General features: G+C 31.8%; 9 protein-coding genes and 1 pseudogene across 12 annotated transcripts; 5 read left to right on the top strand and 5 right to left on the bottom strand.

Annotated features, from left to right (window-relative positions):
* The first annotated feature begins 5,192 nt into the window (after positions 1-5,192).
* Positions 5,193-6,323, top strand: LOC128196724 (probable carboxylesterase 15; annotated as a pseudogene).
* Positions 6,324-20,229: 13,906 nt separating this feature from the next.
* Positions 20,230-21,478, bottom strand: LOC108340006 (uncharacterized). Its single transcript, XM_017577236.2, has one exon. The coding sequence runs from the start codon at positions 21,136-21,138 to the stop codon at positions 20,659-20,661; it is 480 nt and encodes a 159-aa protein (XP_017432725.1). The 5' UTR covers positions 21,139-21,478; the 3' UTR covers positions 20,230-20,658.
* A 9,841-nt stretch (positions 21,479-31,319) lies between these two features.
* LOC108340608 (outer envelope protein 61) lies at positions 31,320-38,383 on the bottom strand. The gene is made up of 11 exons (XM_017578101.2): positions 37,832-38,383; positions 37,076-37,306; positions 36,570-36,626; positions 36,304-36,432; positions 34,176-34,253; positions 34,017-34,087; positions 33,678-33,727; positions 33,376-33,559; positions 32,580-33,153; positions 32,121-32,264; positions 31,320-31,851 (listed from the first exon to the last, which is right to left on the bottom strand). Exons 1-11 carry the CDS (start codon positions 37,925-37,927, stop codon positions 31,705-31,707), a joined length of 1,761 nt encoding a protein of 586 aa, XP_017433590.1. The 5' UTR covers positions 37,928-38,383; the 3' UTR covers positions 31,320-31,704.
* Positions 38,384-45,112: 6,729 nt separating this feature from the next.
* LOC108339628 (condensin complex subunit 2) lies at positions 45,113-50,189 on the top strand. Of its 3 annotated transcripts, none has more exons than XM_017576797.2 (14): positions 45,113-45,506; positions 45,585-45,686; positions 46,123-46,240; positions 46,526-46,593; positions 46,669-46,729; positions 46,825-47,025; positions 47,115-47,356; positions 47,490-47,637; positions 47,725-47,981; positions 48,092-48,122; positions 48,471-48,616; positions 48,772-48,882; positions 49,189-49,453; positions 49,901-50,189. In XM_017576797.2, exons 1-13 carry the CDS (start codon positions 45,249-45,251, stop codon positions 49,405-49,407), a joined length of 1,962 nt encoding a protein of 653 aa, XP_017432286.1. In that variant the 5' UTR covers positions 45,113-45,248; the 3' UTR covers positions 49,408-49,453; positions 49,901-50,189. The 3 variants fall into 3 exon arrangements, with proteins under 3 accessions (XP_017432286.1, XP_017432285.1, XP_017432284.1); XM_017576796.2 differs by having other exon boundaries at positions 47,115-47,404; positions 47,731-47,981; XM_017576795.2 differs by having other exon boundaries at positions 47,115-47,404.
* Positions 50,190-51,875: 1,686 nt separating this feature from the next.
* LOC108340649 (uncharacterized) lies at positions 51,876-54,445 on the bottom strand. The gene is made up of 3 exons (XM_017578153.2): positions 54,037-54,445; positions 53,096-53,119; positions 51,876-52,453 (listed from the first exon to the last, which is right to left on the bottom strand). The coding sequence occupies exons 1-3, from the start codon at positions 54,236-54,238 to the stop codon at positions 52,107-52,109; spliced, it is 573 nt and encodes a 190-aa protein (XP_017433642.1). The 5' UTR covers positions 54,239-54,445; the 3' UTR covers positions 51,876-52,106.
* LOC108344485 (uncharacterized) lies at positions 54,322-55,454 on the top strand. The gene is made up of 3 exons (XM_052878236.1): positions 54,322-54,355; positions 54,870-55,217; positions 55,344-55,454. Exons 1-3 carry the CDS (start codon positions 54,322-54,324, stop codon positions 55,433-55,435), a joined length of 474 nt encoding a protein of 157 aa, XP_052734196.1. The 3' UTR covers positions 55,436-55,454.
* Positions 55,455-64,772: 9,318 nt separating this feature from the next.
* On the bottom strand, positions 64,773-70,861 carry LOC108340648 (cellulose synthase-like protein H1). Its single transcript, XM_017578151.2, has 9 exons — positions 70,579-70,861; positions 69,645-69,972; positions 68,484-68,606; positions 67,708-67,824; positions 67,332-67,544; positions 67,104-67,212; positions 66,713-66,900; positions 66,214-66,564; positions 64,773-65,478 (listed from the first exon to the last, which is right to left on the bottom strand). Exons 1-9 carry the CDS (start codon positions 70,833-70,835, stop codon positions 64,927-64,929), a joined length of 2,238 nt encoding a protein of 745 aa, XP_017433640.1. The 5' UTR covers positions 70,836-70,861; the 3' UTR covers positions 64,773-64,926.
* Positions 70,862-83,845: 12,984 nt separating this feature from the next.
* On the bottom strand, positions 83,846-84,909 carry LOC128196723 (cellulose synthase-like protein H2). Its single transcript, XM_052878235.1, has 3 exons — positions 84,900-84,909; positions 84,613-84,803; positions 83,846-84,394 (listed from the first exon to the last, which is right to left on the bottom strand). The coding sequence occupies exons 1-3, from the start codon at positions 84,907-84,909 to the stop codon at positions 83,846-83,848; spliced, it is 750 nt and encodes a 249-aa protein (XP_052734195.1).
* Positions 84,910-101,414: 16,505 nt separating this feature from the next.
* LOC108338852 (uncharacterized) lies at positions 101,415-110,609 on the top strand. Of its 2 annotated transcripts, XM_017575897.2 has the most exons (6): positions 101,415-101,517; positions 101,594-101,755; positions 102,421-102,563; positions 102,690-102,819; positions 108,760-108,951; positions 110,243-110,609. In XM_017575897.2, the coding sequence occupies exons 2-6, from the start codon at positions 101,618-101,620 to the stop codon at positions 110,450-110,452; spliced, it is 813 nt and encodes a 270-aa protein (XP_017431386.1). In that variant the 5' UTR covers positions 101,415-101,517; positions 101,594-101,617; the 3' UTR covers positions 110,453-110,609. The 2 variants fall into 2 exon arrangements, with proteins under 2 accessions (XP_017431386.1, XP_052733817.1); XM_052877857.1 differs by lacking the exon at positions 101,415-101,517 and having other exon boundaries at positions 101,524-101,755.
* A 3,396-nt stretch (positions 110,610-114,005) lies between these two features.
* LOC108339946 (probable WRKY transcription factor 31) lies at positions 114,006-116,901 on the top strand. The gene is made up of 5 exons (XM_017577172.2): positions 114,006-114,486; positions 114,809-114,907; positions 115,039-115,590; positions 115,682-115,795; positions 115,995-116,901. The coding sequence occupies exons 1-5, from the start codon at positions 114,160-114,162 to the stop codon at positions 116,667-116,669; spliced, it is 1,767 nt and encodes a 588-aa protein (XP_017432661.1). The 5' UTR covers positions 114,006-114,159; the 3' UTR covers positions 116,670-116,901.
* The last annotated feature ends 27,278 nt before the right edge of the window (positions 116,902-144,179 follow it).

Below are 144,179 nucleotides of genomic sequence, written 5' to 3'. Positions count from 1 at the left end.
ACAACCATCCATTTAAAACGATAATAAATTTGGATGAAGACCCTCTAATTGATGATATACAAGCAATTCGGGAAGATCACAATGAGGGAATATACATATGACCAATCCATATGATTATGTATGAATTTCATGTTTGTGTACATATTTATGGCTTTTTTTAAATAATATATGTTATTTTATAAGTGTTTTATTAATCTTTCATCTTATTTATTGTGACAGATATATGACTGAGTCACCTCATTCGTCAGGAGATGAAGTCCCCACGACTTCTAGACGGATGAGAGGAGCGACGAGGTTACGAAAACTTATACTTAGAAGAAATGCAGGTGAAAGGACACTTGTCATTATTGACGTGGTCACTAGAGTTGCGTCTAGCCCAAATGCAGATGTATTTAGGTGTTACCTTGGAGTACTAGCACGTGATCGTATCTCTATACTTACTCAATCCTTTGACCATGTATCTGAGGCTGATCGAAATCTCATTTGGCAAGATCTATTGGTAAGTTAAACAATATTGCTCCAAATTCTAGATTCATTATATTGATAAATTTGTATTGATATAAGGTTATTACTTTCTTTGTTGTAGATGACATTTGATATGCCAAATGTAGAGAGCTTAAGGAATAGGTGTTTAGATGCAATTGCAGAAAGATTTTGAGGGTTTAAGACAAAATTGACGTCTAGATATATATTTGGACCAAAAAGCAATGAAACTCCATGTTTCAAATATTCAGCAATTGACGAAGAAACATGGCGTTAGTTTGTAGAGCTTCATTCATCCGAGACGTGGCAGGTAAGTGTAGGTAAAATCATTCAATTCATCATTCATAATTCTTTTTTATGACAATTGTTTCATTTTTTCACAGGAAAAAAGGTCAAAAGCACAGGGAATAAGTGCTCAGAATAAAAATCCACACCTATTGTCTCGTGGTGGATATAGGAAGCTTGAGAAAAAAATAATGAAGCAGAAGTCAGATAGTAGACTTCCACTTTCTGAGGATGGTGACCCTCCTCCTCCTCCTTCTCCACTATCTCGGCACGAGAAGTGGAAGTTAGCCTGTATAAGACTATCGAGCTCCTACACTTCCGACTCTGCCAGAGAGATATCTGAAAGAATTGTAAGATGTCATTTCTCATATTTTTACAACATTTTTGTTATATATATTACATAGATCTTTCAAATGATTTTGAAGTTTTGTTATGTGACAGGACTCCTTGGTTGAGCAGAGCTCCCAAGGTCAATTCACACAAGAAGGTCGTCAGGATATTCTTGCCACAACTATTGGACGACCTGAGCACCCAGGATGGGTGCGTGGTGCTGGGGCTGACATAGGCATACGACAGTTCTTTGGGTCTTCTTCGCGTCCATATTCATACGAAAAGATGAAGAAGGACATAAGAAAAGAGATGACGCAGGAGATCACAAAGAAGGTTCGGGCAGAGTTGTATGATGAAGTTGCTGAAATGGTTGCGCGCCAGTTCCAACAGCGTTTGAGGATTATGGCAATCGTCCTCTGCCATCTCCTGTAGCGGAACATGTGCCCCTACAGGTAAACTTAATGATTTTTGTTTATTAATTTACTTTTTGTATAACCTAACATTTAATTTGACAGGTAGAAGCGATAAAGAAAGTTGCTCAGCTGCTAGTGCCCTAGGGGACGACATGGATGACACTTGTCCATGTCAATTATATATTCTCTCTGATACCGGGACCATGCTAGTGGCTCGTGGTACAGTTTATGAGACAACCACTGTAGTGCATGGTGTATAACTTGAAGAAGATGAGGTCAAGGTCATGCTGGATGATGTTGTCATACCAGATGTCGTTCTTCCTCTACCTACAGATGAGTTCTTCACTGCGGAAGAGGCATTTAAGTCCTTTGTCGCCTAGCCTAGACATTTGATTGGTGATGTATCTGATCCCCCGGTAAACACTCGTACTATATACTTCTCAATTTTAATATTTACTTCTAATTGACGTTATAACATAACCATTTTTTCATGTAACAGCAGATAGGTCAAGAGAGAAGTCCTACACCGAAGAAGACCCATTTATCTGAGGACGACCCTCTTGGTGCGTTAGACGAGCTTGCTAAAATCATTTTAGATGCGCCGATGAATGTACACTAGGATTCTACTACATTTGGAAGAGAAGCTCAGATCCCATTGTGCTTGCATCATCAAGATGTTAGGGAGCTTGCGTCGGGGAGAGAAGAAATTAATATTACACTCATTCAGTTGTTGATGATGTAAGTTTATGAGAACTTTTTTATATAATTATTTTTTATCAAGTTACTTATATTAGATTATTTCTTCATTTTAGGTATATGTTTGATGTTAGTAACAAGAAGGGGTTCAACGATGTATATGGGTTCATTGACCCCTTTATGACTCATGAAAGAAATAAATTTGATGATATCCAAACATACATCACCACCTGCTTTGGAATGGGGAAAGAGATATATTTTCTCTCTTATATACATGGGTAAGTGAAGTTTGTTAACTTTAAATTTTCATTTATTAATTTTGGTATATGACAATGAAGTTATTACCAATTTCAGGTATCATTGGCAGCTACTTGTGATCTCCATATCGGAGAACATTGTTGTTTGGTTTTGTTCATTGCACAAGTCTCCTCCCATCCCTTTTAGACATGTAGTAGATTGGTAAGAACCTCAATGTTTCAACTTTCTTTGTTATATAAATGTATGCTAAAGCAATGCAACACATATGATGTTATCTGGGAGATCTACTGATACAGCTAAAAAGCTTGCATGGGTTGCCCTTAAGGTTTGGTATTTTAGTCCATACTTTGTTACATTTGGTTCCATTCAAATGATGTTACTTAACATTTTATAATTATGATGATATATTGTAGTGTAATAGACAAACAGGGTCATATGGATGTGGTTACTGCGTCATGTTTTGGATGATGACCATTATTCGTGCACATTACACCAGTGGATGGGAAACAGTAATATTTAAGTTTGAATTTTATTTTCTCTATAGTTTAGATTTCATATACATTAATTGAAATCATTGTGTTTTATGCAGAGATTCAATAGGACTGCTCCAATTCCAGAGAAGTCACTTCAACTCGTGAGGAAAGCATTGGCTAAATATGTAATTCAATTATATAATAGTATGTAGTAGATATTAGGATATAGTAAGTTCTAAGTTTATGTTTCTAAGTTGTTTTATGCCTTTCTACATTATTATTAGTTTAACTTTGTACATTGCATTGATTTATGCTTCAAACTTGATTTATGATTACATTGGATTGATTTATGCTTCTAAGAAGTTGATTTATGATTCCATTGAATGTATTTATGTTTTAATATAATTTTCATTCAAAATATACGTTTCTGGATTATTCTGGACTGTTCTGATTGTAAATATATATGCAGGTTTGTTTCTGTAGTTGGGATTGTAGTAGAAACATACCTCATTTTAAAAAAAACAGGGGAATATGCCTCGATTGAGGTCATAACCGAGGTAGAAAAGCCCCGTATGGCCTCGATTAAGGTCACACTCGATGTAGAAAGACTGGTGGATGAAAAAAAAACAAAAATGGGATCTACTTCCTCGGTTAGGGTTTCAACCGAGGCAATAGAGGGGGACATACGACCTCAGTTCAGAAGGAACCGAGGCATAAAGTCCTACGAAAAAAAATAAAAAAATCAAAACATCTACTACTTCGGTTAAGGTTGAACCGAGGCAAAATCCTCTCCTTTTATGCCTTGGTTCACACCCGAGGCAAAAAGTAGTAGACTTTTTGCCTCGCCTGAATATGCCTCGGTTTGGGAACCGCTGCCTATGGACAAAAATAACCGCTGTCGTTTCCCCTGACTGCACTAGTGACTGCTGTGTTTTTCAAAGGTTGATCAACTTGCACATTTGGGTGTCATTGAGCGATCAAATTCTGCAATCTTTTGAAGATTGGTTTTAGGTTCCCTGTTGATTACAGGAAGAAGAACAGTGGTGTTCTTGACTTTGAGAGTGTCTCAAAGGGTTTAGACGGTAGGAGAGAGGATTCTTGCTGCTGGTCTTGTTGTGTACTGCCTATATTTTGATTAGAGGGTTAGAGAGGTGTTTTATATTTTTGACGTGTGGTCGCTATGAAATTCTTGTTGTAAAAACCTTGATCATTATAGTGTATTGACTTTCTGTGGTTGGAAGGACACTAGATGTAGGCTTTGCTGAACCAATATAAAAACATAGTGTTTGAATTTTCTCATTCATACTCTCTTTATTAAATCGATTACGTTCTGCATTCATTCGATTAAGTTTTTGCTGCATTGCCATTTGATTATCTTGCAATTCAAGAAAAGTAAAAGCATCAATTTTTGTGAAAAGTTTTTTAAAGATTGTGTTTTTTACACTTCACCAATTCACCTCTCTGGATGTGAGAAATTGAGTCATTTTATTTTAACAATCTATTTGATTCTTCCTTTCAATTCTCTCTACCTACTTTCCCTCGTTTTGTAAATAAACCTAGCATCATTCGATCTTTTTTCTTATCTTTCTCCATGCCCTTAAAACATATAAAATTAGTTACCATCGTAAAGTAATTCGTATTACGCGATATTATCATAAAAAAGATTTTGATCTCCACTATAAGAAGACAAAATAATTTACATTAATTAAAAAGTTATTTAGTACCATTTAATTGTACTATTTTTATTTTAAAAAAAAAATATAATTAAATTATAATTATTTAAAACTTGATATAAAAAATAAAATAGTTATTAAAATATAATCTCAATTAAAAAATTAGGTAAAATTTATTTATATAATGTATACAATTTCTTTAAAAGCAGATTATATTGTATTGAAAATTGAGAACATCAATTAAATAAAAATAAAGTTAATATACCTCTTCAACAAGGGTTCTATTACTTTCACATTTAATAAACTTTTATATTCATTTTATATCTATTATTTTACTTTTTATTTTTATAAATATAAAAGTTTATTCTTACTATATTATTTTTAGAAGTAGTTGTAACGTGATTCTAGTGGATGTAAAAAACATTTTTTAAAGAATAAAACAGTAGCACTTGAATGATATAGCCACACAAATAACCTATAGAAGTAATCCACGTTTACATTTTCTGTCTTTCTTATCAAAGTACGTCCTTTTCAAAGTAGAATACAATTTCTACGCTACTGTGGCTATACTCATTCATCAACCTCATTTTCTACCTGCATTATCGCAAAACATAACATCGTAAACAAAAACAAAACATGTCTACAACGTTGGGTTCAAAAACCACCGTGGTGGAAGAGTGTCGCGGCGTTCTTCATGTTTACAGCGACGGTTCCGTAGTACGCTCTTCGCGGCCAAGCTTTAACGTTCCTATTAACGACGACGGCACCGTTTTGTGGAAAGACGTACTTTTCGACCCCACCCATCATCTTCAGCTTCGGCTGTACAAGTCAGCCGATTCAATCAGCCCTAGGCTACCCGTCATATACTTCTTCCACGGCGGCGGCTTCTACATCGGCTCCCACACTTGACCTAACTGGCAAAACTACTGTTTCCAGCTCAGTTCCCAGCTTCGAGCCGTAGTGGTAGAGCCGGAGTATCGGCTAGCTCCAGAGTAATGAGCCAGACCCATGGTTGAGCCATGTGGCTGATTTCACCTGCTTGTTCGTTTCGGGTGACTCGGCTGGAGGGTACATGGCTCAGCATTTGGCGGCTCGGCTTGGACTGGGGTCACCTGAGCTTGCGCCGGTTCGGGTGATGGGTTATATTCTGTTGGGACCTTTCTTCTGTGGAACTATGCGAAGCAAATCAGAAGCTGAAGGACCAAAAGATGCTCTGCTCAATTTAGAACGTATAACAGGTTGGCATAATAAATTTGATGCGTCTTGTTCCTAAAAATGGAACATTTTTTGTGTTTTGTCATTTTGGTGGTGAAATGTGCTAGTGTTGTTCCCTTTTGAACAGGTATTGGAGGCTTTGTTTACCTGTGGGGGAAACTACTTATCTCTCTCTTGAAGGAACTAAACTAGACCAAATTCTAGTGGTGGCTGCTGGAAGTGATTTGCTTAACACTAGTATAAAGACAGAACGGAGGATTATTCGGAGAAGCTTAAGGAAAAGATGTCGGGTATGTAGAGCTTAAAGGACAGCAAATGGATTCTTCACCAACTCAGAAGCGTCAACCAAATTGATGCTGGTCGTCAAGCAATTTGTAGAGAAGCATATGGGCCAAGATTGAAACTTTGAGTTTACTATTAGCAACTTTTACTCTTGCCTTTTAACTCATATTAGGCTTTTGCTACCAGTGAATACAGAGCCAACGATAACGTTCTAAGCATCAAGTATAGATGAACGGTACTTTTCTCTTTTTCTTTTTAGAAATTTAATGTGTGTCAGTCAAAAATTTTTCATCTTATGAAATTTAATCAACTTTAATAAAATAACAAAATGTTCTTTATTAAAGTGAGAAGAGAAGGATTAATTTTAATAACTTTAAAATAATCTTTATAACTTTATTACCTTATATTTTAATAATCATCACATTAAAATCTTTACATCAAAGTTATACTTTAAATTATATAAACCAATCTTAAATTAATATAATTTAACATTCTCCCACTTAGTTCATGTGATAACTTGAAGATCTAAAACTAAACTTTAAGTGCGCACCATTCATTAGAATTATCAAGTCATCATCCTTATATGAATTGAAATGTTCGGATCATGGCGGGCAAAAGTCATGAACGACAAGATTCCTTCGATGTATCACATAATCAAACCAACTCAACATAACTTTAATCAATCTTATAACTTTCATATCTCTAAAAGAGATATACCATGTTACCACAATCAATAATACATGTATATAACTTAATGTGGATAACAACAGAATAAAGAGAAACATAACTTTATTAAATTCACAAGTGTCATGACAGTACAAGCATATAACTATACATATCCATATAGATAGATAACATCATCATGTTAATATTGACTTATCCATAATGCCCATACTTTTAACGTTTTGGGCGGTAGTCCTTTAGTTAACGAATCTGCTATCATCAAATTCGTACCAATATGTTCAATCAACACTATGTTTCTGCACTTCTTCTTTGACCGACAAGTACTTCAAATACATGTGTTTAGCACCCTTTGAGTACTTGTCATTTTTAGAGAAGAAGACGACTGCAGAATTATCACAATAAATCCTTATCGGCCTAGCAATACTGTCAATAATGCCAAGCCTCGATACAAAGTTTCACAACTACAAAGCATGAACCGTGGCCTCAAAGCATGCCACGAATTCAGCCTCCATGGTGGAAGTAGCAATGACTGATTGTTTTGCATTTTTCCAAGAAATTGCTCCTCCAGCTAATAGATAAACATACCCAAATGTGGATTTTTCTTGAATCCACACATCCAGCATAGTCTAAATCCGAGTAGCCAGTCACTTCAAGATGATATGACTTTTTATAGGTGAGCATGTATTCTTTGGTACCTTGTAAGTACCTAAGAACTTTCTTTGCAGCTTTCCATTGAACCATTCCAGGATTACTTTGATATTAGCCTAACATTCCAACAGCAAAATTGATATCTGACCGAGTACAAGTTTGAGCATACATCAAACTCTCAACCACTAACGCATAAGGAATGGACTCCATGGCCTTTTGTTCCAAAACATTCTTGGGACATTGCATTTGACTAAACTTGTCCCCTTTTTGAATTAGAACTACTTCAGGAGAGCATTTTTCCATTCTGAATGTTTCTAACACTTTGTTAATATAGTGTTTTTGAGACAAACTTAACAATCCTTGTGATCTATCACGGAATATTTATATTCCTATCACATAAGATGCCTCATTCATATCTTTCATTTCAAAGTTGCTAGAGAGAAACTTCTTTACATCTTGTAACATACCAATATTATTAGTAGCAAGAAGAATGTCGTCAACATATAGAACCAAAATAACAAAATTACTCCACTGATCTTTATGTATATACACCGGTCAACGGTGTTCTCTACAAAACCATATGAAGTTATGGTATCATTAAATTTTAGATACCATTGTCGAGAAGCTTGTTTCAGTCCATATATTGATTTCTTCAATTTACACACCAAATTTTCTTTTCCTGTTATTGTGAAACCTTCTGGTTGGTCCATATAAACTTCCTCTTCTAAGTTACCATTTAGAAAGGCGATCTTTACATCCATTTGGTGAAGCTCTAAATCATAATGAGCCACCAAAGCCAAAACAATTCTTAAAGAGTCCTTCTTAGAAACAAGAGAGAAGGTCTCTTTGTAGTCAATGCCATCTTTTTAAGTGAAATCTTTGGCGACTAATCTAGGTTTATACCTTTCAATATTGCCTTTTGAGTCATGTTTAGTCTTAAAGACCCATTTACAACTGACTCTTTTTGAACCCTTAGGCAATTCAACTAGATCCCATACTTTATTGTCATCCATTGATTTCAATTCTTCTTTCATAGCATTCAACCAATTCTCTAAATTATTACTTTCCATGGCTTGTCTGAAAGAGACTGGATCCTCATCAATGCTTAAGTCACATTCATGTTCAACAGAGTAAACCACATAATCATTCGAAATAGCAAGTCTTTTATCCCTTACAGACCTTCTTAATGTTGCTTCTTGTGGTTCCTCTATCAAATGCTCATTTATGACTTGCTCATTTGTGACTTGCTCATTGTCAATTGACTCAACATTTATATGTTCATTTTGTGGGATTGGAACATTAAATTGTTGTCTTTGCTTGTTGTGTGACTGTGATACAACAAGAGGGATAACAACTTTAGAAGAGACATTAGGTGTAGAAACACTATCAGTATGCTCTTGAATGTCCACTATTCGTGATTCCTCACTCCCACTAAATTGTCCATTTTCAATTAACCGAGCATTTCCAGACTCAACTATTCTTATATTATGGTTAGGGCAATAAAATCTATATCCCTTTGATTTTTCAGGATAACCGATGAAGTAACCACTAATGGTTCTTGCATCAAGCTTCTTTTCATGTGGATTGTATAACCTTACCTCTACCGGACAACTCCAAACATGAAGATGTCTTAAACTAGGTTTCCTTCTAGTCCATAGTTCATAAGGAATTTTAGAAACTGCTTTGCTAGGAACCTTGTTAAGCAGATATACAACAGTCTTTAATGAATACATCCACAAAGATAAAGGAATATTACTATGACTTGACATACTCCTAACCATATCCATAAGAGTACGATTCCACCTTTTTGCTACACCATTTTGTTGTGGTGCATCGGGCATTGTATATTGTGCACATATACCTTGACTTTCAAGATACTTTGCAAATGGACCTGGACATTGTCCAATCTCATCATATTTACCATAATATTCACCACCTCTATCAAATCTCACCACTTTTACTTTTCTATCTAATTACCTTTCAACCTCATTTATGAACACCTTAAGGACGTTCACTAATTGAGATTTTTCATGTAATAGATATATATAACAATAACGTGAGAAGTCATCAATAAAGGAGATAAAATATTTTTCACCACTCCAAGATTTAATGTCAAAAGGACCACAAATATCAGTGTGTATTAACTCAAGAAGTTGACTACTTCTTGTGGTGGGATATTTTGATATGTGTTTTGTTTGTTTACCCTTAATACAATCAATACATACATCTCAGTCATCAAAATCTAATTGAGATAAAATTTCATTTTTCACTAACCTCAACATCTTTTCTTTAGATATGTGACCCAATCTTTTATGCCATAAGAAAACAAAACATTCATTTCCTGCACTACATTTTCTATCAGCAGCATGTTCAACATTAAACAGGGATTTAGAAAAATTAACATCAAGATTTAAACGATATAAACCATCCAATAATGTACCAGAACCATAATAGTACGAAAGTTTATACAAATGAAAAATACCATTTTCAATCTTAAAGTTAAAACCTAAATAATCAAACTTTGCAACAGAAATTAAATTCCTAGCACAACCAGGAACATAGAGACACTTTTCAAGATTCAGACAATAACCAATGTCTAGAATCAATATGTAAGTCCCAATTCCTTTTATCCATGCCTTCATTTTGTTACCCATATATAAATACTTTTCAGTTCCTTTTATGGGCTGGATTGAAAGGAATCCCTGCATAATATTAGAAACATGAGTGGTAGCTCTAGAATCCAACCACTAGGTATTATTAGACACTTCAATTATATTTGCTTCAAAACTTACAGAAACATAAAAAGTACCTTTCTTTTCGAACCAAGATTTTCTTTTTAGACAATCTTTCTTGAAGTGACCCACTTTCTTGCAAAAGAAACATTTATGGTCCTTCTGGATACTGCCCTTATTCACTTTCATTAGGGCTTTGTCCTTCTTGTTCTTCTTTTCTGGTTTGGCTTTACTGAAGCTAGCACCTTCATGAGTTGTGAGATGGATAGAATGATCTTTCTTTTTCTTCAATCTCCCTTCCTCTTGTACCAACATGGCTTTGATTTTTTGAAAGTTCCATTTATCCTTAAGAGTGTTATAGTTCACTTGGAACTGACCAAATTCAAGAGGAAGAGAGTTCATGATGAACTGTACTAGAAAAGATTCATTTACCTCCATTCCCATTGACTTCAATCTTGCTACTATATTAGCCATTCCAGTTACATGGTCATGTATGGGCTGTGACCAATCAAACTTTTTGGTAGTTATCTCACTCATAAGAGTTCCTACAATAGACTTGTCAGTTATGCTTGATTGTGAGTACTCCTTGATCATTTTCATGAATTCCTTTGCGTTTTCTGTTTTAGGCATAGAAGGCTTTACATTCTCTGCCATATACATGCGCATCAAGTTTAGTGACAGCCTGTTAGACCTATGCCAAGCCTCATAAAGAGACTTCTCATCACTTGTACTAGTCTCTGTAATGGTTGCGGGCATTTCATCCATCATAATTGCCATATCCAAATCTAACACACCAATTGGAGCTGAATTTGTTCTAACCAATCAGCATAATTGAGCCTATTAAACTTGATCACATTGTTGCTCAAACCTAATAAATTCATGTAAGCTGGAAATAATATACAAGCTCATACATTAATGTTTTGATAAAATTAATGGATTCAAACAAAATAACTACAATAGTCATACATTTAAGTTCACCTACACTTAAACTGATAGGTAATAATTTAAGTCATTCATTTAAGTTCACCTTTGGGTGATTCTTAAATTGACAAATTCCATACAATTAAGAAACTAAAATGAATATACTTTAATAAACAATCAATCATACTTAAGTCTATATGTATGTTATCTTTGGATATACAAACATATTTACTAAGTATATGAAATGTCTCACTTTAACGTCATCAATTATAAACAATGGTTCACCTTTGGATAATCCATAACATCCTTATAACAATGACTAATTACTATATATTCATAATTTAACATTCTTTATATTATGAAAATTTTTTATAATACTTCTTCAGATTGACCACATAATGGTACACACGGTAAATACACACCCCAATGGAATTTCAAAATAATACATCTACATTCTCTTAACAGTGTTTTTGGATTCAAAACACCATAACATGAGCAATTTAAAAGCACAACGAAATTACTAAAGCTTTTAATTTTAATTAGAATTATAACTCACCCGAAATTCAACTTAATTGAATTTCCTTCATCTAAGTTTAATTAACAATTACATATATTCATAAAACAAAGCATTATGCCATGTGTGTTAGTAGATGCACTTTTCTAATTAAAAGCATTTGTAACCTTCAAACTTTTAATTCACATTTGATTTCCATTTAATGCACAGCCATGTTTAGAATTTAACATAAGCGCAACAGTAAAATTGCTTTACTGTCAGAATAGTGCCGCAACAACAAAGTTGCGTGACAACCAAAATTAAAAACTTTCGGCTTCTAGGAGTTAAATTCAAGGGATTTGACTTTTCTTTCATGCAGGATTTTAATTTTGGCATATTCACATTGTAGTAGTCGTGCAACAGTAAAGTTGCTTTTAATGTGACAATCAAATAAAAAGACTTCACTAGTACAAAAATCGTGTATAACGTCGAATATTTGGAGCTTTTAACGGCGATTAGTTCTTACTGTTTCATGTTGGTTAAATGTCTCTTTAAGATTGCTTCAACTTCTTCCTTAACCTGTAAAGAGACCACATATTTGATTTTGACATCAACTATCAGTAAAAGTGGAACTAACATTTATAGGATCAAAATCTAAGCACGCTACCTCAGATGAGAGAGAGAGAGAATTAACATAGGATATCTCTTTAAAAAAACACATTCAATTGTTCAATAATGAACTAGAAAGGGAATTTTGTTTTGCTGCATTACTGGACTTAACACTCATTGCACAATATGAACAGTACTTCATCTTGTTGATTCATTTATCTCAAAAATATCATAGGATGAATGCAACACAAGGTATCCAGCCTGCAAAGCATGGTGTTACTCACAAGCAATACTTTAATTGTCTGATTAAATTAATTCAATTATTCCAAGAAGCATAATCATGTCCACAGACTATCAAGAGACGCACAAAAATATTAGACAGATCATATCTTCATGAAACAACATAAACAGAAAAGAACATTAAAAATTAGAAACATAAATAAATGCAAGTAATATAATCCATAATGTTATGAAAGGTAAAATTTATGTCAATCTTCTTCACCAAGTTGTTGGAACCGTTCCGATCCTCCAAATCCCATAACGTCTGTCAGCAAAACTAGCTTCTCGCGCCAAGCGCTGCAGCCAGTTCTCTAGTGACAGTGTCGGCGTTAATGTTGTAGGGCTATTTGGAATCCTCAATGTCAACGGCGACGGAGGTGACAACCGAGATGTGGTTGGTGTCGATGAGGGAGTAGAGGACTGTGGGGTCAACTTTGAAGACCTTGTCGACAAAGCCTAGATCGGAGACCTTGGGGCTGGGACGGGCGGTGAGGAGGCGGTTATCGAGGTTGGAAAGACCTACGACAATTGAAGCAGGTTGGCAACCCGCGTAAATGGCACGGTGGTGGCGGAGGCCAGAGGAAGGGAAAGAGCGATGGGTGTTGGGGTTTGGTTGTGAATGGAAAAGAGGAAAACATATCTGTTAGGGTTTTAGCATTTAATATTACATTTTTTCCACCGCTTTATTTTTCCACCGGTTATAAGTTTAATAGGTATAGAAAAATATCTTTTTATACCTGTTTTGATTCTAACCGGTGTAAAAGTTTTTGTCATTTATTACAGTTTTGTCACCGTACTATTTTTAATACATGTTTTATGTGTAACCAGTATAAAAAATCTTATATTATTTACGATATTGCCATTATGTCACTTTTTATACCTGGTGGATTTCAACAGGTATAAAATATCGCTATAAAAAGTGTATTTTGCACTAGTGAACATTCTCCCACTTGGTTTATGTGATGACTTGAATATCTAAAACTAAACTTTAAGTACGCATCATTCATTAGAATTATCAGGTCATCATCCTTATATGAATTGAAATGATCGGATCATGGCGGACAAAAGTCATGAACGACAAGATTCCTTCCATGTATCACATAATCAAACCAACTCAACATAACTTTACCAGTGATTACAGAGCCAACGATAACATTCTAAGCATCAAGTATAGATCATATACGTTAAGACTGCAGTTGTAATGAAAGAAGATTTTTTATAGTAAAAATGTATGACAATGGATTATGACTTGAGAAAAAAATACCAAAATCATTTTATTCAATTAAAAATTTATATTTATAAAATATCTTTTGTGTAATATATATATATATATATATATATATATATATATATATATATATATATATATATATATATATATATATATATATATATATATATATATATATATATATATATATATATATATATAATCAATTTTTTGTCCGATGTATAAACTATAATAGTTGTATGTCCTCATTTTGACTCCAATTCTAATTATATATAGATAACAACTTTAATGAAAGTATAGATACATTTGAAATAGAAACATAATTAAACAACTAAAATGAACATACACATTAACAACAATAATTATGAAAAAGGAAGAGTTGAACAAGTATATACACCATTCACTAAATTAAATTAAGATGTTTTAACCTAAGGCCCGAGTGTTAAATCCTTTCTTGTTTTCTCCACAAACAAATCTCTTGCTTGTTCAAGTAAGGAAACCTTCCAACCAATGTCATAAATAGAAATTGTGCGACTGCATGTTCAACTCTTTAGGTCTCTTTATGTTCCTCAAACTAAGGTTTTTATGACAATCCTTATTCTAACATCTTAAGAACTCATCTCCTATCTAAAATAAAAGTCCAAACAATTCTATCTATGCCCTTCTACAAATATGATAAATAATGGACTTCCATATTCTACAATCAATTATATCATATTTTAGATTGATCCTAATATTGATGTCATAGATGAGATTACTTTCCAATTGCATTTAACTCTCAATTTGATTCCATCATTCACAAAACTAAGCACAATCATGTTACACATGAACATAAAATGTCATCACATACAAAAACATCGTCAATACATATTCAAGCCATTTTCTCTATTATATATTTTTCTTCTACTACTACTAGTATTCTCAAACACCCTTTATAAATTCATCTAACTCCCAAATTTATTCCCCATTCTCTTACTGTAATCCTATAACACATGCACCATTATACCCAACACTAATATGTGCTTTTACTCCCATAGTTCATCCATGTTCGAATTTAGCACATTCGAATCCAACCTTGTTGCAAAAAATTTGATTACAACCATATGATTTCCTTCTCACCCAACTCCTTTTGACTTGGTATTTGACCTTGTTGGCCAATCGTTTTGTCATCTGTCGGAGAAATTTAACCTCTCGTGTAAGATTGTTCCATCAATTTCCAACGAAAGATTGACAAAATAAAAAATATGAAAGAGATCATAAGAAACTCTAATTTCCTTTCATTAACGCCATAATAAAATGAAATTGGTTTGTAGAGGATGATCCTACTTTAAATTAATTAAGAGAGAGTGTTCATTTCTGAAATGCTCAAATTTTGAGTTCAAGAGTCTACAAAAAGCTCATGTAATATATATCTTATACACATGACTTGTGGATTTGTAGACCAACTGTGATCTTCATAAAAAAATTGTTTTATAATTTTGTTCTTTTGTAAAATATTAGAATACAAGATTTTAATAACATTATTTTTATTTGATTAAATTAGTAAAAAAAAATTTCTAATATTCATTTCTTAAAATAAATAATATTCTTATTTTTATAATTTTAAAATTTTAAATACAAGTCTACTGAAAATAAAAATGATTTTGATTTCGACTAAAATAAACGAAACACGAGACCAACTTTTTTATTACTCTTAATCACAATCACGTAAATTAGTTTAACCTAATATTTTTGGACTTCCATACTCCTTATATATATGTGTCTCTGTGTGTGAGAGAGAGAAAACGTATATATGTCATAATATTTATTATAGTTTTATTATTAAGGAGTTTCTTTAAATATAAAAATAAAATGCTATTAGAAGATAATGAAAAATAAGTTATTTTAAAATTAAGAAATATAATAAGTATTTTCTGTTTAAAGAAAACCTAAAAAAATACTTAGCCTGTATTTGATGAAATATTTGAAGTATGGCATTACTATTTCGCATAGAATGGGTTCTGGGGACCATTTCGAATCATGGTCCATGTATACAACCAAGTACAACGTACCAAAGACTGGACATCGTAATCTCAAATGACAAGTTGTTGCCATTTATTTTAACAAATATCTCATCTATGAATTCACTCTTTACAGAATTTAAAATGTTATACGTACTGAAATATGGTTTTTGAAAAGAAATTAAAAAAAAGGGTAAAGTTTTAGAATTTTTTTAATGTTTGATATTTAATTTTTGTTTTGCTAAATATTTTAAAAAAAAGTTGTATGAAATTAAAACAGTTCAAATTTGGAGCATTTCATTTAAGTTTTACTTTATTTGCTAAACATAATGTAAAAGTTAAATTCTAATTAATTGAAAATATAACATTATTATATTCTAACATTACATTTATTTTACATGAAAAATAAATTTTTGAATAAATAAAATAAAATGTTAGAATTAATTGACAAATTAATTTTATTATTTGATTCATTTAAAATATTAGGATGGATTTAAGCGAAGATTTAATAAAATATAAAAATCTATTAATTATTATAAAAAGTTATAATATAATAAAATAAAAATAAAAAAATAAAATAAAACACTTTATAAAAGTTAGTTTACAGTAGAAATTAGGATTTTGTCTTTTTGTCATATTGTTTTGTTGGAGAAAAAAAAGATAAAAAGATAGATGGAAAAAATATTGAAGACATACTCTCTTGTGGATAAAGGTTAATATTCTATTATAATTTATGGATGTTAATATATGAGAATTATATGTAATAGATTTTTTTAGAAAGAATTAATAGTTTAAGAAAACAAAATTAATTTACATGTGTAACGATAATGAGCATGTCTTGAATTAAATTGAATTGATGTTTTCTTGTGTGACGTGATGCTTTCCCTTGTAATGTTAACGCTGGAAAACCTATCCCAATGAATCATGATATTAATTGAATTGGGTTATTCTAAAGATTTTATGCATTGCGATTATGTTATTTGTTTATTTGTTTATTTATTTTTATCGTTATATGCCATTAAAGTTTTCCTCCCGATAGTGCAAATGCTTAGAAAGTTAGATTCATGTGTAGCGTTCTTATTGGTTTACGTCATCGATAAAATTAATGTTGATATTTTATTATATGAGTAATGTATTTTTAATTTGTAGTAATGGATATATTTTGTTATTGTTAAATTAAAATTAATGAAAAATACTATGAATGATTAATAACAATTAAATGTATTTATTTATTTGAAATCAAGTATGAATTTTGTTAGTTATCAGAGGCCAATTTTTTTTAAGTTATTTAATTTTAAATTATTAATGTTTTTATTTCAAAATATTAAATTATGACTAATTAATTTATGGATTAATTTAAGTTTATTATTATAAGATGTTTAAGGATCGTTAAAGGTTAATTAATTGTTTTTATAATTAATGAACATGATCTAGATAATTTTGTATACATTACTAGTTTTATTTATTTATCCAAAGTAGTAAGTAATTTTAGTTTAGGTATAGTTTAATTATCATTAATATTATAATATGATTAATATCATTATATTTGTATTAATGAATCTTCTAAAGGAAAACATTAATATGCATAGAATGATTATTTATGTCTATATTTGTGTTTAGTTTTCAAAACATTAATGTTAGACATATGTTAATTGCAAGTCTTTGTTATTGTATTTTTACATTTGCTCGCTACATTTGCTCTAATTTTTAATGGATTGAATTTTTGTTATTAGAATGAATAAGTCCAATATCACTTAGGTGTAATAAATCTTGATTTAGCTTTTTAAGTTGAAAATTCGATTGCTATCATTGATGCTAGTAGCCATGAAAAGAAATTTTATTATAAAGGTTGGAAAAGGTCTAACAAACTTAGACTATTGTTTATGTGATTGAGCATAGCAAGCAACATTAAGTCTGCTCTTTCGAAAATTGACATGCAAAAGAGTTTATGAATTTTGTGGAAGACAAATCCCTTATTGGGACATTAATGAGTACCTTGACCACCATGAAGTTTGATTGTTCGCATATTATGCACGAGCACGTGATCGAGATGACAAATATTGCAACAAGACTCAAGTCCCTAGGAATGACTGTAGATGAAAGTTGTCTCGTGTAGTTCGTTTTGAACTCGTTATTGTCTGAGTATGGCTTGGTTCAAATGAATTATAACACCATGAAAGACAAGTGGAATGTGGATGACTTGCACAATATGTTGGTTCATTAGTTATCCAAAAGAAACTTGATAAAAGAACAATTAGTGAATATTTCATTAGTTATCCAAAAAATAAATCAAAAGGGCATATGTTTTACTCTCTTACCCATATACAAGATTCGTTGAAAATGGAAATGTTAGTTCATTGAGAATGATGAAACTAGTGGGAGTGAAAATTCACAAAATGTAAAGAGTAAGAGAGTTAGAGTACATGTTCCTATAACTAGTACCTCTTCTACAAGAGTTGTTGCTCTTCACGTTGTAGAACCACACAACAATTAAGACTACAAGCCAATAGTAGAGCAACCACACGAGTTGGGTGTAAATGGGTCTTTAAGACTAAACGTGACTCTCATGGCAATATCCAACATTATAAGGTCTAACTTGTTGTCAAAGGTTTTAATAAAAAAAGATGACATTGACTATAAGGAAACCTTTTGCCTGTTTCTAAGAAATATTCCTTTAGAATTATCATGACATTAGTAGCTCATTATGATCTTGAGTTGCGTCAAATGGAAGATATCCTTTACGCGTCTATTGTTGGGAGTTTGATGTATGCTTAAACATGTACAAGGCTTATTAACTTTACTGTTGGCATGCTTGGTAGATGCTAGAGTAATTTAGGTCTGGATCATTGGAAAAATACAAAGAAAGTTTTAAGTCATCTATAAGGAACAAAAAATCACATGCTTACTTATAAGAAATCTGATCACCTTAAGGTGATTGATTATATAGATTAAGACCTTGTTGGTTGTATGGATACAAGAAAGTCTACATTTGGTTATGCGTATGTTTTAGTCAGAGGAGCAATTTAATGAAAAAGAGCGAAGCAGTCCGTCATTGTTGCATGCTTTGAGGCCACGATTTAGGCTAATTAGTTGTAGAGCATTATTTCAGGACTCAGAGTAGTCAACATATTGTCAAACCGGTAAGAATTTATTGTGATAATTCTGTAACAGTATTCTTTTCTAAGAACGACAAGTATTTCAAAAGTGTTAAGCATATGAAATTGAAAGACTTTGTCGTTAAAAAAGAAGTTCATAATAGAGTGTCAATATAACATATTAGCATCGATCTTATGATTGTTGACCCTTTGACAAAATGGTTACTGCCTTAATTGTTTGCTAGCCATGTAAAGAATATGAATATTATATCTATTAGTGAATGTTGAATGTTATTAATGCTTATGTGACATTTTAAGTTCTTTCATGTCTAAGTTTTTGAAATTTATGTTTTCTTCCTTATGTTTATGCATGCAAATTAAGATGAAGAAAACAAATTATGTTATTGTTATTAAAATGACATTATATTTGAATCTATTATGAACTTTTCATTATAAAGTCACATTAAGTAGAAAGGGATGACAATAGTACACGAGAGGAAACATGTCGACTAAATAATATGCAATCACCATAACTTTATATCTTTAATCAGGAACAATGATGGAACCAATTTATGTAAATCCTTAATGTACATTATGTTTATGTATTAAATAAAAAAATATTATGACATCATGAATCAAGTGAGAGAATGTTAGAATTAATTAATAATTTAATTTTATTAATTATGTGACTCATTTGAAATAATTGACAAATTAATTTTATTGTGTGATTAATTTGAAATATTATGATGAGTTGAAATGTGGTTTAATAAAATATAAAGATTTATTAATATTGATAAAAAAATTATAATAAAATTAAATAAAGATAAAATAAAACTCAACTTGATTGATTTATATAATGATTATAATTATGTCTGTAGTCAGAAAATTATTTCAAAATAAATCATAAAAAAGTGTAAAATAAGAAAAAAAAAGACAAAAAATAAATTGAAAAGAGAAATTTAGAAAAAAAAGATATTAAAATCACATTCTCATTACATCTCTCTTTGTGTATCAATGTTAGTTTCGTGAAAAAATTAAAAATCTAAGAAAAATTACAAATTGATTTACATTATTAAAGTGTACTTTTTGCAACTAATAGTCAATTTCAACTATCATAAATTTTAATCCCAATTTTTTCAATAAAGTCTAAAACATCGCTCTCATTTAGCCTCCAAACTTCCAACAGGGTCAACAAAAACTACGTTCACTTAAATATGTGTGTTATTCCGTTCGTTAAGTCGTACTCAAGTGACGTTAATAGATATCATTTTTTTCTTCTGTTCATTAATAAGCTACTACTAGGGTGTTGGAGTCAACCACATGTTCACGTTTTCAACCAAAATTAAGATAAGTAAAATAGATTAGTGCCCTTAATCCCACCTTAACAAAAACTCAAACAATTATCGGAAAGAAGAACATGAAGCGAATGTAAAACAAAAGGTTATTAATTTCTTATATTTATGTACAAAGAAAATTTAAACTAATGTACAAAGGAACCTTCCTCATATCAATATCAGTTCAAGGCAAATTCAAAATATTATTTGTGATCTGGTTCTATCAATTTTACCAAAAAAATGTACATCTTTTTCCAAAAAAATCGATAATTGTCCTAATTAAAATTATCCGAGAGAACGAAAATAAAATAAAATCCAAGCACACGTTGAACATAGCCGTAACCATCGACACGTCGCCGTCTCGCTTGTCCCTACTCACACGAACATAGCTTCGCCGAATTCGTAAACCACACAACACGTGTCACATGACCTCGTCACGACATCGTTTGGACACCCTCTTCTATAGGCGTTATGGTAATCTTCTTAACTTATATGTGCAAAGGCTGGACCGGTCCGGTTCAGAGTTACGGTTGGCGCTGAGACTCGCTCCGCCAGAACCCGGTTCCGGCGAACCGGGCCCACATCTCCTTCTCGAACCCCTCTTCATCCTCGTCCATCTCGTTCTCCGGTAATTGCCTAATAAACTCCTCCAAGCGCGTGTCTTCCACGCCGTAGCTCCACAAATCGACACTGCTAGCCCTGTGCGGGTGCAACACCACGATATCATTGCCCTTGTTTACGACAAGGGGGTTGATGCTGCTGCTGTTGTTATCATCGTTGTTCTTGTTGTTCCTCAGCAAACCATGTCGTCTCTTGCGCGCGGCTTTAAGGACAAGCTTCTTGGGGACCTTGTAGACGGCCAGCACGGCGATGTGGACGACCACGCACGGGAAGCAGCAACACACGGCGGCGCACTCAGCCGCGCCTCCCCCGGCCACCTCGCCAACGCCACGCCTCCGGCGGTTTTGCACCGGCTTCGGAGGGAGGACGACTTGGTGGACCATCGGAAGCAAAGTATACGAGAAAAAAAAATAGCGCGTCTGATTGCGATTATTGATTTGAACGGTTTGGTTTGAGGTTTTTATGTGTGGATGTTTGGCGAAGGGAAAGAAAGAGAGAGTGGAGGAGCTTGAAAGAAGGATGATCAGAGAAAGAATTGAGAGAATCTGAAGAAACAATGATTAATAGAAAATGGTGGTTACGGATCGGTGTTTCGTAAGATCCCGTCGCACTTCACACTCAATGAATGAACGAAAGAGACTTCTAGATTAACTGAAACTGCGGTTTTCTTTTTTTTCTTATAGCTCCATACATTCAAACTGCCTTAATTAATTATTAATTAATTATGCTTAAAAGATTTTCGTTACTATATTTTATTTTTTGAGGTCAATTAGGATTGATTGTAAAATGAAAATGGCACTAAGAGGTAGTTCCAGCCTGAAATCTGGTGTAACCAACCATACCACAACCTTTAACCAAATCATCGAAAATAAGTAAAATAAGTCATTGTTGGAAAACAATTAACCAAACATACGGAAAAACTACTTTTTATTTTAAAACGAATTTAGTTTTAATTTTATATATATATATATATATATATATATATATTATTAATAAAATATTAATTTGCTTTTTGTTAACTTGCGGATAGCCAATTATAAAGGAAACTGTCACACTCAATCGACACGTATTTTAAACGGAATTTATTTTTATGATAAAACAGGCGTGATTCATATGATATAATAAGACATTGTGGAAAGTTTAAAAAGGCTTCTTTCTTAATTGTAATTTCTGATATAATTTATTACAAGAGATTTATTTTAATATAAATTCTTAAGAGTTTTTTTTTTTATATAAGTTGGATCCTTGTAAGTTCCACGTCACTAGCTGGTAACTAATGCTGATGATAATCATAGGATGCTTATCGCTTTGGTTTCACATCAACCTACATATATAACTTTCTCATAGCTAGTTTAAGAAAAAAAAATTAAGATTTTGAGTTAAAATTAATATATTTGCAAATAATAAAACAATTTGGAAAAGTTATATGAGAAAACTAATTTATATATTAATTAAATTTTGTAAAACCCTAATTTTATTTCTCTTTTATGTTAAAAGAGTTTTATTATAGAGACTATAATTGGTTTTCTTTTACATCTTTCTGAGTAGTCATATATAATTAATTTATGGATAAATTAGTTTTATTAAACCAAAGTTGAATAGTTAGTACGTTATTGAAGTTATTGATGATAAAAGAATTTTGATTAGTTTTTACATCAAATTATCTGCTGAAATTTTAGAATAATAATGGATTATGTCATAATATAATGTGTAAATAAATAATACATCGGAATGATTTTTATCGGATTTACATTGTCTAATATATTTTAATTAAATTATGTTTTTCAAAATTTACAATAACATTAAAAGATATCTAAATAGTTTATACGTGGAATGCAAAATCGTTGAATTTTTCATTCGTGTCCCTAGGTTAACTAAGTCCTTGATTTTGAATGATATCTGAGTTTTCTTAATCGTGCTACCTCATAAATAAAGAAGTTGGTTTAGATGATTTTAATATTGTATTAATTACTTTCCAAGAAAAAATTATGAACAAGTATGCTAAATGACGCCACCTAATATATATACACTAAGTGATAAATGGTCGAACTATCAAATAATATTAATAATATTCTAAGATATATTTAATATTTCATATATTAAGAATATGATTAAATATTAATAATTTAATTACGTTTAATCAGATATTATTTTGTTGATTATCATATTTTTATTCATATTATTTGATATCATTTGTTTTTATTATACAAGTAATAGGGTTAAGAAATCTTATAAATACACGTGATATTTCACTATAAATATACAATTCTCTCATATTCTTTTTTTTATTCATAAAAATTCAAGACTCTTTTATTAAATTAAGCAAGTCGTCATTTTCCTAGCAACGAAATCATTTTAAATCTTTAAGAGATTTTGAGTCTTACTTCTACATTTTTGTGTGATTGCATACATGTAGAGTGTTACATTTCTGAATTTGTACGGATTTTTTTTGTTTGCTTGACCGTGGATGCTCTAAATATTTAGGTATTTTTTGTTCAAATTTCCTAGCCAAAGAGCCCACCCAACCATATATCTCCCATTGCACCTTTGTTTGGAACATTTTAGCCTTTTTTTTGTTTTTTTTTAGCCAATTACAATCCCTTTAAACCTAAAAAACCAAAATAAATACCTAATGTGGCTGAGTTTAAAAAAAATGATGAAAAAAGAGTCTGAAACACTAACATAGTTTTTTGGTTGAAGTTTGAAAAAAAAAAGCTAGAAAAGAAAGAAAAATGTGAAAGTTGAGAAAATCACAAACATAGTATGAGTAGCATAAAATATATATGTCTTGCACCTGGTTATTTCACAGTTTTTACAAACATTCTCACATGCATTTTCTAAATTTTTCAGTCATTGATTTTCTTTCATTTAACCAACCCCATAATCAGACCACATACAAGCTAAGTTGAAGTCCTAGTGATTTGGAGTGTATCATGGATTAAGTGATGCTAGTTAAAAGCTTTTCAAATTCATGAAATGTGTTTACATGTTTTGTTGAGTGATATATATAAGTCTATACACATTGAATTGTTAAGTGCAAACACTGGTGAGGTTAAATATGAGATGTTGTTGTCTTGATTGTTTCCTATTTGATTTTGATGAAATTAATATATTATTTTGACTTGCTAGCTTTCATGAAACTTGAAATGAGATGGTTGTGCATATTTGTAATTAGAAGTGAATTGTGATATTTTGTTTAGAAGTGTTTGTTGTTTTATTTGTCTTTATCCAAGAAGGCAGGCAATGTTCTAAGTGTGGCGATGTGTTATAATATTCTATTTCTTCTCCTTTTTCCTTAATATAATTTCCTTTTTAGTTTTAATTAGTTTGTAAAATTCTAGAATTAGGTTATATTTTACTTTTTATATAAAAATTAGAATTTTCTGAAAGTTCCTTTAAAAAGTTTTTAGTAGTGTTTTAATGTAGATAATAATTCTTGTTTCTTTTAGAAAAATTAAAACTGAAAATATAAACTATTTTTCCTAGATAGGATTTATGTTTTATAATTTGACTACCCCTTGCTCTAACTTTCTTTTTATTACATAATAGTCCCTGACTTGGCCAACTTAACTTTTGACCCTCAGGTCCAATAGGGTAAAACGCACAATTGAGCTATCAAGGTGCTTTAGTCGGGCTGCCAATGTGCTTTAGTTGGGCTGCCAAGGTGCTTTAGTCGGACTACAAAGGTGCTTTAGTCGGGCTACTAAGGTGCTTTAACCGGGCTACCTAAATGCTTTAGTCAGTCTATCAGATGCTTTAGTTGGGCTACCAAATGCTTTAGTTGGACTCGTTAGGCTCCTATATGCTTCAATCGAGCTCCCAATGTCTTCAACTTTTAGGCAAGTAACTCAGTTGAGTGGAGGGTTCTTAGGGTGTTGAATTCATAGGACGAATCTCTCTGGTCAGAAAGCTTTAATAATTGTGTTTGGGCTTACTTGTTTTAGAAGAGTCTTTAGACTATCAATTCAAAATACAGGTGATTCTGAACAGAAAACAACCTTAACTCTTAATCACTTAAATGCCTTAACATTATAAAAGTTATGCAAATTATTTAGTCAATTCAACTAATTTGACCTATTTCAACATGTTCTAAATATTAATTTCCACCTATTAGTTCAATCAAAACTACAATTTCATCATTATCTTATAATACGATCTACTCATTCTTGATTCCACAAAATCAACACAATTCAACAACTAGTTCAAAGTCAACCATTTAACATTCAACTTACAAGTAACTCATCCTAACCAAAACACAAATAATTTTAATTATGATTCAACTATTCTTACAAAGACATATCACCTCCAACTGAAAAAAATAACACAGAATACTCACATTTCAACCTAACCTACATTTACTTAACCAAACAAAATAAAACATTTTCAAATAGTATAACCGAATCTTATGATGTGTGTGCATATATAAACCAAAGAGAAAAAAGTGTAAAAGATTAATAAAATAAGAATTTGTCCTAAAATAATATTTGATTGAATAAGATTGATCTAATGAACAGAGATCACATACTAGGAGCAAGTATGTGCTTTAAAAAATGGTAAAAAGGACATTAGCATAAAGCTAGAGAGAATATAGGAAAAAAAGAGTTTAGAGATATATAATATTTTGAAAATGAATAACTAAGTCATTTAAATTGTAATTTATGCACTTAAACATGATTTGTTTTTATAATAGACTCTTTCATATCTTTATTATTACCACTATATTCATATGTATTTTATTTTCTCAACTAGATCATTTTAATACTCAATTTATTACATTTTTTATTTAAAAAAAATATTTTTTATTCTAAAAAAATATAAAGATAAATATTTAATGTGATATCCTATAAATGTTAATAATTAAAAAACTGGTTAAATATTTTAAGTAAAAGATAAAACGGTTTGGTAGCTATAATTTAAAAGATTTATTTTATTTTAAAAATAAATAAGCTTTGGTGAATAATTATTCATTTAGAAAAAAAATTATTATTAAATATTGTGATATATTCTTGGATATTATTATATGCTTATATTATAAATTAAAAGATATCTTAGAATATTGTTAGATATAATTAGATATTATTGTTTGATAATAATAGGCGTAATTCTGGGATGGTCTTTACTTTGGTGAAAGAGTGTCAAATTGGTTCTCACTTTTAAAAAAGTTTGAAAAATATTTCAATTAAATTCTCTTTTAACAACATGTCACGTGTGAATATGTGATTTTTTTAATTTTTTTTAAAATTTATTTTGTAAAAATTTTTGTGACCATGTGTCAAATCTCTAGTATGACACATGGAATTGTCTAGGTCACGTGATAAGAAACTCCACATGTCAGTGTCATGTGTTATTGTCTTATTTCAATTTAGTCTCTATACATGTGTTTTTTATTCAATTTAGTACTACTTTTTTTTCAAAATGGAGCAATATGATCCCTTTCTAAATTGAGACAAAAATTATTATTTGTATAAATATTATATTGATATTTTTATTAAAAATGACTTTTTAACATATTACATTATTTTATATTGCTAACCCATGTTTTTTTCATCACGACTTTAATCACTACATTTTAATATAAATATTAGTATAACAGTTGTATAAATAATAAATTTGGTCTCAATTAAAAGATGACCTAATTTATTATTTGTATCAATGATATTAATTAATTTATTCTTATAAAAATGATGGATTAATAATATATTAGTTTTAAATACTTGCTATTTTTGTAAAAATATTTATAGTTAATTAGTTTCAATCTTATAAAAAAACATTTATTAACCATAGGTTAACCCTCTATTTTGCTTTGAACCTTGGTTTCTTCTCCCTCAATTTATTCCTTCCATTTCGTCTTTTTCCTTTTTCCTCTAAGGCACTTGAGAATTTCTCTCTTTGTAAAACTTCTAGTTAGCCAATTGGATTTGGATATTTTCACAACCTTAGTTTCCATATAACTCTTTTCTATGGATAAAAATTTAATTTTATCTTCCAATATTTAGATTGTCATCGTCAAGTCAGCTAGTTTTGAAGTTTATTCAACTTGACTTTAGCCTTGACCTCATCCTGTAACACATTCAAGAATATCCTAATGAGATATTCTTGATTCATTCCTTTTAATAAACTCGTATATTGCTCGAATTGCATCACATTATCTTTAACATTTCCTATTTGATTTAATGTCAAAAACACTTCGAAGAGATTTCACAACAAATTTCGTTGAAAATGTTGCACTACTATTGTCTTGAAAGATTCCCAAATGGGAAACGGGTTGCAAGATTTCCACCTGTGATATTAGTTCAAAGCCTTTCCTTCCAAAGCCACCAGCATTGCTTGCATTTTTTCAATTTATAAGCCTTCTTGCAGATGGAAATATCTATCCAGGCTAACACATCTTCTGCAAATATTGGAATGTCAAGTTTACGCAACTTTGAACCTTTTGAATACCTAGAAAATGGTATTTTAGAAATTGTAGTGGGTTAAAAATAGTGAGACTCGAATATTTTAATATTAAATGGTTTAAATATAAATAGTTTCGTTATAAACGAGTTTCATTATTATAAAAACACATCATCTCTCTAGAAACTACTTTTCTAGAGTCCCTTGCCTTCTCTCTAAGGGTTCTTGAACCCTGTTCATCTATTTGAAGATCAAAGATCGCTAGTGTGATCCTCGCGGTGAGATCTTCAAGTCTATCCGATCAGTTTCTCAAAAAGAGTGTTGTTTGGTCTCTTTGATCTAAGGGAACAAAGTAGGGCTCTCTAGAGCATGTTTGAGTTTCTAACAGGTAAGGGAAGCTAGTATTTTCGTTAGTTTTAAATTGAGTAGTGTGAATGATAGTTGTTAATCGGTAATACGTATTTGATTATGATTTGAGATTATTGTTTTAGTGAAAAGGGTGTATAATGGGTATATTTGATAAATTGATGCATGTTGTTATGAATAGTAATGAATGGAATTGAATGATCTTGTGTATGTTGCTGTTTTGGAATATGTTTGGTGTGAATTTGGTGTAACATTGAGAAATAAGGTTTTGATTGAGTTAGAAGTTAGTCTTTAGTCCAAAATAAGAGTTTTAATAGGTGAGTTAGAGAGATAAAGGTCTAAATGGAGATATGGTAATTTAGGTTCTGTTGAATGGTTAATTAGGACTTGTTGAGTTGAAAGTTTGATAAATTTATGATCTAGAACATAGTAGTATACAATTGATTATATTTTCAAATGTTTTTAAGTATGTTTTGCGGGTTTGGACTAGTGAGATTTTGAATCAATGGTTTTGTGTACAAATGGAAGGTTTGATGTGTGTTAGTAAGTCATTTCTGACTTGTTAAGAGTTCTTAAATTACTTAAAAATAAGCTAAAATAGATAGAATGTGATTTTGGTCTCTAAGTTGAGAATTTAGAGGTTTTCTAGTTGATATCTCGTTGAACACAATTTATTATTAGTTTAAGATAGGTTATACACTTTTGTTTAGGTCTAAAATAGTTTATAATCCAATTTAAGAGTGTTAGAAGTTAGTGAAAGTGATTAGAATAGGTAATGGGTGGTTTAGAAGTGTTAATTTTATAGTTTTAGTGATGTAGAATTATGCAATCCAGCTGGACGAGCAGAACTGACTAGCTGGGCGAGTGTAAGGGAGTTTTGGCAGTGAGTTATAGTGGTTGAGCGAGCTAACTCGCTTAGCTTGGGAAACTTGTTGTTTTGGCTCTCGTTGGGCGAGCAAAATTGACTAGCTAGGCAAGTATTTAGGGTTTTTGGCAGAGAGTTGCAGTGGTTGAGCGAGTCAGCTCGCTTAGCTTAGGGCGCTTGTTGTTTTGGCTCTAGATAGGCGAGTAGAGTCTATTAGCTAGGCGAGTAGATCTTTGTTCTTAGGTGTTTTTGAATCCTTTATTTTATGTGTATGACTTAAAGAGTTATAATGAATTGTTGTGTGTTATGTTATAATGTTTGCAATATATTTTAATATAATGAGATGTATAAGAGTCTTAAGGAGGATTCTTAAGGGTTATATAAATGTTGTTTGTATGAATGTAAGAAGCTCAGTTTTGATGGGTTATCCTAACATTCTAATGATCATCCATGCTCAATTAGAGAGTGATGATGAGTCATGTCGTGAGAATAGTAGGAGCTCCTAGCCTGGGGGGTTTTCTCTAGTTGGCAAAGGACATGTTAAAGGACTAACCTTATATGGTAGCTTTGAGTGGGTCAGCTATTCCACCACACAAGTGCATAACCCATGATTATCCTAGCTTGAAAGGTCTTTTTCCATTTGGAAAATGGAGTTTTAATGGACTAACCTTGTGTGGTAGCTGAGGGGGATCAGTCGTTCCATCATACAAAGGGTAGAATATGTTATAACTCGACATTCATAGTATATCCAGATGAGTCAAGTCTATAGTCATTATGTGGTTCAAAAATGTGTAAATTTCCTAGGTTGAGCTGATATATATATATATATATATATATATATATATATATATATATATATATATATATATATATATATATATATATATATATATATATATATATATATGTGTGTGTGTGTGTGTGTGTGTGTGTGTGTGTGTGTGTGTGTGTGTGTGTGTATTGGATTTTAAATATTATGTGATGCTTCTTTTCATACTAGCTTACCCTTGCTTTTGTCTTTGTTTGTTTGTAGGTGTTCTCTTTTACGATGATCACCTTAAATGGTGTGAGCTTAGGAAGGACATCTTTTCAATCATTTCAGTGTGAAGTTGAGGGTGAAGGATCAGCATAGATAGAGTTTGTTCTCCAAGTGTAGGATCTTCTACATTGGTAGTTTATAGTTCCTAGCCAGTTATCATCTATATAATGTTTTTATTTTAGTAGTTTTGTACTATTAAAAGGAGATGTTTAGAACTTTCTTGTATCCTTCCATCTTGCTCCTTTTCTCCTTACCTATGGGCTAAAAGTTTATTCTAATTTGACTTAGATGTTGTATTGCATGTTATCTTTTCCACCACCCCTAATAATCCATTGATTAAATTTTCCATTCGCTCCATATGTTCATTTTGCTCCTTATCCACTCTTTCTTTATCATACTGATTCTTGAAACAAACGTTCCAAGGTCTCTAATCTTGAATCCATTCTAATGTTAACCATAAGCACCTACGTTGTTATCATCGGGCCAAGGAAGCTTTGAATATCAGTTGATAGAACATCCAAAATTACAAAAAAAAATCCAAGACATGTTCATGGATTATGTTATTATGAATTCTTCTATACTACCAATGTAGTAGTGATAGAACACCATATGTTTCAAAAACATCTAAGTATTTTAGGAGGACCTAAATTCTTCTTATCTTTTCCTCCTAAACTCCAAAAAAAAACTAAAACTAACAACAGCCTACACACAAGCTACTTATAATAGTATGTTTTACAAGGTTAACTGTAAGAAGTTATAACATTCTCCTCTGTTTATTTCTCTAACTATATAATTTGTCATTGAACTTATCACCATCCAGTTAGGAATCAAGTTTATTGGTCTGCATGTATAAGACCAAATTTCAGATCTCAAACAAAACATAAAACATTGAGAAAATCAACTACTACTCATTTCCATAATAAAATGGATAAATCAATTTTGAATAAGTCAAAAAGACGTTCTTACTGTCACCATCATAGGATAACTTATCCATTTCATCATTAAATTTTGATGCTTCATATTTTTCATTAATTTATATTATCAAATTTAATTACTTCATTTTTTTCAATTATTCTATTATTATTGATATAGCATCACATTATAAATCTTATAACACATATCTTATTACAATTTATATTATTAGAAAAAGAGATAACTTAATAAATTACATACATTATCATAATACATATATGGAGAGATGATTTCCATGCTTCTTCATAGCGCCAAGCCTAGCTCTCCAAAAATGTTTTCAATCGGAAAACGTAGGGGTGGGACACGACAGGGGGGCATTTTCATATAAAACCTAATTTTTTAACCACCCACATTTCTCCAAATCAAATAAACCCAATCGGTAGAACACCACCACGTAAACATTTCTCCAAGTAAATTAGAAGAGTGGGACCCATTGAAACTCGACAGGAGGACCACGACTTCAAATGCTATATGTTGGTAATACTTCTATTTCAAATTTTATAATTTTCTATTTGTCCCTTTTTCGTTTCTATCATGATTGAAGTTATCTAATTTCATGTACTAGCCAATGGAATTAAAATATAATATAGATGCTATTGTGCATGGTAGGTCCTAATATTATCGCATGATATGATATCTTTCGAGAAAATCATGATAATTTTCTTGAAGACTTCTCAACACATTGATTTTGAAACTGCTCCATCAACAGAAATTTTGGCTATTATTCTTTATCTCGAAAGTGCGTATAACCATGAATAAGAATCAGTGTTTGATAAGAAAACGTGAGAACATAGCAGCCACACATGACCAGAAGACTCAACAGTAAAAATGAGTGAAATCGCAACTCACAAGTCCACGTTTGACTCGGGCATGGGACAACATAATGACTAGATAACGCATAACAAATTTCAGACAGGGATAAAACTATATCCTCTAATTAGTAGTTCCATAGAATTGAGTGAGCAAAACATCAAAAAAGGTAATTGTGTACATTTTACAAATAATCTTACCAAATCAAACGCTAAATTAGGATTAGGATACCAAAATGATAAAAGGTTACTAATTTATTGAATGGTGGGGTTCCTCCCAGTGCTAAATGGCAAACAACTCAAAAGCTAATATATTACAAAAAAAGTCAGTCACATTCTCAATTTGGACACATCTGATGAGATGCCAATTTGGCACTGCTTTCGAGGTAACCAATAGTCTGTCCCATCCTTTCTCCATTGTCTCTTGGCTTATATTCAATCATGCCATCACACAAGAAGATTATGGTTGAATGCCTAGGGAATCTCATAATGTTTTACCCTTACTCTAGCCACCAATGAAGCCTAACCGGTGAAGAATGATAGCCAAAATGAGCATGCATATTGCAAAGATCATTCCAGGCTTCCCTAGCAGCCAGTTCTTTGTCTTTCTTGCAGATTCAACTCCTCTTTGAATCCTGTCTGCCCAAAGCATCTACAAAGACAAAGTGAAAAGGTTCATCTTAGTACTAAAACAAGTCTACAACCAACCAACCTAAGCTTGTCTAACCCTATAATGTGTTTTTTCAATTAACCAAGGATCTCACTTTCACTTGCATTTTATCTTACCTTTCCTATAATTGCCACAAGTCTAATTTACCATCCTCATCTTAGGTACAAAATTTTATTTATGAATGCAGACTAAATTTTATTGATGAATGCCAGGCTAAATGAATATAGTGTAGAGTTTGGGCTTGAAGGTACCATTTTATCCAAGCTCTCTGGTGACATGGATGAGACGGCTTTCTGAGCTTTTGCTGCCTCTTCTGGTGAAAGCTTAACACCAAATTGTTCACCCATATTTGCCATCATTTCTGGGCTCATATTTTTAATCATGGATGTGAACATCTGCAAAACAACATTAAGCTTTTGTAAGAGAATATATACATAATACTGAAAAGACAAGAAGGTTGCTAGATAGAGAATCTACAGTGCTTGCCAAAAGAAAACACAAAAATGAGCATGCGAAAAGTCAATCTCAGACAAGGGAGCCGGCGACTAAAAAGTAACACAGATTCATAATTAAACAAAATACCCAATCAGAAATTACTCACAGTAACGTGAGTAATAAAGAGGGAAACTTGATTCCATTTAAATTCCAGACAGGTATGTGAAAGAAAGCTAGTAATCATTTTATATACTGAACCCGTAATAGAAACAAACCTGCCGCATGGCTGGATCTTTCATCTGGTTTCTCATCTGGTTTCTCATCTGTTCTTGTAGATCAGGGCTGGAGGAAGGAAAGTTTGACTGAGAAGCGTTTCTCATATTTGAAAACACATTATTAGAAGAACTTGATTCCCCAAAATGACTAGTTTCACTAGTACTTGATGATGAGATGTTCGACTTATAAACATTTCTTTGGATCTCATCTACTGCTGCTGCTGATGGAATAGATTCTTTCCCTTTCAGTGATGATGCCATTTCAAACATCTTCTTGAGGTCATCAGCTGGCATTTTACTTATCATATCACTTGCTGCTTTAAACATGTCAGGTGTCACATTGGGAGGCATTGATCCTGGGTTAAAAGAATCAGGGGGACCTCCTCTTAAAAATTGGTTGTCCCCTTGAAATGAAGAAGCCATGTCAAGCATTTTTTGCAGTTCATCAGGTGACATCTTACTAATTACATCAGAGGTGGTTTTGATCATATCTGGGGACACATCTTTGAATTGTCCAGCATTCAAAGAAGCCAGCGTGGCAGGATTTGTGTTTTGAATGAAGTTTTGGAATGACCTATAGAAAACACAACATGCTTAGATCCTGTTTGGATAAATTTCTCCGTTAACAAAAATTAGTTTGTGTAAAGTTAAAACTCATATCCAATACATCATTGTCAATATAAAAACTTCCAAAATTAGCTTAAAGAGAAGTTCATTGCCTTTTTTTCTCCTATAAATGCTTAGAGGAAGTTTTTCTAAACAGATCATTTACAGCTTTTATAAAAATGCTAACTACCTGACAGCTTCAGGATCCTTTCTCAATGCATCTAAACTGTCTGCATCTGATTTTGAATTTCCATTGTTAGCATTACTTGTACTCTTAGAGGTGTCACCAGATTTTTTTTGAACCGCTGTTTGTTCCAAAGAGCTTTTAGGAGGTACATCCTCGACTTCTTCAGTTATTTCTTCGATTACTACTCCTACAAGCATGATGTAAACAAGGTTAACTTAACTATGACATTTATTAGAACCATATAGCTGATGGGGTTAAGGCAAGGTGAAAGGTAAACTAGAAAAATAAATTGGGGGCACACATACCACTAGTCAATTGCTCACCACCTCCCATCGTCAATTTTTCCTTGGTATCCCTGAAATAAGCACTTTATATCAGCTTACTTCTAACATTAATTCTTTTATTACACATGATTCAATTGAAAACATAATAGTAAACATATAACAGATATACTTAATTCAGTATACAATCCGATATTTAAATGGACTTATAGTTAGAAATTGAAGAAAAATTACTCATAAATCATAATTAAAGATTCATTAATTACATCAGTAGATGTGTCATGCATATATTTAATAAGTAGATCAACAATTACTTCTGTTTATAAGATAGGTGCAAGTATGTGGAAGGAAGTAGCATCACACCGTAAAAGCTCTGCAACTGTATCATCATCAGGGGACACTTCACGCGCCTTGCTCAGATCAGAAACAGCATCCTAAGAAAACAGAAATCGTACTAAATATAACTGAAATAAAATGTCAATCTTGATGTAAAAATGTTAGTGGAGTCACAACAAAGCTCACATTTAGTCGACCTAGTTCCTTATATGCTTGACCTCTTCGATAAAGAGCCTTAAGGTTCGTTGCGTCATATGCCAAAACCTACCATAGTTAAAGCACATTAATGCAATTCTAGGATGAAACAGCCAATTTCCAAATAGCCAATTAAAATCACGACTGTATTTGCATTGTTACAGAAGCAAAAATAGAATTGAGAAATTATTTTTTTCTTTCCTATCTTCTAAGCTGAAGAATATCCACACAATACCCACTACTTAAACATTGAAGTTGGTTATTACAGTTTACGATTAACAGCATATTTCAATGGCAAAAGAAAGACTTGAGATTGAAACACTAAAATAATTCTAGAGGGCTTAATTGATCCCTGTCATAATCTTCTATTTATAAAAATAAATGGATACAAGAATACATGATAAATATGGTAACTCTAGACATAATATAATCATGATAAAACTCCCCCTCAAGCTGGAGCATACAAATTGGAATAAATAAACTCACTCCAACAAAATGCACATACGCTTTAGACCATCGAGAGAGAATGTCTATAAACTAAATTGAACTCACAAACCAGTGTAACCAAAGAAACTCCTCACAAACTTAGGGAGAATAATATTAGACAGCCACGAAACTTCAACTAGCACCATGAACCTTCAAGTAGGATGACTTTGACAAAATTGATTTCCATCAAAAGTGGATGTCGAGCGGTAGACAGCGACAAAGACTGGATTTCTATCAGGTATGGATGGGGCTTGCAGTAGCTAAAAGTGACAAACTACAAGGACTAAATTGTCATCATTGACTGATGGGGCCTGTAGTGGCTGAAACAAACTGCAGTGACAAAACTTCCATCACTGATTGATGGGGTCTGCAGTGGCTGAAACATACTACAGGGACTAAACTGCCATCATTGACTGATGGGGCAGTGGTTGAAAGTGACAAACTACAGGGACTAAATTGCCATCATTGATTGATGGGGCCTGTAATGGCCGAAACATACTCCACTCACGGCGAACGACGGAAACGATGACACGTCGATGAAAAATTGTGAAGGTGAAAGATCATAATGGTCTCCATAATTGTGAAGGTGGAAGATCATAATGGCAGTGGCACGGTGTGATTCCGATACCGGGAAGGTAACGTGTGATAAACACGCACCGGAAGCTTATCGGAGAGAAGTCGTGCGTGACAACACGTGTGAATGAGAATGGGGCAACGACTAGGGATGGATCGTGCTCCTCAAGGCTCACAAAACCCCTAACTTCTCTAGAGAAAATGTGACAACAGCGAAGGCAGATGTCGGACAGATGTGGCGCACATGGCGACGCCTAGATGAGAACTAGCCATCTTGCTCAAGGAGACGATCTAGATCCACTAGTTGTCGGCCTAAACTATGGCGCCAAATGGCAACGGAAGACAGTAGACGGTGGTCGGCAGCGAACAACGACGGATAGTGGTCGGCAGGGGACAACGACTGACAGTGGTCGGCAGCGGACAACAACAGACGGTAGGAAACAATGGACAGTGGCGGACAGTGACAGATAGTGGGAAACGGCAGACAGAGGCGGACGGCGTCGAGAACAGAGGTTGATGGTGACAAACTTTCTCCTCACGGTGGAAAACAGTGCTAAGTGGACAACGACAAATGGCACCAAACAACAACAAACGGTGCCAGACAACTGCAAACAGCGTTGTACATTGACAAATAGTGCTAGATAGTTGCAGACAAAGGTTTGGAGACTAGACAGAAATCAGAACAGGACTGTTCATTGAGGTATTTCAAAAAAGATGAAATTTATGACCACCGGCGACAACAAATATAGTGTAAGAAGAGACTCACAAAACCTACTCTGATACCAACTTGAGATTGAAACAATAAAATAATTCTAGAGGGCTTAATTAATCCTCTCATAATCTTCTATTAATAAAACTAAATTGATACAAGAATACATGATAAATAAGGTAACTCTAGATATAATATAATCATGATAAATAGGTAACTCTAAACACAATATAATCATGATAAATAGGATAACTCTAGACACAATATAATTATGATAAATAGGATAACTCTAGACACAATATAATCATGATAATTAGGATAAATATTCTAACCGAAAGGAATTACAAATACCTCAGAACCTTCTTTTATGCACTCATTATACTGCCTTGTCTTCAAGTAACAGGACATCAAGTTGAGAGAACATGCCAAAAGAAGCTTTCTACTTTGGAAAGATGGAATCTCTTTGATGTTTTCTTTAGCCTATAATATTAAAAATTAAATTAGCGTATAAGAATACAAAAATGATAATTTAGTCGTATGTTTCAATTCTCAAAACAGGGAGTCATAGAAAAAAAAAGTGTGAGAGACGATAAAGTGGCCATAGAAAGTTTACATACAAGCGTATACTTCTTCAAAGCTTCACTGAACTTTCTTTGACTATGAAGTTCATTGCCCTGCAAGTTTTAATTTTAGTTCAAGGCACACTATAGATATTTACAGAAACTGAAAATTTGTAATATGTTATGAGGGTAATAATAGTGTCACATTTGTGTCTTATAAGTATTATACAATGATGGCATGTATATTTTCCGATTAGAACATTCTATATCTTTCTCAATGTATCAATAGTTCTTGAAAAGCATTTTCCTCACTGTATCATAATTTGTTTTTCAGCAAATTATTTTAATTTAACAGGCTGTCACATTGTCATAGTATGCATCCAAATGTGCCTGTTAACTACTCTTTCGTACCCCAGCCTATCTTCCCTTTTGCCTACAACATCTATTCATCTCATTCTCTCATGCATGACAAATCAATATATAAGATAAAAAAAAAATTCCAGAGGTTTACAGTTCATGTTTTACAAAGACACTATCAGTTAAAGTTCTCACTAACAGCTCACCTGCTTCTTCAACATCTCAGCTGCACTCAACTGATATTTGATCTGGGCATCAACCCGGGATCGCATCGCTGCCACTTCATCAGGAGACGCATTGGCCATCTTCTCACCAATCTCAGCCATTTCTTCTGGACGAGTATGCTTTAGCTGCTCAGCAGCAAGTTTAAAGTCTTCAGAACTCATGTTCTTCATGCTCTCCGAGGCCATCCTCATCAGCTCTGGATTAGACATCATCTGCAATTCCAAGTAACATTGCACAACAACACAATTAATCTTGATCATATATACAAACCCCGGCATCAAAACACAGGACATGTTCCCTCACATGAAAAAAAAAACTTATCCTAAATACTAACATTCCATACCCTAATATTCAAATTTAAATTCCACAAAAACACAGACATTATAAAAAAGGTAGCCAAACCATAATTATAAAAAGCTTTAGATTTAGAGCTTCTTCAACAAAACCCACATAATTTTGCCCATTTTGTATCCTCCGAGAAGGGCATCATAGAGGGATGAGTTCATAACGAATTACAGTTAATTCTGAAAAGGATTTAAAAAAAATAAAAAATCCCCTGGCACCAATTGTGGCCGCATCAATAAACTATTTTAGGAAATCAACGATCGCAAGGAAACTACAAATGGCACAGCAATTTAAAAACCTGATTCTGACATTGCACCTCAGAGCCCAAAACATAATGCAACAAACCCACAAATACAATTGCAGAGAAAAGTAGAGAAGGATAAAAGGCATACCTGTTGTTGGATCCGAGCCAACTCAGCAGGTGACATGCGACTCATCTGCTCCTGAGCGATTCTAATCAAATCGGGATCCATCATGCCGTTGAACATTCTCGATACCCAACTCAAATCTGAGCAACCCCAGAACTTCAAGAACGAAGCTTGAGACAAATCTTGATGAAGGGGGAAAGGGGTGCGAGGCTTTTGCTCTTTGGAATGGAACAAACCTTCCAAAGGTTAATGAACGTTTTACTAGTTATGTTCGTTTTGGGAAACTTTAAGAGAAGGTGTTGTGTTGGGTAGAATTGAGGAACGATGAATTGGAAAGAAAAAAGGGTTCGATATGGAGGTGCCGCCTACCAAATCTGAAAAGAGGAAAAACAAAATAAAATAGGAATGAAACAGGAAAGAGAGAACCAACCGATCAGACAAGACTCGAATATGCGTAAAGATGGTCGATTGATATTACTCTCTTGTCCTTTCCACGTTTTTGTGATCTTAAACTTCTTCCACTCACGGCTACCATTTTTGGCTTTCTTAATTATAAAACACAATTGCAGTTTTGTTCTTGTGCTGTAATTGGAACGTGATGACTACTTATTTACCACCAGATAAGATAGATTATTATATCTTATTTTGAATAATTTTTTCATGTATTTATGAGATATAACTACTTCATCCTAATACTATTATTGTGTTGATCCATTGTAACTTTTGTTTGCTTAAAGAAATTTTATATTTATGTGATATTTGTTGTTATTGTACCTTTAAATTTTCTGTATTTAAAAATATTTTTAAATTGTGGTAAGAAATTCTATTATCTCTAAATATATCTATTTTAATATTATGTATACAGTATTTCAAGTTTATAATCTATATGTTGAAAATAGTAAGTATACAGAAGTTTTTTGAGTAATTGATTGAGGTAAATATTTGTTAACAAACATAAGTATCATTAACAAGATGGATAAATATGTGACCGTGTATAATGTTTCAAGCATTTCACATGTTGCATGAAGCTTTAACAAAAAGTTTCATAATGTTGAGATAAAATAAATAAGTTATCAATATTGACACAATATTTATTTTATTTTATTTTATATATGTACTTGGATGTTCTAACAAATATATAAAAAATGCTATTTAACAAATACATTCAATAATATTAGTTTAAAGTGGTTAATATTATCAAAGATATTTGATGGTAAATTATAATATATTAACAGAAATATATGATCAAATACTAATAATTTAATTATATGATATATTGATATTATAAATATTATTTTATATCATATAACAATATGGTATTAAATATATTGTTGCTATTATAATGTTAATTTATTATATATGTCATAAATTTTTATTATCTTTTATTTATAATCTAAATATGTGACATTTTTCTAGGGAGGTCAATAATAATTTATTATTACTTCTTTACTATTGATATGGGACTCTTTTAATTTCTATTTGGATTGAAGAATGAATACGAGAGGGTTGATATGAGGGGAAAGAAATGGGATTGTATCAGATTTGATAAGTTGGTCTTATCAAATGAATAGTACTTTATAAGTAAAGTCAAGTTAATAGTTAACAAACTAGATTTATAAATACTTGATGTTAGCGTTTATTAAGTCGTTAAACATTTTGTTTCAATTGTATGGAGGTTATGAAGCAGTTATTAATTTTTGGTTTCATTAACTTATGCAGTAGTAACAAACTCATTCATTTGAACCCTATGATGGCCAGACTCTATAAAAGAGATGAGATACTCTCAGTTTTTATCACTAAGGCTCGAATAAACACAACATCGAATCTTGAGTGAGTGAAGCTATAGAAAATAAAATTGTGTTCGAATTTTAAGCTACAATGGCACGAGTATACATTTTGTTCACTTTTTTGTTTTCGCTGTGTTGATCTAGAGGTGTTATTAAAATTTTATGTAACATGTTTAGGTCAATTTGTACACATTTTATTTAACATTTTGTATCAGAGCCTCTGTATGTTTATTCATTTGCCTTGCATAATTTTTCTTGGTTTAGATCTTTAAAATTTCATGGGCTTTGTTGTTTTGAATCACTTAATCTAAACGAATACTACCAAATGAATGTAAAACATAATAGTCATGTAATGTTAAACGAAACTTTTAACATTAAAAAGCAAAAAAAAAAAACAAGTCGGATCGTCACTTGGGTTTGTAGGTCGAAACATGGTCAAGATGACCCATCTAGAGGTTGAAGAGGATGAACAATGTTCACTTTTAACATTCTCTTTGGCATCTCAAGATTCTTTATCCTTTTGGCAAAGCTTTTTCGTTTTTTCCTCATTTATTTAATAATAAAGAAAGAAGGATTATGTTAAAGTGGACTTTGTTTCTTATGTTTTTGGTTTTTGGGTCAATACAATGACCAACTCTCTTGCATCTTTTGATTTATGAATATATATTCATATGCGACTACTATTTGCAGTACAACTTTTATTAGTTGAGATTGAATGCTTATTTAATGAAATTATATGTTTAAATTTTTGTTTTCTTAAACATATAATTAAATGTTTATGATATATGTTTAAATGTTTTGGGTTAATAATATGCATATACTATTATTTTATTTGTATGTATAATTTTTGTTGTTATACGCTGCAAAATTAAAATATACATTATTATCATTTTCTTTGCATATTAAGAATTTTGTGTAAATATTCACGTATTACTAATGTTTTAGTAGTAATATAACTTTAATAAATTAAAGAGTAGCTATAACATCTTTAATCAATTAAAATTATATATAAAGTTTTGTTACATGAGAAACATTAATTGTAACTAATCCTATGTAATAGGATAAGATCTATCCACATGAATTTTGTCATATTTATATAATTAATTAGGATAAAATATTAAGTTATATTTCTAATTTACTCACATGAATTAAGAAAATAACATAATTTTATAGTTTTATCATTAAAATAATAAATCTAATTGATTAAGACTTTAATCCACATACAAGTTTTATGTCACTAGATTAATGAATTAAAAGCATGCTTGTATTGGTGAAACGTGACATTTAATTTTGTCTCAATATTATGATGATAAACATGTATTTTTTTTTTCAACCCATGAATATTTCTGATATTAAATGTGATATTTCCGAGTTAAAAAGTGATAATTATAAAATTTGGAAGGAGATAATTCTTTTTCATTTGGGATACATGAAATTAATTATCCTATTAGGAAGAAAGAACCACTTGCTATTACTAAGACCAATACTCCAGGTTGAACTTTATGAAAAATGGGAGAGGTTTAATACCTTTTTGTGACTTTCGTAAAGACCAACATTTATGCTGGTATATAGGGTTTTATTGATCAGTATAACAAAGTCAAGGATTTATTAAAGATTATTGATGAAAAATTTACAACATCTGATAAATCCCTTGTCAACATCCTTATAATGCAATTTTCATCCATGAAGCTCCTTGGGATTAGAGGAGTGTGTGATCATATCATGCACACAAGGGATATAGTGGCTCAACTGAAAGCCTTAGAGGTCATCATATGGGATTCTTCCATAGTACATTATATTTTGTGCACCTTGCCTCAATAATATACTCCCTTTAAGATCTCTTATAATACACATAAGGATAATGGTCTATTAATGAATTGTTGACCATGTGTGTTCAAGAAAAGGAAAGGTTACTGTTGGAAGGAGGGGGAAATGTGAACTTGACTACTTCCAAAAAGAATAATAAGAGTTGGGATAATCACAAAGGGAAGATTCATGCTAAGCCAGACATAAAGAAGGAGTCGAAGTGTTTCTTTTATAAAAAGAAAAGACACGTGAAAAAAGACTACTTAAAATTTAAGAATTTGCTTGATAAGAAAGGTACTCCATTTGTTTTCCTCTGTTATGAATCAAATATGGTCAGTGTTAATCATAACACATGGTGGACTGATTATGGTTCTACAATCCATGTTTCTAATACTTTGCATGGTATGGAAAACCTAAGGAGGCCAGTGGGAAGTGAGCAATACATCTACTTAGCGAGTAAGATGAGTTCACATGTGGGCCATTAGGACGTGCAACTTAGTTTTAAGTAGTGGTTTTGTTTTGCGTTTGGAAAAGACATTTTATATTCCCGGTTTTTCTAAACATTGGATTTTTGTTTCAAGACTTATACTTTTGGATTTTCTTTTAATTTTTCAAATTTCGGTTTTACCTTAATGAATAAATCTAAAGTTGTTGGTTTTGGTGTGATGGTCTTTATTCCATTATTTTGCAAAACAATATCACTTATAATTCTATACACGTTACTGTCAGGTTAAAACAATGTGTTGTAAATGAGGAATCCTCTATGTTGTGGCATTGAAGATCAGGACATATCTCCATTGAGAGAATTAAGAAGTTAGTAAATGAAGGAGTACTTACTACTTTGGATTTTATTGATTTTGAGACTTGCGTGGATTGCATAAAGGGTAAGCAAACTAACAAGTCTAAAACTAGTGCCAAGAGGAGTTCGAACCTATTGGAAATTATTCATACAAATATATGTTATCCAGAGATGAAAGCAAGTAGTTCGAGGTGCGGTAGAGGACAACTCGAACTATCCTGTTTTGGTGAATAGGTTCTGTATGGTAAGGTACAGGAGGACGACACATGAGTTGTAATTAATCAGTATTGATACGTTTTGGGTGTTCATCACATTGATTGCATTGATTTGATATATGTTGGATATTGTTTGTACTCTCTAGTTGAATGTTTTTATTTGATAGCTCATCCTTACTTTTTGTTATGTATTGCATTAATCGTATAACTCGCGTTGTTATACAAGAGCAGATGTTATTAGAAATGCTTCAGTTAAGAAATAGAGCAGTGAAATGCTCAGGAGAGTTTGAGAGTTCTTAGTGTTTTACGTTTAAAGATTTCTTTTTAATTATAATAAATTATAGAAGTTTTGTATAATTAAACTACAACTAAAACATTTTTGTTTAAAATATATTTGAGTTATACTTTTAATAATTTAATTATCATGACAATTTAATTATGCACGTTAAGATTATACACAGATAGAAAATTTATCTCATTTTTTCAGGTTTGTCAAACAATATTATTTTGTTGTTCCTTTTAAGTTACTAAATTCTTTGGGAGATTGTTATTTGATGTTATATTAAAACCTAATTAATAATATATCCGTCATTGACATTGAGAGATTTTTCTTAAATTGCAACGTGAAATTATTAGAGGTAACAGAATAAATAATATGTAAAATATTATTTATTAATTTAATTTTTTTAACTTATTTATCTTTATTTCCTTTATAAATCTTCTACTTACTCATCATTTTATTACCATTATATTATTTTCTATTCTTTTAGCTTAAAACCTTAAATAGTTTTTCAAAATCCGACTTTTGTTTTAAGAAATTATATCTTAGGTTTAATAGCACTAATGGTCCCTAATTTCGATAGGTTTGTTCGAAATGGTCATAATTTTTTTTTCTGTTTAATGTTGTCCTAAAGAATGTAATTTATGTTCAATTTAGTCCTTTTTGCATACGACATTTAAATTGTTAACGGTGCACTGTCCAACTGTGCAATAAGTGAATGCCATGTCATTTAACTGCTGAGCCTTGACTGAAACATGATGCAACCAATGAGGGACTGCCACATGGCAACCCCTTCCCCACCCAAAAAATTAGGGTTTCTGAATGCAAGGGGGAAAGGCTTCCTTACGCATGCGCCGCCAAAGGAAAACTGAAGCTTGTGATGGTCCAACTGACCATAGTGGGTGTTAGTCCCAAAACTTGTTAGCTGTTGCTAGGACTCGGGTTCAATCCCCAAATCCCCGGCAACGGCGCCAAAAACTTGTTGACCCAAAAACTTGTTGGGCTCGATTTTGGCAAGTGTACCGAATCGTTCAAGTAATAAACCGGTAAGACCGAGTATCGTTTTCCCAAGAGACTCGTAATACTAGAGAATTGTGCGATTAACAACTCATATAGACTCAAGAGCATAACATCAATTTACAGAACAAGTGCAGAAACATAAATTGACAAGTAATTACAAGTTATAAGTTAGAAAGGAGTTGATTTTGCTACTAAAATGATGCTTAAAATATGGTAAAATTTAGCATTATCAGTGGGTCTGTTGGAGTTTTGCAGAAACGAGAGCAAACTCCTTTCTCGCGGCGCGGTGAGGGTTGCAGTGGCGGCGCCTCCGCGAAGGTTCAATCTTCGACGTAGTCGCGATGCGAGAAGCCCACCGTTCTCAAGCGGTTTCGCGACAATAGGACTCGTGATTGAGGGTTTCGATTTAGGGGTTTTTGTTGTTATCTGGTTTTTGTAAATTGAAATATATGATTTTCGTTTCAAAATTGATTTGGGGAATTCTTGGTTCTTCTTTGTTTTGCGAGTGGTTAGGGATTCTGTTCTTCCCTACTGGGTTTTGCGAAGTGGGTGATGAAGGTTCAGATTGAGAATGTTAGGATTTCTGAACTTGAAATTTTCTTTTGGAGTATGTATCTGATTTGTTCTTTGGAAGGATGTTGGTTCTGGTGATCACGATTAGGGGGTTGTCCTTTCTTGATCTTTTTCCATGAATTTGTTTTTTCGTTTTGGGTTCATTTGATTCGCGATAATGGGTTCCGTGGTGGTTGTTGTTGGATGCATGGGTGACGCCAATGAAGGTGCTGGTAGGTAGCCATGAGTGGTGTTTTTGGGTGGTTGCTGGACGAAGAAGATGATGGAGGTGCGAAGATGGTGGCTGGCCGTGACCGTGGCGGCGGCGGTTAGGGTTAGGTGGTGCCTAGGGTTTCTGTGTAGGGGAAATTAGGGTTTTTGGAGGTAGGAGATGATGATGACGTGTCAAGGTTGATGTGTCATTGGTTGCACAGCTGGAGAGTGTGCCGTTAACTATTTAAACGCGATGTAAAAAGAACTAAATTGAACATAAATTACATTCTTTAGAACAATATTAAACAGAAAAAAAAAACTAAGATTATTTCGAACCTCACGAAAATAGGGACCATCAATACTATTAAGCCTATATTTTAAAACACGAATTGTACACAACAAGTTTAAAATTGACCATTTTTAAAAATTTATGGATGAATTTACTCATGTACCTTAAATTTTTCAATAATAAGAGACTAAAATAAAATTAATAATTTAAATGAGACCAAAATTGTATTTTAGCTTAAATTATAACTTTAAAGTACAATTTATATATTAAAGATATTTTTATAAGATTAATTGCGATATATTTTATATGTTCAAATTATTGATTATTTGAGGTACAGTGTGTTTGTTTCTCACAGAATCACCAGTTCAAATTACAGAATTGGAGGGAAACCAACCCATTCCCGTTTCTCCCAAATCTCTGCGTCTCTGATTCCGATTTTCCCACTTCCGAATCAAACCCTAACACCGGTCCGCAAACTCCATGGCGGAAACCCTAAGCCCCAACCCATTGGTGGGTCAGAAGCAGAGGTTCCGCATTCAGTCCCCCACCAGCACCTTCTTCTTGGGCTCCAACAACGACCAGCTCGAGCGGGCCGAGGCCCGCGCGGCCCGCGCAGCCGCCATCCGCCGCAAGAGCCTCGGCTTCAGCCAACCTCTTCTGGCCAACTCGGATCCCTGCCTCAACAAACAGCAAATCCTCGATTTGTTCCAAAACTGCATCAAACTCGCCAGCGAGAACGTAAAATCTAAAGCAAATATTTTTAATTAAAGACTATTCTGTTTTTGTTTTTTGTTTTTACCCTTTTTGTGTTTGCAGAAAATTAATCAGAAAAATACATGGGAGTTGAACCTGATCGATCACCTTACTGATATCATCAAGGCCGAACAAGAAGATGACTCGGAGACTAATTTTCAAAAAGTATGTTCTCATTAATATGCAGTTTGATAATTTATGAATTTTTTTTTTGTTTTATGGAGTTTACTCGCATAGTCAGATGTCACGTGTGATATATTTAAATTTAAACTTGAATTTTATACAAATTCTGCCGTCAAAGTTTTTAAAAATGGATAGCCACTTCAATTTCGTCCCCAACGTCGTGGTTTATGAGGCTTTTGCGACCATATCTGCAAATTCCCGCAGCATCAAGGATTGTGACTTAATTGTAACAGCGTCCACAATTTAAAGCCCTGTTTATCGCCAAGTAATTTAGAATATTTGCTTGCTTCTTTGTTTTTGCATAGCACAAATTAGCTTACGAGAGTGAAGAACTACTTTCAATCTCACAGCAATGACACTTGAAGCAAAGTTATGTTTATGTAGAATGCAGATGTTCATTGGAATTTTGTTTGGGCAGGCAAGCTGCACTCTTGAGGCTGGAGTCAAAATTTATTCATTAAGAGTAGATTCAGTGCATTCTGAGGCATATAAAGTTCTTGGTGGGATGAATCGAGCAGGCCAAGAAGCTGAGCAAGGTTACAATTTAGTCTTATCATTTTCTTGTTTTTTGAAAAATGAAAACTGCGTTTGTAGTGAGCTCCCGAGGTGATTTATTTGTCGTAGGAGTCAAGTGGGATTGTTTTGATTCCTTATCGAATTACTAGTGCTCTAATTCTAAAGAATGCTTGGTAACTAGCTAATGATTAATGAATGTCTGCATGATTACAAATTCAGAGTGTAGTACATTTACTTTTGATTTTTGTAATATTTGGCTCTTAATTAGTTCTAATGCTAAGCCATGATGCCATCATGTCAGTCAGACACTAGCCTGGATGGTGTTAATATCGAAAGTGGAGGAGAAGAAAGCAGGAAAGAAACAAGCAAAAAGGTCTGTGATCTATGGATCTCTGGCCTTGACTGGTTAAACACGTTGCTTTGTTTTAATAGTTGTTTTTTTATGCAGTTGTCACCTTTGTCAACATTGGAATCATCTTTCGAAGCACTTAATGTAAAGAAGTTTGATGGTGATTTCAAATCCTAATCTCTTTCTGTTACTGTTTGACAATGTATGGAGTCCAAGTTGTGCTGATAATGGGTATGCCGTTGTGTGTTTTTTCAGCTGCATTTGTCGTGGATCCTCTCTATCGCCAGACAACAGCAAAATTTGATGAAGGTGGAGCCAAGGGTCTTTTAATGAATAATCTTGGTGTATACGGTGGATGTAGGGTGCTCTTTGATTCACTAGAAGTGCCTGCGAAGTGTATGGCAAAACAAAATCAATCTGATATTTCAGATACTATTGATCTTTCTTTTGTCAAAGGTGTGTTGCTTTTTACAAAATATGGTGAAACTGTCGTTAGTTACATCTGAAAAAGATCGCATTCAGAGCGGACTTACTTTGTTCTGTAGATTGTATCGAGCAGATGGTGTTGGACATGCGTGTGAAGGATGAAATTTCTCCAACTCTGACGACTATAGTAAACTTATTTGATGAGAGTAACAGAAGGCCCACTGATGTTCAACATCACGACAATAATTTAGCTGAAGATCTTGACACTTCTTTTAATAATGAAAGTGGTTTTGACAGAGAAGAATATGAGAACAGCAATGCCTGGAGTGACGATCACGATGACCATACGGTTGTTGCCGATGTAGGCTATAATGATGATGCAGATCCAAGTTTTCCCAATTACCCTCAGGTTTTTTTTAGTTTTCAACTATAGAAACATTTAATACTTGAATAATGTACTTGTATTAATATCATTCCAAATCTTGTACTTGCAGGACAGCGATGGGCCATTTCCCTCCCCAGACGCTGATATGGATGACAGATTTGACAGTGTTGACGGATATTTGTTTTTGAGTCTGGGTTTTAATTCAAAGCAAAACGCATGGGCAGGTCCAGATCATTGGAAGTATCGAAAATCCAAAGGTGCGGTTTGGATACCAGATAAAAATTTGAATACTTTCATATTTTTTAGAAATCACTATGGTAATTAGTTAAGAGTCTTTGTTGTAGCCTCAGAGGTTCATCCTACTTCCGAAGATGGGTCGACCCTAATAAGTAGGCAGCCAAAGAGTAAGAGACAGGCAGAAGTTGAATTAAATTTCACAAATTCTCTTGAGAAGGAAATGCTAGATATATTTTCTTCTCCCAAGAATCCCAAATCGTTACTACTCCCCGAAAGCAAATTGCCTTGCAATACAAAACTTCCCGAGGACTGCCACTATCAGCCAGAGGATCTTGTCAAGCTGTTCCTTCTGTCTAATGTGAAGGTAGTTTCTTTTAGTTATGAGGTTTTTTTAAGTGTTATACTGATGAATGTGAAGGCATGGGGTGATGCTTATTTTATATCACTGATGGTTTTCTATGCTTTCTTTATTAGTGTCTCGGGAGGAGGGCAAACAGGTTCCCAGGTAAAATTTGCAGTTGTAAATTTGTGATTTCAATATATATGTATATATGTGTGTGTTTGAAGTATGAATTAATTTTTAAATTCTATAATAATTTATTAAAATCTTCTGTTTCACTCGACTGTCAAAGTTGATAAAATTATAATATTTTTAAAAAGTAGTTAGAGCATAATTTGATCATATTTCAGGAGATAAATGTCATTTAATTACATCAACATCATATTTGGTATACTGTGATCATATCTCTTTCTATATATGTAAAATGTATATCAACAAATATTAAAAACGATACATGTAGCACATTTTCATCTGTTGCTAAGTTGTGTTTTAACATCCGGAGTTTTTCTGTAGACGGAGCTAGAGAACAATCCAATGAATATGAATCATTCCATACTTGGGACAATGGAAGTGTTGGTGGGGATGACTTTGGTGACTACGGAGGTGATCTTCATAGTGATGTGGAGGACTCCAACACTCTTATTAGTCAGCCTCGCCAGGTGGCTTTTAGTGAACAATTTGCACACTTACTCTTGACATAATTTTCTTACATTTAGTGCAGAAAGGAGAACAGTTACAAATAGTCCTTATCATTAATTTTCAGTCGAAAATATTGCAGTTAGAACTCATGTATATGCATATTTTCAAATGACAGGTCAATAAAATTGAAGTCCAGTATGACAAGACTTCCAAACAAGTTGATGTTCATGCACTAAAAATTACTATTTGGGACCATGTTCAAGAATCTGTTAAACTTCCTTCACAGGTATGTCAAGATTCCACCATTTCGTTGAAACTGCGGAGTACAAAATATTAGTTGTCTAGTTATAAATTTTTAAATTAATCTTTCGCTTTTGGGTTTCCTCAAGACAAACTAAATGCTTGTTACTGTAAGACTTCTTCACGACATTTTCTGTTTTCTTTAGGATTCTGTTCTATTGCTAACGTTGTATATATTTTTCTTAGCTTTATGTTAAAAGTAAATCAACAATTTAATATTTTCGCTCTTTGCTGTTGAATTATAAATACTAATTTTTACATTGATTTTGTTTTTTGACTCTTTATACTAAAGGGTCAAAAAGATACCCTATCTTTCAGGAGTATATTGGCCAACTTTCCTAGCGAATGCAATGCTGCCGCAACCGTTAGTGACATATCTCCTCACTTGTGCTTCATATGTCTATTGCATTTGGCAAACGAGAAAGGATTGAGCATTCAAAACTGCTCCAACTTAGATGATCTTACCATATTCCTTCCACACGTTGCTGACTCTATAAGGGGCACAGTTTAGATTCTCCTTCACTCAATTATTCGCTCAGGAATCAAAAAATGTTTTGGTATGTGCACTTTACTATTTGCTTTAGGTACTGTTCTTGTCAAAGTAAGATTAATGGATGCTAATTTCGTTGGTTTTTCTTTCTAGTTCCGATATTAGCGCATTTTTGAGGAATGCTTCTTTTACCTTCGAAAAATTCCTGGAAAACCTTTTGACTACACTTTCCTTACTCGATTAATCTAAAAAACAATTCGAGGTATTTCGCCTTTTTTTTTAAATTTTTATGACAAACATCTGCTTATGAACTTTCTCAAGCATTTTTTTAGAATGGTAGTTAATATTTGAGGATTGCAGAAAACAAATTTGGCTCCTAAAACCTTGATAAGAAAAAAAAACTTGAAATCAAATTGGTCATGAGGTTGGAGTTCAATGTCCTTTACGTATGACTCTAGTTAAATTTGGCCTTCATTCATTCAGACGTGACATGCATTTCTGTTGTAATTTTCAGATGGGGACTTTGTTAACGGTGTGAAACATGTCCAAGAAAGCATAGAAGTGAGTAACAGGTTGTTGAGTCTGGTTGGAGGTTATGGAGGTTTAACACTCGTTAAGAAGATTTCAGATCTTTCATGATATCTTTGTCTTTGCCTAGATGAAAGTATTCAAGGCTCTTATTTTATGTCAACTCCAGCCCGTTTCATGTGTGACTAATGCTAGCGTTGTATAAATAAAGTCAAAGATTGGTTGATGACTTGCTGATTATTGAATTACACTTCCCTCTCCCCTCATTTTCTATTAATTATCAAACTGAAATAAATACATTTATGGGTAATTAATGTAAAATCGTTTTTTAGCAATTTTAAATGCTCGTGTTTATTGTTAACTCTATATCTTCAAATAAAAACCAATAATATCAATGTAAAAAATAAATTTTAATTAAGTTTAATATTCATTGTACATTTATGTATTTTTCAAAAGACTTTTATTAATTTAAGCACTCACAAATTAGGTATTTTATTACTTTAAGTGCTCATATATTTCATATTTTTTAATTAATTTACATATCTCTATTTTTTCTATTAGTTAAGTGATGTTAGTGTTATGTTCTTTGTAATTTTGTTTAATTGACTTAATAAGTGATATTTTGTAACTAGTATAAAATGATATTGGGATTAATATAAAATGATACAAGACAAATAAATTAGATGACAAGGTAAAAATATCAATCATATCATTTTGATGATAGAAAAATTACACATTTGAAATTCATTAAAAAAATAAAAGAAATTGAATACTTACAAATCTTTTTCAATAAAGAATCAATTAATATCTAAATGTAGAATAAACTTAGAATTTTATTAGATAAAAGTTAATGAAATATTAATTGTCTAATTTATTGAAATGAAGAGTTTGTTGATTTTTATTTCAACATAACGTGATAATTGATCAATATCGGTTTAGTAAATCTTCAGTCAATCAATGAGCTTTCTAAAAACTTTTGAAAATAAGTAATAACTTGGAAGAGTTACAACTTAATATTTCTTTTCAAGTTTAATACAGTAAGCTCTTATTTCCAATATTCTCTTTATATTGAATTCATAGGTAAATAAATATTTATGTAATTCAATTACCGATTTATGTTACACGGCGTTATTTATTAGAATAAGATAAAGATCAATTTGATTAATTATTTGTCAAATACACCGTGTTTCCACAATCATTTCACTAGTTTATATTTCATACAGTTTTAATGACACTGCACATGTTTTGCATCTGCGATTATAACACATTTTAAATTTGGTCTACATTATATTTAAATTTTATTTTTTAAAAATTTCAAAAGGTATAACTGTAAAAATAGTAAGGGTAAATGAGACATATGATATAGTTGAGTTTTTCACTTTACATTTGTATACTCAGTTATGATATATTTCTAGAGAAAATGTATGCTTTAGAGCAGGATTGTATTTTCCCTTTTTTCTACAAATCCATAATATGTTATGATTAATCTAGAACATGCAATTTTTTTTTTGAACAAAATCGAGTTCCTAAATAATATTATGACGTACACTTATATTATTAATCTAACGAGACCATGTATTGGTTAAAAACATGTTTAAATACCCTTCTTTTACAAACTTCTTTAGATGAAATTTTTAGAGAGAAATACGAAAAGAAAATCAAACTTAATTTGTGCATAATTTGCTTTGTAACCTTAGTTTCTTATTCATATTGTTTTATTTTTCTCAAAGTTATTGTAGAAAAGTTTATCTGTGTGGACTATGGGCACCATCCTTATACTACAAAAAGTATGTATGGAAAGTCATTTTGAACATTATTCTATACTCACTTTGGTACAAAATTATTGTACCAAGAACAAAAAAAATGATTCTTTGGTAAATTAAGGACCAAGAACTGAATAACCATACTTCAAAATGACTGAGCAAAATTATTCTACTTGATGGTGCTTTTATCATTGTGAATGAAGCCTAAAATCGAGCAAATAATTTTTTATGCAGAAAGAAGTTTATCACAACATTTAAGAATTTCTTGCTTTAAAAGGTGATACACGTAGGTTGAATATCCAAAAATGAATGATAGAAATACAACATTTGTATGTTACACTTGATCTTTCACAAACACAAGTGAGAGACAGGATTACTTGCTTTTTCTATTATCAGTATTGAAAACTATTATGAAAGCATGTACTGTATCTAAGAACTCTGCACTTTTCCTTGAGAGCGTGCATGAGATTTGGCAAGCCCTTCTTTCCAACCTTTCTGACGTGCTCTAAGTTCCCACAATGCAGTTAGCTTCTTCTGCTCCACTAATGCCAACTCAGACTTCTCCCTAGCCTCTTCGCAAGTTTCCATCCCTGAATTGCACTTGTCAGCTTCCTTCTGATACTGTGATGCAAACTTCTTTGCCTCAAGCAGTGCCATGTCAGCATGTTGCTGATTTTCCATGGCTTGGTTCTCCCGCAGCTTCAGTTCCTCTGTCAATAGCTCTGCAAAGTTTTTCTCAGTGTCTCCACTCACTTCTGGATCAGACTTTGCACAATCTGAATAACAGTTCCAATCAAGAAAAGGAAAAGCAGCTGTTAATGTTACTTGAAATCACAAAATAAAAATAAAAATGAATATAGCATGTTTTGTGACAATGCTGCTGCTGCTGCTGGATGACAACTTCTGCCATTGAGTTTTCAAGTTGTTTTCTAGTAGAGGCTTATCCAGTACAAGATTAAAATTTGTTGTTAAAGTGGGCAATGAATCATAAAGCAACATGTAACCTAAGGAAAAGTTTAGTACAATAAGGATTTTGGCGTTATTATTTAGTTTGCTATCCACAATCATGTAAGTCGCCTGAAAGCAGTTGACATGAATACAAAGGTAACAAAACAAAAAGCTACAGTGGTCATACTTCAAGAAAAATGGATGTTTTAAACATGAAAGTAGGCCAATAATTAACATTTTTCCTTTTCCTTTTCACAATCAAAGGAAAAACATGCGAGTGATGCATGAAATTTATGATCCTAAATTATGAGAACTAATAATAGCTATCTTACTACTTAAGTTACTTAACATTGTAACTTCAACTCCAACAGTTCTACAGTCATATAGGTGTTAGATAGAAAAAATGTATATCAAGATGAAGATGGATTATTATATAATTCGCGGTAGTTCATCCAGGAGACGAAACCAACCTCCAAAGGAAGTGTTGCTCAGGCCTGCAGAATCACAGAAAGAAACTGAATAAGTACTGCTCAATTTGCAATTAGATGAAGAGAAGTGAGCACTATATGAATCACGATGACACTCAATTAGAGCTATAATAGTTGTAACAGTACGAAAAAATGAAATTACAATCAATATGATTGTGGATTTATCAGTTCATTAGTGATAACCGAAGGAAACAATAGCAACCCAAGGTTACGGTACTTAGTTTCATATTTGTTGTAAGTAGTTTCATAAATTTGACAGTGAAAGTGCAGATCAACATGCACGCAGTTTTTAACTTGCAATTGACAATCACTTTCTTTATAACTTATTCTTAATATCAAATTTAAAACAATGGGAAAGTGTAATGAGGAAGGGGGAGAGCTAGATCAAGTTTCTTAGGCACTAACATCCACTTGAAAGTTCAAGAGCAAATTATTCTCAGCAATTCATCAAAACCGCACCGTTTTCGTTGCTCTAACAACAGTTATAGTAAGTCCCATCAAAAGCGATTCATGTAAAGGTTTGAAACCTGTAACTTTTCACTGGTCTACTGAAGTCTCAAAGCAAAAACCAAAAACCCTAGCACAATAAAGTTAAAGAAACAAACCCATCTGCACCATCGTTTGACAAGTTTTATCAACACTGTCGTCTCATCAAATCACTATTCCCGGAAAACAGAACCAGAAGTTTAAGAATTATTTGCTCAAATCAGTTGAAGCACTCATGATTCAACTTCAACGATTGAGCTAACACCCACCTTACACAAGTATAACAAAACTAAAAATAAAAATACCAACAGTACCCAGATCTCAAAAAACTCGCCCAAAGTCCGCCCAATTAAGAAAAGATGATTTTTTTAGCAAGATCACGAAACGGGTAATTGAGTAATTAAGGAAATCAGATCTGAAACAGAACAGAGAAAGACCTTGAGGAATGGAAAGAATAGGTTGAGAAGAGCAATCACAGACGCAGGGGGCACAAGCAGAAGGAGAAGAGTGGCTGACTGCAGCCAAACCTTCAACGAAATGCCAGTAGAGAGGGGGACCCACTATGTATCCTGCTATGCAGAGAGCCACCACCACCAAACTCACTCTCAGCAACACAGCCTTTGATTGGTTCATAGCCATCTTTCTCTCTCTGTGCTTTGGCACACACAAACACAAATGAAGACAGAAATATAAGAAATCTAGTGAGAGAAAAGGAGCGAATGATGGTGTCTTTTGGGGCCGTCGGCAATGTCGAAAGTGGAAACTTTGAGAAATTGTTCACACTGCTTCCTCTTCTGTCTTCCCTTTTCTTTCTCCATTTTTAATGTTTTTTTTTCTTTCATTCTTTCTTCGCAGATTTCATTTTGCTGACTGTCAATTAAAATTGGTTTTATGGTTATTTTAGAAATAAATTGAAAATTAAGTTTGATTGATTTAAATATGTTAAATTAAATTAGTCTCATTTTATAGAAAAAAAATAGTCATTATTTAAAAAAAAATTGTGCAATGGTATATATAATTGTATTTATCTAACTTTATACACATTAAGAATATAGCGTAAAATTAAAGATTTTTTTTTAAAATTTATTGTCATTTTCTTCTTTCAAGGCAATGGTTACTATTTTATTCTAATATTATTGGTTTAATCCTTTCGGACATCCCTATTTGTGTAGGGTTGTCTCAAATAGGTCATCGTATTTATTTTTATCTCAATTAGGTTCCTATTTTTGTAAAATTGAGTCAATTGGAACCTTGCCGTTAATTTCAATAGATGGCGTTAAATTTATTGAGTCGTGGCACGCTGACGAAGCAAATTTTAATGACGTGGATCAAATTCATTTGCACGTGGACCTACAGCACCGTCGAGTACTCTCCTTCTCTCCCCTCCTCCTCTCCCCCTCCCCCCGCCTTCGTCTTTCTCATCGATCTTTCCTCCCCCGACGACCAACTGCTCTCCCTCAAGAAGGACCTCCTCCTCCTCCTCCACCACCACTTCCCCGATCACGCCCTCGTCGCTCTCCTCACCTTCGATTCCATGGTCTATCTCCACCATCTCGCCTCTTCCCCATGTTCCTCCCTCCACCTCTTTCACGGCAGCCGCTATCTCTCCTCCAATCAGGTATTTCACTCTACTACACTTATTATTCTTACTTCTTCTGATTCAATCCCCGCTTTCTTTTACACTCAATCCACTTCATTCGATCATCAACTGACTTTATTCAATTTTCCTTAATCTCTCCCTCAGATCCGCCAGTTCCTCAACATCGGCCGCCCCCACCCGCTGCATCACGGACACACCCCAAAACAGGATTTTCTGTTGCCATTTTCCGAATGTGAATTCTCCATCACTTCTGCAATTGAAGATGTAAGTAATCAGAGAAAACGAGGAAGAGAGAACTAGAAAGAAAAGACTGAAAAGAATTGTATTATTGAAAATTACAGAAAATACAACAAAGCAAATGTATTTATACTGAAAAAAAAGAAACAACTACTAAAAATGAATCGCAGACCAAGCGACTTCCTAGACCGATCGTCCTAGAGAGGAGACGATCGGTAGTGAGAAGACAATTGAATCTAACGAGCGGTAAGACCGATCGTCCAAGAGTAGATGTCGAGCGGTACGAGCGACAGAGCAGATGACGAGCGTACCTGTCGAGCGGTACGAGCGGCAACAATAAGATCTCAATCATCCGAGCGTTAAGGACGAGCGGCAACAATAAGATCTCTGTCAGAAGACATCCATTCCACATTCTACTCCACCTCTGCCACTCGCCCTCCAAGGTGCACCGGCACTGCCATTTCCGTCGCCCTCGGACTTCTAGAGTCTTGCCTTGTCACCACAGGCTCCAGGATCATGCTCTTCACCTCCGGACCTGCCACTATCGGACCTGGAATCGTTGTTGATTCTGATCTCCGCCAACCCATCAGAACCCACCATCACATCTTCAACAACCAAGTCAGACACCACGCCAACTCGTGCTCTTTCTATAACCAACTCTCCAAGAGGCTATCTGATGCGTCTGTTATTCTTGATCTCTTTGCCTGTTCGCTCGACCAAGTTGGGGCCGCCGAGCTTCGACAACCTGTTGAGCAGTCTGGTGGATTCATGATTCTCTCCGAATCTTTCGAATCCGATCAGTTCAAGAAATGTCTCGGGCATATGTTCAAGTCTCCCATGGAATCGAAGGTGAGGAGAGCGACGAGGGCGTGATCGGGGAAGTGGTGGTGGAGAAGGAGGAGGAATCCCTAAATTGAAAAAATCAGAACAGATGAATCAGATAAACCAATATAAACTTATATCTAAAATGGCGAATGCATTGTAGCAGTAGCAATTCTCTTATGCTGAGAAGGTATATAGAGATCGTAAGGTGCCCAGAGAAAGTCCACTGAGCAAGGCTTCTTAGCATCAAGCCTTGTCCATGGCTTCCCTTTCCCACTCCAATGCAGCAAACTGATAGAACCAGGATGCAAAGTTCTGCAACTGTTTCTAACATTATCCCCTCCAAGACCATGTTGGTTCCATCTATGATCAATAGCCTCAACATCACCACCAAAAACTAACAAAAAAGGAGGGAGTGACCCTAACTTGTAGATCCTTCTCTCTTTTTGAATCTCCACCCACCTGCGTCAACAACCTCCAACACGAACCTCGCTCTCGTCAACTAATTTGGGGATTTCTTCACCATTAAGCCAGGTCAATGCCACGTCAGTAACATTTCGTCATCTCAGCATCCCACTCATCAATTTTTTTAACGCCGTCCAGCCAACTTAACGGGAAGGACTCAATTGATCTCAATTTTCAAAATTAAGGACCATTTTGATACACTTTAGAAAATGAGGACCTATCTGAGACATTCCTACACAAATAGGGATGTCGAAAAGGATTAAACCAATATTATTCTAAGTAAATATATAGATTTTTTCATGTTAGTGACAAGTTAGGTGTGAGAAAATATTGTTAAAAAGTTATTTATGCATTTTAAGTTTTAAACCAATTAAATGAGAAAAAAAAAATCCTAAGTATCTTATATGTATTTATAAAATCATATATGATTAGTTTGCTAATAGAAAATGTAATAATTGTCTATTTAAGTGACGAACCATTACACTTACTAGCAGTGTATTTATAAACCAAATTAGAAACGTAATATATGAATTCAAATTATTATTAATCTTTGTTTCTTGCGGTAAACATTAATAATGACTTTCACTATTTTATTTAGTTTTTGGACTCATTTTATTTTTTTACTCATATCATTTGAAGAATTTTTTTACACAATTTTATACACTATCTTTCTAAATTGTTCAAATTATTCAATATCTAATATCTAATAAATTCATTCTTATGTTTAACATATTTTATATCTCATCCCAATCTCAATTGTTTATTTATTTTTTTAACTTTAGCAATTTTGTTGAAAGGATGTATTGTATTTTAGGAAATATAAACCTCAATCTCAGCATATTAAATTATTTTTAGGGCACTTAATTAATTTATGATTTTTTTAATATTTTTATTTGTCGTGAATTTTTTTTTATATAAGAATGAGTGTTTAATTGTATCTTTTTATTAATAATTTTGAAAAAATCAAAATAATAAACTTAAAATTTATATATTTGATTATTATCATTAATACAATAAAAAGAAAAAATTAGATTATTAACGTCATACTTCAAAATAGGTGAAGAAATTGAATTTTTAATATTTTCATCTTTACATGTATCTTCTCTTTTTATCATTTTTAAAATATATATATATATATATATATATATATATATATATATATATATATATATATATTCTTTTATTCTTCGTAATGATAGCTAAAAAATAAACTATCATAATATAAGTATTGATGGAGTAAAAGAAAAGTTTATGATAATCAAGTCACGTTTAAAAATAGATAATGAAAATACATATAATAGTTAATTTTTTTTATGTTCATAAAATATTATTATACAAAAGACTAATGAGATAAAAAAATACAAAACTAATATTTTAGTATTAATTTGGAGAAAAGAGAGTTAAATTCCTTTTGGTAATCTATTTCTTTCTAGTTTTTTTATCTTTTAAAATCTCTTGAGATTTTGTCTAGAGCTATTATTTTATCTTTGACCTTGAATTAACATTTAGATCTCAACATTTTTCATATTGATTTGTAAAAAGAATACTTTAAAAAATAGATCTTACAAGTCTGATACACGAGTGGATTTTTGAGTGAGACACTTAAAAAAATGATGTTTAAATACATTTTATTGTTATTTTGTTTTACTAACTTTTCTTGTAGGATCTAACAATATTGAGCAGTGCAACATGTTTCAGCAAAGACATTCTTCCTGGAATAGTTTAACCTATTGTACTCTTCACAAGGATTATTTGGTTGAGGATTTGAAAGTACCAAGAGAGTGACACAGAGATGTACCTTGTGAGAACCTAGAAAATAGAGTATTAGTGTTCGTAAGTGTACTAAAATAATGTGACTGAGTATTTTATTATAAAATAATTTTATAATATAAATAGAATTTTCTAAGCTCGTCTCATTATTCTAAGAACACTCTATCTCTCTAAAACCTTTTCTCTTCGCTCTCTCTCACTTCTCTCTAAGAGTTCTTGATTTCAAGTCATCTGTTCGACAATCATGAAGTGTCTAGACGATCCTGGCGTCAAGGGCTACAATTCCTACCGATCAATTTCTGGTTCTGAGTCGGTAAGTTGTTTCTCCTTTTCCCGTACGTCTTTAACCGTGGTCATGCAACGATTCTCTGTTTGCATGTGTTTGGTTACTTTCCTCTTCAATTCTAGCTCAAACTAGGTTCAAAGGTTGTTTTCCTATCACCAATCGGTGAATTGTAGGTTTCCATAGAGTTTCCTTGTAGCTCAAGCTTCGTTTGGGGTTTTTGTGAGTTGTTCAGTGTTTAACTGAGGTAAGGGAAGCTAGACTGTTTTGAATTGTTAAACTTAGTGTGTAATTAGTGATTGTGTAATTATTAAACTGTTTGCATTGAATTGATGTTTGGAATTGATAAAGAATATGTATGTTGATGAATTGATGTTTTAAAATTGGTAAGATCATCTATGTTGATTTCTCTTGGGTGAAAATGATGAGTAGAAGGATTTGAAATTATTTGAGAATGATGTTAGTCTGTTATTGAATATATTAGAGGTTATAAATCTGTGATGGGGTTATTTGCTTGAGAGTTAAGGCATATTCTAGTAGTTTTAGGGTTGCTTTGGAGGAAGTGAGGTAGTGATTTTGAGCAATTGAGGTTTAGAGTGCAATTGGGCTGTTGGGGCAGTTTTAGTAAGCTTATTGTCACTTGTTTGAGCCATTAAGTCAGTCAAAGTTGTGCCAAAAGTGGTAGAATTAGATTTGGGTCCCTAGATTTATGAATTTGAAGTTATATAGTAGGAAATCGTTCAAAAACACTTTAGATTAATAGTAGGAAGATTTAGAATAATTTAGTCAAGTCTAATTAAGTATATAACACAAATTAGGATGATTAGAAGTTGGGAAAAATAGTTAGAATTGATAATTGGTGTTTGAGTTGCATAATTCAGCAGAAAATTTTTGGTGCTGCAGATTATGGAGACTCGCTGAGCGAATCCATTCGCTCAGCGAGTCACCCTGGTGAGATGCTCTCTGCCAGGGCATTAACACAACGAATAGATGCGCTGTGCGAATGGTTTGAGAGGTTGCTCTCTGTTAGTTGATCCGCACAACGAATAGGTGCGCTCTGCGAGTGTTTGGAGAGTTCGAGCCACTGTTTGGGGCTCTCACATCGCGATTTGGGGCGCTATGCGAGGGGTTAGGGTCTGATACTGTGTAGCAGAATTTTCAGTTTAGCTGAGCGCACAGACTTGGTGCACTGAGCGAGAGGTGAGTGAGCAGAACCCACTGTTTCTGTTTTTGCACAACGAGTTTGGTGCGCTGAGCGACTAGTCCAGAACCTATTTTTATCCTTTTTATCCTTGTTTTCTAATAACCTTGAGTTATGTTTTGATTATTAGAATGGTGTATAAGTATTCATGAGATTATATGATCATTGATAGTATGCAATGTGGTATGGAAATAAATATATGAATATGATTATGGATGCGATGTGGTGATGATGTTTGAAATAATGTGTGAGGTGTGAATTTCAAGTATCATGTGAAAAAGGAATTCCAAGGAGGAATATCCTAAGTTGGTTGTGTTGTTCTATGTATTGAGGTAGGGGCTCCTGGATTGGGGAATGATCCTGACACTTTCAATAACCCCATCTCATGTAGACATGGGTGATTATGTCGTGGAAAGTAGCAGGAGGTCCTAGTCTATGGTCACTGGTTAGTGCCATAGATGTTTGACGGATTAACCTTGGTGTATGGTATTGTTGGTGGTGGTTGAGGATGTGGATTATGGTTGTTATTATTTCTGATCAAGGTTGCTCCACCATACACGGGTGCAGGTTCCCCATGAGTTCGATGTCAATACATCTGTCCGGACAATAATGAAGGTTTTAAGTGGTTTTGAACTAATCGCAGTGTTGTATGATTTATAACATGCTTGTGTAATATTCTTATTTTAATTGTTATGTAAAATCTTTTGATACTCTAGCTTACCCTTGCTTCCGTGTTTATTTGTCTGTGTATTGTTTTCTCTTTTGCAATGATCACCTTAATGGTGTGAGCTTAGGGATACAATATTTTCAGTTGGCTCAACGAGAGGTTAGAAGTGAAGCTTGCAGTATAGGTTGTCTTTTGTTCTTCAGGTGAAGAATTTTTATTCTTCAAAAAGTTGTAGCTATTTTATATCATTATCAATGTAATGCTAATTTTTAGTAGTTATATATTACTAAAAATTTGGATGTTACATACCTAGTGTTTATGTGGCCTTGGTGAAAGCAAGTACTCTAATATGCACTAAATGTGATGTGAAGGCCATGGTCATCAATGTCCTAATTGGAATGCAATTCTCATGACTAATGAGGACCTTAAGAATTACATACTATATTTGAAAAAAGAGAGAAGAAAAGACATTGTAAAAATTAGATGTGTTGAAAAGAGAAAGACAAGAGCATAAGTTATAAAGAGCACGAGAGAATGAAGCAAAAAAAAGAGAGAAAGAGAAGAGAAATAAACGAGTGAGAAAATAAAGAAAATAAAGAAATAAAAGAGAAAAGAGAAAGAAAAGAGAGAAAGAGAAGAGAGTAAAGGAAGTAACAAAAAGAGAGGAGAATAAAAAGAGATAAAAAGAAAAGGAATGAAGAGAGCATCCTGATTTGTCATTGAAAGAAAGCACTAACTTCCTCTTTTTGTTTTGTTGCTTAGTGAAGATTTGTTTATAAAAAGCAATGACATCAACAATGGAATGAAGAAAGCATAACAGAAAATAAAGACACAAACTTGAAATTAAATGAACCTTTATTTGATACTTTGTTAGCTGGTTTGTCGATTATGTTGGATAATTAAAGCCATTATTTCAGTTTGGGCACAATCTTGGAAATATATGCACGAGTTAGCTTGCTTGTCCATCTCTAAGCAACCCATGGACAGTAAAATTCATTCCTGTAGTTTGGTTGTTTGTTTGGACATTATTCTTTTATTATTCTTTTGCATAACATCATTACTTTAACACTATTTAATGTTTTTTGTAGGTGGGTATTTGACCCTGGAGGCAGACCTTCAACTCTTTAATAATAAGAGATTTGTTTCTTTCCAAATTCAAATTTCATTTTAATAGAAATTCTATCTTGAATTATTTTAGATTTGATTTATGTTTGTGTTTGTTTGCAAAATCTTCTAGAATTCGTGCTCAAATTCTCTCCAAGAGAGGATAATGATAAACTAATAAGGTCTAAAGGAATAACAACTCAAGACAAGAGAATGAACTCTTATAAGAAAGGTTTAATCATTTCGGAGGTTCTTGTTTTTGCAGAATCGTTTCAAATAGGTCATCGTATTTTTTTTATCTCAATTAGGTTCCTGTTCATGTAAAATTGAGTCAATTGAAACCTTGCCGTCAATTTCAATAAACGGCGTTAAAAGGTCCATCACGTGGGCATGCTGACTATGAATTGTTTATACATGTGATACCTTTTTAAATGAAAGAAATTTGGAATTTGATTGAAACCATGGCAACCTCTTCTTACCGTTGTTAAATTGTAAAAAAGAAAAAAAATGATTTTTGTTTAAGAAATAAATAGCGAAAATAATGATACAAGAACGAGATTCAGCAGAGAAGAAACTCGTTCAAAGATGGTGTTTTTGGAACAACATGTCCGATTCCAACAGGGAAGCATTTCACTTACATTCTTCAAGTGAAAGATCAAATTGGAAGCTTTTATCATTTTCCATCTCTTGCGTTTCACAAAGTTGCCGGTGGTTTTGGAGACATCAGGATTCTGAGCAGACCAAGGATTCCAGTCCAGTTCTAACAATGTTGGGATGCGAACGATATCACGGCCGGGAGTGGAAGAATGACATCATCTTCAGGAAATAAATTTAACTTATTTAAATGTTAAAAATAAATAAATTCCACCAAATGCGAACTCAGTGTGCCACACGACAAATAATTACGTAGTCAATATGCCACGACACAACAAATTTAACGTTGTTTACTAAAATTGACGACAAAGTTATAATTGACTCAATTTTACACGAACAAGGACCTAATTGAGATAAAAAATACGAAGAACTATTTGAGACGATTATGAAAAAACAAAAACCTCCAAAATGATTAAACCTATAAGAAATCATCTATCTCATGAAAGGATAAGGATAAATTTAAGAAGTACCAAACTTTTTATAAAAACGAATCTTCAACTGGTATAAATTTAAGAACAAATTCTCTTTAAGAAGAATGACATGATAGATGATTTTCTCCTAATCTGATACATTATATGAAGCTTGGAATTCAAAGGACATAATGACTTATAGCACAATTATGGAATAGTTTTATGCAATTAAAAATATTTATAATTTTCTTTTAATTTTATCCGTCAGTGACGAGTCTGAGTCTGGTATTGAATTTTCAAGTTACTTTTAGATTCAATATATTTGAACTTTCTTTTAAGATTTCTTAAGTGGCTTAAACATTTTGCGTGTATATATAGGGATACCAAATACATTTGTAGATACCTTAAATGATTATATAAAAATTAATTTTTCATTAAAAAAGAATTATCTTAATTCTTGAATTAAAACTGTGATTCTTAAACAAATTAAAATACACTTAATTAATCTAAATGGTTAATTACTCTATAATAAAATAAAATATGTATAATAACATCTACTTTTTGATATTGTAAACATGACTAAATATAAGTTTTTTTGTTACAAATAATAATTAATGTTTTCTTAATAGATGTCTAAAACAACTATAATTTTGAAGGAGTAATACTACTCCAAAGTATAAAAGAATATCATTATATAAAAATTAATTTTTCACTGAAAAAGAATTATGTTAATTCTTGGATTAGAAGAGTAATTCGTTATAAACAAATTAGAATATACTTAATTAATCTAAATTGTTAATTACTCTATAATAAAATAAAATATGTATAATAACATCATACTTTTTTGATATTGTAAACATGACTATGAGCTTTTTTTTTTTGTTACAAATAATAATTAATGTTTTCATAATAGATGTCTAAAACAGCTATAATTTTGAAGGAGTAATAATACTACTCCAGAGTATAAAAGAATGCTGTGACGTAAAAAATATTACTACAGTATGTAAATATTTTATTTATTGATAACGTAGATTATATAATCTTAGATGTATAATAACTCATAAATTGCAACAAATGAATAGTATTTGGGATCCTTAACTTATATATATATATATATATATATATATATATATATATATATATATATATATATATATATATATATATATATATATATATATATATATATATATATTTATTTATTTATTTTATTTCAGCGGTTTAAACATCTTGTTTGGATCAATTAGCTTAAATTAAAAAAAAAACATAATAATATTATTTTTGTTGATTTATGTCGTCTATTTGTTTGCTTAAATTGAGAATGCATATGTTATTTTAAAGTTGTAAATACCAAAATGCATTTGAATAATATATTAATACTAATAAACAGCAACATACTCTTTTGTACTTTATATATGTTATTCAATGAAATTTGATTATCTTAAAATTTCTTTTCATCAAAGTTAACTAAACAAGGACTGATTGATCATATCAATCACCGAAATATTCTAATTTTAAATTTTGGTTTTATGATAGCTTTTTATATTGTATTTAGTTGAAAGTCAACAAGCATATGTAAGTAGCTAGTTTAGTATACATTTTTATATTTAAGTATAATTTTATTGATAGTGTGGAATGCATAAAACTTTGTTAAAATTTGTTGAATAACTATTTTGGTGCTAATTACAATTACATTACAATTCATATGGAATTAATTCGTTTATTGAACTTTAAAATATTATATAAAAGTGAATTTTCTATCTTGGTGTATGCTTAAATTCGTATGGAAATACTAATACATACCCACTTATTTTTTTTCGAAGATACAAGTAGTAGTAAATTATAATAACAAATATTTTAATAATATACCCAAGGTATAATTTACTATCTTGCTCCTTGAAAACATAATATATCCACGTCTATGATTAATAGTTATATGAATTGCTACATTATAAAAACATAAAAAATAACACATGGAATACCATGCATAATTATATTTATTTTTTAAAAGTTTTAGACATGAGCACATACTGAAATTCAAAACGGACAACATTATGTTATGAACAAAAGATATTCTCATATGTTTATTGTTTATCCATAGTTTCTAAACCTGATCAAGCAGCAACAGTTTTTCTAGAAAGGTGTACTAAGAGACACGTTAAGACAATTGATTTGTATATTGTAGACAAGGGAATCCTATATTTTCCTGTCTCAAATAATCCCCTTAGAAATGGCCAATAGCAAACAATCAAATAAACACTGCAAAAAATCTCACCAATTCCACACTCGTTCTTGCTAATTGGCACCACTGGTTGCATTCCTAATAACTTGATAGTTATTGCTGAGAAATGCAACAGCAAAATGGTAGTGCCTGGCAAGAAAACTAGGGATTCATCGAAGGTGTACCTGCCAGCATCCTTGTCATCTACAACATCAGTTGTTGGGGGTAAATCTTTCTTTGTTATGTCGAATACAGTTTCAGATATTCTTAAAATCTTAAGTAGGACGCTGAGAAAAGCACAGAAACCAGCATTCATGGGTGTTATTATTGACATCCTTTGATTATTCCACCATGCTTTTATTGATAACCCTGCTGCTAAATATTCTGATACAGTGTATACCTTGTAAATTACTATAACAGAAACTGGAATACATATGCCAAGGTCCTGAATTAAACACAATACAAAGTTATAACCTTCATATTATATATATCAAACATTAATATAAAGATATAGTATAAAGAAAATTATTGAATATTGATAAATTTTAGTGATAAAAAGTAATTAGTAATTATAATGATCAATTTATAAATTAAAAATTATTAGTAACTAAAATAGTTTCAACAATTAGTTTCTAAATTGATAACTAAAATAGTTTTTATGATGAATTAGTCTCTAAATTAGTAACTAACATTAGCTACTATCAAGGTTTTTACTATAAAAAAATTTTAAAAAATAATTTCTCAATTGACCTCTAAACATATTTTTATTACTAAAATTAGTTGTTATTTAAAAATTTTCTTTAAAGTTTGACCTTTCGAATTGCATCAAACCAAAATAAAATATATGTTGTATCATTATGCGCAAACAAATTTAGACTCTAATAAGTAAAAATTTGTGTTAATCTCTCCTTAAATTATTACTAATTACATTAACCATTTTCAGACATTGATATTAATATCATATTATAAAGAAAAGTATAGGTATGATGCATATACAAATAGAAGTTACTAAAACACAATCGGTTCTACAATTTCTCTAACATACTAACTTTAGTAAGAGATGCTTTATGCAGTTTTCAAAGCAAAAACACAATATACAGTGTTTAGTCACTTGCAAAAGTAAACTAAACTAGGATTTGTGTTTTGTTTAAATGTTGATGTTGTTGTTTGGTTTGTTTACCTGTGGCAATAAATTGGAGTTGGTGATGATGCAGTGCGCAAGAAGACATGCATAGCATAGTTCAAACACTGTTCGCAGCCCCCAGTTGAGAATCCACATATATGCTATGCACTGCCTCAAAGTAAGCTTATGAAAAAGGGTGCCAAAAATAGGACAGTACTCGCTTACAAAGATCTCCAGAAACCCTGTGGCCCATCTCTTCTGTTGGACCATTGCAGTTGGGCCACCTCCTGGAGCAAAGCCCGTGAAGGCAATTGGGTTTGGTGTACAAAATTCTGATCTCCACCCTCTTTCATGGATTGTCAGTCCAGTAAGCACGTCCTCTGTTACTGATCCATATATCCAACCCACCTATAATTTCCATCAAACCAATTTCAGCTTCAATTTCATTAATATATATATAAGAAAGATAAAATTATTTTAGTGTTAATGAGTATTATAAATTGAGTTTTAATAAAAATAAATTTTATATATTTATTTTTCATTCTTATTTGAATACCTGTTTGCCCCATCCTGTGCCATATTCATATCCACAACCAGCAACTTGGCTTGCTGCCTCAATAACCTTTGCAATATTAACAGCATTTGGTGAATCTGTCCTTCCTTCCAAAGCACAAGCAGCTGACTTCATAAACTCTTTTGAAGCTCCAAATTTTTGTTTCAATTCCTTCTCTGATATGCTGTTTCCTGAAAAAATGCGTAAGATAAACAATGGAAGCCATGAAAAATGTTCTTAATTGTAGTTTTTAAAGCACACTTGAATTTACTATTATATATACATGATTAAAACAACATATACTATATACTAAACATGCTACTAAATTATAACAGTAGCTTGAGAAATTGAAAATCCATGAAAACATGAACGTATCAATGTAACATGTACGTACCCTTGTCAACGTAATCTGGAGAAAGACCATAAATAACTTTTCTTCTATGGAAGCAGTTTGTTCCCCCGTAGAAAGGCCCTTGCAGCCCAGCTAATCCTGCTGCCATGTACTGCATTATATAGAAAGAGATTTTCTTAGAAGTAATAAATTGACCTAACTTATATATATATATATTTTGAAAAGAGTTATTTTTTTGTTGTGTAAAGATTAGTATTTAATTCCAATGACCTTCATCAAAATTGCCATCTGGTTTCCAAAAGGATCGTCCTTCAGTGTAGCGTAGAATTGTTGGGGACATTGAACAAATGCAACTTCTTTTTGTCCTTTGGGATCGAGTAAAATGCACAATGCATGATGAACAATCTTTGGATTATTTACGATCATGTCACAGTCCACGTTCAGCATAAAGGGAGCATTGGTTATCAACCCAGAGACTCTTGTCTGAAATATAATCGGAAGTTGAATTAAAGCTTCCAAAAAGATTATGAGTTTGTAATGAAAAGCATGGCAAAAAGATGAGTGTAATTAAAGAAAGAATTCACAAACTGAATATACTATACAGAGAAACCTAACCATATCAGAAAATAAAAAAAGAGTTTCTCACCAATACATTCATGGCACCAGCTTTGAAATGATGAGAATGTTTTGGCCTCTTCTCTCTAGATATATAGATCAAATGAGGTAACCCATTTTCAAGGTCTTCCTTGTTCTCCCATATAACCTTACAAATTCATAGTATAAAGTAAGCAGTGGTATTTCCTTTAAACTAAGAGTGAAATATAACATCACAGGGTTTTTTGTACATATATCTCTTTGAGTAATAAAAATGTTATTTCAAGACTATAAAATATGAAAATTAATGTATTTGAATTAATTAAAATAATTAAATGATATATGTAACTACTATATAAAATACATTATTTACCCTAAATAACACTGATACATACTACCAAAGAAAAGCTAACATATATCAACAAACTCTGTGTAAGTATACTTTTTTAAGAGAGGTTCTGTCTTTACGCCACAAGTTATCCATGTTTGCACATCAAAATCAGATTGTGCAAACAGACACAAATTGTATATGATTAATAAAACTTGTGCTCACAGTGAACCTTTTATTTATTTATTTATTTATTTATTCAGGAAAGTATTTATATATGTAATAATTATTGTAGCAAATCCATGTTTGAGATACTTGTACGTAACATAAACAAATAGAATTGACCATTTAAAAACAATCACATGACAAGAGAAGATATATAAAAAGAATTATGTGACAGAGAAGATACATATGATGTTAATGAATATAGAAAACATGAAATTTGTTTGATATGTTTGAATAGTTCAACAGATGCGTAAATAAAGAAGTGTTGGATATACCTTGATTATGGATGGATGATTTGTCCTCTCAGTGTTTGAGAAAACAGCAAAGTCTCCATGACTTGGATTTGATTTTTGGGATGCTTCCAATTCTATTTTTTGGCTAAGATCATTGTACATATTCTGCCAACACACAACAAGACAATTTTGAAAGTTTAATAGAGACACCATCCTGGTTTAATCTTAAGTCAAATTAATATTAACTTAGTTACTATTTTATTGATTTTAGTTCTGTTGTTTGTCTTTAATTATTATGTACTCTCTTTAGCAATTTCTTATGAAAATCAAATTTAAAATTTTTAGAGGTTGTAATCTACATAAGATTTTAAAATAATGTAAATACGTTTAATTCTATTAGATAGAATTACCGAGTTTCGGAACATAACAAAAAAATTGTGACATTTAACTATATTTTAACATGTTACAGATTTTTTTTTAAAGATTAATTACGATGAATCTCTTGTAATGTTTTAGTAGTTAAGATACATAAATATCACACTATACCCACAGTTTCATTCAAACCCGTGATAATTTCTTAACCTCTCATTATTTCTCCCTTTTTAGTGGCCAAAACTTGTATTTTTGGCATTACATGTTTTCTTTATTTGTCGAATAATACAAACATTAATACAATGATTTATCCCATTTATCTTTCAGTCTTACATACCTTCTCTAAGATTAACTCAGTAGACCAATCTTGTCTTTAGTATTATAAATTAAGATTTCGGATTTAATATTATTAGTTAGCAAAAATGATATTTTTAAATCTATTGTTTGAAGTGAAAAATCATACGAATATTAAATAAAAGTTAAAATGATAAATATATTAATTATGAGAAAATTTGAAACGGTTAAAATAATTGAAAAAAAGTGGCTCACAATGTTAGCAATAATTTAACAAATATATAAAATTTAGAAAAATATTACTATTGAAATATGGACTATTTTTTTAATCTTGAAAATCAATTAATTGATTCTCATATAAAATATTGGAAAGAACATTTCTTCTTTTATAAAGTCTTTATAAAATGATATTTGATATGGATAATAATTATATATATTATGCTAAATTTATGCGATATCTTTCCCATAAAGCTTAAAATATAATTTTAATGTAACTTTTACAGGAGAAAAAAATTAAAATAATCATGGAATAATCACCTTCATCTGTAACCATTCTTGTTTGAATTCTGGTGTGTTACTGGCTGTTGAGACTTCTGGTTTGGCAGAGAAGTATCTGAAGGGAGCTCTAACTTGCACATCATACTTCTTACAGAATGGTACCCAAAACTTTGCAAATTTGGAGGCTTCTTGAAGAGCGTAGAAGGTTAGGGGTGAACAACCATCGTCAGAGACATAACAAGCAAGCTTCTGAGGTGGGTAATCAAGTGCTAACAGAGACAACACAGTGTTCACTGTGATAATAGGTGGTTCAAGAACAGGGTCTGCTGTTGTCACAAACATATCCACTGCTGGAACCTCCTGCACACTGCTCACAAAATTCATTAATACCAACAAAATTCATATGCATGCATACCCAATGACAAATTGCAGTCTATACCTTAAAAACATTTTGAGAAAACCATATATTTTGGTTGTCCTTACTAGTACTTTAGACTGTATTAATGTAAATATGACGAGTTAAAGTAGTAGTGAATTATATATATAATACGTTTAGTTTCTAGACTTGAGTGTAAGAAATCTTATATAACAAAAGTTAACAAACACATGTAATAGTAACAACTAAATGTCATAGGATGTAAAAGTATAAATTGCTTTTATTCACGTATAACATCTTATACCGATAGCTGTCATATACATAATATATATATATATATATATATATATATATATATATATATATATATATATATAAATGCTATCTGATTGTTAGAACAGAAATATGTTTTATCAGTAATAGCAAAAGTTGCTCGTGGAAAGAGATAGCAACAGTTGATGATATAATTTAAGGTTTTTCTTTATAAAAGAAAGTAATAAAACAGTTGATGATAATTAAATTAGCAAGACATTGAAGAAACAGATAGCTAGCTAGCTAGCTATTGTAAGTAAATGGAGTGAATAATATAAAGGATACCTTTGTAAGAGACGTTGTGGGTAGGTTTTGATTACTGCTGGACTCCACTGAGTGGAGAGGGTGAAAAACCAAGAGATGGTGAACCATGATTCGCAGACAAAAGCAAGAAACCAAGGGAATGAGTAGTTGCTGACAGAGATAGCTCGGTAACCAAGCTGCAACAAGAGAAGGACTAAGAGCAAGCTCTCCGTTACCCTTTTATAAGTGTGCTTGTACCGGTGTTTCTCATAGAGGGGGAACGAGTTTTGGTTGGCCATTGATATGAGTCAAGGTGTTAAGAGAACTCTGAGTGTGTGTGAATAGGCTGACAATGAAGGAAGGTGTATTTATAAAGAAATGAATGTCGTAAAAAAATTGTAATTGGTCATGTGCTAAACAGACAAGAATTGACAGCTAACATTAACATTTACCGGCCGGCCCTAAATGCTTCTTTGTTGTTATTTTGGCAGCAGCCAGCTCAATCATTGGATGGTTTATTGTTAACTTATATTGTACCTCGTTTTCTAGTAACTTTTCATTGGCTATATGGGTTTTAGCACATATATACTATATATATAAGAAACTGCAAAAGCACATAACTAAAATAAAGATAAGAAATATATATCCACAATAAGCAAAAATGAATATTCATATTAATAAAAGAAATTATATATCCTTTTTTCTCTTTTTTAAGGAAAAAAACAAATACTAAAAATCTTTGAAGAAAACTAATATTTTTTTATTGGAATTTTCTCTCAAATATAATTAAAAAGAAAAAGGAGAAAAATGAGATGCTTAACTAATGAAGCATGGTCTTTTTATATAAGAGGCAACCAAAGCTTCCAAGAAGTTTCTACCAATGTGAGACTTCTTTCCTTTAGAATCTCTTACTCTTGAAGATTTTGATTAAATAAATCAAATCTTCATACCATACTTTGTTATTTATGTTGCTTATTTTTCAACTACTCTCCAGGATGAATCTATCAACCACTTTTAGTGCTTTTGTAATGTTTGATCTTATACACATCATAATATTCATAAAGCTATCGACCACTAATGCACACAGTACTCGCGACATTTTTATCATCTCCATTTCAATGCTAGAACTCATACTTGAGAATAACATACAATTATAGGAAATGAGATAGAAAATGACTTGCAATCTTGCATGTTGAAGCACCATAATATCTTTAACAAGTATTTCCGAGAAAGCCAAATCTTTCTATCTTTTCTATCTTGGTGAATCTGCATCCTTAAAATCTTGTTTATCAGTTCCAAGTCCTTCAATTTCTACATTCTAGATTTGCTGAAGCCTACCTCCAACATGTCATCCACAAACAACAACAAAATGATAAAATCATTCTTATCAAACTTATTGCATTAAGTACAATGGTTTGAACTCCGTCTTTTGTAACAAATGCTAATGAAGGAATCAAATTCTCTTATACAAACACCTACACGTTTTCTTTAAATTGTACAATTATTTGTTCTACTTATAAACCAAGTTTTCTTATTTCTTTAAAATTTTTAGGTTATAGCATCATTACATCTCTACTAACAATAACCTTGTGGGTAGTGGGACCCCACATGTGATACTCCTTCACATTGCCCCTCCGGAGGATAATCCTAGTGATTCCCTCACATCAAAATGAACTAAGTCTAATATGTGTTTGTTTTTTGTGGTGTTTCTAACAAACTTCAATCTATGTTGTTTGCTTATCACACAGTGCTCACAAAAAGATAAATCAAACTCCTTGAGCCTAGGTAGGAGATTATGTTATGCAAGAATTTACAGACCTTGCTCTGACATATGTCTAAGTCAACAATGCCACATCATTGCTTATTCTTGACTTGTCGATGCAATTGTTGCATTTGTTTCTTGCAACGTATCTCTCATAATCACATATAAATTTGCCATGATCTTATCTCCTTTTATCACTACTAGATTCCCTCTCATCGTCTTTAAGATTCCACCTTTAGTGTGAATTTTACACTTAAGGTAATCTAATTGCGCAATAGACAATAAATTCTTCTTCAAGTCCTTCACATGTCATACCCCTTGAATTGTGTGACCAATATTGTCATACATTTTTATTTTAACAATATCAAATCCAGCAACCTCTACGGCATGATCGTTCCCCATGAACACGAATCCACTTGAGACAAGTTTATAAGTGTAAAACTAATCTCAATTTGAGGTCATGTGCCAAGTTGCACCTGAATCTACTATCACCTATCATGTATACATTTTCCACCGTTAGAGCTGATTACTGCTTCGCTCACTAGAATATCTACATCCTCCGAAGTACTTGCAACACAGCTTTGTGTGATTAATGTTTCATTGTTCTTTCCTTTACTCTTCCAATGCCAACAATCTTTCTTGTCATGCCCCTCTTGCCATAATGACAGCATTTGAGACACTTTTTACTTTGAGATGTCGATTTATAATGAGTTTGACTCCCACTAGATCCACATTTTGTTGATCTACCTCTTATCATCACCAAAGTCTCTGCTTGCTTCGAACTTTCAATCATATCTACTTTGTTTTTCTACATGGATCATTCTTTAAGAATAACTCCGACAACATCCTCAAAGTGTAAGTTCCCATTAGTATTGTTAATAAAACTGCATCTGTCATTCAAGTTTGAAAAATTGTTTTCATTAATTTTTTCCCCACTTTTGATTAATTTCCAAAGATTTTTTCTCAATTGCCATTAGACAACAAATGTCCTTTCTCTTAGTTGCTTTCAACCCCATTTTTCATAATGAGAAATTTTTTTCATTGAACATCTCTTTCAAACCAAAAACAAGCTCTAATATCATAGTTGAGTATCAAGATAGATAAATTGTACAAACACATACAACTAAAAGTAAATATGAGAAAGATATTGATAGACAAAAAAGAAAAATTTATACTAATAGAAAAAATTACATAACCTTCTCTCTTGTTCCAAGAAAAAAAAATACTAAAAATCTTTAAAAGAAATTAATATTGTCAAACTTTTCTCTCAAATATAAAACGAGAAAATAGGAGAATGAGATGCTTAACTAAATAAACATGGTCTTGGGTCAACCAAGATTTCCATAGAAGTTCTAACATTCGATCCTTCACACATACGTATGAAACAGTAGAACATAGAAAGATACATGTCACAGGAAAAAGTTGTGTTGTGTTGTGATCCATGACATTACGTAAATTATTAGGGCACTATTCTGTAACACAAGATACTGGTCCATGTGTTTGTGTTACATACTAAAAGACACACCGTAAACTCGAGAGGACCACTAAGGTAGAGGAGAAGGCAAAGATCAAAGTTTCATGTGAAGGTGATCGCTGATGATCAGTGTTTCTCTGCATTACGGTCCCATCTCAGTCTTCCAAAGCATTTTCAACCACACGGATCACAAATTGCAGCTAGATTTGTTTGATCAAGATGTAGATATCACATTCGTAAACACCTGTAATTCGAGATACATGTTTCCATGGATGGAACGTTTAATTCTCAATCAAGGAAAAAGTTGCCCTAAATATATTTGTGCCAAAAGCTGATGTTACTTTTTGTCTATACTATATATACAAAGAATTGATATTTTTTACAGACAAGAAGAAAAACAACTTTTGAGAATCAATATATTAACACTCAGTCAAAACCTAATCTATATTGATGTTTGAAACTAAAAAAAGTTAATTAAAATATTAATCTTTTAAGTTGTGATTTTTTTAACTTAAGTGTAAAAAAATTATCCCTCTTTCGCTACAAGGCTTAAATAGTTTTAACAATATTATGTTGGATCACGGATTACATATAAGAGAATTGTACCTATAAGAATTTATTAAGACTTTGATATTATTATTTTTTAAATATATTTTATCACACTACGTTAATTGATAATTTTATTTATATTTTAATTTTTTACAAACTCAAAAATTTAATTTAATTATATAATTGAATGTGTTTTTCTTCTTGAGAATCATCACCTTAGATAAGATTTTTTTAGTCTTAAATTTAAAACCAAAACTATGATTTTTGTTTTTTGTAAAATGTAAGTTATAAATTTAAGACCGAGACTCTTATATTAAAAATATTTTTATACGGTTCTTGATTTTTTTTTTTGTTTGATATCCATACTTCTCTTTATTAAAAATACTTAAAATGACATTCAATGATACAACTTACTATTTCATTACTTTAGGGAGAAACTGGATTTGCTTTTTCTGAATTCGTGTTAAATGATACTCAAATCGTTTCGTTTTAAAGTTAAGACTAATATTTTTATGTTTCTAATAAAGTAACAATCAAATATTTTTTAATGTTTTTAAATAAACTACATTCTATTAAAATAGCCACACCATGGCTTAACGTTGTAAGCATGGAGTTAGATTCGGAGACCCCTCTCCCTTCTCATCTTTTGTTTGGCAGAAGGAGTTTCGAGTTGAGACATCCTGAAGCTTGTCAATAATAGTCGTCTTCTTGCTATGGTTAATACTGAAGGTATAAAATCTCCTTTATGGGTACAATTTTATCACATTTAGAAGGTTTACTATGACCTTTCTTGAACTATTAATTAAAATTAATTTCATTGTTTTATCTAGAATTCACTCAAATTGGGTTAACTAAACTTATGTTGAAATCTTTGTTAAAATATAGGTTTTGAGAGTCATCAGACGTAGGCTTCGTGAATGTCTATATTGAAGTCGTTTAATATGTTGAAGATGTTGAAGTGGTTGCACAAGTTGTAGTCTATTGAGCTATGATTGATAACTAGAGGACCTTTGACGTATCCACAAAGATTTGATTTGAATGATTGACTTGAGTAATTTTATTTAGGAAAGGAACACAAACTAAACATGGAAGCAAGTATTATTCTCAAGTTGAGAAATGGGATATTGTTTGATTTATTTTCTTATACTTAATTATCCGGATTGTTTTTGTTTTGGTGGGAGTGTGTTTAGTTAGTCTCTGTTTTAAAAATAAAAAATCAATTGTGTCCTAATTTTTAAAAAATTGTTTCAATTAGGTTTTCTTTTTAATTACTAACGGCGGACATGATATATGTCAATCTATGTCTTTATTAATTTTCAAATTTTTAAATTTTTAATTTTTTTTGTTGCCACACGTTAGGATACTAACATAAAAATTTATGTTACCAAATGTCATGTCGCTGGTGCAACACCTGGTATTATCGGTACCACTTGTTAGGATACTGCCTTGTGTCACTGGTATAAAGTGTTATTGTGTTGATTTGAGTTTAGTCCTTATATATATTTATTTAATTTAATTTAGTCAAAAAGAATTTCTGAGTGAAAATTTATTATTTGTATAAATGTAATATTTATATTTTTATTAAAAATAATTTTTTAATATATTATATTATTATATATATTATTAATTAATGTTTTGTTAATCCATATTTTTTGATAAGATTAAAATTAATTAAATATAAATAATTTAAAAAAAGTATTTAAAGCTAATATATTATTAATCCATATTTTTTTATTAGAATAAATTAATTAATATTATTTATATAAATAATAAATTTGGTCCATTTTTAATTTGGATCAAATTTATTATTTATATAAATGTTGTAGTAATATCTATATTAAAATTTAGCGATTAAAGTTATGATTAACAAAACATGACTTAATAATGTAATACGTTAAAAAGTCATTTTTTAATAAAAATATACATATAACATTTATATACATAATAAATTTCAAAAACGTTTCTTTAACAACGTTTATTTGTCAACGATTTGACATTCCACGTAGTGGTTGTCGATTGGCTGAAATTGAAAAAAAAATGTATATACAATTAATTAGGCGAGGGCATTATGGGAAGGAAAAAATACAAAATTTTGTTTCGCGCTTTCCCTATTATTCTTTCATCGCAGTTTCGTTCTCTCATATCTCGCGTTCTCTCAAATCTCTCATTCTCTCATCTCTCTCGTTCTCTCATCTTTCTCGTTCTCTCATGTCTCTCGTGTTCAAACCCTAAAGCCTCATCTTCTACTGGACCGTTGGTATTGTGCCTTCTCGCTATCTTGGACGTCCGTCTTGTGCAACATTGAAGCCGTCTTCGACGTCCCTGTCCAGCATTGGTATTGTGCCTTCTCGCTGTCATGATGTTTTTTGGTAAGTAGAACTGTGAGAACCCTAACCATCTTCTCCAGCATTGGCGTTTTCGTGTTGCGCGAACCCTAACCATCTTCTCGACCATTGTTGTTTTGTTTATCTTATAACTGCAGGTCCAATGGCAGCCCAAAAAGGAAATGTAAGATGAAACAAAGGATAAGATTTGAAGTTATAGGCTCATTTGGTTATGTGCAAAATCATGAGGGAGTGTGGGTTCCCAAAGAGAACGCCCCCAATGAACAGCGTGAAGGCGGACAAGACGAGGATAATTAATAAGCCAGTTCTTATACAACACTAAATGATGTCATCAACCGCATCGAACAACTGCAGACCTTCGTTGGTACAAGATTTGACGCCTTCGAAACGCAATTTGGAAACATGGACATGGCCATGGGAACAAGATTTGACGCGCTGGAATCGCGAGTTAGGAACATTGAGGAACAACTACAACACTTGCGTAGTGACTTTGATAACGAACCTGGTAGTTAGAATTGGTTGTTTATACTTAATTACTTTCATTAGGAACATTCATGGATTATTGTGTTGCTACTTCAATATTGTAATGTTTTCAATACTCAAGTGCTTTATGGATATTTAAAGTTTTCATCATCAATGTTTACATGAAGCTTTTGCGAATTATTTATGACAAATACTTAAATGAATATACCAAATTAGATAACCTCGTGTGTAATGGACTTTTCAACAATAAAATCGAGTGAAAACCATTGGATTTATGTCAAAAAATTTAAAATTTTGACCATGGTCACCCAGGTTACCACAATTGGCTCTTGTAGTACAAGTTTCTGTACAAAAGCCAGATTTTGTTCGTGTAAATGTTTACCACATAGTTGTAAACGATTACAAGTGTGTTTTTTGGTGCACAAGTTTCAGGACTTCACCTAAGTTGCTCATCTCATAAACATTGTTCCTTTCCTCCATCATGGGGTGCCCAAACATGACTTCCCTCACTCAACTCGCACTTAAACACCAAAATCAAGTGAAAACCACTACACTTATGTAAGAGTTACAAATTTTGACAATGGTCACCCAGGTTACCACAACTGGCTCCTACAGTTGAAGTTTCTGTACAAAACCCAGATTTTGTTCGTGTAATCGTTTACCAACCAGTTGTAAATGATTACAAGTGTTTTTCTTTGGTGCACAAGTTCCAGGACTTCACCTAAGTTGGTAGTATCACAAACATTGTTCCTTTCCTCCATCATGGGGTGCCCAAACATGACTTCCCACACTCAACTCACACTTAAACACCAAAATCAAGTGAAAACCATTGCACTTATGTAAGAAAGTTACAAATTTTGACAATGGTCACCCAACTTACTACAGTTGGCTCCTACAGTTGAAGTTTCTGTAAAAAATCCAAATTTTTTTCGTGTAATCATTTACCAACCAGTTGTAAGCGATTACAAGTGTGTTTTTTGGTGCACAAGTTTCAGGACTTCACCCAAGTTGCTCATCTCATAAACATTGTTCCTTTCCTCCATCATGGGGTGCCCAAACATGACTTTCCAGCCTATACTCACACTTAAACACCAAAATCAAGTTTAAACCATTGGACTTATGCAAGAAAGTTATAAATTTTGTCCATGGTCACCCAGGTTACCACATCTGACTCTTGCAGTACAAGTTTTTGTACATAACCCAGATTTTACTCGTGTAATCGTTTACGAGCCACTTGTAAGCGATTACCACTGTGTTTTTTGCAGCAGAACTTTCACCACTTGTGCTAAGTTCATCATCTCACAAACATTGTTTCATTCATCCATCACAAACATGACTACTCAATCAAATTGGCCAATTTATTCATTAACATTCCAAACAAAATCTCATTTCACAATGACAACAACGAAGGGAATAACATTTCAATTAACATTAACAATATTTAACGGAAGCAAAGATGCATCTTTTATAACATTGAACAAAATAGGTTACATTACACTAATTGTTCATCTATGTACAATGTGTATGACTTTCTTTTAACAAATCAATACAAATATCACTTATTTTTTATTCTAAGCACTCCATTTCCAGTGTACGGAGTCCTAAGCGCTCTGCTCTTGTAACGCCTTCATGATTCGACTCTCACATACGTCGTCATTGGAGGTTGGTTGGCGTACATGCCACCTGGGGAAACAAAGCCACTGTTCATGGAGGGTTCTGCACGAGGCACACTCTGTCCACCAGCAATGAAGAAAATGGAGGGAGAACGCATTTACCTTGCTCGAAGGACCATGGTCACCCATTTCGCACAATATCCTGAACAAAGAAGACGACGTTCAGCAAACCTTGCAGAGATAACGAAAATGGGAGAGAAAACGAAGAGGGAGAACAAAACATCAAGAGAGAGAATGAGGGGATTAAGAGAGAACATTGATTTCAGATGAAACATGGTAAGGGGTATATTTGGAATCCCAAATTTCTGAAACTCTACTTAATTTCGACGTCACTTTTTAAAAATTAAATTAAATTAAAAACGGACCAATGGGCTGGTGACACCTGACGTTGTCAAAATGGTGTTAAAAACTCGTTAAAATAGAAGGGTCCAATAAATTTTGTCTCAAAGAGAGACAATATTGTCAAAAATTGAAACTAAATTGAATTAAAGAGACATATATGAAGACTAAATTGAAATCAAGACAATGACATTTAGTATTGACACTAACACATGACAATACTCTATTATGTGGCACCAGTGCCACATGTCATACTAAGAACGTGACAACAAAATATTTTACAAAGAAATAATTAAAACACCATAGAATGACATGTGACATGTCGTTAACATCGTTAATAACTTTTTTAAAAGATTTAGTTAAAACACTTTTTTTAAAAGTTAGGACACAATTGAAACTTTTTAAAAAAATAGGACCATTTGAATAATTAAGTCATATCCTTAAATAGAAAAAGATAGATACAATATAAAAAATTATCTAAACTTCCCTTAGTTTCTAGTTCCAAAAGATGAAGATATTTGTTTGATAATTTAGATTTAGTATAATCAAATATGTGTTGATTTAGAGATGCAAGGATTATCTCAAGAGCTACATCAAAAACCATCCATAGTCTTTGAGGGAGAACAACTTATACTATAATTTCTATTTTCTCTTTTTGTAATTCTTCCTTTTGTTTCATACATCGAAGGATAAACATTCTGGGTTGATTCTTTAGTGGTTTTGTAGTAAATTTTGAAGTTTTGTGTTCTACATGTTCAATTATCTAATTTTGTGACAATGTTTGCTAATATAATCTATTCCTTTTAAATTTTGATTTCTTCTCTTATGACCATTTTTAAAAAATTCATTTATTTATTTATTTTAGAATTCTATTTAGTTTGTTTAATTCTAACAACTTCTTAGTTTGCTTAATTCAAGAAGTAAATTTATATAAATATTAAAAGTATGCACTTGGAACATTAGAGATGCTTAATAAAATAATCAAGATTGTGCTATATTGTGTATTCTTTTTGAATTGTAATTTTTGTTCTTGAAGTTGTCTTTGAACGCTTGTTGAGAGGCTTTATTTAGATTTTTTTGTCAGTTTACTTAATTATGATAATTTCTCATTTGCTTAATTTAAAGGGTAAAAGAGTATAAATATTAAAGGTAGACACTTGGAATGTGAGAGATAATCACTTATTGACGTTTGTTTGGAACTTAGGTGAATGATAATAATTTGATATCTAATGAAGAATTAACTGCAAATAAACTGAAAATCAATAAATTTCTTTTATATTTATCTCCAGTTTTTTAAATATTGTATATATGATTGTTAGAAGTCCTACATTGACTAGAGATAAGACCAATTTATAATATATAAGTAGGTGTAAACCTCACCTTATAAGTTGGTTTTGTGGGGTTCAATTAGGTTTAAAGTCAACTTCTTAACAAGGTATCAAAGCTATGGTTACATTGGTGTGTTGGAAGTTCCAAATCTACTAGAGATAAGGTCAATTTATAATATATAAGTGAGTGTAAACCTCACCTTACAAGCCGATTTTGTAGGATTGAGTTAAACTTAAAGTCCACTTCTTAACAATGTTTTGGGTAACAAATAACCCAATTTCAAGCATTAGACAACCACTGTAGTGCACTAGACAACACTATTAGTCTTAGATGGTTACCCTATTGAAAATTCAAGTGTGTATCTAAGTCTCAAATTGAATAAAATGAGAAAATAGAACATCATATAATGGTAAAGACCCATTAACCCATTATCTTATGATTTTGAGTGTGGTGTCAATTCTTTATGTGAAAAATCGGATATTGACAAGATGTTTTCATATGCATTAAATACCAATATTTTTTTTTACGAAATTAAAAATAGTCCTACAAAAACTATTAAAATTGCATGTCAAAAATTTTTGTATCAAATATTGCATGTGAAAAAAATCACTTTATTACCAAATATTTTTTTATGAACTTATTTTTTTATTATGTAAAAAAATAAAACTTAATAAATCATTTAAAAAATCAATTAATTTTTTTTATAATTTGAAAGACTTAATAAATCATTAAAATTTCATAAATATTAAATTAAAAATTTTGAAAGTCATGTTTAAGCCTTTATAATTTATTCGAAAGCCTTTAAAATTTAATAAATATTGAACTAAAATTTTCAAAAGCCGTGTAAAAAATTTTTGTACAAAAGATTCAAAAACTAATAATATCAAATCAATTAAATTTTTTTATAATTTGAAAGAATTAATAAATCATTAAAATTTAATGAATATTGAAATACAAATTTCGAAAGCTATAATGCATTTAAAAAAATCCACTAATCCATTGATTCCATTATTATTTTTATCAGTGTGACAATATATATAAAATTATAATTGAAATCAATAATAAGAATGATAAATTATATAAATAAAGTTTAACAAAATTAACAAATGTTGAAATCCGAATTCGACAAAACAATTATCGGATGTTGATTGGGAAGAGGTTTGGATTGATAAAAGGAAGAATCTATTTCAACCAATATGTCCTTAGACACGACTATATATAGGGGTGGGCAAACTGCACTATTTGCACTACATTATAAATCTATTACAATTAACTATAAAATAGTTCAAAAAAACTGAACTAAACTATTTTTTAGTTCAGTTAAGTACAAAACAGTTCAGTTAACTACAACACATTTTTCTTCTTTCATAAGATAAGTTTTTCATTTTTTATTATTTAAGAGACACTGGAGAGAGTGGATCACTGACCCAATAGAACATATCCCAGATTTCAGAAATTGTTGAATTTCCTCTTACTTGTTCTTCGGTTCTAATTGTTTGATACTGAGAGAAATTAATCAGAGGCACAACAGAACAAGGGGATGCAACAACAGAACCTCATTCTTCCTTTGGCTTTCTGTAGGAAGGAAAGCAGAGATTGGATGGTTGAATAAAGAGAGATTATATTAAATCTGTTAGTTGATCATGCAGGGGTGACGACGCAACAAATGCAGTTTATATATGTATGGTTCAGGTACTATAAGGAACAAAAGTTTAAGGTTGGGTGTACTTTGATTAATGCTTTGTTTATATTTCTGTCTAGAAAAATATAAATCAGTTAACCTCACCCAACTGCTAACTGCTATTTGATTGTTTTTCTATGTGTAAAACATATGATGCCCATGCTTAATATGCTATGTTTCAGTTCCTCTGTCACTGGATACAATTATCGCAGAGGTGAAGACTGATACAGGACTGATTCAATTAATCTGGTGGCTAATCACCAATGTTAGTCAACTGCGTTTTAAATAGGATTTAGCTTGTTCCATTTGAAGAAAAAAAAAACATGGTGGGCAACGCCGCATCCAGCCAGGGCAGGGTCCCAATTTCAGAAATAATTGGAAAGGAGAGAGGGATAGAAAAGCAGGCAAAGTCACAGTTTCAGAAATAATTGGAAAAGAGAGAGGGATACAGTTCTAGTTCTCCTACAGTTAACTGAACTAAAATTGTAAACAGTTCAGTTTTAAAAATTAAACTATAAAATTTAAGTTTTTAGTAAAAATGGATTAGTATTTTTTAGTATTATATAGTACACTTAACTATAGTTAAGTATGGATTAGTTTATTTTGCCCAACCCTAACTATATATAATATAGAAATCACTCAGAAAGGGTGAACAATTAGCTAGAATAACTAGTACGTGTAACGAAACTAATTACAAAAGAGGAAAAATCAGTTACATTAAAATTACCTTCTAAGGAGCTGTTTTTAGTATAATGTAACCGAATTTTGAAATCCAATTTTTCCTTTATATATGTTTTGTGTATGTTTATAATGTATTTTTTTTTAATACTTCAAGTCATGTATTGTATATGTTTTGTTTGTTTTAGGATATTGAAATACTTCCTAAAATAAAAGATTCCATTTTGATAAATATAAGAGTAAGTAACAAGATTATATTAATTAACAATAAGAGGGTTACTCCCTACACCACCCCATATTGCTTCCTGCACCACCACATTTTTTAAAAATTCCAAAACTATCCTTTATATTTTAAAATATCCTACACCCCCACATTTTTTCTTCAACGGATGTCGATATCCGTTGAAGAAAAAATACTTCAAGGATATGTCACATCCGTTAACGTATGTCGCTACATCCGTTAACGAATGTCGCTATATCCGTTCAAGTTTTTTTTTTAATTTTTCGTTTATTAATTTAATATTTTTATATAATTAGTTAAATGGATGTGGCCACATCCGTTAAGATTTTTTTATTAGTTTATTAATTTATTATATTTTAAATTAATATATAAATATTATTTAATTTTATTTTAAATTTATTACATAATTATATATAAATTAACTTTATTTTATTTAATAAAATAATTATTATTAATTAAATTTATATATTATTATTTAATTAATTATTATAATATTTTTATATAATTAGTTAAATGGATGTGGCCACATCCGTTATGTTTTTTATTTTATTTTTAAGTTTTTAGTTTATGGATGTGGTCACGTCTGTTGATGGATATCAAAGGTGAAACATATGTTGACATCCGTTGAATGTGAAACGGATGTCGACATCCATTTTATTGGAAGGACAAATTAGATATGAGATGGTGCATGGAGCATTTTATGGTGGTGGAGGGAGCAAGACTCTAACAATCATTAGTTTTAGTCTCGAGGCCCATTAATCATCCATGGTTCTTTTACATAAGTGTATAAAACACCGTGTTAAAATAATTGATTTGCATATCAAGGACAAGGGAATTCTATACTTCCCTTTCTCAAATAATCCTCTAAAAAATGGCCAAAGGCAAATTATCAAATAAATACTACAAAAAATCTCACCCACTCCATTTCCATTATGTGTTGGCATTAGTGGTTGCAATCTCAATACCTTGATAAACATTATCGTCAATTGCAGCAACAACATGGTAGTGCCTGGCAAGAAAATTAGGGACTCATCAAAGGTGAACCTACCAACATCCTTATCATCTCTAACATCATCTGAAAGAGGTACATCTTTCTTTGTTATGTCAAATACTGTGTCAGATATTCTTAACAGCTTCAGTAGGATGCAGACAAATGCACAAAAACCAGCATTCATGCGTGTTATTCTCGACATCCTCTCATTGTTCCACCATGCTCTGTATGACAGTCCTGCTGATAAATATTCTGATATAGTATATATCTTGTAAATTACAAAAAATGCAATGGAAATACATATTCCTTGGTCCTGCATTAAGCAAAATACAAAATCAACATTTATTATATATTGAAAAAAATACAAACAATATTTTATTCATCAATGGATTTGGAAATTAATAGACTATAAATCTGGTTGACCTGTACATCTCATTCCATATTGGCATCTCTATGAGTAAACTTTTGTTCTACACTACAAAGTCACATAATCTTTAAAAATTGTATTAACATTATTTTGAAAAAGCTCACCATGGGTAAGAAATTGGAATTGGTGATGATGCAATATGAAAGAAGACATGCATAGCACAGTTCAAACAGTGGCTTTAGGCCCCAGTAGTTGATAATCCACCTATATGCTAAGCATTGCCTCAAAGTAAGTTTATGGAAAATGGTGCCAAAAATAGGACAGTGCTTGCTAAAGAAGATCTCAAGCTTGTAAGCTTTTCTTTAATTTTCAATTAAATGAAAACAACACACAGGATCTTGAATTTTCATGATACTCACTATTTTCTCATACACAGTAAAGAAGAACTAACCTGTGTCCATTGTGCACTTCTTCCTGTCTCTTCCTGTCAAATGTTCTCTCTCCTCTTACTCCTCCTTAATGCCTTCTTGATGATATAGAAGTTGTAGGATGGTTTTCTCTGTCAGTTTCTCTTCTTTTCTGAGAACGTTACGTTCTGTATATCTCTTCAGAAACTTAATGTGTCACAACAGAATTAAAACTTTTTCCTCTTTTATGATATTTTAATTAACTTTAATAAAATACCAAAATGCCCTTTTAGAGTGAGAAGAGAGGGATTAATTTTAATAACTCTAAAATAATCCCAATAACTTTAATACTTTAATATTCTAATAATCATCACATTAGAATCCTTACATTAAAATTATACTTTAAATTACATGAACCAATGTAAATTATTAATATAATTTAACATTCTCCCACTTGGTTCATGTGATGACTTGAAGATCTAAAATAAACTTTAAGTGCGCACCATTCATTAGAATTATCAAGTCATCATCCTTATATGAATTGAAATAATCGGATCATGGCGGGCAAAAGTCATGATCGACAAGATTCCTTCCATGTATCACATAATCAAAACAACTCAACATAACTTTAATCAATCTTATAACTTTCATGTCTCTAAAGGAGACCTATCATGTCACCACAATCAATAATACATGTATATAATTTAATGTGGATAACAATAGAATAAAGAGAAACATAACTTTAATTGAATTCACAAGTGTCATGACAGTACAAGCATATAACTATACATATCTATATAGATAGATAACAACATCATGTTAACATTGACTTATCCATAATGCCCATACTTTCAACATGGCCAATAAAAGTTTTGGGCGGTAGTCCTTTAGTTAACGGATCTGCTATCATCAAATCCGTACCAATATGCTCAATCAACACTCTATGTTTCTGCACTTCTTCTTTGACCGACAAGTACTTCAAATCCATGTGTTTAGCACCCTTTGAGTACTTATCATTTTTAGAGAAGAAGACGGCTGCGGAATTATCACAATAAATCTTTATCGGCCTAGCTATACTGTCAATAATACCAAGCCTCGATACAAAGTTCCGCAACCACAAAGCATGAACTGTGGCCTCAAAGCATGCCACGAATTCAGCCTCCATGGTGGAAGTAGCAATAACTGATTGTTTTGCACTTTTCCAAGAAATTGCTCCTCCAGCCAAAAGATAGACATACCCAAATGTGGATTTTCTTGAATCCACACATCCAGCATAGTCTGAATCCGAATAGCCAATCACTTCGAGATGATCTGACTTTCTATAAGTGAGCATGTATTCTTTGGTACCTTGTAAGTACCTAAGAACTTTCTTTGCAGCTTTCCAGTGATCCATTCCGGGATTACTTTGATATCGGCCTAACATTCCAACAGCAAAACTGATATCTGGCCGAGTACAAGTTTGAGCATACATCAAACTCCCAACCACTGACGCATAAGGAATAGACTCCATGGCCTTTCGTTCCAAATCATTCTTGGGACATTGCATTTGACTAAACTTGTCTCCTTTCTGAATTGGAACTATTCCAGGAGAACATTTTTCCATTCTGAATCTCTCTAACACTTTATTAATATAGCCTTTTTGAGACAAACTTAACAATCCTTGTGATCTATCACGGAATATTTCTATTCCTATCACATAAGATGCCTCATTCATATCTTTCATTTCAAAGTTGTTAGAGAGAAACTTCTTTACATCATGTAACATACCAATATCATTAGCAGCAAGAAGAATATCATCAACATATAGAACCAAAATAACAAACTTACTCCCACTGACCTTTATGTATATACACCGATCAACGGTGTTCTCTACAAAACCATACGAAGTTATGATATCATTAAATTTTAGATACCATTGACGGGAAGCTTGTTTTAGTCCATATATTGATTTCTTTAATTTACACACTAGATTTTCTTTTCCTGTTATGGTGAAACCTTCTGGTTGGTCCATATAAACTTCCTCTTCTAAGTCACCATTCAGAAAGGCGGTCTTTACATTCATTTGGTGAAGCTCTAAATCATAATGAGCCACCAAAGCCAAAACAATTCTCAAAGAGTCCTTCTTAGAAACAGGAGAGAAGGTCTCTTTGTAGTCAATGCCTTCCTTTTGAGTGAAACCTTTGGCGACTAATCTAGCTTTATACCTTTCAATATTGCCTTTTGAGTCATGTTTAGTCTTAAAGACCCATTTACAACCGCCTCTTTTTGAACCCTTAGGCAATTCAACTAGATCCCATACTTTATTGTCATCCATTGATTTCAACTCTTCTTTCATAGCATTCAACCAATTCTCTGAATTATTACTTTCCATGGCTTGTCTGAAAGAGACTGGATCCTCATCAATGCTTAAGTCACATTCATGTTCAACAGAGTAAACCACATAATCATTCGAAATAGCAGGTCTTTTCTCCCTTACAGACCTTCTTAATGCTGCTTCTTGTGGTTCCTCTATCAATTGCTCATTTATGACTTGCTCATTGTCAACTGGCTCAACATTTATACGTTCATTTTGTGGGATTGGAACATTAATTTGTTGTCTCTGCTTGTTGTGTGACTGTGATACAACAAGAGGGATAACAACTTCAGAAGAGACATTAGATGTAGAAACACTATCAGTATGCTCTTGAATGTCCACTATTCGTGATTCCTCACTCCCACTAAATTGACCATTTTCAATGAACCGAGCATTTCCAGACTCAACTATTCTTGTACTATGGTTAGGGCAATAAAATCTATATCCCTTTGACTTTTTAGGATAACCGATGAAGTAACCGCTAATGGTTCTTGCATCAAGCTTCTTTTCATGTGGATTATATAACCTTACCTCTGCCGGACAACCCCAAACATGAAGATGTCTCAAACTGGGTTTCCTTCCAGTCCATAGTTCATAAGGAGTTTTAGAAACTGCTTTGCTAGGAACCCTGTTAACCAGATATACAGCAGTCTTTAATGAATACATCCACAAAGATAAAGGGATATTACTATGACTTAACATACTCCTAACCATATCCATAAGAGTACGATTTCGTCTTTCTGCTACACCATTTTGTTGTGGTGTACCGGGCATTGTATACTGTGCACATATACCCCGACTTTCAAGGTACTTTGCAAATGGACCTGGACATTGTCCACTCTCATCAGTTTTACCATAATATTCACCACCTCTATCAGATCTCACCACTTTTACTTTTCTATCTAATTACCTTTCCACCTCATTTATGAACACCTCAAGGGCATTCACTGATTGAGATTTTTCATGCAATAGATATATATAACAATAACGTGAGAAATCATCAATAAAGGAGATAAAATATTTTTCACCATTCCAAGATTTAATGTCAAAAGGACCACAAATATCAGTGTGTATTAACTCAAGAAGTTGACTGCTTCTTGTGGCGGGATTCTTTGATATGTGTTTTGTTTGTTTACCCTTAATACAATCAATACATACATCCTAGTCATCAAAATCCAATTGAGGTAAAATTTCATTTTTTACTAACCTCAACATCCTTTCTTTGGATATGTGACCCAATCTTTTATGCCATAAGAAAGCAGAACATTCCTTTCCTGCGCTAGAATTTCTATCAACAACATGTTCAACATTAAACAGGGATTCAGAAAAATTAACATCAAGATTTAAACGATATAAATCATCCAATAATGTACCAGAACCATAATAGTACGAAAGTTTATACAAATGAAAAATACCATTTTCAATCCTAAAGTTAAAACCTAAACAATCTAACTTTGCAACAGAAATCAAATTCCTAGCACAACCAGGAACATAGAGACACTTTTCAAGATTCAGACAATAGCCAGTATCTAGAATCAATCTGTAAGTCCCTATTCCTTCTATTCGTGCCTTCATTCTGTTCCCCATATATAAATACTTTTCAGTTCCTTTTATGGGCTGGATTGAAAGGAATCCCTGCATAATATTAGAAACATGAGTAGTAGCTCCAGAATCCAACCACCAGGTATTATTAGGCACTTCAACTATATTTGCTTCAAAACTTACAGAAACATAAAAAGTACCTTTCTTTTCGAACCAAGATTTTCTTTTCGGACAATCTTTCTTGAAGTGACCTACTTTCTTGCAAAAGAAACATTTCTGGTCCTTCTGGATACCGCCCTTATTCACTTTCATTGGGGCTTTGTCCTTCTTGTTCTTCTTTCCTGATTTACCTTTACTGAAGCTAGCACCTTCATGAGTTGTGAGATGGATAGAATGATCTCTCATTTTCTTTAATCTCCCTTCCTCTTGAACCAACATGGCTTTGATTTCTTGGAAGTTCCACTTATCCTTAATAGTGTTATAATTCACTTGGAACTGACCAAATTCAGGAGGAAGAGAGTTCATGATGAACTGTACTAGAAAAGACTCATTCACCTCCATTCCCATTGACTTCAACCTTGCTGCTATATTTGCCATTCCAGTTACATGTTCATGTATGGGCTGTGACCAGTCAAACTTTTTGGTAGTCAGCTCACTCATAAGAGTTCCCACAATAGACTTGTCAGTTATGTCTGATTGTGAATACTCCTTGATCATTTTCATGAATTCCTTTGCGTTTTCCGTTTTGGGCATGGAAGGCTTTACGTTCTCTGCCATAGACATGCGCATCAAGTTTAATGACAACCTGTTAGACCTATGCCAAGCCTCATAAAGAGACTTTTCATCACTTGTACTGGTCTCTGTAATGGCTGCGGGCATTTCATCCATCATAATAGCCATATCCAGGCCTAGAACACCCAGTTGGAACTGGATTTGTTCTGACCAATCGGCATAATTGAGCCCATTAAACTTGACGACATTGTTGCTCAAACCTGCTAAATTCATGTAAGCTGGAAATAATACAGAAGCTCATACATTAATGCTTTGATAAAATTAATGGATTCAAACAAATTACTACACTAGTCATACATTCAAGTTCACCTTTGGGTGACACTTAAACTGATAGGTAGTCAATAAAGTCATTCATTTAAGTTCACCTTTGGGTGATACTTAAACTGACAAATTCCATATATATACTTTAATAAACAATCACTCATACTTAAAACTATATGTATGCTATCTTTGGATATACAAACATATACTAAGTACATGAAATGTTTCACTTTAATGTCATCAATTATAAACCATGGTTCACCTTTGGGTAATCCATAACATCCTTACATCAATGACTAATTACTCTCCGAAATTCAACATAATTAAATTTCCTTCTTCCAAAACATATAATTCATAAAACAAAATTATATCATGCATGTCAGTAAATGTACTTTTCTGATTAAAAGCATTTAAAACATTCGAACTTTTAATTCACGCATGGTTTCCATTTAATGGACAACAATGTTAAAACTTTTTAACACGCAACAGTAAAAGTTCTTTAGTGTGAGAACATGAGAACAACCATAAAGTTGTTTTTATGCTTTAACAACCAAATTAAAACATTTATATGCACGGCTTTCAGTGGTCTTTGCTATAAGAACAATGCCGCAAACCAATAAAGTTATTTTAGTGAATTAAAATTCACGTAACAAAGCAAATTGAAATCTAGGAATAAAAGTTTTCAATTCACGTAACAGAGAAGTTACTTTGGCTTCTTGAATGAATGAAAATTCACGTTCCAAGGAATTTAATTTTCTTTCATCAATAGACCAATTAAAAACAAAAAAAAAAACCGTATGGCTTCCGAGATTCACACAGTACAGCAAATTTAATTCTTTCATGCCAACAAATATAAAATCCCTAAATTTTATAATTCAAAAAATTAGGGTTTTAAAATTTGGGAATATTACCATTCAAGGAGAATCATAAAATTCAGAACCTGGCTCTGATACCACTTGTAAGCTTTTCTTTAATTTTCAATTAAATGAAAACAACACACATGATCTTGAATTTTCATGATACTCACTATTTTCTCATACACAGTAAAGAAGAACTAACCTGTGTCCATTGTGCACTTCTTCCTGTCACATGTTCTCTCTCCTCTTACTCCTCCTTAATGCCTTCTTGATGATATAGAAGTTGTAGGATGGTTTTCTCTGTCAGTTTCTCTTCTTTTCTGAGAACGTTACGTTCTGTATATCTCTTCAGAAACTTAATGTGTCACAACAGAATTAAAACTTTTTCCTCTTTTATGATATTTTAATTAACTTTAATAAAATACCAAAATGCCCTTTTAGAGTGAGAAGAGAGAGATTAATTTTAATAACTCTAAAATAATCCCAATAACTTTAATACTTTAATATTCTAATAATCATCACATTAGAATCCTTACATTAAAATTATACTTTAAATTACATGAACCAATGTAAATTATTAATATAATTTAACAAAGCAATTCTGTTTGTACACCTCCTGGAGCAGGCAATTAGGTTTGGTGTAAACAATTCTGATATGGGTGTCTCATCCTAAGTCTCCAACATCTCGTTCCATTCCACTTTTAATTTTTTAACATTTCATCCTGCACCTCTCATCTTTTTAAAACTTTTATTTTTAATTTTAATAAATAATTTTTCATTTTCTTCTCTTTCTTATTAAAAACACTCTTCATCACCTTAATAATAATTTGATTTAATTTAAAATTTAAATATTATTTAATATAAATTTATATTTTAATAATTATTAAAATATAATTTATATTATAATAATAATTATATTAAAATAATAAAAAAATAATAATAATAATAAATAATAATAATAAATTTGATTTAATATAATCAAATATATTAAATTATAATAAAATATTAAAATAAATTAAGTAATTATTAAATTTTAAATAAAAATAAAAATTTTAAAAAACTTATTTATCAGATATTAAAATCCATAAAATATGCTAATACTTTTATTTTTTATTTAAAATTTAATAAATATTGAATTTTAAAAAAATTATAATATTATTTATGATATTTTTATATTTTGATAATTATTAAAATATGATTTATATTTTTATAATAATTTTATTAAGAAAATAAAAAATAATAACTAAAATAAGAATAATAATAATGAAAATAAAAATAATATTTAAAATCACATTTAATATATTTAAAAAATTAAATTATATTCAATATTAAATTAAATTGAATAATTATTAAAATTTAAAAAAAACAAAATTTTGAAAAATTTGTTAATCGAATATATATCCGATAAGCATATCCATATCCGATAAGTAATTATATTTAAAATTTTACTTTTTATATAAATTTTAATAATTATTTAATTTAATTTAATATTTTAATATAATTTAATATATTTAAATTTGATGAATTATCTTTAATACAAACATTAAAATCTAATTTTGTATGTTAAATTTTCAGGATAAAAATTGATATTAAAAGTCCATAAATCATATTTTCTTCCAATTATGATAAAAAACCTTAAAAAATATTAGAATTTTCACAGATGTTAACCTGTAAATTTTTTTCGTGTAAAACTTGAAACATAAGATTTTAATATATAAAAACGGAAATAAAATATGTGAACTAGCATGACCAAGTCATGAATTTATGCAGAAACTTGAAAACATAGCTATTTAATCTTTTGTTTGTCCTCACATTCAATCATTCTGGTTATCTAAAACTCCTATTCTTGATTCACGAAAGTTACGTTGAAAACCTTGATTCAACTCTTGCTAGTTTTTTCTTTTTACATATGCAAGTAGTGATGGCTGTGAAGGTGAGTTGTTGTTGATTTTTTCTTTGGCAAACTTTGAGATTTTTGGTTCATTATAAATCACTCCGCCTATTAATAGGTTGTAAATGTTTTCCTCTCACATAACGGTGCTCTCTTCTCTTTTTTTTATTAGGTATATTTATTTTCTAAAAGAGTTTATGTTGTTAGATTTTTAGTATCTGAAAATATTTGAAAAGCTCTTGTTTTATCTTAGAAAACCTGTCCAATACATCATGAATAAATCCTTAAAGACATTGAATCTATACGTATTAAGAATCTAGTTTTGTTTGTGTTAGCAAAATGATGAAGATGAAGTTTTGATGATGTCCAAATCAAGTCAAGAGAAATCAAGATTCAAGATGTTATGAAGACTTGTATTGTGATGGAAAGCTTTTGTAATACTCTTAGAAATATGTATAGGACTTAGATTAGAAAAAGAAAAGTGTTTTGTAAAATTACTATAGTAAATCATTGCAACAAAACACTATAGTACTATTCACATGAATAGTAACACTATTCACGTGAATAGTGACGGTTAACGGTAAGAGTATCACACTTAACACGGACGTTGGAGAAACTAGTCGTTGAAGAAAATAGTCGTTTATGACCATTGAAGAAACTAGCCGTTTATGACCGTTGGACAAACTAGCCGTTTATGACCGTTAGACAAAGTAGCCGTTTATGGCCGTTGGTCAAAGTAGCCGTTAAGTTTGTCTTTTAGTAAATGGAAGAGCCTTTGGATGAGTCTATAAATAGACTCTCATTTCCTCTCAAGAAAAACAACCAGAGACACAGAAACTCTTCCCTTGTGCTCAAAATACTCAGAAATTCTTGAGACTTGTGTGTTCTTGTTCGGCTTGTGAAACTCTTGTCTGTGGAGCTGGTGAAGTGCTGCTACGGTGACAGAGGAAATAGCCGGTTCATCCTTGGTGTGTCTAAGGAGGTGTTCGGAAGAGAATCATCCTTCGTGAAGTATTCGGAGGAGGTGTTCATCCTTCGTGAAGTATTCGGAGGAGGTGTTCATCCTTTGTGAAGATTCAAAGGAGGTGTTGTCTCATCTCTTGTGGCATCAAGAGAGGTGTTTTCTAAACTTTTACAAATTGTATCTTTGTGATTGTAGTTTGTAATTGTTTTGTGTTAGTGAAACTGTTTATCTTGTTTTGAGATAAGCGACTGGACGTAGGATTGGTAAGATCCGAACCAGGATAAAATCATCTGTGCAAATTTCTCTCAACCTTACTCTTGCTTTATTTGTCAATATTAATTGCTAAGTAAGTTTAACTGAGTAGAAATTAAAAGGCACAAGTTAGTATTAAAAACCCTCTTGGTTTGTTATCCCACGCTAACCATTCCGCTGCAGCCGCTCCTGACAATTGGTATCAGAGCTTGCTTTGATAGTCATTCAAATGGCGGGATCGCATCAAACATTTGCAGAGGGTGCTTCTATCAATAGACCACCACTATTCACAGGTGAAAATTACGCATTCTGGAAGGTAAGAATGCAAATTTTTATGGAATCTATTGATATAGATATTTGGGATGCTGTTGTATCTGGTCCTTTTGTTCCAATTAACAATATGCAGGAACCAAAGCCCCGTGACCAATGGACTGCTCAAGATAAGAAAAAGTTTGGTAATGATGTAAAAGCTCGTAATATTATTTCATCTGCTTTAACTGTTGATGAGTTTTACAGGGTTTCTGTTTGTAAAACTGCACAAGAAATGTGGGAAGTACTAAGAGTAACCCATGAAGGTACAAATGATGTTAAGAGAGCTAGAAAGAATACCTTAATCCAGGAATACGAGATGTTCAGGATGAAGCAAGGGGAAACAATAATAGATGTTCAAAAACGCTTCACCAACATTGTCAATCATCTCATTGGACTAGGTAAATCTTTCGATACTGATGAGCTTAATATAAAAATTCTGAAATCTTTAGACAGGTCTTGGCAACCAAAAGTGACTGCAATTTCTGAGTCACAAAATCTCAACACAATGACTATGGCGGCATTATTTGGAAAGTTGAGAGAGCATGAACTTGACCTCGGAAGACTAGATGAAGAAGAAGCAAAAGCAAAAACTAAGAAAAAGAGTCTAGCCTTGAAATCTGAGGTTGAAAGAAGCAAAGGTAAATCGGAAGATAAAGACTCAGACGAAGAAGAAGAATTGAGACTCATGATAAAAAGGTTCAACAGGTTCATGAAGTCTAAAGGCAAAGGAAAATTTAGATACGAAAAGAAAGATAATCCAGTATCTTCCTCAAATTACCGATGCTATGGTTGCGGAGAAAAGGGGCATCTAAAAGCAGACTGCCCAAATCAAAAGAAGGGTGAAGAAAATAAATTCTTCAAGAAAAAGAAGGCATACATTGCATGGGAAGACGACAATGAGACCATTTCAGATTCAAGCTACTCAGATGAAGAAGCAAACATCTGTTTAGTGGTGAACGACGACGCTGGAAGCCAAGTAAGTACATCTAGCGATTCTGATAATTCTAGTCAAATTAGTGAAAATGAATTGCATGAAATTTATGCTGCTTTAATAGTAAAATCTGAAAAATTAGATAAAGCCCATCAGAAATTGAAAAAGGATTTCAAAAATTTAAAATTAAATTTTGAAAATATTTCTGAACATAATATAAATTTGAAATCAGACTTTGAAAATATTCTTGAAGAAAATAAGAATTTAAAATTAAATTTGGAAAATATTTTTGAAGAAAATAAAGATTTGAAAAATAAAGTTTTAATTTATGAAAAAGGTAAATTTACTAGTAGTGATAAATGTGCATCTTGTGTTAATCATAAGAAACTACTAGATGAAACAACCTCAGGAGAATGTAGTAAAACTAATGAAAATAAGGTTGTTAAAAATAAGTATGTTCCTAGAATTACAAATAAACATAATCATAGAACCCGTAGAACTTGGGTAGAAAAAGGAACAACTTATAGGAACACAAATGTTGTATCATGCTTTTATTGTATGAAAAAGGGTCATACATCAAACAAATGTAAACTTAAGCATTATGGTGTTCCAAGTGGTAGATATATTTGGGTTGTAAAATGATTTCAAATTTTCAAATTTTCAAACTAACCCAAAGGACCCATACAAAATAGTTGGGTACCTATTGTTTAAAATTTAGAATTTCTTTAAAACAATATTTAAGAAAATATTTTTTTAAAAAAATTGTTTTTATTCTAAATATTTGAAAAGAAGAATTAAGAAATTTTTATTCCAAGGTAGATAAAACTATTTTTTTTTAATATCTTCTAATATATAAAGCATATATAGTTTTAAATCGGAAAACATTTTATGTGTGCATGTTGTCTTTAATGAAATTGTAGACCTTGAGGCAAAATCTCTTGAGTCAATTGAATTATATTCAGGCAATGATGAAGATTTGTAGAAGACAACAAATGAAGCAAAGAATGATGACAATCCTCAAGATGAAGATCTCAACAATGTTTTATAAGCTCTTTCTCCTAAAACTATTTGCTTTAAATATCCTATTGTGCATGTTTGAATGAATCTTTAAATCTGAAATATTTTTAGCTCATATGCATACATACTTTTATTAAGGGGGAGTATTATCTTAGGGGGAGAACATCAAACACAACTTTTTAATTATGATCAAAAAGGGGGAGAAAATGTTTAAAGCTTATTTGCCTATTTGTGCTTATTCACTAATGCACCTTTTCTTCCTTAAGTTGTGTTTTAAATACAGATTATTACCAAAAGCTTTAAATCAAGGAGTTTTTGATCATCATCAAAAAGGGGGAGATTGTTAGCAAAATGATGAAGATGAAGTTTTGATGATGTCCAAATCAAGTCAAGAGAAATCAAGATTCAAGATGTTATGAAGACTTGTATTGTGATGGAAAGCTTTTGTAATACTCTTAGAAATATGTATAGGACTTAGATTAGAAAAAGAAAAGTGTTTTGTAAAATTACTATAGTAAATCATTGCAACAAAACACTATAGTACTATTCACATGAATAGTAACACTATTCACGTGAATAGTGACGGTTAACGGTAAGAGTATCGCACTTAACACGGACGTTGGAGAAACTAGTCGTTGAAGAAAATAGCCGTTTATGACCATTGAAGAAACTAGTCGTTTATGACCGTTGGACAAACTAGCCGTTTATGACCGTTAGACAAAGTAGCCGTTTATGGCCGTTGGTCAAAGTAGCCGTTAAGTTTGTCTTTTAGTAAATGGAAGAGCCTTTGGATGAGTCTATAAATAGACTCTCATTTCCTCTCAAGAAAAACAACCAGAGACACAGAAACTCTTCCCTTGTGCTCAAAATACTCAGAAATTCTTGAGACTTGTGTGTTCTTGTTCGGCTTGTGAAACTCTTGTCTGTGGAGCTGGTGAAGTGCTGCTACGGTGACAGAGGAAATAGCCGGTTCATCCTTGGTGTGTCTAAGGAGGTGTTCGGAAGAGAATCATCCTTCGTGAAGTATTCGGAGGAGGTGTTCATCCTTCGTGAAGTATTCGGAGGAGGTGTTCATCCTTTGTGAAGATTCAAAGGAGGTGTTGTCTCATCTCTTGTGGCATCAAGAGAGGTGTTTTCTAAACTTTTACAAATTATATCTTTGTGATTGTAGTTTGTAATTGTTTTGTGTTAGTGAAACTGTTTATCTTGTTTTGAGATAAGCGACTGGACGTAGGATTGGTAAGATCCGAACCAGGATAAAATCATCTGTGCAAATTTCTCTCAACCTTACTCTCTTTGTTTGTCAATATTAATTGCTAAGTAAGTTTAACTGAGTAGAAATTAAAAGGCACAAGTTAGTATTAAAAACCCTCTTGGTTTGTTATCCCACGCTAACCATTCCGCTGCAGCCGCTCCTGACAGTTTGTGCTTTTGTCAATATTTATAACAATCTTAAGGAGTTCAATGGGTTATGTCATTGAATATAATGGATTTTCCACTCTACTAGAAGAGTACAATGATGCTAAGTAAATATTTGATTCAAATGACACAAAATTCACTGGTGGTTATGTATTCAAACTTAGGATGATGCAATTACATGAAAATTAGTCAGACAAACAATTATTGTAAGATCAATAATGAAATATTCGTTTGTTGCTCTTGAAATGGCTAATAGTGAGGTTGAATGGTTGAAAAACTTCTTAGCAAATATTCCACTAGGATTGAAATCAATCTTATCTGTGTCAGAATATTGTGATTCTCAAAATCAACAATAGTTATAGCTAAAAGCAAGAATTACAATGTAAAGAACAAACATATATGATTGAGACATAATTTGGTGAAACAACTCTAAAGAGTAGAACTATTTCCATTGATTATGTGAAGTCATAACAAAATCTAACATATTCTCTTACAAAACCCCTAGGAAGAAACATAGTTTTAGAAACATAGTTTTAGAAACATCGAGGGGAATGAGACTTAAGCCACTTGTAAACAAACAAGTGATGATATAATCCAACATTTGTGATTAGAGATCCAATTAATAAGGTTCATATGGGTAAAATAAAGTATTTTGTTAGTTTTGATAACACTAAATTGATTTTACATTAATTATGTCCATTTCTATGATGTTTGTGAAAGTGTGAGCGATTGCATTATTGATAAGTTAAACTTGGTAATTAAAATTCTATGTGGTGTAAGAATTTTAATTTAAACAAAGTTTTAACATATCTTTTAAGGGTAATGTATGATTTACCTGATGAAATCACCTATATGAGCGTTAAGTGGGATCGATTGTATGAGACCTTAACATAATCTCTAGAACACTTATGAATATTAGGCACACACATGACCTAGGAAGCGCAACACAGTGATAACACAAGAATTTTGAGGGTGTATTGTAATTGATAAACCGCTACCACACGTTAAGTATCTTTGGTTCATATAGTTTGTTATACCAACTACACTTTGTGTTAAGTTTCTTAATCTAAAATTGTTATAAAATAAAGCTTTGAGAATATATTACAAAAGCTAACAAATAATTAGTTGCAAATTTTAAAACCCCTATTCTTGATTCATGAAAGCTACATCGAAGACCTTGGTCCAATAGTTTCTAGTTTTTTTTTTCTTCCGGAAGTTGTGATAGTTATGAAGGTTGACTTGTTGTTGGATTTTTCTTCAACAAACCTTGAGATTTTTGACCCATCATAAACCACTCGTCCACCTATAAATAGGTGTCCAGTGCTTTCGCCAAAATCACTCAACTCACATCTCTCTCACATTTCTTTGGTTTTCTTCTCTTTTTTTTATTCTTATATTATCCTGAATATTGAATTCAAAGAAGTTTTTATTGTATCTTGAGAGACTTGTACTGTAGATAAATTCTTAAAAACAATTAAATCTACACACTTTAGTAATCAAGTTTTATTTGTGTTTTTCTTAGTATTTACAAGATAACTTAATTTCATATGTAACCATTCTTGTTTGAATTCTGGTGTGTTCAAGAATCAAGTTTTGTTTGTGTTTTTCTTAGTATTTACAAGAGAACTTACTTTCATCTGTAACCATTCTTGTTTGAATTATGGTGTGTTGCTGGCTGTTGAGACTTCCGGTTTGGCAGAGAAGTATCTGAACGGAGCTCTAACTTGCACATCATACTTCTTACAGAATGGTACCCAAAACTTTGCAAATTTGGAGGCTTCTTGAAGAGCGTAGAAGGTTAGGGGTGAACAACCATCGTCAGATACATAACAAGCAAGCTTGTGAAGTGGGTAATCAAGTGCTAACAAAGACAACACAGTGTTCACCGTGATAATAGGTGGTTCAAGCATAGGGTCTGCTGTTGTCACAAACATATCCACTGATGGAAGCTCCTGCACACTGCTCACAAAATTCACTAATACCAACAAAATTCATATGCATAATCCAATTACAATGAATGCAGTAGTATATACACTAAAAATTCCTTAATTTTTTTATGTACAATTAGTCAAAAAATAACATCTTCTAGTACATCTAATACTTTCACACTTAGGCTTTGTTCACTTGAATAGATTTAGAGAAAAGCGATTGAATGGATTTGAAGGTAAGCTTGTTGTTTATTTGAGTGGATTTGGGGGTAAATGAGAGTGAATTTCGAAGTAAAATTTGTGAGAATTAGTGTAGGATTTGATTGATGTGACCAATTAAAAAAATTTAGTTCAAAATCCACTCTCACTTACTTCCAAATCTACTCAAATAAACAACAAAAATTTTACCTTCAAATCCTCTCAAATATATTCAATCACTCTCTCCCAAATCTATTTAAGTGAACAAAGTGTTAGGAATAACTCTTACTTGCACCGTGTTTACCATAATGAGATATAAAGACTTTTGACATAAAATATTCATAAATTTAAGATTTTTTTGGCTTCAAAACCTTACAATAAGTTTGGATCTTTCTTCATCTTTTACTAATGTGATATTTCCAACTGATCTTCAATTCCTAGTACTTCTTTCCCTAATCATAGTCCTAACATGTAATTCTATAACTTTAGTAAACAAATAGTCCATACCCTTTATCAACGACGGTGATCTAACATCTGATCCACAGTGTATGAATATTTTAGTGACCATAATAGCAACAGTTGATGATAATTAAATTGGCAAGGCAAAGTGAGCTGAAAGCACTAGCTATATATATATATATATATATATGACTGAGTAAAGGGTTTACCTTTGCAAGAGACGATCTGGGTAGGTTTTGATTACTGCTGGACTCCACTGAGTGGTGAGAGTGAAAAACCAAGAGATGGTGAACCATGACTCATAAAAAAGCAACAAACCAAGGGAAAGAGTAGTTTTTGACAGAGATAACTCGGTAACCTAGCAGCAACAAGAGGAGAATCAAAAGCAAACTCTCTGTTACCCTTTTGTAATTGTGCTTGTACCAGTTCTTTTCATATATAGAGGGGGACAAAGTTTTGGTTCGCCATTGATTTGAACCAAACTGATAAGGAAAAAGTGTGTTCTTATAAGCCTTATCTGTAACAAATGACAAATAAATTAATGGGTGGTTTACCTATACTCCTATAATTTACTAATTGATCACTTATCAAATAACTAAGATACAAGAAATTATGACACATCGCACTTATTTATAGTGGACTTTTATTCTCCAGTTCTTTGTTTTTATTTTATGGCATTATGGTCAATTCTTTGAGGGTTTTATTAATTTATTTGCATTGATTTTCCAGTTACCTAAAGGCAATTTCGTAGTTTTAATTAGCCTCTCTTACGCATGAAAGAGAAGTACAAGTGAAATTCTTTGACCAAGATTACATATATTATTAGTACACGACTCTAACACAAGATTGATGGTCCATCATGTCTTGTTAATTATAAGAATACTTGTACTGAAAAACACACACACACACACGAGATCACAATGGCTAAAGATCTAAATTTCACATGAAGATTATCTGCTAACTCAAAATCATTGGTTTAAGACAACATCCAATCTTAGGTTGTTATGGATAAGTGAAATATAACCTGTTATGATTATGTTTCATTGAAATATACTGAATTAGGGTTTATCTTCTCAATTGATTATCATTTATTTCATTCAAATGTAAGTGGATTCAATGGTTATTTTTGTGTTCTGGGAGAAAAAAGTGCAACATTTGTGATGAAGTCCAAATAAAGTACACATTATCCTTCAACTGAATGGAAAAATCTAGTTAAAAATATGTTTGAGTTATGATATATACACCTACCACTCATTTTAATTAGCATTATAATAACTCTTACACAAAATTTAACACTTTGTTATAATTGAACATACTATAGTATCTCCTATTGGAAATTAGAAATTCGATGATATAAAAATGTTGGACAAAAATTGGTCTATTAGAAAAACTAAAATGCGAAACAAACAATTAAATTTTTGTAAAAACTAAAATGGTTTTAACAAAAGTACGATGAACAGGGATCAATTCAAGCGAGAAAGCTAAGGTAAAGTGAGAGAATCTTCATCATTTGTTACAGTATCACTCTCCATTATTAATTTAGAGAGATTTGTTCTTCATAGTCTCATACAGAAGCCAACTGAGGAATGTTGCGCGTAGCTCCCAAATTCTTCACCGCCGCCCCGCTTCGGACCGTTTCACTCTTTGCATGTCGCTTCTCACTCCGTTCTATCGCTGACTCAGCTCCTTTCAACAAAATCCGCATTCAAAGAGATGATGACACTGTGAGTCACTACAACCCATTCCAAATCCATTTCTTCTATATCAAGTTTTTGGGTCATGGGGTTGCTTTGTTTTGCCGCATTTTATTCATAATTTTAATTTTCCACTTTCTTTCATCTGCAAAATAGAATCTTTCTGACTTTTTTTTTGGGGGTGGGGATTGAGCAATGGGTTTTTGAGTTAAACTCGGATGGTATTGATGAGCCACCACACTGAAAAAGTTAAAGCTTGGAAATTTTTTTGCCTAAATGTGTTGGGTAACTTTACTCTGGAAGCTGTTCATTGGAGTCGGAACTTAAGAGTGATTATTTCATGCTCTGCAAATATTGATTCTGGACTACGGATGGAAATTGTTGTGCATTTCAGCCGTAATGTGGTTTTCACTTTGCAGCATAAAGTTGTATCAAGGTTTTAAATTGCGATTGTGGTCGTGGTTTTTTCGTCGTTGCAGGATATTGTGGAAAATATACATAGCTGAAATCCTGGTTGCGGACCATTTTTGAAAGCTTGGCTGTGATTTAGACAAGATTAATAAGATATCATTTTCAGTGATGCTGTTGAACTGAAGTTTTTTTTATGCCATTTTCTATATAGATTTCTATGTGCTACCTGTAGTGGAACCTTATTGCTAATTTTTTGCTATTTAATTTCTGTTTTTAATGATTAGGCATTTGATGCATATGTTGTTGGCAAAAACAACGCTCCTGGAATTGTTGTGCTCCAGGAGTGGTGGGGTGTGGATTTCGAAATTAAAAACCATGCTGTGATGATTTCTCAACTCGGTCAGGGATTCAAAGCTCTTATTCCAGAGTAAGATAACTGTTGCCACCTAAAATTTCTTTATCTTCCGTCTCTGTGTATTGTGTATTGTGTATTGTATAGTAGCATATGCTGTATTCTGATTTTTTTAAGGGCTTTCTTCCCCATTTTTCCCAGTCTATACAGAGGAAAGGTTGGTCTGGATGTTGCAGAAGCACAACATTTGATGAATGGTCTTGATTGGCAAGGCGCTGTGAAAGATATTCATGCTTCAGTTAACTGGCTTAAGGCAAATGGTTCAGCCAAGGTTTCTACCTATTCTTGTGTTGTCAAGATAAAAATTTATTTATTTAAACCACCCTCTTAACTGCGGCACCGAATTCTTAATGTGTTGACCTGTGCCCGAACAAGCATTCTGTTTTTACTTTTATCACCATTCTGTGATTGCAGAGGGTTTTAATGTTTTGATCAACCCATTAAGACATAAATCAGCCTTTGGTTCATATTCGGTGAGTTAGCTTAAGAGTTTGGCACTCTGCATTAGGCATGATTGAATAAGCAAATGCAATACATTATACTTTATCAGTTAATTTGGTGTAAGAGTTGTGCTGTACAACTTTATTCATCAAACACCTCTTATACATTAAAATAATTGGACTACTAAATCAAGACTTAAGGGAGGGTTTCGACTTAATTGCATTTTGATGCATGGAGTAATGGAAAAACTTACCTATGAAATAATTTTTTTTACCATTACAAGTCATTGTTTACAAACACACCATATTGATTTTTCGATAGATAGGCGTTCAGCATGAAAAGTAGAAATACCAAGACCTGGTAGTTTTTGTTGAAATAGATTGTATTGTATAATTGGACTTTTAGTTTTGGGCTTTTAGGTGCTGGTCCATTGTTCCTTATATAGGACTTTTCTGTGTAATAGAAACTTTAACACACAGTAATAATATTTTTACCATCTCTCAAACTTTCACATGGTATCCAGAGCTGGTTAGGGTTCGCCACTACTCACTGCCCACGCCGTCGTTCACCGTCGCTTCTGCCGCCGTCCGCCGCCGCCGTCGCTGCCTTTTCTCCGACGAAGTTAAGGGTTCGGTGCGCCTCGACGAGTGCGACCCATCCGTGGTGGTCGCTGCCTCATCCTTCTCTCGACGCGCCGTCACGCGCCGTTTCTCTCTGACCTCTCTCGGGCGCGTGGGCTTCACGCGTCGCCTCTCCCGTGCCGGATCTTCACCGCGCCACTGCCGGTCGTTTCGCCGCCGTCTCCTGAGTGTATTGTGGTCTCTGATTTGCTGTTCCGTTGAGGGTTGCTCCGTTTAGGGTTTCTTCCCACACCTTTTTCCCTCTTTTCTTGTTTGGCTTTATAATGGCTGGTCTTGGAACACCGTCTCTCTCTGCTACTCCAACCATTACTTCTGCAAAACTCAATTGGAAAAACTATCTATCTTGGTCTTCTTCCGTGGAGTTATGGTTTCTTGGTCAAGGACACCATGATCATCTTGAACAAGATGTTTCCACCGTTCCTGAAGAAGAGAAATCTCAATGGCAGAAACTTGATTTTCAACTATGTGCTGTCCTATGGCAATCTGTTGAACCAGAAGTCTTAGAAATTTTAAGACCTTACAAATCGTGCTCTTCCTTTTAGAGAAAAGCTCAGGATATCTTTGCTAACGATGTGCAACGTCTCTTTGATGCAACTCAAAGAGTGACTTCCCTCAAACAAAACAATCATGATATGGTTACTTACATAGGAACGGCCCGTGCTGCTGTAGAAGAATTGAAGAATTTCTTTGTGGCTGATTCTTTAGAAGGCCTAAACAAGAAGCTTGATAAGTTTTATATGGTCTTAATTTTAAGAGGTCTACATTCAGATTTTGATCATGTTCGTGATCAAATGTTAGCTGGTGATCAAGTTCCATCAATGGACAGCTTAGTTACTCGACTTCTTCGGGTACCTTCATTAGTTAAAGACGAAAGTTCAATTGGTGGTATTGAAACATCAGCTATGGTAGCACCACAAGGAAGAGGAGGAGGCAGAGGCAACCGAGGAGGACGTGGTGGTCGTGGTATGTGTCCTCAGTGCACATATTGTAAGAGGATAGGCCATACTCGAGAGAAATGTTATGCCTTACATGGATATCCTAACAAAGTCGCTCATGTTTCGAAATCTGATGATCTCGAACCCAAAATTTCAAATGAAGAATATCAAGAATTTTTGAAGTATAAGTCTGGAAAATCTTCTCATCCTGACCAATCCTCTTCCATGTCCAATGTGTCAACTGCCTGTATATCTCAATCTGTAGAAGGTCACAATCCATGGATCCTTGACTCAGGTGCCTCAGACCATATCTCTGGTACTATTTCTTCATTTTCTTCCATGTCCTCTCAGAAAATTCCTCATTTAATTACTGTTGCCAATGGATCCAAAGTTGCATCTCAGGGAATTGGCAGAGTTTCCTTATCTCCTTCACTAAATTTAAATTCTGTTTTGTATATTCCTCATTGTCCTTACAATTTAATCTCCTTGAGCCAATTGACTCGTTCCTTAAATTGTTCTGTAACCTTTACTGCTAATTCCTTTGTTATACAGGAACATGGTACGGGTCGCCTGATTGGAGAAGGACATGAGTCTCGAGGACTTTATTTTTTGAAACATAGCTCTTCAGTTTCCTGTTTTACCACTTCATCTCCAAAACTTTTGCATGATCGGTTGGGCCATCCAAGTTTATCCAAGTTGAAGATGATGGTTCCAAGTCTCAGGAACATTCAAGTCTTAGATTGTGAGTCGTGTCAATTAGGAAAACATGTTAGATCTTCTCATCCTAAAAAGTCTGAGACACTATGTAATTTTCCTTTCTCAACTATTCACTCTGATATTTGGGGACCAAGTCGTGTTACTTCTTTTGGTTTTAATTATTTTGTAACCTTCATTGATGAATTCTCTCGATGTACTTGGGTTTATTTAATGAAAGAGAGATCTGAACTTTTGTCCATATTTGTGTCCTTTATTAATGAAGTTAAGAACCAATTTGGGAAGACAATTAAAATCCTTCGTAGTGATAATGCTAAGGAATATTTTTCTTCAGCGTTTTCTTCATTTTTATCTTCCCAAGGAATTTTACATCAGTCAACATGTTCTCACACTCCACAACAAAATGGTATTGCAGAGAGGAAGAATAGACATCTCATTGAAACTGCACGCTCCTTGATGTTGAATACTAATATTCCTGTACATCACTGGGGCGATGCAGTCCTCACTGCCTGTTTTCTAATCAATAGGATGCCTTCTTCCTCTCTTGAGAATAAAATTCCTCATTCTGTCATTTTTCCAAATGACACTCTATATCATATCTCCCCACGTGTATTTGGGTGTACATGTTTTGTCCATAATGTTTCTCCAGGTCTTGATAAGCTATCCGCAAAGGCTATTAAGTGTGTCTTCTTGGGATATTCTCGTCTTCAGAAAGGGTATAAATGTTATTCTCCCTCCACCAAGAGATATTATATGTCTGCTGATGTCACATTCTTTGAGGATACACCGTTTTTCTCGTCCTCTGTGGAGGATCGTTCATCTGTTCAACAAATGTTTCCTCTACCATCGTGTGATCCGTTGGTTATTCCTGCTTCTATACCTCAAACTCAAAATGTGAATGACATTGTTCCTCCACCTCTTCTCACATATCAGCGTCGGAGACAATCTCAAGCTCAGAACAATGAAGATCCTCTAGACTCATCTCCTCCTCCATCAGCTCACCAGACCATGGATCCTTCATCCTCCTCGTCTTCTACTGACTCAGATGATAATTTTCCCATTGCCCTTCGAAAAGGTATTCGTTCTACTCGTAATCCATATCCTGTTTATAATTTTTTGAGCTATCATCGTTTGTCTTCTACCTATTTCTCTTTTGTTTCCTCCTTATCCTCCCTTAAGACTCCTAATAATATTTATGAGGCACTTGATCATCCTGGATGGCGTCAAGCCATGGTTGATGAAATGCAGGCCCTTGACCACAATGGTACTTGGGACCTTGTTCCTCTTCCTCCTGGTAAGAAGCCTGTTGGCTGCCGATGGGTTTATGCTATTAAGGTTGGTCCTACTGGTGAAATTGATCGTCTAAAAGCTCGTCTAGTAGCTAAGGGATATACTCAAGTTTATGGCATTGATTATTGTGATACTTTTTCTCCTGTGGCTAAAACCAGTACAGTTCGTATTTTACTTGCTATGGTTGCCATTCGTCATTGGCCACTTTACCAGTTGGACATTAAAAATGCCTTTCTTCATGGTGATCTGGAAGAGGAGATATACATGGAGCAACCTCCTGGGTTTGTTGCTCAGGGGGAGTCTGGGTTAGTTTGTAAATTACGTCGTTCCCTCTATGGCTTGAAACAATCACCTCGTGCTTGGTTTGGTAAATTTAGTCGAGTTGTGCAAAATTTTGGATTGAAACGATGTGAGGCGGATCACTCAGTGTTTTATGGTCATTTTTCTCCTGACAAATGTGTTTATCTCATGGTGTATGTTGATGATATTGTTATTACAGGGAATGACAACACTAAAATTACTCAATTAAAGAATCATTTGTTCAACCACTTTCAGACTAAAGATCTGGGTCGTCTAAAATACTTCCTTGGTATTGAAGTAGCACAGTCAAAAGAAGGTGTCATCATTTCACAAAGGAAATATGCTCTTGATATTTTAGAGGAAACATGCTTGACAAATTGCAAGCCTATTGATAGTCCTATGGACTCAAATCAAAAGCTAATGAGAGATCAAGGTGAACCTTTCTCAGATCCAGAGAGATATAGAAGGCTGGTTGGAAAACTCATATATCTTACAATAACAAGACCTGATCTTTCTTATCCAGTGGGGATTGTGAGTCAATTTATGCAGAATCCACATGTTGACCATTGGAATGCAGTGATTCGAATTCTCAGATACATAAAAGGAAATCCAGGACAGGGATTGTTGTATGAGGACAAGGGAAGCACTCAGATTGAAGGATATTGTGATGCAGATTGGGCTGGTTCTCCAATTGATCGAAGATCTACTACAGGATATTGTGTTCTACTTGGAGGGAACCTTATATCTTGGAGAAGTAAGAAACAAAGTGTTGTTGCTAGATCTAGTGCTGAAGCTGAATACCGATCTATGGCTTTGACTACATGCGAACTTGTGTGGATCAAGCAACTTCTCCAAGAGTTGAAATTTTGTGGAAATGAGTCGTTGAAACTGTACTGTGACAACCAAGCAGCCCTTCATATTGCCTCCAATCCAGTGTTTCATGAGAGAACAAAACATATAGAAATTGATTGTCATTTTATTAGAGAGAAGTTGTTGACTAAGGAACTTGTTACTGAGTTTGTCAATTCTAATGAACAACTCGGAGACATTATGACCAAAGCTCTAAGGGGGCCTAGGATTCAATGTATATGTTCCAAGCTTGGTGCATATGATCTATATGCTCCAGCTTAAGGGGGAGTGTTGAAATAGATTGTATTGTTTAATTGGACTTTTAGTTTTGGGCTTTTAGGTGCTGGTCCATTGTTCCTTATATAGGACTTTTCTGTGTAATAGAAACTTTAACACACAGTAATAATATTTTTACCATCTCTCAAACTTTCACAGTTTTAAAATTTATCAAGCCTTGTGCTATTAAGTCGTATATTATCTGGCCCATTTATGATGTATATACTGCTTCTAATCTTTTTTGTTCCAAAGTTTTAATATTTTGTTCTTGTTATGGTCAAGTATTTTATAATTCTAATCTAGTAAGTCAAAATAGGCTCAGCCAAATACTTATGGTAGTTTCAATTCATCTTCCTTTTATTTTTTATTGGGAAAAGTTTTGCATCATGATCACGATACCTAGGTGGGAATTATTTTGCTGCCAATTTTATAACATTTCAAAGTACATAATTCTGATGTGCTTTTGTGTCTTATACTGTCATGCAATGGTAAGTTTGTCCACAAAATGCTTATTAATGTAATTTGAAAATAAAAGAGCTCATTAGCTTGGGTATTTTTTCTAGGTAGGGAGCATGGGAATTAATTATGTTACGAAACAGATAATTTAGTTCCTCTGTTCTCATAAATCAGCATGCCAAAAGTGATACATTATACTGAATCCAGATACTTTTTTTAATACTTTCTATATTGAGAAATATCATTTTTCTTAAATTTGAGGTAAGTCACTGGTTGAACAACTTGTGTATTTATCTTTAATTGCAACAGGCTGGTGTTACTGGATTTTGTATGGGGGGTGCACTTGCTATTGCAAGCTCAGTCTTGGTTCCAAATGTTGATGCTGCTGTAGCTTTCTATGGAGTTCCTTCCTCTGAGCTTGCAGACCCTGCCCAAGCCAAGGCTCCTGTTCAAGCTCATTTTGGAGAGCTGGATAATTTTGTTTGTTTTTCAGATGTTACGGTATGAGAACATACTAGCAACACATTACTGATCTTTGTTAAGGTGCCTTGTTTGCCAAGTAAATAATTTCTGTTTTTCATTTTTTAAGGGAGGTGCCTAATTTCTTAGAGTATGTTTGGATTCCAATTAGGAAATTAAGTTGAGTTGAACTCAACTTGAGTTAAAACAAAGTAACTCATTGTAAGTCAACTGGAGTATGAGGTGAATTGTGTTTCTAACCAGCTCTGAAAAAAAAAGTGTCAAACATGTTCATACATTCTTCAATGAAAATCGAAAGTGTTCCAACTGAAATCAAACACACCTTGAAACATACATTTAGTTCTTTTTTGTGAGGATTAGCATGCAAAGGGAGGGACACTTGATCTTACAAAGATGTTGTGCTTGCTAGAAAACTAAATGATGGAGGGTTGTAAATTAGAATTTAAAATCATTATATACTTTCTGGTTAAGAGGATAAATAGGAAGAAAAGACATCTACACTACAGCCCAGTAATTGATTGGCTTATACTGTAGACAAAAAATATTTTAAAGTTGCTTTTTTTCTTTTTGGGTAATGCAAGTGCACTAAAATTCAATTTTCTATTACAGAAGCAATGGTTGCTTCTGAGGTAGAGCATATAAAATCACATTAAGCTTTAAATGATTCCAAAAAGGATTGTTAAACATGGGGCACTTATCAAGAAATTGAAGTATATCTTGTTGAAACTTGGTAGTCTAGAGACTCTTGATCTCACACTAATGTGTGCTGGTGGTAGAAATTGAAGTAGAGAAGGGATAAATCTCACACTAATTCTTACCTTGTTATTCTTTTCAGTTTTTGTTCCTCTCTGTTTCTTCATCATTTTATTATTCAGCACCCTTTAAGTAATGTTGAGAAACACTTGAAGCAAAACTCCAATGCCTACTGGCCATGAATTTCCTCACCTTGTGAACATAGAATTTTATTTCTTAAAAGAAACACAACCTTTCTATATCATTCATGTACTGCCAATGCACATAATCTGTTAAATGCTATCAAGTTAATTCAACTGCTTTGATAAAAGCTAATGAGCAATCCCTTAACTGTTAGGTTTTATACTTTTGGAAATTGTACCTTCTCCCTTTCACTTTCACCACAAAGTCAATCTTATATCTCCTCAGCATTAGACATTCTGCCTAGAAAATGTTTGTTTTGAAATGTTTTTGAACACTTATTAATGTTATGAGTTTCCAAACTCTTCACCAGTAATATCATGTTTGAACATTGTTTAGCTGATAAAAAAAAGTGTTTGAACACTGTTTAATGTCTCAGGCAGCCAAGGCCTTGGAGGAGAAGCTGAAGGCAGCTGGAGTTGCTCATGAGGTACACATATATCCTAACAATGGACATGCATTCATGAACAGGTCTCCTGAAGGAATCAAGAGGAGGAAGAGCATGGGAATGCCAGACGAAGATGAAGCTGCAGTTCAGCTGGCATGGTCTCGTTTCCAGTCATGGATGACACATTACTTAACTGGCTAAATACTTTATTAGTACTGCCTCAATGCTATGCTATACTTCTAATTCCATCTTTGGTAGAAGTAGTTTACTAGAATTTTCTTCACGGGTGGATTGCATACATGCACCCCCTTGAGAAATTTGACTTGGGAATATAAGAAGCAAATATGATATTTGTTTATTCATCGGTGTCATTTTTCTCTATTTTATGGTCTAGTTTTTCAAAGCTTTTATGTATTCGTGATTCTATTCACACTTTGTCTATTTCTATACAAGTTTGTTGTTAGAAATTTGAGCTGTACTATTTTTTATAAATCCTTCTGTAACATCAACTTGACGTCGACACTTTCATATTGTACGAAACCTCGTTCACTTATCCTATGAAACAACACACGTACACAACACAACACGAACACTGATCACGATTTATATAATGAACATGAAAAGCTGAGAGAGAGAGAGAGAGAGAGAGTCAACATGATATTAATCTAAATTGAAAAATAAGATTTATGTAATTTATATTTGTATTTACACATGCAAGATACACGAGGTTCATGGTCTAATTGGGTCCATCTTTGATTAATTTGTGTCTGGTTTGAGTTTGACTTGATGTAACTTGTGACAGAACCAAACATTTGGTATCTAAGACAACTTACGAAACCAAAATTGCCAATAAGTTTGATTATCTGCATATGTTAATTGCAGTTAGAAAAAAGGAAACTTTTTGGTGATTACTTTAGCTTTTGATGGTGGGTGAGTGTGAACACAATGGTAGTGTTGTAATGCTAAGGAGTGTGGATCTGAAAGAAGAAAAGGGTCACGTGAGGAAAGACTAATATAAAATGTAGCTTAAACAGCTACAATCCGACCAAATTCTTTATACATAATAATGACAAATCAATCATTTTTAATTTAATTTAAGTAATTCAAATCGTAAGTAATAAACTTTTTTTAGTTTCTTCGGTTGACACAACCAACAAAATTTATGCACTTTCCATCTTCTACAATGTCTGCAGTTTCATTGAGACGCAAATAGAAACCCAAAACACATGGTTTTACGCGTCTAAGAACCTCTGAAGAAATTACAATGACTAAGGAAACAAAACTAAGGAAAAGTTGGTTCCAGTTAGGTTGAGAAATTATTACGAATATGATCACTTTCTTTCCGTGATGTTAGAATCCAAGAAGTAAAACCGACCTATACCTTCTGATCAAATAAAATATATATACAAATTTGGTAAAATTTGCACACTCTTTTTCTGATTAAAATAACCCAAAAAAGTCATAAAAAGTTGCGTTGATCATTAATGATTTGAGTTGGAGAAATGAAGATTTTGCATAACTTCTCTTTTTTTTATTAGATCAAATAGTTCGTGCATCAAACGTGTAATAACTTTTTTTTAATTTCAATAATAATCTCCAAAACTATATATTATATGTAAATCCTTTACATTAACAGTATTTAGAAAGTAAACTATCATCGTCATTACCTTGCTTGCTATACTATATATGTAACTGCTTTATATTACAGCAATGCTACTTCATGAACTTTTTCTCACAAGTAGAACTTTTATGATTCGAAATTTATGTTCGCTTTTCATAAAAAAGAAGAAGTTAAATGACTCTTATTATGTTGTTTCAGTCCTTGTGATATACCTATATCTTTATTCTTGTAAATTTAAATAATGTGCTTTTAGTATGCTGTTATTTCGTTACTAATTAAAGAAAAGAAAATAAAAAAAGTGCTTAAATTACTTCTATTACACATATTTGAAAGTTGTATCTTTTTTATAATATTACTAATATGGGTAACTTTTGAAAATTGTATGTATAAGAATTAGTTGTAGTGATATAGCACAACTTTATTATAAAAAAAGTTGTACATGACACGACTTCATATTTGTTAAAGTGAACTCTATACACCTTTTGTGTTAGAGGAGTTGTGTGGGACAAATATAACTTTGATTACACTTAATTTGTTTTTTGCAATTTGAATTTAAATCATATCAGGATAGCAAGACTTAGTTAAATGTAATTTGAACTACAATTTTAATTCAAATCACATTACACTAAAATCATGTCACCTTAGTATTATTTCAATTAAAAATAAATAAATAGAATAAAAGTCGTGTGTGATTCGCAAACTTCTCTATATAAATCGTATGAAGTTGATTTAACTTTATTGTATCATACATGTATCACTTCTTCGTAACGAAGTTTTGTCATGCAACCACGACTTACTCATATTTTCAAAAAAAAATTAAAATTCATTTTGATAATTCTGTGAAAAAATTACACTAATATGGTAAAAAAAAATTCTACCTTTCTCTATACAATGCCCTTTGACAATATCCATGTATGAGTGTATGAGTATTCAAAACAGAAGAAGAGAGATAGTTAATTTTATGGTGTGAATATCTGTAGGCATAATGTCATGTGTGTATCGAAGTCAAGAGTGTTTGGTAGAAATAAAGTCGCACGTCAAATAACACAAGATATAAATATGGGTTTATACACACATAAAATATTTTCTTTAGTAAAAAACTTTTTTAAAATAGTATTAAAAACAAATATCTGAGAGTTTAATTCAAAACGAACAATAACTTATTTAATAAAGTGTATAAGGATAAAAACAGAATGAAACGAAGGAGGGGACCCATAATTAGTCTTTCATCACATTACATTGCAACCTTTGACTCAGATTACACTTTTCACGAGCCTCATGCGCCGGCCCAACAGGGGCGGTGATTTTCCAGAACGAACGCGTCAATCTCCTCTTCCTAATCTTTTGCCTTCATTCACACCAAATCAACAATATCAGCTACAACAAAATCATACTAATTCTCGAACACAACAGCAACAACAATTTCCTTTCGATACGTACCCATATTAATTTCGACAATTTTTTCCTCATATCATTGGTGCAATATGTTGAATTTCGTTTGGTCAACCAACTTACGTTTCGGGATCCACCAACTTTCTTTCTTTCCTAGTTACTATTAAATTAGTATATGACTTTTTATAAACAATTTACCCTATGATTAAGGGTGAGCAATCTACCCTACAATGTTAGCCTTCCAAAAATTACACAACCTCTATTTTCAATCCTATATCTGTATATGCCATTCCAAACTAAATATAACTAATCATCATCATTCTTGGATTTTCTTACACTTCTTCAAATAAATCTAACATTATCTTTCAAAACCAACTAATTCTTTAGATATATCTTTCAAGCTCCATTGTTAACAAAATTATCTTTTGGACAAAACTTTAAACATGTTAAAAAAGAGCAATGAAAAATATTAAGGGTACAAAAAAGATTTGTTAAATCTGTCTATTTATATAGTAACAATTTTCGTACTTATAATATCTTGTCTGCATAATTCAGCCATTATTCATTAAATTGAAAACATAGAAGATCCGGGAACAAACAAAATGAAAATATTACATAAATATATACACAAGAGATCAAAACTGAGAACGTATATTTTTATGAATAAGTAAACATTAGCATTGACAAGTCTTTGTCCACATGTAAAACTGTAATGTAATAATACTTGGAAGTTATTCAAAGCTAAGAGAGACAACGGAAGTTCTGGTCATCTTCTCAAGTCTCAGTTGTCCCGTTTTATTGCCGAGTCCATTGCATCGTTTATAAAGACTTCACAGACTTCTCTCTCTTTCTTTAGTCTTATTCTCTCTCTGTATCTTTTTCTCTCTTGGAATTTATGGTTAGAGGTTGTGGACTCTCCATGGATTCAGATCCAATTGGGAGCTTCTTCCTCCACAAGCCTATTGTTCTCAATTCTTTCCCTGAAGACACAAACCACCCCAAGTGGAAACTTAGTCCCCACAACAACATGGACACCATCCCCTTCCAAGTCAACCTTAGCTGTTCTCCAAACAATCATCACTCTCCCCCACCACCCCTCCACAACACAACCGAGATGGACTTCTTCTCCGACAACACCAACAACATCAACGACAACGTTTCTGCTTCTGCCTCTAATCATCATCATTCCACCACCCCACCTACGTTGGAATTCAAACTAAACGTGAGTCACCCAACCATCATCATATTTTTTTGGAAATAACTCACATACACTTTCTTAGCTGTTTTTTATATCAGAATTGAAATTTCATATCAGTAATATATGCTGATACTTAATACCAACCCTTATTTTGTCTCGATTATTCAAATGAATCTATAATTTTAATTTAAAAATAGTACCAGAAATACCTGAAGATGTGTATCTGTCTAAGTTTTATCCAGGTATTTTATGGTTTATTGTTTTAAATTAGCACGAACTTTTGAAGACTTTTTTTGTGTGATCATTTTGTTTGTGGGCTCATGAATCTGTAATTTGTTTTTGATAGACTGGGCTGAATCTTCTCACTACCAACACTAGCAGTGATCAATCTATGGTGGATGATGAGATATCACCCAATTCAGAAGACAGAAGAGCGGAGAATAAGGTAAAGATCGATAGATATGTATAGCAGCTAGTTTAATTTAATAAGATGACATGCCATAGGGAGGTTCTCTTTTAATTTGTTTTACTTTGGAGGGTATTCTAAAATTGAGTGCTTTTCATGAACTGTTTTAGCTTGCTGTTCTTCAATCTGAGCTTGAGAGAATGAAGAGGGAGAATCAAAAGTTGAGAGACGCGCTTCATCAGGTTAACGTCAATTACGATGCACTTCAGATGCATTTCATGAATTTGATGCAGCAGAAGGGCGAGGAAGTTGAAGAACAAGAAGTGATTGGTGGAAAGTCAGAAGAGAAGAAGCAAGGAGAGAGTGGCGGGGTATTGGTGCCAAGACAGTTCATGGATCTTGGATTGGCTACTAATGCTGACACTGAAGAACCCTCTTGTTCAACAGGGGGAAGAAGTCAAGATCGATCAGGATCACCAAACGCAGAAGTGGCCTCGAAGGAATTAGGGACCAGCATGAATGAGAATGTTAATGATGAAGGGCGTGACAAGGAGAAGAAGGAATATGGTAGAGGGGTTGAAAGTGAGGATAGTCCCTCAGCTCATGCTTTTGCTGGGGATAAAGTTCCAAGGTTCAGTCCTCAAAAGAATAACGTTGAACAGGCTGAGGCAACCATGAGGAAAGCAAGAGTTTCTGTTAGAGCTCGATCAGAAGCACCTATGGTAAGTAGGAATTCATGTTCTTCAATTCTGTAAAACTTTTCATGATAATTTTGTTCGTTTTAGCTGATAGAGAAGCTTTTCATTGTCTCAGATCACTGATGGGTGTCAATGGAGAAAGTATGGGCAGAAGATGGCCAAAGGAAACCCATGTCCTAGAGCTTATTATAGGTGTACCATGGCTGCTGGTTGCCCAGTTAGAAAACAGGTATTTTTGTTCACTTTAAAGCTTGATTTCCTGGTTTAATATGATTTTTGTTGAAGATGGATAGAGAACAAAAAAAGTACTATTAAATTGAAGAATATATATGATTTCAAGGCTCAGTTTTTGTTGTTCAATATAAGGTATGTAGGTTAAAACTCAAGTGGTCTATTCTAATCCAATATATGGTACTTGGAATAAACAGGTACAAAGGTGTGCTGAAGATCGAACAGTCCTGAACACAACCTACGAAGGCAATCACAACCACCCTTTGCCACCAGCAGCTATGGCAATGGCACAAACCACTTCCTCAGCTGCAAGAATGCTTCTTTCTGGGTCAATGTCTAGTGCTGACAGCATAATGAATGCAAACTTACTCACAAGAGCACTCCTCCCTTGCTCTTCAAGCATTGCTACTATCTCAGCATCTGCTCCATTCCCAACTGTTACATTGGACCTAACACAATCTCCAAATCCTCTACAGTTCCCAAGGCACCCAAACCAGTTACAAATTCCCCTCCAAGGTATCCCTCAGAATTTTTCAAACTCCCCAGCCTCTTTAATGCCTCAGATATTTGGACAAGCACTCTACAATCAATCAAAGTTTTCTGGTCTTCAAATGCCACATGATGCAGACCCTTCACAATTTGGAAACCACCCTCAGCAGGTACCACCACACCTTACTGACACAGTTAGTGCTGCCATTGCTGCTGATCCAAACTTCACTGCAGCTTTGGCAGCAGCTATCACTTCCATTATTGGTGGTGCTCAGCAGCACAACAACAGTAATAATACTGACAATAATGGCAACATGACAGTCAGCAACAGCACTGGCAATGGCAACATCACAACTAGCAACAACACCAACGGGAAGCAATAAAATAAAATCAGCTATTCCATCAGTGAATTAGTTCACCCCTTTCATTTTTTCACGACATTGATTTAATTAAGTAGATTTTATGACCTTTCTATTTGTTCATTTGTTTTGTGATTCAGGAAAGCTTTTTTACTATTTGTCATAGATAGTTTTTTATTTGGTTGTAGACTTTTATATCAGTTGATATGAAACCTGTATACAAAAACATACATAAAATTTATTTATGCATAAGAAATCACTCTCTTTCCTCACTTTTTTTTATAAAACATGAAAACGTATCGCTTTATTCTATTGTAATATTTCCCACGGTAGAAGCTAAATCTTGTTGAAAAAGAAACTTCGAGATGATGAAAGAAGAGATCTATATTGCTTGCAACAAATGGCATTATATGGAAAGGGAAATGAGAATTCAAGAAAACCGTCTGGGAGCAGTTAAAGAGGATGTCACTTCTTGGACTCATATTTTTATAGTGAGAGAAAACGAACACCGACTCAGAGAGAGTCATGATCTTCAACTTGTCTTTTGCATGGCGCCATATCTGGTCAAACAGCATATATGTGAATGCAGTTTCACTAGCATGTTAAAGAATTGACATCATACGCATTTTCGACATAATTTTACCTTTGTTTTCATGCATATATATAATAAAATACAGCTCATAATCAAACTGAATAGCTTTTTGTTGTTAAACTTTGACGTTGAAAAGTAATTTTCCAACTGGCTAACATACACTATCATCTAACAGTAACCCTACAGTTTAGTTCTCTTCATTAATTAGTATCTTAATTCTCTTTTGAACGAAAGATACTTTTGCTTTGACAAAATCATCATCCACAGAAGAAGATAAAGTACTGCTCTTGCTAATCTCTTATCAAGTCCTGACTTAAGAATTTAATTCCCAAAACCTGCAAACTCATTATGGCCAGCTGGTCTATTAGGTCTACAAGCATTTATAGATAAACTAAATGAGATTTCAAACACGTTAAGACGTATAAGGTTGTCTATCTTGTTAAAAACTTGATTCAGATTACTTACTATTATATATGAATAACTTTATATTAAGAAAGTTAATCTAAACCAACTATAATATATGTCATCATAAGTGCAAGTATATGTGAATAACTTTATCTGGACCCATAAAGGGTATATATATATATATATAAAGATTATATATATAAAGATTATTTAAACCAAAGACTTTGGTCTGTGATAGCAAACAAACCTAGCGTGGTTACCAGACGTAAAGTGGTGCCTCCTATTTCATCAACACACATGTATATATAGGCTTTTTGGCGAAGCTATCAATTAGATTACTATTCATTGGACCTTTTGTCGTTATGTTGTACACGCCAAAGCCTAACATTACCAAATCCACTATGTAGTATTGGGAAATGTGGTAACTAGATTTTGTGTCTTGCTTTTGAGTCTGGTCTGGGACTAGTTAGTATGGGAAGTTATATGGTAAAGTGTTTGATGGGTTGGTCGTGACTTGTTGGCTTCATCATTTATTTGTTGCATGCCTTCACTGCCAATTTGAAAGCTCAAATAAGCAATAGGCTATGATTCTTGAATGCTCAGGCTAATTGAGCATTCCCATGCTTCTGACCACTGTGTTATTCAGCACCAAGATACAACCTTCTCTTTTCGGAATTCTGTGCAATCATGCTCACATATTATAATTCTATTCTCAGTGATCGTACAATTGACATGCCACTACATGCATCAACTTTTGTTTGATTAAATAATCTGTTAAATTGGACCGGTAAACTCTTCGTTTGGATTCATCATATTTGAATGAATAAATTCTGTCACTACATTTTTATTTACTTTTTACACGATTATGTGCGTCGATTTTCGCAGGTTGATTTTTTCAACAAAACCTAAAGCTAACGAACCAAAACACTCAATTGTTTTGGCACCAGGGGCTTCTTGTCAGTGTTATGGCGTAGACAAGATTAAAAGAATAAGAAAACATACTTACACTAATAGATATGATTGGTCGATGAGACTTGTGCACAATGAAGAGAATATATTATTTTTCTTAGACAACACATTTACAGTAGAAAACAATAAATCAATTAATAAAAACGGTATTTTATTTGTGTGTTGCATATAAAATCTTATTATATAGATAGAGGATTTATAGTTATTACAAAAAAAATAAAAGTTATTTAAACTGAGGAATATATTTGATTTTGTAAGTAAAAAATAGATGTAGTTTGGTATGACTTAATACCGTACAAAATAACACATTGAGAAAGACGTTACCTAGTTGATTATGACTTCAAATATAAATAGTTAGAATAATTTGATCTTGTACTTGTTCACAAATGAACTAGCAATCAACTTTTGATGAGTTATTAGTTAATGAAACAAAGGATTGGTTTGGTTGGGTGCTATTAAACATAACACCTCTGGGCTTGGTCAAAAGGTCAAACCGAATATTCTTTGGCCAAAGGTCAAGACGGTTGATCTAGGATGAAGGCGGAAACAAATTGTTTCGTATCGAAATTTGAGACAAACCATCTTAGGCCAAAAGTCGAGACAGGTTGTCAATTCGGACCAAAAGTTAAGATAAATAGTTGACTCAGACCAAAAGTCGAGATAGGTCGAAACAAGCCATTTAGAGCCGAAGATCGAGAGGGTTGTCTCAAGCCGAAGGTCGAAGAGAGTCATCCTAGACTAAAAGTTGAGATGGATTAGCCTAGATCGAAGGCCGAGACGAGTTGTCTAAGGTAAAAGGCCAAAATGGGTCATGACGACTAAAGGTTGAGACAAGTCATCTCACTCCAAAGGTCGAGATGTGATGTCTAAATACGAAGGTTGAGGAGGGTCGGCCTAAACCAAAATTTGACACGAGTCATCTCAAACAAAATCTCAAAACAGGTTACATCGGGTCAAAGATGAGTTACTCGAGCCAAAAGCCGAGACCATTCGTCATTGGTCGAATGTCGAGATTGATCCTTCTAAACCAAAATTCAAGACGGATCATCTCGACCCAAAGTTCATCATGGGCCGTCACAACCCAAAAGTTAAGACAAGTCGTCTCGATCCAGCTGATACATGTCAGGCTAGGCTAAAGGTTGAGACAGGTCAGTCCTCTTAGACTAAAGGTCGAGATGGTCGAGCTAGGTCGAAGGTCAAGACGGATCGACTTAGGCAAAATGTTGAGACAACCCAGGACAAAGGTTGAGACAAGCAAGCCCAAGTTGAAGGTCGAGACATGTAGGCCTAAGCCGAAAGTCGAGACAAATTAACCAAAGTCTAAGCCCAAAATGGGCCAACTCAGATCGACGATCGAGTCTAATTATCTCAGACCAAATGTTGAGACCGACTGACCTAAAATCGATCGACTCAGGTTAAAGTTTGAGACACGACGTCCCAATATGAAATTTGATCGAAGTTCGAGACGGGTAGGCCCAAGAGAAAGGCCAAGACGATTTGCCCCAAGTTGAAGGCCGAGATAGGTTGTTACAGGTTGAAGGTCTACACAGGTTTGTCCAGGCCAAAGGTCGTGGCTGGCCAACTCGGGCCAAAGGTTGTAACTACCCAGCCTGGATAAAAAATTAAGATGGGTTGTTTTGTTTCAAAAGTAGAGACAAGTCTTTCCTGACCGAATATTAACCTCATCAGTTACACATAACTATATATCCTATAACTAATTTTTTACACACATGAATCAAGTTCTACTGACCTCATGAGTTGTAAAAGATAAAAAGGAGTATCCTAGAGTTAATTCCTCTTCATTTTCCTTATACCTCATAACGTTTGACTCTTTCACCCCTAACAACTTATCTACCTCATCAAAAAATTTACTCTAATATTCTATCTCTGTATAGTCAATATTGCAAAACTTCACAATAACTTTCAGTCTCACCATATATTAACATATAAACAATCATGATAATTAAAAAAAAAAAGTCTAGAAAACAAATATACATTCCAAATTTAGTTAATATCTATCATTAATCAATCTAACTCAATTCACATTCCAATTATAAAAGTGTGGATTAACTCGATATATATATATATATATATAGAGTTTGATAACTTGCGTACGCTATTTTTTCAGTTAGTACATTTTAGTAATGTGTACCGAGTTTTAGTAGACAAAAATACTATCATATATTATGGATTCTAAGTTTTAAGGTCAAGGGTATTTGAATAATTTTCATTCTCAAAACTAAAAAAAAAAACAAGAAACCCCCCAAACCCTTACTCACCTCCCTCATTCCTCTCAACCCTTTCTCTTTCATCTCTCTCACTTCAACCTTTTCTTTGTCATCCCTAGTGTAGCCCCAACTTAAAAAATCAGAAACACTCGCCTAACCCTAATCCACCTTCCTCACTTATCCAATTTGTTTCTCTCTTATCTCCATACTCTCTCTCACCCACGCAATTCCAATTGAAGTGAAATCTTTCGGATAAATCAATGCAATTAGGAGGATTCGATGAAAGGACATCAATTCAAATCCTGGATTTTCGAATTGAGAGATATTGAGAGAAATCAAGAATCTCGCTATTTCTTAGATTCATGGATAGGTTGGGGCTATAATATCACAAAAAATACCCAAGAAAACTAAAATACTGGCAATTTGAAACGAAATATAGTTCCAGATCCATGTATTCTTTTTGTACTATCTTTTTTGCACTAGATATTGGAACGAAATCTTTCATCATTTTTCAAATTCTTCTTTTTTTATCTTAGTTGTTTTCATCTTTTTCTTGGATTCGAATCCAAAAAGAGTTATAAGTTAATTAAAAGCAACCCGCGACACCACAATTTGTTGTTCTTTCTTTGTTCGATCATTTGTTTTTCACTTTAATAACAAAATTAAAATTATGGAAAACAAATGAATGAACAAAGCAAGAGCAACAAATTGCGGTATCGCGGGTTGCTGTGTATGGGTAAGAGAGAGTACGAAGATGAGAGAGAAACAAAGTGGATAAGTGAAAAGGTGGATTAGGGTTAAACGAGTGTTTCTGATTTTTTTCAATTGGGGATATAGTAGGGATAACAGAGAAAATGTTAGAGTGAGAGAGATGAAAGAGAAATGGTTGAGAGAATGAGAAGGTGAATACGGGTTTGGGGGTTTCTTGTTTTTTTTTTTAGTTTTGAGAATGAAAATTATTCAAATACCCTTGACCTTACAACTTAAAATCCATAATATATGAAGGTATTTTTGTCTACTAAAATTCGATACAAATTGCTAAAATGTACCAACTGAAAAGTTAAAAATCCCATATATATATATATATATATATATATATATATATATATATAAGTCTTGTTTTTAATTAATATTTCTTTTTCATATGTAAATTCGTACTCTCAAATAACACATAGTAGGAGAAAGAAAAAGTAATCCACAAATTATAAGGAAATTATAATAAAGAAAAAAGAGACTAATTTATTAATGAAAATAAAATAATAAATCAAGAAAATATTAGTGTGTTAATTGGATTGAGTTGTTCAATAATTTTATCAAGTCGATTCAATCTAATTATATTGAATTTAATTTTATTTATAATTTAATTAATATATGATTTGATCTCATCTAATCATATATGTAAATATACTGACCAAAATCAAGTTATTAATAGATAATAATATATAGTATAAAAGTTTAAATCTATATACTACGTATTCATAGTCCTCGAAAAATTTTAAATAATATTTTTTAAAATACAAACAATTCTTATTAACGAGGAAACATTATTGAATACATGAACACATAAATATATACCTGCATCCATTCGTATTTACAACATCACAAGCTCGTTGTCGATCCTTACTACCCCCATAAATATAAACATAGTATATGATCATCGTATGTGGAAAAGACAATCACAAAAATGTAAGGGCAAGTAATTGATATTGAATCATAATACATATAATTTTTTTATCATCAACTTAATTTAAACAATTTGTATCATATCATTTGTCATAATACTATTTTGTACATATCACAGAGATTAGGAACCTCCTTCGAATCTCATTGCCTAAACCTCATTCTTTATACGAGTATAAGAATTTAGTAAAGTCACGATGACTTCACGCTGGAACACCTTATATTAATGTATACACTACACTTTATAATATGGTCATTTCTTCCTAGAAATAAAAAAATCATATTCATAAAATTTATCCAACATACATCAATAGAATAGTTTCAGATATTTCTCAATCACACAACACACTTCAATTTCAAAGCAGTTACCCCTTTTACCTAACAGATTTACGACTTATAAACTATGTTATTCTGATTCTTAAAACTAAAACTAAAATTTCTCTTTTCGAGTTAAAATTTTACTATCATCATAAACCTAATATGAGGACTTGTTGCGTCTTATCCTATGAAGGGCGACTATAAGAAATAGACTTAAAAGTCTCAGCATCGATGTCGAAGGTTCCCTACTTTTTCAGTTTGTGTTCAAGTACACTTCACATGTAAAAGTGAGATTGAATGATATTATTAACATAACACAGGATAAAATCAATTTCAATAATAGAGATAAATAAATAAAAATGAGATTAAGAACACCTCACTTAAATAAATAAATAAAAATATAAATAAACAAAAATGAGATTATGAAAACCTCGCTAGATTAGTAAAAATAATAAAAATGAATAAATAAAAACGGGTATAAACACCTCATTAATAAAATAAACAAAAATAAGGTTATAGGCACCTAACTTAATAAAATGATAATAATAAATAAATGAAACTGAGATTATTAACCTCACTAATAAAACAAAAATAAAGACCATAAATAAATAAAAATAAGATTATAAATATATCACTAATAAAATAATAATAATAATAATAATAAATAAAAGTGAGGTTATAAATATTTTACTAATAAAATAAAAATAACAAATAAAAATAAAGACACCAAAATAAAACAAATAAATCAATAAATAAATAAATATATATATATATATATGGAATATATAAAATGATAGATGTTTTGTTTTTCTTATCTCAAAATAACTTGATCAAGTAAAACTCTATTCCTAAGAAGATTGAATAATTTTTCCAACCTACTTTAAAATCTTAATCGATAGAGAAAGAAGATGAAAATTAAGAAGAATGAAAAAGAAAGATTGATGGATGCAACTATCAAAACTCTCTTGTTTCACTTCTGTTCTTAGCATTATATAAAATATTTAAATTTTTTTTTTCTCCTATACATTCATAGTCATGTAATAGTAAATCCATAATTTATCATTTAAATATTATAATACTATTTCACATTTGATAACTTATGATAGTTGAGAGAAGATTTGCTGACTTTTGTAGAAAATTTGTTTCTTATCACATATATGAAAATAATATTTCTAATTACAAGCCTTTAAATATAAATCTAACGGTAATATTATCTTAAGAACATGTTGTAAAATTTTGAGTTCAATCCAATAGTTAACGAAACAAAAATTGAATTGTTATTAAAGTAACTCGAAATAGAAAATAAGTGACACTAGTTCAAACTATAATTTTTTTTTTCTAACTATAGACCTCTAAATGGAAATTCGGAATTCATGATAAAAATCTCATCTCAATCTAAGAGATGAAGCAAATACAATTTTTACTAAGATAAGTCAAAATTAGACATTATGTAAAGACTTAACTTTTACACTAAAATATAAAAATTATTTCTCTTAACATAAACCTCTTATTGTAAATCTCACTGGTTACATTATAGAACTATATTTTAACAATACTTTGTAAAAATTGCAGCCTAATCCAATAATATATGGAATTACAATAACAATTTTATCAATATAACTTAAAACTGAACACTAATTAATATTTCAAAATTATCTTTTAATTCTTTTACAAAACCCTTCTTCTTAATTCCATAATTTCTCAATTTATTTATAAAAACATATAAAAAAACTTAAATATAGTTAATATATATAGAATAAAGGATATTACACTTATGCATAAAATTATTTTATTTATATTGTAAATGTCTAGATGTTACATTATTAAATCATTTTTCTTTTTCTTATAAAATAGTCAATTATTTATATAATATAAGATCATTAATTAAAAATTATATAATTTTATTATTTTCAAAAATTAAATTAATTTTATATTAAATATTTAATTATGAAATTTAAATATGATTAATAACTAATATAAAAATACAACAGTAATAAATTATATTATATTTTTTTATATTTTAGATTAATTTAAACAAACTAATTTTAACGTTGACTTATTTAAAGTTTTAAATTAATCTATATAAATGTTATATTAGTTTTTAATTATATTGATATTTAAAAATTATAATTTGTAATAAAACTAGCCAAAATTTTAAGTCAATTAACTCAATCTAAATCCAAAACAGGCAAAAATAATCGGATTAAATTAAAATTAATATAAAAATTCAGAAACATAAGTCAATCCAACCTAATATAAATGTTAAATAATTTAGATTTTCTACTAAACCCAGACTAGGAATAGGATTAAAATATATTGATGCGTAACTATATTGATACTATGATAGAGCCAATAAAAGGAGACTTTTGAAAGGTAAAACCAAACCTAAAAGTTTAATTAACAACGAAATTAGCGCGCAGTTTAACATTTTATAATTTTCAGCAAACATTGCTCAGGTTATATTTGAATTATCAAATGAAACATTACTTTCATTTCTATAAATTCTCATATTTTTTTGGTAAATTTTTAATAGCATACTGTCAAATAATAATTTATTGTTTAATGACTTTTATAAATTTTTTTCTAACAAAATTTAAAGTATTTATAACAAATAGTTGTTCATTAATTTACTATAATTATTTATATAATTGATTGATTGATTTTGTTATGATTTGTTATAATTATTTATATAATTGATTGATTTATTACAATTATTCGTATTATTGATTAAGTTATTTGTATAATCTATTTTATAAATAGATTTTTTTTCTTTAAAAGATAACATAGAAAATGAGTCTTCATTATTTTTTTTTTCATTTCTTCTTCTTTAGTATAAACTTTAATCAACTAAATTAGTGGAAACATTTTTCTATCTAAAAATTATATGTATATCAATTAAGATTCTTTCTAATTTTTTTCTTATTTATAATTTTAATTTTGTGATATATTTTTTTTATATTATCCCTTTTTATGAAATATTTTATTTCTTCTTATTCCCGTATAAACTTATAAAGAGAAAAACATTATTTGACTAATTATTTACAGCTAAACATGAGCTTCGCCTACACTTGCAACTTTAAAGAAACCACGTCGTGACTGATGTCTAATTATATATTTCAATAACTATCGTAATTTTTAAATATTTTTTATTTAATTATCATTCTTATAATAAACAAAAGTATTAATCGCTTTTTACTTGTATCTTTTACACTACTTCAAATTTTAATTTCTTTACCTACATATATTTATTATGATTCAAAACTGAAAATGGTGAACTAAAAAATTATAAATACTTTATTAATGTCAAGAAAAAAAGTATTTTTCATTTTTTTAAAGAAATTTTTAATACAAAAAAAAAAGGATCGGGAGGTGGAAATTAATTAAGGAATTAAATTATCATGATTTTTGGATATTCCAACATCATGCTTAATGTCAATAAATGATTTACACAAGGTTTTGAATGTGTGTGAAATAAGAAGATTAAGAAAGTAAATTCATTGATTCCTTCTACCAGCCCAATTATGATTTGTGCACAGGCCCATCTCACTTATAAGCCCTCTATAAGCTCAATTTCAATTTCAGTCTATTAATTGTATATAAGAAATTGATAAAAATATAGTTTTTCCCTGGAGATATGATTATTATATGGTTCTTGCTTTTTGTCAAAATATATAATTGATTTTACTTAATTTACCATCATATACTTCCTTATAACCCTAACGAGATATAAATATTGTATTGTTTGTTTTCTTTTGTTGAAATATTGAAGAAGAATGCTTTTTAATTGAAATTTATGCTAAATATTTTAGTTTACCAAAAAAAATTTAACTGACCCTATGCTCTAGAATCATTTCATATTTATGCATCAACGCTTTACTGACAGAAATTTATTTGAGAATAATGTTTAATGAAATTTGTTAAGTATTTAAGAGTCCAAAAATGGTTCTGAATAGTCAGAAAACTTGTTATGATAAAAAAGCATATCAAATAGTCAAGTAATTTAGCAAGATACATTTTTAAAATAAATGCATATGCATATTAAGAGATGGTTTTCTAATAAAACAAACTTAACCTTTCTATATATATATATATATATATATATATATATATATATATATATATATATATATATATATATATATATATATATATATATATATATATATGGTATTAGCTTTCAAAATAAAAATGTCTGCATAATAGAATATTATTAAAGTTCGTTAAGCTGATTTTAAAATAATAAATAATGTTGAATAGTTTATTTTCGAGTTAATTAAAAGGATCAATAAGCAAATATACCCGTGATAAATAATTGATAAAATATTAATTAGATTAATAAGGAGCAAAGTTTTCATGATGACTACCAACTAATTAGTTAAATAATATTATTTACACATATCTCCTTGTTATTAAGTATTAAGTATGCATTTTTTATTTTAAATTAATTTATTAAGAGAAATATTGTAATTGTGAGTTAAAGAAAGCAAAATATTAAATCGTTATTAATCTAATTAGATCGTAAGAGTATTGAAGAATCATATGTCATAGAGATAAAGGGTCAAAGTCATACATTTTATTGAATCTTTAGAACATTAATAGATAATCTCACGAAGAAATACACATATATTTTATTTTAATATGTCTAAGAATAACTTAATTTTAATATATTTTTATTTTTTTATATTACGCATTTATTTGAAAATTATTTAGTTTTTATTATATGTTTTTACATTCCCAATATAAGCAAGCTATCATAGAGGGATTTTGATTTTTTTATATTACGCATTTATTTGAAAATCATTTAGTTTTTATGATATGTTTTTACATTCCCAATATTAATATAAGCTATGGTAAAGGATTTCTGAGTGTCACCACATTACATTTAACATAACCAATAGAAAGTGATTTCCAAATCATCATATAAAATTTAAGAACTATTTGAGTATAAAGAAGAGTTTTAATACCTTTCCTGAACAACTTATTTCGTTAAATTAAAATTTTATTTTATATATAGATGTGCTATGAGAATAAAAGGTGATGAATTGATACATGATTTTTTAACATCCCATAATCTCACACTTGATAATTCTTAATTTATATACTATAGCATTACATTTAAGGTAACATCCCTTAATCTTACACTTAAAAATTCATAGTTGACATATATATATGTTTTAAACTCATATTTCAACTACAAACTCATAAATATAACTCGAATTCTTCTAATTTATTCTTCTATCTCTTTCTTCATTGGCACGGGATCAGACGACATTCCTCCATCTGCTCCCGTATAACGAATTATACGATCATCGCACATACACAAACACAAACAAGTAGGGTAAGCTAGCATGCAACCAATCATTTATAAAACATGCATAATTACTTTGATACACTCCAACAAACATCATATAATAATTATGTCAGACACCCTCATACCATCATACAACAATCGCATCATAGATACTCATTCCACAATACCACAATTACTAATAGACACTCGTCCCACAATACTCAATAGACACTCGTTCCACAATACTCAATAGACACTCGTTCCACAATACCCAATGGACACTCATTCCACAATACCCAATAGACATTCATTCCATAATACCCAATAGACACTCATTCCACAATACTCAATAGACACTCATCCAACAATACTCAATAGACACTCATCCGGATGATATGTTGATGAGCGGTCATGGGAGGTTATGCACTTGTGATGACTTCTACTTCCTCTTACAAATACACTTCCAAAATACTTCATATCATCCACAAGGTTAGTCCTCAACACTATGTCCAAAACCGGCACATAGACCAGGACCTCATGCCCCTCTCACCACATAATTCATCCTTCTCTACTTGAGACTGGATGATTATTAGAGTATCAAGATAACCTCAAACTACAAGACTCTCAACATCAACATATACATAAATACCATATCATTACTGAATCTCTCCGCGAGACTCATACCATACTCATATTCCTCAACTCACATTATACCCTTACAAAATCTCCCCATAATACTCATATCATGTTCAAATGCATAAATTCAAATCCAATATAATAAAATCCAATCATCGCAAAAATCATACAAAATGAATATATCACAATAAATTAACAATACTAAAATATCACCATAAATGGTCACCGGAGAAAAATCAAATGTTTGACGAATCAAACTCACCATAAACGCTAGTACATATGACTAGTCACAACTTACTGGATTTGACCAGGGCTGCTCTATGATCAGGGATGTACCAACTCCGGTTTTTAAGATTCATCTATCCTACCATCACAATTATAAATCATAATTTCATATCTACCACAATAACATGAATTCATCATAAATTTTCATTCCAACAAGATATATTGCATAATAATTTAACAATACATAATCTGTTCAACAAGATTTAAGTTAAAAACTCGTCGAGTAGACTTCCACGAAAGAGAGGTGCGTCACAATGGACAACTTAAGTACCAAGTCTTTCCTTAGCCAAAGTGTTCCTCAACTAGTTTTAACAAATTTCTTATTTACAGATTCAAAACAACAACATATAATATTAGCACAGAAATTCACTCTAGATAGATATACAGTAAGCACCTATGTTTTTCATTAATAGTATTCACACAGAATTTCAAGACATGAATAGTAATAAAACAATACTAAATCATAATATAAAAGCTTAGAAAGGTTAGCTCCCCTACCTCTATTCCAGACTTAATCTCTTGCTCAGAATTTGTTTCCCCGAAAACCCTCCAGAACCTCTAGTCTTCTTGCAACTAAAAATTTCTTCCTAACTCTTTCTTCTTTATTTATCAAGCTTTTTCACTTGATTCTTCCTCTCTTTGTGCAGAATAGCCTCCCCTCTCATGGCTATTTATACTCCAAAAATTTTACTATTCACCAATTTTTTAATATTATTTATTATATTAATATTTTAATCACCACTTGACATATTGGATCCCTTATGGATCCCTCAATAATGCCTTAAAATCTGAGTGCTTTATCCACTATCAATATTTTAATTTTTTTTAAAGAAAAAGGTAGAAAAGAGTTTGAACTCATGTTCTTGAAATTACCACAATTTTCTACCAATTAAGCTACCAAAATTTCTTATTTAGCTTTCCACATTTTATTTTTACATAAACTTATTATATTTTCCATTCACAAAGAAATCTAGTAATAAAATTATTATTATTAAGGTAAATATTTTTCATGGGTCTTACAATTTTTAAGACAAATAAACATTTAAAGATACAAATGTGTGTGAAATAGAGAAGATATTTAATATAGTGTGGTGATATATTTTATAAATATGCATGGTTTAAACAAAATTTATAGTTTTTCGTCGAATGTACAAATAAATAACAATTCAAATTCACCTATAGACATAACAAAAAATAGTAAAAAATTATATAAAATGAAAACTGTTAGACCTCATTAAAACGCACCCAAACCCCTCTGAACGGACACTAGGTGTCAAGCTGAGGGGAGTCAGAAATCAGATAGTGGAATGCAGGTGTCAGTAGAGGAGCGGACGTTCGTTTTAAACAAAACTGAGTTTTTGAAAGTTTACGTCACACTCTCTGCATGCATCTTCTTCCCCAAAACTCTGAAATTCTTATTTCTCCTCCTTCTCTCTAAAAGCTCTCCCTTCTCTCTACCAAAACTCACCCTTTCTCTTCTCCGATCTCCGTTCAGACACCGTAGAAGCACTCCCGGCGTTAAGAGCTTCAGTTTGAACCGATTAGTTTCGAGTTCTGAACTGGTAAGTTCTTTTCTAGTTAGTCGTTCGTTCTTTGGTACATGCAAACCAAGTTCCGGTTGCATGGGTTTATATTCTCATTCTGAACCATTTTGGTTTGTGGTTTGATTTTGGTTTGAAGAGTTGATTAAGCGTTGAGGGTAGAAGAATTGTTGTCAAACAAACCGTATTCTATCTCTAGGACGATCGTTCACGCCCAGAGGTAAGGGAAACTTATCTAATTTAATTGTATGCTCGTTTGTACGTTCGTTGATAATGAATGCATGTTACTGAGTGGTTGAATGTATGTAAAGTATGAATGCTGATATGCTTGTTTATATGGAATATGATTATTTACTATGTTATGGATTGTATGAAGCATGAAAATTTATTATGATACGAATTTGTAAAGTTATGAAATTATGTATTGAGAAATAAGTGGAAGATAAATGAGTCCTGGATATGAAATTTCCCTATGATAATGTACGTTTGTCATTGAACGGTCATTGACCGTTCGGTAATACTAGTAACCTTGGTTAGACTTGGATTCTTTCATTTGGGAAGAATCTTAGTTGAGGACGATCGTCTTCTTTTCGAAATACTATGCATGAGCGATCGTTCTGAGTGGTGCTTGGTCTTACACCAAGCAATCACTCTGAGTGGTGCTTAGTCTTACACCAAGCGATCGTCTGAGTAGTGCTTGGTCTTACACCAAGCGATCGTCTGAATGGTGTTGGTCTTACACCAAGCGATCGTCTTAATGGTGCTTGGTCTTACACCAAGCGATCGTCTTAATGGTGTTTGGTCTTACACCAAGCGATCGTCTCATTCCTTTTATAATATATCTTGATGTAAATAGCGTTCATCCAATTTCAATAGAGTTTTCCTTTTCCGTGTCCGGTCATTGACTGGCCTTCGGTTTTATTGATGCTAAACTCAAATAAGCTAAGTTTTCATAAGCGTTCGGTTTCTTCATGTGAATTTTTCTAAGTATTTTTCTTTGAAGTGTCCGTAGTTATTGATTCCGGCCTAGAGCCTTAGTACTTGACTTGGTCTTTTCGGTGTTCGGTTGGAACTCGCAAGAGTCAGTTCATCTAATTGGCTCACTCCTTTTAAGTAACGATCGTTCGTTATAGTCGTTCCTGTTTTATAGGATTGAACTCGGTTTCTTTCTCAAACCGATAGTAATCCTCTCGGTCTTATTCTATTATGGAACGGGAGACTTCTCTGTCTCGCTCCAAGTGTTCTTCCTCGTTCTGAGTGAGGATTGAACGTTCGGTATCGAGTATCCGTAAGAATCTTTGAATAAAGATGAAATTTAACTTATTGGTAATGAAAGATGAATTTGAGAAAATTGATAATGAAAGATGAAATCGAGAATGATTATGAATGAAATATGAAGAGAATATGATATGAATGAAATGTTTGGATTTTGAACGAGCATTCCGGGGAGGAACGACTCATGGATGAATATTGGAATTGGTAAAGTATGATTGTGGTGATGCTAAGCTGTCGATTCATCCTGATGTTCCGTGAGTACTCGTCCTCACGTAGAGGAGGGTAGGTCATGTGTGGGAACGGTAGGAGGTCCTCGTCCTTAGGGGTACTTTGGACAGATAGGACTAACCTCGGGTGGCAGCTGATGAGAGTATTCTAGTTACTACATCACCCGGGTGCATAAAACGTCGTAGCTACACAGATTTCATACAGTCCGGACAGTCAGTCTAGTATTATGATTTATATGAAACGAATAATGACATATATCTTGTGTGATTGATTGTGTGAAATGTATGTTTATACATGAATTAAATTACATAAGCTTACCCTGTGTTTCTTGTCTTGTCTTGTTTTGTACGTTCGTCTTGTCATTGCAATGATCATCCGTGTGGATGTGAGCAGAAAGAGACGAGCTATTGGAATATGCGCTGGAAGAGGAGAACCTGGTCAAGGTTGAAGTTAAGACCGAACAGTAGGACGTTCTGTCAGTAGTTTAGTTGTTTTAAGGTGGTCGTTAGATCACCTTCCCTTTTATTATATACGACCGTTCGATATTTTTTCCTTTTGTAAACTGTTCGGTCAAACTTGTACTCCTGTGCAGTTTGAGTTTGTAACTTTTCCTATAAGGCCTTTTGGCTATAGGCTTGCGTTCGCTCTACTTTAGTGTAAGAACTGAGCTGAGCTGTAATATTATTATATGTAATCATTCTATTATATGATTTTATACTGTATTTTTGGGATGTTACAAAAACTCTATTTGAACATTCTTTTCCCATTAGACACAACCACAGATAAACTTCTCTAAAAAGATTTATAAAAGAAAAAAAAATGAATTTATCAGTTAAAGTTAATTTGTCAATAAATTAAAAAAATTAAAAAGTTGTATAAGAGAATTTATATAAATTAACTTATAAACCAATGAATTTTAATTTATGGAGAAAATAATTTAATTTTTTTATGTTTTTTCTCCTATAACTCCTTGGAAAGAAACTTATTTAAAATTATTTTAAAAATAACTAAAACATATGAAATTATATGAAAGAGTTAGTTTATACATAAATTAATTTAACTTTTTCCAAATATAAATAAATGAGTATTATGAGATTGGTTAGTTGAACATAATTAATTACATTCAGAAATGGTAATGATAGTTGTTATTTAAGTATTTTTCTTTTTAGAATATTGCATCATCCACTGGTAGACAAAACGTGTCCCTCATGCTCTTAATTCACACGTGCTCTATTGTCTCAATCAGAATTGGACCACTTCTCTTCATTCTTCAACCATAACATAGCCACGCATAACAAAACCCTAAAAAAATTTTCCTGGCACTAAAAGAAGGACGAAAAAGAGGACCACGTGCCTTGCGTGTGACGAAAACTCCTCTTCAATATTGATGCCTTAACCCTTACAAGTCACGCCATCAACCCAAATCTATCATAATATTTTAGATCAATCATCAAGGTATTATTTATTGTAAGATTTTAAATTTTCTTTTTAACGATTTTATTCTTTAAACATGTTTGATTTTGGAATATTTTATTATTTTATATTTGTTTCTACGGGTTTCAATATATATATATATATTAAAAAAACACGGTTCAATAAGATTTTTTTAATTTTTATATTATAGAATTGTTTAATTTACTTACAAATTATAACTAAATTTCGATAATTTTGTAAATTTATTATTATTTATCATTTTATTATTATTTATTATAATGTTATTATATTCTTCATTTAAGTATTAGGTTTAATCCTTTTCGACATCCCTATTTATGTACGAATGTCTCAATTGGGTCCTCGTTTTCTAAAGTGTATCAAAATGGTCCCTAATTTTGAAAATTGATATCAATTGAGTCATTTCCGTTAAGTTGGCTGGACGGCGTTAAAAAAATTGATGAGTGGATGCTGAGATGACGAACGAACGCTCGTCCATCAGCGAACGAACGCTCGTCGACCACCGAACGAACGGTCGTCCAGTGTGGAACGAACGGTCATCCAGCAGTAAGAGGTCGACCAGTGTCGAAAAGGATTAAACCTAAGTATTAATAAGAATACAGACCAACTACTTTGATTTTATAAATATAACTAAAATTTATATAAAAATACTCAATTCATAAATATTTTAACTCTCTTGTTAATTCAACGATGAAGAATATTTTACAAGTGAATATTATTTTTTCAATAATAAGAAATCTTGTCATCTATTAATAAATTTACGTTCAATATCTGAATAAAGACAATATTATTTAAAAATTGAGATCAAAATAATTATCTTCTCCTTTTTAGCATTCAAGATATTTTCTTAAAAAAATGAAATTGAAAATGCAATTGTATGAAGGTGGCATAATTAAGAATGGGGATATTGCTGCAACCAACTTATCTAACTCAATGTTGTGTGTTTTGCGTAACTGGAAAAAGGACAATGATTCAAGTTCCCTTGTCTAGTGCTTTTGCTAAGTAATAAATTCACAAAATTTAAGTCATGCTCTCTTCAGTCTTTAAGTCATTCACAAAATTTATAAAAACTTTAAATACCATCTTTATTTAGCTTCTATTTCACACTATCAACTCACCAAACCCCTTTTTATAACAATAAATTACCATTTAATTCATAACATGTAAATTCCAAGAGTTTTTTTATTGAATAAAATAAATCTTTCTGTAAATTAAAAGTAGTTTCTACATAATTTATATATGAAAATTTAATCATTAATTTTATAAATTAATATCAGCTTACAAAAAACTTATTTCAAAATTTTAATTAATATTTATGGAAAAGTTATTCCGGAAATATTCTTAATTATTAAAAAACATAAAAATTGCAATATATTTTGTTCTATAGCTTAGTATACTATATGTTAACTCATAAAGGTTAGGAGTTAATATTTGATTGACTTTAAAAAAATATAATTTAATGACAAATTATAGTATTTAAACATTATAATTTAATGACACAATAATTTCAGGTAAAAAACATATTGAAAGGTCAAAATAGTCATTTACATTTTTTATAGTTAATAAATATAATGTGATTCATTCAATGTCTTTTATATGGAATTAAATTGGGCACGTTTGATATCATAATGTATTTCTCTTTTTCTGGTGTTGATTTAGGGAGGAACTATATAGCTCTAAAATTCATGCAAGATTGCATCATAAAGGAGTTGACTATGGAGGAAGTGATGCTATAACCAAAAACTTGTACGAAATCTCAACCAATTAAATTTACAACGAGATTAACTTATGAGATAATGAATAATATTAAATATCCACTCTTTATTCAGAGGACAAATAATTGTTTCAATATTTTAAGTTTTACATATTTCACTTTTAATATAATAAGAAAAACAAATTATAGTTTTGTATAAAAAAAATTATTCTATTGATTTTTTTTTAAACTTTGTTAATGTTTAAAATAATTGAATACGTGTTTGACTCTTAAAAATTGTAGCATGTGTTTATTAAAGAAAAGTAATGTTAATATGTAATTGAATTCCTTTTACCTTTTGTTTTTTTTATAAGTTTAAAATTCATAATGATATCTTAAGTTTAATTACATATTAATGTTAAATTTTTAATAATAAACATAACAACTACTAAAAGTTAAAAACATGTTCAATTATCTCAAACATTAAAGGAGTTTAAAATAAATTTACAAAATTAAAGTTTGTTGTACTAAGACAATAATTTTTTTTATTGTATATAAAAGCAAAATATGTCAATACTTCTATTAAAGATTCAACATCGATTAAAGATAAATCAGATTTATAGTATATAAGTGATTGTAAATCTCACTTCACAAGCCGATTTTGTAAAGTTGAGTTAAGCTTAAACTCAACCTCTTAATATAATATCAAGAACATTCTAAGTCTATCCTAACGAAACTTGTTGTTTGTTAAGTTAATCATCCCACCGATTATTGGCCTACTATCAAACTATGCATTAATGTCTAATTTTACTCTTAAAATGTACATGCTTTGTTGTGAGATTGAATATCAGAGATCTTAAAAACTTGTTATATTAAATTGGCTATTTACCCTTAGTTCAATGGTGAATTTTAGTGGGAGTGAAAGAGTCTCAACCTTTTAACCTCATCTTTAGATCTACCATTCTCAATACTTATTTTGAGAGCATAAAAAGGATTAATGTTATTAATGACTAAAGAGGTTGCAATTATTTCACCTTTTTTTCATGTAATTAATGTGAGATAGTACATCTATGGGAGATTTGTTATTTGTTGGGTTTATCGTGTCATTGGTTATTGAGTTGTTATCGAACCATTCATTAATGTTTAATCTTACGCTTGAGATATATATGTTTTGATAAGAGGAGCTTTGTTGGAAATCAGAGTCTTAAGAACTTGTTATATTAATTTGACTATTTACTCTTAGTCCAATGGTGAATTTTAGTAGGGGTGGAAGAGTCTCAACCCCCTAACTCCATCATTAAATCTACTGTTTCCAATAAAAAGGATTAGTGCTATTAATAACTAAGGAGGTTGCAATTATTTCACATTTTTTGTTTATGTACAATTAGTGTGAGATGGTACATATATCGAGAGATTTGTTGTTTCTTGGGTTTATCGTATCATTGGTTATTGAGATGTTGTCGAACCATTCATTAATATTTAATCTTACGTTTGAGATATATATGTTTTGATACGAGGAGCCTTGTTCGAGAATATAGTCTTAAGAACTTGTTATATTAAACCGATTATTCACTCTTATTTCAATGGAAAGGATTAGTGTTATTAATAACTAAGGAGGTTGCAATTATTTCACATTTTTTGTTCATGTACAATTAATGTGAGATTTGTTGTTTTTTGGGTTTATCGTATCATTGGTTATTGAGATGTTGTCGAACCATTCATTAATATTTATTCTTACGTTTGAGATATATATGTTTTGATACGAGGAGTCTTGTTGGAGAATATAGTCTTAAGAACTTGTTATATTAAACCGATTATTCACTCTTAGTTCAATGGAAATGATTAGTGCTATTAATAACTAAGGAGGTTGCAATTATTTCATATATTTTTTTCATGTACAATGTGAGATGGTATATCTATTGAGAGATTTATTGTTTATTGGGTCTATTGTGTCATTACTTATTGAGTTGTTATTAGATCATGTATTCACGTCTAGTTTTACGTTTGAGATGTATATATTTTAGTGAAAGGAACTGTTGGTAGGATGGTAACGAGTCAGGTGGGTCGGGCACGGATAATGCTTACATGCTACTTGACCCACAACAAAAAAAATCTATTTATTACCTGCCTCGTAATCCACCAGTTGATACCCGTTTAAAAAAATATTTGTGGGTATTTTAAAACTTGCAGATACTCGTGGATTTCTGCGAATATTTAAAAAATATATATTTTATAAATTTTTAAAATAAAATCTAAATAAAACTACACAAAAAATTATAAATTAAATTAAATATAAATTTTAATTAAATTTAAGCTAACAAAATATAAATTAAATTTAATAAAATAAAAATTAAATTTTTATTTTAATTTATTGCGAATAATGAATATCTGCATGTATGAGTAATATGATATCTACACTTAACTCGTTTATAAGCGGATATTAAAGTACCCGCTACTCGTAAGTACTAACTATCCATCACAGATTTTATCAACGGATACCCACAAATACAAATAATTTTGAAATTAAACTTATTATTTATTTTTTATATTAAACTTATTATTTACCTTAATTCAGTGATGAACTTTAATAAGATTGAGAGAGTCTCAACCATCTAACTCCATCGTTAGATATACCATCTTGTAAGACCATAGAAAATTATTAATACTATTAATGACTAAAAATATTACAATTATTTTTTTTATTCAACGTGATGGTACACACGAGGAAAGATGAACTTATACACATTATCTTACATGTGTAAAAGATAATTATAATAACTTTATATAAAGATTAGACATCAAAACTAATTTGAATATATTATTTTATTCTCCAAATTATTAATCAAGTAAATGTTTTAGTTGATTAACTCTAAAATCAACTATCATTAAAAATGGTTAGAATTTGAGACTGGAAAGAACCAAATGATTCACAATTTTAGAAGTGAGCTCAATTACTAAACCCCAAAACCTCTGCCCCCACATAACCTACGATGTCGTAAGAATAGCCCAAAACTCAATTGAAAGAACATTAACCAAAAAGAAAATTAGTCTAAGTGACGTTTATTCTAAGCATAAGATATTGGAGATCTATGTCCATCTCAGGAGACGAAAGCTATGACACGTAATGATAGGTTTCGTTAGGTTAAAGGGTGTTAATCAATGTCAAGAAAAACTCTCACATTCCAACGATTTTGATTGTTTGATTGGTTTCTAATTTAAACTGAACTTTTTGACCATGCTTTGATCATTGTATTATAATAATCGGAGATCATTCACAACCATCCAATTATGTCGTGTAGCACATGATAATTCAAACTAAAAAAATTGAAGTTGTTCAACACGAAAAATTATCTTTATTTGGGTTGAGATTATGATTATTACTTTACTTGGGGGTAATAGTTCTCGAACAACCATAAGGCTCAATTTTTCGTCATGATTTTATTACTTGCCTTCGTTGAGCTTCTAGAAAGAGGAATGAGCTAATGCTCTTACATGCCATTTGGTGCTTTTGGCCGAAACTTAATTGTTGTCCCAATAACTAAGTTTCAAAGTTTGCTTAAAAGACTTTTCGAATTGAAGTGCGTGGAAAAGTTCGAAGTTTTCAAAAGATTTTTATTTATATATATTTAGAAAAATAAGATAATATTACATTCTTACTTTTCATTTAAGTTTTAGTCAATATATACACATATATTGTAATGTAAAAAATATGAAATAAGAAACATCATAACTATTCTGCTGTGATAAAAAAAAAAAAAACGAAGTTACACATTTTTAATATAAAAATGTCTTCATATCATGGGAGCCTTTGGTATACAGATTTCTACTTTCTTTTCCCATTCATGATAATAATGTTTTTTAGGATATATTTTTCCTTTTTAGAAATCCTGTTTCTCACTAATGTTATAAATATGTCAATATTAGGTATGCCAAAAAATATTTCTGAAAAGGAGAGATGTAATTAAAAAGTGTTTTCACCAAACTTAGAGATTCTTACTTAATTTTATGAACAAAATAACATAAACATTCGAGTCAATAATTTTTTTTAAGATTTTTATAAATATAAGTAATTAATATTAGTTATATTTATAAAATCTAAATCGTGAATCTATGTTTTCATTAACATAATACTTATATTAAACATATAATAATCGCATAGTTAATAATAATATAATAATATCTCATTATAAATAATAATTATAATATTAAATTGTTAAGATTAATGATGACATACAGATTGTTAAATAAATATAAAGTTGAGCTGTTATATAATAAAGAAATTTAACGAAATTATTGAATTGTATTTTTAGTATGTTTATTAGGTCGAATAACATCATTTCTCTACCATTTTCTCATTTTTATAAATAAAGGAAAATAGTAATGAAAGGAACAAATACACGAATAAGCATGAATAAAAATATGGTTTAGCATGAATTAGCATCATATATTTAATTAAATTAGTTTAGTTTGGGTTTAAAAAAGATCAACTAATCTAAACTAATTCAGTTATAATAATATTAGATTTGTTTTCCTCAAATTATGCTGAAAATTGAGTTTGTGTGTTATAAAAAAATATCTATGGTCTATTTTATATTAACGTAAGGTTACCTAAATCTTGTTTGACTATATATTTATTTGTTTACTATTTCTTACATTTGTTACTTTTATATATATATATATATATATATATATATATATATATATATATATATATATATATATATATATATATATATATATATATATATATATATATATATATATATATATATATATATATATATATATATAGGTTTGCTAACGCGCGTATGTCTGTTTTTCAGTTGGTACATTTTAGCAATGTGTACCACTCCAATATTTTTTCTGTCATCCTATGATAGCCCCAATTGAAAAAATCAGAAACACTGGCGGTTAAACAATCTTACAAAAAATGATTTTATAATGAGTTTTCATTTTATAATTTTTGTCTTATCTAATTTTATCCAATTTTCACAAGCATAAAGGAATTGGTAAGTGACCTGCAAAAAATCAGAAATACTCGCTCTTAAATGTAACATCCCCTAATCTCACACTTGATAATTCATAATTGATATATTGTACCATTACATTTAAGGTAACATCCCATAATCTCACACTTGATAATTCATAGTTGATATATATATATGTATATATATATATGTATATATATATATATATATACATATATATATATATATATATATACATATATATATATATATACATGTGTGTGTGTTTTAAACTCAGATTTCAATTACAAACTCATAAATATAACTCGAATTCTTCTAATTTATTCTTCTATCTCTTTCTTCATTGGCACTGAATCAGACGACATTCCTTCATCTGCTCTCGTATACACAAACACAACAAGTAGAGTGAGCTAACATGCAACAAATCATTTATAAAACATGCATAATTACTTTGATACCCTCAACAAACATCATATAATAATTATGTCAGACACCCTCATACCATCATATAACAATCGCACCATAGATACTCATCCCATCATACCACAATTCCTAATAGACACTCATCCCACAATACCCCATAAACACTCATCCCACAATACTCAATAAACACTCATTCCACAATACCCAATAGACACTCATCCCACAATACCCAATAGACACTCATTCGGATGATACGTTGATGAGCGGTCACGGGAGGTTATGCACTTGTGATGACTTCTACTTCTTCTTACAAATACACTTCCAAAATACTCCATACCATCCACAAGGTTAGTCCTCAACACTATGTCCAAAACCGACACACAGACCAGGACCTCCTGCCCCTCTCACCACATAATTCATCTTTCTCTACTTGAGACTGGATGATTATTAGAGTATCAGGATAACCTCCAACAACAGGTCCCTCAACATCAACATATACACAAATACCATATCATTACATAATCTCTCCACGAGACTCATACCATGCTCATATTCCTCAACTCATATTATACCATTACAAAATCTCACCATAATACTCATATCATGTTCAGATGCATAAATTCAAATCCAATATAATAAAATACAATCATCACAGAAATCATACAAAATGGATATATCACAAAATAAATTAACAATACTAAAATATCACCATAAATGGTCATCGGAGAAGAATCAAATGTTTGACGAATCAAACTCACCATAAACGCCAGTATATATGACTAGTCACAACTTACTGGATTTGACCAGGGCTGCTCTATGATCAGGGATGTACCAACTCCGGTTTTTAAGATTCCTCTATCCTACCATCACAAATATAACCTTAATATAAACGTTCTGGGGAACTAAGAAGTTGAATCTGGCATAGCCAGTTAGACATCTTCTTATCCTTCGAGAAAGATGAATCCATCACATATTTTATATCAATTGAGTATATTGCATAATAGTTTAACAGTACTTAATCTGTTCAATAGGATTTAAGTTAAAAACCTATCGAGTATACTTCCAGGAAAGAGAGGTGTGTCACAATGGACAACTTAAGTACTAAGTCTTTCCTTAGCCAAAGTGTTCATCAACTAGTTTTTAACAAATTTCTTATTTACAGATTCAAAACAATAGCATATAATATTACCACAGAAATTCAATATAGATAGATATACAGTAAACACATATGTTTTTCATTAACAATATTCACACAGAATTTCAAGACATGAATAGTAATAAAACAATACTAAATCATAATATAAAAGCTTAGAAAGGTTAGCTCCCCTACCTCTATTCCAGACTTAATCTCTTGCTCAGAATTTGTTTCCCCGAAAACCCTCTAGAACCTCTACTCTTCTTGCAACTAAAAATTTCTTCCTAACTCTTTCTTCTCTATTTCTCAAGATTTCTCACTTGCTTCTTCCTCTCTTTGTGCATAATAATCTCCCCTCTCATGGCTATTTATAGTCCAAAAATTTTACTATTTAACAATTTTTTTTAATATTATTTATTATTTTAATATTATTTTATTATATTAATATTTTAATCACCACTTGACATATCTGATCCTTCAATAATGACTTCAAACGTGGAGTATTTATCCACTATCACTATTTTAATTTTTTTTTCTTAAAAACAAAAAGGTAGAAAAAAGTTTGAACCCATGTTCTTGAAATCACCACAATTTTTTATCATTTAAGCTACAAAAATTTCTTATTTAGCTTTCCACATTTTATTTTTACATAAACTTATTAATTATATTTTCCATTCACAAAGAAATTTATCACTACTAGTAATAAAATTGTTACTATTAAGGTAAATATTTTTCATGGGTCTTACATTAAACAATTTCTTACAAAAAAATGATTTTATAATGAGTTTTCATTTTATAATTTTTGTCTTATCTAATTTTATCTAATTTTCACAAGCATAATGACATCAAAGGAATTGGTAATTGGCCTGGAAAAAAAATCAGAAACACTCATTGTTAAACAATTTCTTACAAAAAAATGATTTTATAATGAGTTTTCATTTTATAATTTTTGTCGTATATAATTTTATCTAATTTTTACAAGCATAATGACATCCAAAGGAATTGGTAATTGACCTAGAGGATTTTTTGTAGAGATGATGATTCAACATATGCAGATGATGAAATTAGAGAGGTTAGTGAAGATGGTGAAATTGAAGAGATCTTGAATGAACCTTTGGCTGAAGGTGAATATGTCAATGACTCAACTCTTTCAAAGACAAATTGTTTAACGGCAAGTGTTTCTGATTTTTTTCAATTGGGACTACAGTAAAGATAAGAGAGAAAAGGTTGGAGTGTGAGAGCTGAAAGAGAAAGGGTTGAGAGGAATGAGAGAGGTGAACAAGAGTTTGAGGGTTTCTTTTTTTTTTTTTTAGTTTTGAGAATGAAAATTATTAAAATACCCTTAACCTTAAAACTTAGAATTCATGATATATAAAGATATTTTTGTCTACTAAAATCCGGTACACATTGCTAAAATGTACCAACTGAAAAACAGGCGTACACGCGTTAACAAACCATATATATATATATATATATATATATATATATATATATATCATTACTCTTTTTTACTTACAATACGACAAAAGCAAAAGCAAGTACACAACATACTATCAATTAGAACATTTCACAATGCTTGATAAGCATATAAGAAATTCTAATGCGTAAACATAGTAAAAAAAATAGAGAGAAAAAATTAAGCAATAAGTATTAAATAAAATATATTATTCTAAAGTTAAAGAACAATTGGTCGGGTCTTCAGTTTATTAAAAACTCAAGAATTTAATAAGCTATAATTGGATTAATTCACTTTAAAAAAATAGCAGGACTAACTTGAACCAATTTAATGGTTTGGTTTGAATTGTCAAATCCATTAAATTAATTCGGTTCAATGAATAGTCATAACATAGACCTACATCACATATAAATGATTATGATTAAAAGTTATTAAATAATCACATAACTTTATAACTTAATTTTGATAATTCATGTGTGATTTTATGATCTTTATGTTATCCCTTTACCTTTTTATACAAACACTTCTTATACTCAATGAATCTAAGAATATTGGTAGTACTTAATATAATAAATTTTAGATTTAGTAATTCAAAGAAATAATTGTTGATTGTCCTCTTAAGATTATTTATTTTAATTTTTTTTATCTATTGCTTATTGATAATGTGATACATATACATCTAGTCATTCTAATAATAACTTCAATTTAGGTGTCTAATTGATCAGGGCTATACCACTTATTATACCAAAAAAAATTACTTCAATCAATGTGTGATATAATGTGCTTTATATATGAAATTTATTTTGTTCCCGGACATTAATTTTTATTTAAAATAATTTAAGTAGGAAAAAATAACCAGGTTTTTTTTTAGAATATTTCTATTGCATTAATAAAAACAAGCGATTACTTTCTTGAAATAAGTTTAAAATACGTTTTTAAG

This window comes from Vigna angularis, chromosome 5 (genome assembly GCF_016808095.1).
Source record: "Vigna angularis cultivar LongXiaoDou No.4 chromosome 5, ASM1680809v1, whole genome shotgun sequence".
In the NCBI taxonomy this organism is placed as follows: Eukaryota; Viridiplantae; Streptophyta; class Magnoliopsida; order Fabales; family Fabaceae; genus Vigna; species Vigna angularis.
This window is presented reverse-complemented; position numbering and strand designations above follow the sequence as displayed.

Excerpts from the sequence above, each read along its gene's own strand:
- LOC108339628 (XM_017576795.2), top strand. The coding sequence starts at position 45,249 with ATGGCGGAAACCCTAAGCCCCAACCCATTGGTGGGTCAGAAGCAGAGG. Across the intron at positions 48,617-48,771 it reads TTATTAGTCAGCCTCGCCAG|GTCAATAAAATTGAAGTCCA; the intron begins GTGGCTTTTAGT and ends TTCAAATGACAG. Across the intron at positions 48,883-49,188 it reads CTGTTAAACTTCCTTCACAG|GGTCAAAAAGATACCCTATC; the intron begins GTATGTCAAGAT and ends TTTATACTAAAG.
- LOC108344485 (XM_052878236.1), top strand. The coding sequence starts at position 54,322 with ATGGTGTCTTTTGGGGCCGTCGGCAATGTCGAAA. Across the intron at positions 54,356-54,869 it reads GGCCGTCGGCAATGTCGAAA|ATGGCGTTAAATTTATTGAG; the intron begins GTGGAAACTTTG and ends TAATTTCAATAG. Across the intron at positions 55,218-55,343 it reads GCTATCTCTCCTCCAATCAG|ATCCGCCAGTTCCTCAACAT; the intron begins GTATTTCACTCT and ends TCTCTCCCTCAG.
- LOC108340006 (XM_017577236.2), bottom strand. The coding sequence starts at position 21,138 with ATGGTCCACCAAGTCGTCCTCCCTCCGAAGCCGGTGCAAAACCGCCGG.
- LOC108340648 (XM_017578151.2), bottom strand. The coding sequence starts at position 70,835 with ATGGCCAACCAAAACTCGTTCCCCCTCTATGAGAAACACCGGTACAAG. Across the intron at positions 69,973-70,578 it reads CCACAACGTCTCTTACAAAG|TGTGCAGGAGGTTCCAGCAG; the intron begins GTATCCTTTATA and ends TTTTGTGAGCAG. Across the intron at positions 66,901-67,103 it reads TCCAGATTACGTTGACAAGG|GAAACAGCATATCAGAGAAG; the intron begins GTACGTACATGT and ends GCATTTTTTCAG.
- LOC128196723 (XM_052878235.1), bottom strand. Across the intron at positions 84,395-84,612 it reads ATTCCAATTTCTTACCCATG|GACCAAGGAATATGTATTTC; the intron begins GTGAGCTTTTTC and ends TGCTTAATGCAG.
- LOC108339946 (XM_017577172.2), top strand. The coding sequence starts at position 114,160 with ATGGTTAGAGGTTGTGGACTCTCCATGGATTCAGATCCAATTGGGAGC. Across the intron at positions 114,908-115,038 it reads ACAGAAGAGCGGAGAATAAG|CTTGCTGTTCTTCAATCTGA; the intron begins GTAAAGATCGAT and ends GAACTGTTTTAG. Across the intron at positions 115,591-115,681 it reads CTCGATCAGAAGCACCTATG|ATCACTGATGGGTGTCAATG; the intron begins GTAAGTAGGAAT and ends TCATTGTCTCAG.
- LOC108340608 (XM_017578101.2), bottom strand. The coding sequence starts at position 37,927 with ATGTTCAACGGCATGATGGATCCCGATTTGATTAGAATCGCTCAGGAG. Across the intron at positions 36,627-37,075 it reads CTGAGATGTTGAAGAAGCAG|GGCAATGAACTTCATAGTCA; the intron begins GTGAGCTGTTAG and ends TAAAACTTGCAG. Across the intron at positions 31,852-32,120 it reads CAGAGAGCTTGGATAAAATG|ATGCTTTGGGCAGACAGGAT; the intron begins GTACCTTCAAGC and ends TTGTCTTTGTAG.
- LOC108340649 (XM_017578153.2), bottom strand. The coding sequence starts at position 54,238 with ATGGCTATGAACCAATCAAAGGCTGTGTTGCTGAGAGTGAGTTTGGTG. Across the intron at positions 53,120-54,036 it reads TATTCTTTCCATTCCTCAAG|GCCTGAGCAACACTTCCTTT; the intron begins GTCTTTCTCTGT and ends GTGATTCTGCAG. Across the intron at positions 52,454-53,095 it reads GAGCAACACTTCCTTTGGAG|ATTGTGCAAAGTCTGATCCA; the intron begins GTTGGTTTCGTC and ends ACTGTTATTCAG.
- LOC108338852 (XM_017575897.2), top strand. The coding sequence starts at position 101,618 with ATGTTGCGCGTAGCTCCCAAATTCTTCACCGCCGCCCCGCTTCGGACC. Across the intron at positions 101,756-102,420 it reads TTCAAAGAGATGATGACACT|GCATTTGATGCATATGTTGT; the intron begins GTGAGTCACTAC and ends TTTAATGATTAG. Across the intron at positions 108,952-110,242 it reads TTTGTTTTTCAGATGTTACG|GCAGCCAAGGCCTTGGAGGA; the intron begins GTATGAGAACAT and ends TTAATGTCTCAG.